General features: G+C 42.8%; 1 protein-coding gene, 1 non-coding gene and 1 pseudogene across 2 annotated transcripts; 1 reads left to right on the top strand and 2 right to left on the bottom strand.

The window, feature by feature from the left end:
• Positions 1 to 69722: 69722 nt before the first annotated feature.
• BARX2 (BARX homeobox 2) lies at positions 69723 to 130519 on the bottom strand. The gene is made up of 4 exons (XM_061593115.1): positions 129852 to 130519; positions 84427 to 84727; positions 73044 to 73128; positions 69723 to 72069 (listed from the first exon to the last, which is right to left on the bottom strand). Exons 1-4 carry the CDS (start codon positions 130036 to 130038, stop codon positions 71821 to 71823), a joined length of 822 nt encoding a protein of 273 aa, XP_061449099.1. The 5' UTR covers positions 130039 to 130519; the 3' UTR covers positions 69723 to 71820.
• On the top strand, positions 79295 to 79366 carry TRNAA-UGC (transfer RNA alanine (anticodon UGC)). The gene has a single exon. It is a non-coding gene; the product is annotated as a tRNA-Ala (tRNA).
• On the bottom strand, positions 129333 to 129451 carry LOC133368894 (5S ribosomal RNA; annotated as a pseudogene).
• Positions 130520 to 144179: the final 13660 nt, after the last annotated feature.

The following is a 144179-nucleotide window of genomic DNA, read 5'->3' as shown; positions in this document are numbered from 1 at the left end:
ACCAAAGAAAATCCCAACATCTACAAATCAAGCATCTCAGGAAAAGTCTGTAGAACAATTTTCCATAGTACTTTGCTTAAAAAAGAAAAGAAAAAAAGGACTGATAAGGCCATGATGGTTATGCTCTGCCTCCACGGTCTCAGGAGGATAGGGTGCTCTTGCACTCAGGTCCTGCTTTCTGACTTCTCATAGGCATCTGGTTGGCCACTGTGAGAACAGGATGCTAGACTACATGGGCCATTGGCTTGACCCAGCAAATGTTCTTATGAAAACATTGTTGTGTGATTCCTCCACCAGCAATAACTGTGCAGGGTGATTAGCTGTTTGCATAGATTGTGCAGTAGGGTATAAATAAAAAGTGGAAGAAGAATGATTTTTTAACACTCGTTCAGCCATAGTTATGGGTGAAACAAATTCCACTGGTCATTATTGTGAGTATGGAGCCAGAAACTGTGGTAGTTCCTGCAAACTGTGGGATTGTATGTTTGCACTGGATCTCTGACACCCAAATAATCATCTTGCAGACTATTGCTATTTTCAGGGGCTTCAATCACATGCCAGAAAATTCAGGTTGTGCAATTATAGCAGACTGCAAGGTCTTGCAAAACAATCTGCTTCTCCAAAAGATCAGACTTTTTGCGATGAGCAAAATTGTTAATGGAAATATGCAGAGATACTCAGCATCTGAACTGTGTGTGTGCCAGTGTGTGTAATACAGCTACACTCTGCTCCATACGTCTTTGAAGACGGGTGTGTTTCAATGCTTTTTAGTGGGCGGGTGAACTGTCACTTTCTGCTACTCCCCTTTCTCTGTTCACTAGCTTTCCCATGAATTCAATTTCGTTTCTGGTGGTTTATCCAGCAAATTTTACTGCTCTGTCCTTCCTGCTTCAGTTTGCTGCAGTCCTCCCTTCTTTCCTCCCTTCCTCTCCGAGTAAACTTCCTTCACTCCTTGTAACAGACTAGTGATGGGCTCCATTTCCACAGTACAGTAGGGCCCCGCTTTACGGTGCTTCACTTTACAGCATTCTGCTAATACAGCAGTTGTGAATGGTAGAAAGGCCCCGCTTTACAGCACTTGTTCCACTTTTACGGCATTTTTTTGCTGCTGGGTGCCATTTTGGTCAATGTAAGTCAATGGGATCCGCTTTACAGCAGTTTTTGCTTTACAGCGGGGGTCCGGAATGTAACCCGCTGTATGAGTGGGGCCCTACTGTAATCTAATTGGAATTGCCATTGGATTTTATTAATCTTTCTCATATTCTCTATCTTTGTGGAGAAAATTTGTAAGTAACATCTCTCTGCACGTGGTTTCTGATTTTTTTATTTTTCTGATTCCTTTTTTTTAAAAAAATCCCTTTGAAATCATTGATAATGTAATCAATACTTTCATCGATGTATTTTCTATCATTACAGAGTTGAAAATAAACATTAATACCAGTGGAGACTTATGAATAAATATTGATTATATCGATAATTCTCTGCAAAGCAAAAAAAAAAAAAAATGGAGGAGATCGGGAAAATTATAAGATAGAGATGGAAAAAGGAATTGGAACATTAATGACCACCAGGGGACCACACTTAAAAGCTAAACATAAAAAAAGGAGAGGGCTGCATCCCTATAACAGACCAGAAGGAAGAAGTGGACGCTTATGACAGGGCCGGTTCTGAAGGGTGGCCAGGGAGGGAGGGCTGCTTGCTCAACTGAAAGAACTGTGATGGTGAGCTGGGAAAAGAAAGCAAGGAACAGTATTAATGTATGAATTAAAATTCCATTAATAATTCACATGGATAATCAAAATGTAATCTTCATAAGCAATATGATTATGATTTACATAGTGTAATATTTTGGGTTTATTTTGTTGGTTATGTTTGTATTTTGCTTAATTTGAAAATAAAATTAAAAAATTTTTTTTTAAAAAAGGACAAAGGAAGAAGAGGAGGGGGCACATGGCCACTTCTTTTCAACTGCCAAATTTCAGGAAGCAGTGGGGACAGGAGGGAGTCGAAACACTGCACAGGTCAAAATTATTTACACATGCCCAGTAACTGAGCAACTGGAGGGAGTAAATATGTAAAATTTGAGAGCGGGGCCACAAGGAAACAGCGACTTTCATCCTTCCCAGTGGAACACCTACTTGTGTGAATGGAAAACAATGGATCTGCAGCTACCCATTGAGATCAAAGTGTGGACGGTGCAAATCTGTTACAATGGTAAAAGCTGTGTATTTGCTATGAAGAAATGCTTCCATGTGGATAAGACCTCCTTCTCCCCCCTTTCCTTTCTGCCAGACTTTTGACAGCTCTGGATCACTTCAAGGGATCTTATCCTGCCCAGGGCAATCCAGGGCTGCTTCTAGTTTTGTCCCCATTCTCTTCCCTACAAGGGGCAACACTGAGCTTAAGGAGCAGGAAGCTGACAGTCAGGGCCACCCACTCGAATGGTTATAAGTATAAAGGTAGGCAGGTGCGTGATGGTTGAGGGCAGACTGGGGCTGATGGGGCAGTGCCTCACTAGCCCCAGTGGACCAGCCTCCATTTTGTGTGTGTGGACACGGGACAATGTGTGTGTGTGTGTGTTGAGGGAGAGACAATGAAAAGGAGAGGCAAACACCATCCCAAGATAGCATTCATTTCCTCTCCTTTTCACACAAAGCTTTTTACTTATCAAAACTCAGAGGAATGTTCACCTTTTCCTCACCCAGCACCCATAACATGAGAGGCTGAAAGAATAACCACAGAGGGAGGGGACAAGGTGGGGCTAATGTTTAAACCACCTCTGGCAGTGGGCCTCTCTGTATGGTGCAGCCTATTAAGAAATGAAAGATGCTCACAAGGGATGGAGGAAATATTTATTGGCCACATACACAAAGTCATTCTCTCTCTCTCTCCCCCCCCTTCTTTTAGTCAAATAACATTTATTCCACAGAGGCCTGACAGTCATTTTAGAAAACCACACAAAGCTTAATTGTTCTTACCTGTTCCTGAGGCAAAGGGGCTGGTGCAACAGCTCAGCAGAAAGGAGAACAAGAAAGACAGAGAGGAAGGCGGGGCGGTGGTGGTGGAATGAAAAATATGCCAGTGTTATTACACGTCCATGTCCTATCTGTATGCACTGTCAAAACAAACACTGCTGTGGTTAGACCACTGTAGATTGACAGACAAAACAGCCCTTTGATTGGGGTGATGGTGGGGGAGAAAATTATTTCTCCTGTTCTGAACAGCTTTCTTGCCTTATCAAGGGCCTCATCCATTTCGTTGTGGCTTGGTGATTTCGAAAGGTGATCATAAAGCGCTCTCCGTTCTTGGCAAACACTGGCAAGTTCTCATGTTGGAGAGGGTGGAGGTGTGCATAATGATCAAACTCACAGGACAGGGCTGGAGAACCTCAGGCCTAGGGTAGGGCATATATGGTCCTCTAGGCATCTCTATCTATTATCTTAAAAGTATGAGCCAGCAATGCGACGTGGCTACAAACAAGGCAAATGCTGTTTTAGGCTGCATTAACAGACTTATAGTTTCCAAATCGCGTGAAGCACTACTTCTCTTCTATTTGGCACTGGTTAGGCCTCATCTTGAGTACTGTGTCCAGTTCTGGTCACCACACTAAGAAGGATGTAGACGAACTGGAGCAGGTTTAGAGGAGGGCAAAATGAATGACCAGGGGACTGGAAACAAAGCCCTATGAGGAGAGACTGGACAAGTTTAACCTTGAGAAGAGAAGACTGGGGGGAGATATGATAGCACTCTTCAAGTACTTGAAAGGTTGCCACACAGAGGAGGACCAGGATCTCTTCTCAGTCCCAGAATGCAGGACACAGAATAATGGGCTCAAGCTACAGGAAGCCAGATTTCAGCTGAGCATCAAGAAAAACTTGCTAACTGTTAGAGCGGTGCGACAATGGAGCCAATGACCTAGGGAGGTGGTGGGCTCTCCAACACTGGAGGCATTCAAGAGGCAGCTGGACAGCCACCTGCCAGGTATGCTTTAACTTGGATTCCTGCATTGAGCAGGGGGTTGGACTTGATGGCCTTACAGGCCCCTTCCAACTCTACTATTCTATGATTGTATGATTCCTTCTGACCCTCGGGACTCTCTCCAGGCAACACACTCTCCCGAGCCACACCTGCCACCACCTCAACTTTGTGCCCCCCTTCAGTGTTTTTGCCTGGATGGAATGTATCCTCGAATACTGAGAATGCCTTTTGATTAGGGATGGGAGAGAAATTTGAATCAGTTCGCATTTCAAGCCAAATCTATCAAATTTGCATTTTCCGAAAAAAAATATAAGAACCAAAACACAGCCAGCCTTTGAAATTAGCACTTCTCCAAATGTTGTGATAGACTTCTGCAACTAAACTATGCTTACAAAAATGCATATAATAGGGGAAGGTGTGCATAAACACGAATATATTAATGAAAATAACATACAAAGATGCATTATATGATGAAAAATTGCTTACAAATCTATGTAGACTAGTCAAAGCTGCACACAAGCATGTGTTCATTAGGAGAGATTTGCATTAAAATGCTGATGAATTTTCAAGAGGATTTAAAAATTATTCTGCAAATTTCTGCAGAAATGGGGAGAACTGAATTTAAGAATGGTTAATATAGGAAACTGAGAGAAGGGAAATTAACAGATCCTTCCATCCCTGCTTTTGCTTGCAGGGATGATTGACAGGGGTGTGTCAGAGTGTGTGGCAATGTACATTTGTTGCTTCACCCACTTTTTCCTTTGGACCCGCGCATCACTGATATGTGGCTTGCAGAAAGTGGCCCAGAAGGCAATGTGGTCCTTGGGTTGAAACAGGTTCTCCACCCCTTTCATAGGCAATGATTGCAAATGTAAAAATGCCTGAGCGATTACATCACACAGGGTTTATCCCACCTTGGCTATTCTGCTGACCAAAGATGCTTCTATAAAGTAGGGAATTTTTCTCAACTAATTCATACTTCTAGAACCAATAGGTGAACTTGAAAGAGTTATCTTTTCAAATCCACACCTCTCTGAATTTTGTGATGCAGTTCTCCAAGCACAAAGTATGCTAAAAATGTTATTATAGTATATTTATTATAGTATCTTAGCTATAATAAAGTACAAAACTATATTAGGGGAAATTGGTTGCAAACACAGTTGTATTAGGCAGCATTGTCACACACAAAATTATGTGCTAGAAGATATTGATATATTAAGAACAAATCGGTTGCAAAAATGCATGTATTAGGCAATATTGTACACAAAAAAACATATCAAGTGGACGAAAGGGCACACAGTTTGAAAACTGAAGTGGAAACAGGGTGAACTGAATATAAATTTGGAAGAATCTAAGAAACAGAGAGAACCCAAAATTGACAGATTCATCCACTCTTACTATGACTGCAGATACAATGGGTGGTATTCAGTGCTAGACCTACTAAGAGTAGACCCACTGAAGTGAATAGACAGACTAGTTTAGGTTCATTAATTTCAATGGGTCTGCTCTGAGTAGTACTTAGTTGAATACAACTTGTTTAGTTTGCAGCTCAGGAAATTTGATTGCACATTTCTTCCCAGGCAATTCCACATGCTACTTATGGAACTAATTCTGTATTGGGGAGTTGGGCCTAAATGTGGAGGTCATTTGGGATTATATCCCTGCCTTTGCTGTGGACTTCACTGGATGACCTTGGGGAAATCACTATCCTTTGATCCCTATAAAAATGGAAACTATGCTGACCTACTTGTACACCGCATTGTTTTGACCATGTAGTTATGATCCCAAAGACTGTGAAGCATTTACAAAGCAAAAGTTCTGTTATCTCTTTGTCACATTCTGAGCTGTAATGCACAGATCCCACATTCTGTCCCTTTTGTCATGCTCTGAGCGGTCACACTCAGGGAGGTAAAGTGACAGAAGTAATGGGAAGTGGTTCCAATGAAAGTGGGAAGGCAATGCTTCAGTGACTTTTATTATTATTATTATTATTATCATTAACAATAATAACAATAATAGTCACTTTTTTTCAAGAATGAACTCAAATCGACTTGCAAACATTAAAATCAGGCATAAAAACAAGAATAAAAACAACATAAAATACTCACAATCCTATGCATAAAAAATAAAATCCAGCTGATCCCCACCCCACTAAAATATTTATTTATTTATTTATTTATTTTATTAATTTTGTTGCATTTATATACCGCCCATAGCAAGTAGCTCTCAGGGTGGTAAACAGAATAGTATAAAATACATACATCATAATAATAAAATCACAAAACATATAAGACACAATGAAAACAAAATACAATTAAACAAAATATAAGATGATAAAAGGATTAGTATTACAAGCTTAAAAAGATAAAAAGATTAAAATGATTAAAATGCCTGGGAGCATAAGAAGGTCTTTACCTGGCGCTGGAAAGATAATAATGTAGGCGCCAGGCGTACCTCTTCGGGGAGGCTATTCCACAACTTGGGGGCCACTACAGAAAAGGCCCTAGATCTAGTAACCACCCTCCGGGCTTCACGATGGGTTGGTACCCGGAGGAGGGCCTTAGATGCTGAACGAAGTGAGCGGGTAGGTTCATAGCGGGAGAGGCGTTCCACCAGGTATTGCAGTCCCACGCCATGTAAGGCTTTATAGGTCATAACCAGCACCTTGAATCTCGCCCGGAAGCAAATAGGTAGCCAGTGCAGGCGAGCCAGAACAGGAGTTATGTGCGAAGACTGACTGGTCCTTGTCAATAGTCTAGCTGCCGCATTCTGCACTAGCTGAAGCTTCTGAACTGTCTTCAAGGGCAGCCCTATGTAGAGCCCATTACAGTAATCCAATCTCGACGTTACCAGAGCATGAACAACTGAGGCGAGGTCATCGCCATCCAGATAGGGGCGTAGTTGGGCTACCAAACGGAGATAGTAAAATGTGTTCCGTGCCACTGAGGCCACTTGAGCCTCAAGAGACAAGGAAGGGTCAAAAAGGACCCCCAAACTACGGACCTGTTCTTTCAGGGGGAGTGTAACCCCATCCAGAACAGGATGCACATCCACTATCTGAGCGGGGAAGGCGTTCACCAACAGTGTCTCAGTCTTGTCTGGATTGAGTCTCAGTTTATTAGCTCTCATCCAGTCCATTATCGCGGTCAGGCAACGGTTCAGCACATCAACAGACTCACCTGAAGAAGATGAAAAGGAGAAATAGAGTTGCGTGTCATCAGCATACTGATGACAACGCACTCCAAAACTCCTGATGACCGCACCCAGAGGCTTCATGTAGATGTTAAAAAGCATGGGGGACAAAACCGACCCCTGAGGGACTCCACAATGGAGAGTCCAGGGTGTCGAGTAATGTTCCCCAAGCACTAACTTCTGGCGACGATCCGCGAAGTAGGAGCGGAACCACTGCCTAGCAGTACCCCCAACTCCCAACTCCGCGAGTCTCCCCAGAAGGATACCATTGTCGATGGTATCAAATGCCGCTGAGAGATCAAGGAGAATCAACAAAGTCACACTCCCCCTGTCCCTCTCCCGACAAAGGTCATCATACAGGGCGACCAAGGCTGTTTCAGTGCCGAAACCGGGCCTAAAACCGAATTGAAACGGATCCAGATAATCGGTTTCATCCAAGAGCACATGGAGCTGGTTAGCAACCACCCGCTCCAAAACCTTGCCCAAAAAGGGGACATTCGCCACCGGTCTGTAGTTGTTCAAATTATCTGGGTCCAGGGAAGGTTTCTTTAAAAGAGGTCTCACTATTGCCTCCTTGAGGCTACTAGGGACTACTCCCTCTCTCAAGGAGGCATTAACCACTTCCTTGGCCCAGCCGGTGGTTCCAGCCCTGCTAGCTTTCACTAGCCAAGATGGGCAAGGATCCAGAACAGACGTGGTTGCCCGGACCATTCCAAGCACCTTGTCCACTTCCTCGAGCTGCACCAACTGAAACTCATCCAATAATAAAGGACAAGGCCGTGCTCCGGACACTTCACTGGATTCATCTGTCACAACGTCGGAGTCTAAGTCCCTACGGACTTATGCAAAGAATTAAGCTCCAAAGGCTTGGGTGAATAAATATGTTTTTACCTGGCACCTAAAAACCGATGCTAGGCATTTATTTATTTATTTTATTTATTTATTTAAAATATTTATACCCTGCCCTATTTCCAAGGAACTCAGGGCGGCTTACAAATAAAAACCACCCTGCCACCCTGGGAAGGGCTTTCCACAAATGGGGAATCTCCACTTGGAAGGCTCATTCTTGTGTTGCCACTCTTCACACTTCCCTTGGAGGGGGCACACAGAGAAGGGCATCAGATGATGAATGCAGAGTCCAGGTTGGTTCATGTGGGGAGAGGTGGCCTTTGAAGTATTGGGGTCCAGAGCCACATAAGGATTTATAAGTCAAAACCAGCACTCTGAATTTGTCCTGGAAACTAATTGGTAACCAACGCAGCTGTATCAGAATTGATGTTATGTGTCCAGACCATCTTGTCCTGGTTAGCAATCTGGCTACTGAATTCTGCACCAGTTGCCGTTTCCAAACTATCTTCAAGGGGAGCCCCGCATATAATGCATTGCAATAATCTAACCTAGAGGTTACCAGAGCATAGACAACAGAAGTTAGGCTATCCCTGTATTATCCTTCTCCTAAGATTTGACCTTCCCCCTTCAAGATATGCTGCATCTCACTTTGGTGCATTGCACTAGAGAAGACCTCCATCCATAAACCTCATCCATCATCATTATAGGCAATTCACTAGTAGATGAAAAAGAGTAGCACTAGTAACAAACTGATTCATAAATTGCTTTTACATTGTACAGATTCTTTGTTTTGTGTGTGCTTGAAATGTGGCATAATACCTCCCTGAGAAGAGATCCCATTTTATATTAACTTTAATCCTCCTTAAATTATATGTAATTTGTATTTAATTAGCAAATGATATGTGCTTGGCTGCATGATAACTAAATGCCAAATGTCAGCTTGATTGCTTTAAAGAGATCTGATCTTCTTTTCCTCCCTACTAGAGCATGATTCTGAAGATGGCAAGGATTCTGGACTCACTCCAAAGAAACACACGAGTGTGCATTCATAATGAGGGTCAAATTATGTATTCAACCAGGCTAGGGGCGGATGCTAAACATAGCCTCTCCTATGTTATTCTCCCCTCTCTTCTCGTTAGATGTCAGTTCCTTGCAACTTAATGTTATCACATCACACATTTCTCCTCTCCCCACCAGAAGTAGGGATTGTTGTGAAGGGGTAGAGAAACATGTGGCATGATGAAGTCAAATCACAAGAGGTCTGTCATGCAGAAGAGGGCAAAGCCTGGTTCCCTGTTGCTCCAGAAAGCAGCAGTGGCATCTGGTGATTTCTGGGACTGGTGGGGCGGAAGGCAGGGAGACCAACAGTCTGCTGAGATGGAGCCAATGACAGAGCCCATCATCCTTGCCGCTTGGTGAATTCTGTAAGGGTAGCAGCACTGAGACTAAGAAGGAGAACGCTGACAGGCAGTGCCACCCCCTGGACTAGTTTTCAATAAGAAGGCAGGCAGATGTGGGCTGGCTGAGGGCAGACTGAGGTTGGTGGGGCGCTGTCCCAATCGCCTGAATGGACCAGCCTCCACTGGAAGGCAAAACTAGATCTAATGGGCTTGAGTCACAGGAGGGTTGATTTTTGCTTGATTGTTGGAAGAAACATTTTGTTTGCTAAGGGCGCTGAGGGTGGTTAGGAGATGCTCTGTTCTCCCCATAGAGCTACAAGTCTCCAATGTCCCTGGAAGAGGGATTGATTGTTAAACCACTCTGGAAACTGCAGCTGTGTGAGAGGAGTAGGATGTCTCCCAATGACTCTCATTCACTCTTCACAAATGACAGTTCCCAGCCCAGGATTCTTTGGGGGAAGTCACAAGTGTTTAAAGTGGTATAATACTGCTTTAAATGTATAGTGCAGATGTGACATGTTACTAGCCTCCTGCCTCAGCTGTGGTGGAGGATGCTACCCCATCTCCAGTGCTGAAGTAAGATTCATCTGCACTTTCTGTAGATGCAATGCGGGTGGAGAGCACCATCTTGTCCTTTGCTTCAGGCAACAAAATGTTTTGGGCCAGCCCTGTCAGCTCATGAAGCCTGCTTTGAATCCCAGTACTATGTACTGTCCCATTGAACAGGGACAAGGTGTGCTTTGAACAGGATGCACTGGAAAAGTCAAAAACACAGGAGACCCTGATCTGCATGGGGAGCTATACATCTCTCCAACCATGGAAAGTATCCTTTTATGCCTAGCTGGTTTTAAAATACAATTAAAACAGCAATTTATATAGTGTCTCTCTTACTGAAAAACAACTTAGTTTTGTATTTATTAAGTACTGGTTTTTAACTGTTGTTTTCAAAGTGGTTTATAGCAGAAAACATCGAATATGATAATGAAATATTTAAAACAGAATTTTAAACGCAACAAAATCTCATCAGAACAAGCCAAACAGCACTATGATGCAACTCAAAGCCACCCTCGCACTAAAGACTGGCTAGAACAACAGGATGGCCACTTGTGCATTGCCAAAAAAAAAAAAAAGAGGAAATGAATCACTGAGAAAGAGGACAAAAGAGGGCGTGATTTGCATTACATTCACATATGCTAATTTATACACATGGATGCAAAATTAGAAATAATTGTAAGAGTTTAAATATAAATAGACTACATCTCACCATAGTGTGGAAGACTGTGACCAGGTGGCTTGGGTATCTGCTCAACCTGCTGTCCAAGTGCAGACTGTTGATGGGCAATTTCAAGGCCACTCCTGCTCTTCTTGGTTCTTTGGGTTGTATCCAGCTAAGTCTTACTTAGAGTAAAACCGCTGAAATTAATTATTTTACATTAGTCATGACAAATTCATGGAGGACAGGGTTATCAATGGCTACTAGCCATGATGGCTGTGCTCTGCCACCCTAGTCAGAGGCAGCATGCTTCTGAAAACCAGTTGCCGGAAGCCTCAGGAGGGGAGAGTGTTCTTGCACTCGGGTCCTGCTTGCGGGCTTCCCCCAGGCACCTGGTTGGCCACTGTGAGAACAGGATGCTGGACTAGATGGGCCACTGGCCTGATCTAGCAGGCTCTTCTTATGTTCTTATTGGCAATGAATACCACCCTTTATCTTTAAATTGCACATGGGCCAAATAGCCCTTCGAACAGAAGGATTACACATGTCCACCCTGTAGAATAGTGGTGAGGGAGCTTTTTCAGCAGTGACGGTCATATTCCTTTCTGGGCACATTTTCAAGGGCCACATGCCAGTGGAGGAGAGTGCCAGAGACAAAGTAACAAATGTAAACTTTACCTTTGTACAGTAGGCTAAAATATTTCAGGTGCAAAGCAGGGCCAGTGAGAGGCATGGCCTGGGAAAAGAGAGTGTGATCTGGGGAGAGTTCTGAGGGCCACATACAGAGGCTAGAGTGCCACATTTGGCCACTGGGCCAAAAGCTTCTCACCCCTCCTAGAGAACAACAATCATTTTGCCTTTTTCCTGAAGGAGACAAGTATTCACTCCAAGTGAAGGGAAATGCATTCCACAACCTCAGTCCAATTACTGAAGAGGTTCTGCTCTTGGTGGACACTAAATCGATGTCCACAAATGCTGGAACCCTGTACAGGCTTTTGCTGACAGATCTTCAAGCACAGGATGTCGACGGGTGAGAGGATCAGCTTAGCTTATCTCACAGGATGGTTGTGAAGACAGAAATGGTAAAGTCATGTCATCATCACTAAGTCCTTGAGACAAGGATGAATTAAGCAAATTTAATTAATATAATTACATGCAAGAGGGGAAAAAATGAATCCCAGCATGAGCTAATCCCAAAGATAACTTTATTATTATTATTATTATTATTATTATTACTACTACTACTACTACTACTATTATTATTAGATTTATATCCTGCCCTTCCTCCCAGCAGGAGCCCAGGCCGGCAAATAGAACGCTAAAAACACTTTAAAACATAATAAAAAGACCTTAAAATACATTAAAACAAAACAACGTAAAAAAAAAAGCTTTAGTAGGTTAATGTGGCTTGGCAATTCTCTCTGTGCCTCTATTGCTATTCTATTACAAGAGCAATGTAGTTGCATTGACCAGCCCTGATCCCACTGCAATAGATCTTACCACACATCTTGGTAAGTCTGTAACAGAACATTTCATTTCCAATGGCCATTGCTTACTTACTGGTAAGTAAGTATCCCTGAGTTTATTAGCTATCATCTGCCACCCAATTTCTGTGCTGTAGCTAATCCCTGAATATTACATTAATTAATTAAAAGTCTTGATATTCAATGCCTGGTGCATGGTCTCACTTAGATTTGGCAGGATATGTCAAGCCTGATTTACAATTTCATCATGGTGTGTCCTTGGTGATTTATAATCAGCTAGAAGCTCATGGCCAAAAATTTGGATGAGGCAGCTCAATTCAACATGTGGAAACCTCCCCCTGCAATCCTTTTCACCTCCCTGTCCCTATGGTTTTCCTGGCTCACAGTGCCTTCCAAACCTCCCTTGCCTGCCCTCTCTTCCTACCAACAGCAGACATCCTCTCCTGTCCCTAGGCCCTAGGTGATCTTTTCTCCCATTCCCATTTAGGGATGGGCAAATTTGGTTTCTTATTTTTTTCCAATCTTCTGTTTTCCACATATCTGCATAATTTTAAGTCCTCATATAAATTCATCAGCATTTTAGTACACATTTCTCCTAATACACATATTTGTGTGTGCCATTTTGCCCAAAATAGACATTTTTGCAATGCAATTTCCTCTATTATAATGAATTTTTGCATATTGTCACCTATATAGGCATTTTAATGCACACTTTATACCCTATCATATGCAGTTTGTACATGTTACCTGGCCAGAGAACTGCACTGCAAAATGTGGAAAAGTGCAGATTTGGAAATGTGGCTTTGTTTAGGTTCATGTATTATTGTGGAAAGTGCAGATTTTATTTATTTATTTATTTATTGAATTTATTAGTCGCCCATCTGGCTGGCTCTCCAGCCACTCTGGGCAACGTACAAAATAGGCATACAATACCTAGACATTAAAAATCTAAAAACAATGAAGATAAAATCTAACCCACCCCAAAAGCCTGCCTGAAGAGCCAAGTCTTCAAGGCCCGGCAAAAGCTCATCATAGAAGGGGCATGGCGGAGATCATTTGGGAGGGAGTTCCACAGGATGGGGGCTACAACTGAAAAAGCCCTCTCTCTAGTCCTCACCAGTTTGGCTGTTTTGACTGATGGGATGGAGAGAAGGTCTTTTGAGGCTGATCTTGTTGGGTGGCATAGCTGATGATGCTGGAGGCGCTCCTTTAGATAGACTGGGCCAAAACCGTATAGGGATTTAAAGGTCAAGACCAACACCTTGAATTGGGCCTGGTAAACATTAAATGAATCTAATTTCTCTTCCCTGCTCTCACAGAAGCAATGCTGCCTACCATCATTCTATACCTGACCCATATCAGAGCACTTTGCGAGCATTCTGTGACATCCCATTAGTTAAACCAATAGAAACACATTGTGGAACCGTTTCTCCACAGAAGTATGCCTGGCCACATCACTGTTTTCAGTGGGCAGTCAAGACTGTTTTATTCCAGTGTTCTCTGCTAGCTATTGACTAGGGATGGGATCTGTTCGCTGCTGCTGGTTCGAAAGCATTCCATTGACCTAGCAGGCTGGCATTGATTCAAGTTGGTTCTTTGTCCACAAGTTGCTGCTTTTACCAATGCATTTTCCCCCTCAGAAAAAATATTGATATTAATATCAATGTTTTGAAAGGAAATATCAATACACTGAAGGAAATGTCGATAAAAATATCATTATTAATATCAATATTTTAGACGCAGATTTTTTAAAAAATCTGAAAATAGCCGCAGATAATCACTACATAACAAAATCTGATCCACAATGATAGTGAATAAACAAATTAATGGAAAATTCGGCACCAAATCCAAATTGGGAGGACTCCTAGCCCATCCCTACTATTAACTGGTTGCATGTAAATCTTTTTCCACCTCCAGCTGTACTCTCTCTTTTATAATGTATTAAACTACTGCTGTTTTAATAATTTACTGTTGGTCTTATTCATTAGAACTTTTTAAAAAAGAGATATAATTACATGATCTTTACAGGAAGGATGGCGACATGTGGGCCTCCTGATGATGTTGGACTTCACCCACCAGCCACAGCTGCCATGAACAATGACCAAGGATGATGGCAGTTGTAGTACAATAACATCTGGAGGGTCACACAAGATCAGCCCAATTCCGAGGTGATAATTTTCTCAGGGGGCAGGCACAGAGAGTGGTGAATTGCAAGACCCCACTCAAGGGTCTCCTTTTCCTCCTCCTTCCCTTCCACTCTGCCACACTGAGAAAGAGGCAGGGTGGATGCTTCTTCAGAACAATGCATTCTGGGTGAGGTGGCTAGGTGACTGCCTGCACCGCTGCCACTATGCCAGGAAAGGGCCGTAGCTCAGTGGTAGAGCATCCACCTTACCTGCAGAAGGTCCCAGGTTCAATCCCCAGCATCTCCAGGGAGGTCCGGGAAAGATTCCCTGTTTGAAACTGTGGAACGCTGCTGCCAGTCAGTGTAGACAATACTGAGCTAGAAGGACCAATGATCTGACTTGGAATAAGGCAGCTTCCTATGTATGATCCTATGATGTGCTGCTGTCAGCAGTACCAAGAGAGGAAGAGGAGCCAGTGACAGTGGTGGCAGCGCCAGGGTAGAGAGAGAAAGAGTTGGGGGGGTAGTGACTCACCCCCACACCTCAGACGGTGCAGACTCTTGTGCCAGTCATGCAGTTCACGAACCAAACAATGTTCACAAAAATGCATATGTTGGGGGAAAGTGTGCATAAAGATGAATATATGAGTGAAAATAATATGCAAAATGCATTATATGATAAGACACTATTTGCAAATATGTGTACATTGGTCAAAACTGTCTACAAAAATGTGTCGATTAGGAGAAATTTGCACTAAAATGCTGCAGAATTTTCATCAGGATTAAAAAAAGATCCACAGAAATGCAAAGAACTGAATTTAAGATGAGAAAAATGAGAATCAGAGAGAACCGAAACTGACAGTTTTTTCCATCCCTGCTTGCAATTTTGTATTCCAGTGTATTACAAATAAAATCTATTTCTCAGCCATTTTTTTCTGCCAGCACCTCTTTCCTTACTCTCTTTTAACCTGTTATTTTGGTTAGCAAGTTTGCAGTCCATGCCCTTTTATGCCAGTCTGTTAAAGATGGTACAACTGGAGGCTTCGAAGAACAGGCCAAACTTGCTGTAGCTGACATCAGTAAACAAGCGGTTACTGCTTTAAGACTGCCTTCGTGAATGGAGTCCTGCACAAATGAAGCAAACCCTTTTTTAAAGTTCACCTGGAGACAGACAACAACAAGCCAAGCTGCTTATAATTCCCCAGCATGCTTTGCAAAGAGAGTGCTCTACGGAAATGTTTTGGTGAAATGCAGTCCTGTATTCCTTTTTACTTCAGCTGGCTGTTTGGCAAAACAAATCCATTTGTTTTTGCTGTGATGGACTTTAGGAAGTCAAAAATGTTCACATGCAATCAGACATACTGCCTTGCTGCCTAGCAGTTCTGTGTGAAAATGGGCACCAAGCCAAAATCAAGCTGATAAAATCTTTCAGGAACTTCACTATGTCACATACCTATGCAAATACCTGGGATGTTTATAGCAACTGGCTCTACAACAAACTCTCAAGGTTTCAGTGAGAACACAGCAAGCCAGGCAGATCGAGAAATGGTGAGTGTGTATGTGCGTGCACGCACACACACACACATGTGGGTGTATTTACACTAGACAAGTATGCACACACTAGGAAAGTGTTGTGAAATCCATTGCTAATGAAGATGACCGTCTTTTTGTCTGAATTACTGACTTTCACAATAGGCGTATTCTAGGATAATTTGATTCTTCTTTTTAATGACTCCTACTTTGAATGACTGCCTACTTTAATGTAGTCAATTTAGAAATATTGTTATTGTTATTCCTTTTGTTGCATATTTCTGTGGTAAGCTGTTCTGGATGCTTGATTAGCAGAAGTGGGAGATGAATTCTAAATCATTGTCATCATCATTTCAGTTATTTTAGCTGCTCCTGTTGCTAAGTTTATGATTTATTGCTTTTTAATGTAATGTTATACATAGGATACCCTCAGTCCTACAACACAGGAGAGCTGTAGCTGTTCCACACATTAAGTGGCAGCAAAACTGAGTGTACATAAACAGAGAGACATAGCTGGTCCTTATTTCCAGATCAGAGTACCTGTATAACCCTATCCAATCATTCACACACACCCCAATACACAATTAGAATCAGATCTTGGAAAATTACTTTTAAAAAGTAATAAATTAGTTACAATTACATGGCCCAAAAAAGTAATGATTACTGTTACAATTGCTCTGAAAGTAACTGATGTTACTTTTTCTCAAAAGTAATTACTACAATTACATTTCAGTTACTTTTTTAAAAAAATGCCTACAAGGTGCTGGCCTTGGATGCTGCACATCTAAGTAGCCTAAAACAACATTAAAAATAAACACACACATAACAGAGGTAGAATAATTCTTTTTATCCATAGGATAGAAATGGTGGTCTCTCTGCTGGTCAGGGAGATGGGGAGGGAGGCAGAGGCCACTACTCAGATCTTTCCATGTCAAACCAAGTGCAACCCCCTCTCCTCAGCCAGCAAGCATAATCTCTCTCACTTAACCACCTCCCAGATGCTGCCCTGCCACTAGCTAAGGGACACTCACCCAAGCAAACATTTTCCCCTGAGATGCAAAAAAGTTAAAATACTGCAAATGCAGCACAGTAGCCAGAGGGGGTGGTGGAGGCCACTTTGTGTGCCAAGTGCAAACAGTATTCTCTCTCTCTCTCTCTCTCTCTCTCTCTCTCTCTCACACACACACACACATGCCATCTTTCACCTCCACAGTTCTTTATCTCCATTCTGCTGCTGCCTCCTTCTCCTCCTTTGTCCATGTTCTTGCCTTCCGGCTCCTTTCTCCCTGCACTCCATTCTTCACCACCACCATTCATTTTTTTTAAACAATTGTTTTCTTCAGTCCACCCCGTCTCACTCTCCACCTCCTCCTTCGTCGCCTCCTACCCACCCACAGAGCATGAGGGAAGCGCGACACTGCACAGAAGCCCAGTTTGAGGCACATGATTTTTATCCACAAATCAGAGGAGCAGAAGACTTCCCCTGTTTCCCCCCCCCCAAGTAATGCCCCAAAGTAATGCTGGAAACATTACAATTATTCCTCAAAAGCAATAAAATTACTCCTAGTTCTATTACAATCAAAATGTAAAGGAATTACCCACTAGTTCCTCAAAAAGGTAATGAATTACAAGCAATTCATTACTTGTAACGAATTACTTCCAAGCTCTGATTAGAATCCTGCAAGAAGGACAGCCTGGATGTGCCTGTAGGCCCTGCCCACTCCAGCATTTGCTTATGCATTCTCTGCTGCCCTCCATGCATTTGCTTATGCAGCTGAGAGTTTGCATAATCAGGGGTTCTAAATCTCTTTGGGAGCCAACTTGAGAAGTCTTCCCTCTGCAGACATTCAGCCTCCAATGCATGGGGAGGATCAGCAATGAGGGTATGACTAAGGGGCAGTGCCTGTGAGTTAATCCCCACTCTCTCCCTCATCATGTGGGGATCATAAAGTCTGAAGAGAGCTATTGACACACATTTTTAATAGTCACAGGGCAATATCCACTGTGTGTGTGTTTGTGTGTTTGTGTGATGGTATGGAATACCGTCACCTCTGTTATTGCTACCTGTGGCAGCCATTCTATGCCGGTACCCATGGCACTTTTATCAAGATATCAGTACTGGCACTTCATGTTTTACCAGAAGAAAGCACTGGTTGTATCCACCACTGCCTTGTGCAACAGAACTTCTCACTCCTCTCCCTTACAGCCCCCCCCTGCACCCTCTAAATCTGTTAAAGATGGTTGGGGAACTCTCCAAAGCAGACTTTGGGGGCATGCATGGAAGACGAGAGGGTTCCACTGTGCAAGTGGAACTCCACACATGCACCGTTGGAGACAATCCACATGTTAGTGTCCCATTCACTTAAGTGTACATGTAAAAATATTTGGGGGAGGGTACACCTAAAATGCCTTATTTATAAAAAGCCCAGGGGGACAATCCAGGGACAAATGTGTCTCAGGATGAATGAAGATCATTGCAGTGCACAGTAGAAGAGGTGGGGAACATTAGCAATGCAGTTGCTTTAAATCATAAGATTAAAAATAAATAAATGACTGAAGAATGTCCTGCGTGCTTGTCTAAGCAAGGGCCAGCCCTGCTGAGAGACAATCTCTTTCCCCACCTGGTGGAAAGTGCCCCAGGGGACCTTCCCAGTGCTCAATTACCTAAGTGGAGAACATTGCTCAAGTTAATGTGTTTCATTTCCAGCCCCATGAGGAGATTCCAGATGAACAATCAAAGGGGTGAAAAGGGAAGCCCCACCCAAGTTGTTTTTTGCACTGAGCTTGGATAAAAATTGAGTGACAATGAATTGTGCTCCAGGCACACCAAGTACCAAATAATGTTCCTGTATATTCTAGGTGTTGATTAATTGCTGGGTTTTATGGCAAGGCAATAGATGATTATAAAGCAATCTCCGATAGTTCTTTGCAACACAAGGTTTCCCCAGAAAATGAAGGAGAATCAGGCTAAGGTATCACTGATGAGGATGTCTAAGAGTGAGAGAGAGCCTTCTTCATGGCCACACCCAAACTGTGGGATACCTTACCCTGTGATACCCATTTGGCTCCCTCCATTCATGTGTTTCACCAACTGGTTAACACTTTCCGGTTCCAGCAAGCATTTGTCTTGTTGGGCGGATGGTTTTCATGCGGTAGACCAGGGATAGTGAACCTCAAGCTCAGGGGCCAATTGCGGCCCTCCAGGTCTCTCTATCCAGCCCTCAGGACTTTTGCCCAGCATTTTATTTTATTAGCTTTTTATGTGAGTCGGTAGGTTAGCCACTGCTGTTTTTCTCCCAGGAATCTTATAGGTGCTTCACTTTGATTTGTTTTAATTGTAGTTTAAATACTGCATTTTTTTATTTTGTTAATTTTTGTAAGCTGCTTTGAGAAGGTTTTTACCCTAAAAAATGAGTTATAAATGAATAAATAAATAAATAAATGTTCCACTAACTCCACTATGGTGTTCCTGGGGAATACTGAATCAAGTCTGTATTTGAATATCTTGTTGAGTCAGGGCCTGATTACTAGGGCTTAAAACATTAATCACCTAACCAGAATGATTAATGACTCAACTCATTAACTGCAACTTGGAAATATGAACAGGAGCAGTCTCTTAGGTACTCAGGGTTAATGACATTGCTGAAACCATCTTAACTATGTCTTTCGCTGCTGGCTGTTCTATTTTTTCACTGTATTTTTTTTTTTGCTTTTTTTTAAATTACGTTTTTTAAACTGAATTAATTGTGTACTCCCCTTAGAATGTTAGTTAGTGGGTGGTATAAACATGTTAATAAATAAAGGCACTTTGAGGGTAAAGTTGCTCACCTCTGTAGCAATCTTGATGCCCATCCACATCTACTGTAGTCCCCAGTGAGGTGTCCAGTGCAACGTCTGCTGCAACTTCTTGGGATCAGTTTCAGTTGATGCGGCCTGTTGACGTGGACAAGGTGCTTGAGATGATATGGCCAGCAACATGTCCTCTCGACCCTTGCCCTTCTTGGCTTATTAAAGCTTGCTGAGGGGATTTGACCGAGTGGATCCACAGTGTGGTCAACACATTGTTGCAAGAGCAAATGGTTCCAGCTGCCCTGAAAGAGGTGGTGATTCAACCGCTCCTGAAAAAGCCCACCCTGGACCCATTGGTTTGCCACCACAAATACTGCTCAGTCGCAAATACCCCCTTCTTAGGAAAGGTGATTGAGAGGGTTGTGGCCCAGCAATTGCAAGTACTCTTGGATGAAACAGATTATCTTGACCCATCCCAGTCTGGGTTCAGGCCTGGTTATGGGACTGAATCAGCTTTGGTTGACCTGATGGATGACTTTTATCAGGAGAAAGACAGGGGGAGTGCAACCCTGTTGTTCTTACTTAATTTCTCAGCAGCTTTTGATACCACTGACCACGGTATTCTTCTGGGCTGACTTGGTGAAATGGGCATTGGAGGCATTGTTTTACAGTGTTTCTGATCCTATCTCCAGGGTCATTTTCAGAGAATAGCATTGGGTGATTGTATTTCAGCCCCCTGGCAGTTGTGCTGTGGGTGCTGCAGGTTACCATCTTGTCCCCCATGCTGTTTATCTATAGGAAGCCCTTGGGAGCGGTCATCAGGAGATTTGAGGCAAGGTGTCAGCAGTAAGCTGATGATAGCCAGCTCTATTTCTCTGTAACATCTGAATCAGGAGAGGCCATGCAAGCCTTGGACCGCTGCCTGGTGGGCTGGATGAGGGCCAATAAACTGACTCTTAATCCTAGCAAGACGGAGGTGCTGTGGGGATGGTTCCTGAGTTCTGATAATTGGTCAGTTGCCTGCTTTGGATGGGGTTGTACTCCCTTTGAAAGAGCAGGTCTGTAGTGTGGGGGGTGCTCCTGGATCCATCTTTGTTGCTAGAGGCCCAGCTGACCTCCATGGCTAGAGGTGCCTTTCACCAGCTTCAGATTGTAAGATAGCTGTGGCCGTTTCTGGACCAGGATAGCTAGACCGCTGTTGTCCACGCACAGATAACTTCCAGGCTGGATTACTGTAATGCACTCTTTGTAGGGCTACTCTTGAGGTTGGTCCAGCAGCTGAAGCTGGTGCAAAATGCAGCAGCAAGATTGCTCATTGGAGCAGGTTATCACCAACATGTCACTCCGCTACTGAAATAATTGCACTGGCTATCTATTGGCTACCGGGCTAAGTTCAAGGTTCTGGTTTTGGTGTATAAAGCCCTATACTGCTTGGGACCAGGATACCTGAAAGACCATCTTATTCCTTATATACCCAGTTGATCACTGTGCTTTGCAGGTGAGGTCCTCCTGCAGATACCATCTTACCAGGATGTCCGTTCTGCACAACATAGAAAACAGACCTTTAGTGTAGTGGTGCCTACCCTTTTGAATTCCCTCTCCTTAAATATTAGACAGGCACCATCTCTGTTATCTTTTCAGCCCCTACTGAAGACCTTCCTCTTTCAACAAGCCTTTTAAGTAGAGACCTTATCCCAGTGTGCATCTGTGTTGGAATTGCTTTTTAATATGTTTTTAAACCTCCTTTTTAAAATGTTTTTAAAGCTCTAAAAATGTTTTTAAAGAAGTTTTGTTTTAATATGTTTTTAATGGTCGTTGTGTTTTAATATATTTCGAAGTCTGTTTTTATGCTGTTTTAAAGTGATTTTAGTGCTTTTGTTTGCCGCCCTGGGCTCCTACTTGGAGAAAGGGCGGGATATAAATCAAATAAATAAATAATAAACATGAGTGAAGAGAGAGGAATATTGCCCCCAAGTTCTGCTAGTGGGGTTCCGATAGACACCTGTTCTTATGCACATTAGAGCAGCTGATGATGGTCCCTTCGCCTGCATGTTTAACATTTAAAAATATTTTAAGGTAATTTGGTTGCTGTCCTTGTATTACAGATGATAATAGTCTTGTAAAATGTGTGCTGTCCAGAAGAAAGTGATAATGATCAATAATGTAAAATCATTTCTGCCCTGTTCCCACTTATATGTGCACTGTATTAACCTCACCCCTACCAAGCATCACATACGCTCCTGTCCTCCCTTTTTAAATCAATTACTCCAGGATATGTAACAATAAAACACTTATCTATTTCATCACCTTTGGATGTGGCTGCAAAAAAGGCAAATGCTATTTTAGGCTGCATTAACAGAAGTATCATTTCTAAATTGCGTGAAGTACTAGTTCCCATCAATTCGGCACTGGTCAGGCCTCATCTTGATTACTGGTTCAGAGGAGGGCAACAAGGATGATCAGGGAACTGGAAACAAAGCCCTATGAGCAGAGATTGACAGGACTGGGCATGTTTAGCCTTGAGAAGAGAAGACTGAGGGGAGGTATGATAGCATTCTTCAAGTACTTGAGAGGTTGTCACACAGAAGAGGGCCAGGATCTCTTCTCGATCACCCCAGAGTGCAGGACATGGAACAATATGAGCCAACAATGTGACGTAGCTACAAAAAAGGCAAATGCTATTTTAGGCTGCATTAACAGAAGTATAGTTTTCAAATCACGTGAAGTACTAGTTCCCCTCTATTTGGCACTCTTCAAGTACTTGAAAGGTTGCCACACAGAGGAGGACCAGGATGTCTTCTCGATCATCCCAGAATGCAGGACACAGAATAATGGGGTCAAGTTACAGGAAGCCAGATTTTGGCTGAACATCAGGAAAAACTTCCTAACTGTTAGAGCAGTACAACAAAGGGACCAATGACCTAGGGAGGTGGTGGGCTCTCCAACACTGGAGGCATTCAAGAGGCAGCTGGACAGCCACCTGAAGGGTATGCTTTAACTTGGATTCCAGCATTGAGCAGGGCATTGGAATCAATGGCCTTATAGGCCCCTCCCAACCTATTATTCTCTGATTCTATGATTATGCATCTCCTACTTCGCTTTTAAAGCCTAGTGGTCACCTCCATACCTTGGGGCAGGCACACTCCATTCATTAATTGTATGTGGCATGAAGAAGTGTTTCCTTTCATCTCTCCTGATTCTACTGTCCATCAGTTCCCTTGACTGACCTCAACTTTTACTATTACAAGGAAGAAAGAACATTTCTCTGTTCACTTTCTCCATGCCATCATTAACGAAACCTCACATCATCTCCCCTCTATATAGACCTGGCCTTATTTTGTGAATAGACTCGATGGAAAATGTTGTGTTCGAAAGCAATGTGACACAAATGTTCTACAGTGTTTGTGGTCTTTTGATAGTCAGTATTACAGAGATTAAAGCCTAGGAAAAACCAGAAAAAATCAGGGAAAAAGTTTTTTCCAGTTTTTTCCATTAAAAATTGGGGTGGAGGAAGGATTCCCCCCCTATTTTTTCTGGGGGGTTTTCCCCAGGCCTTCACATCTCCAGTCAGTATGTAGCTCACACATGGCTCTACACACAAGTGCGGTTAGCTTTGACAAGAGAAGACTGAGGGAAGTTATGATAGCACTCTTCTTAAAAAGTTATCACACAGAGAAGGGCCAGAATCTCTTCTCGGTTGTCCCAGAGTGCAGGACATGGAATAATGGGTTCAAGTTACAGGAAGCCAGGTTTCAACTGAACATCAGGGAAAACTTCCTAACTGTTAGAGTGATATGACAATGGAAGCAATGACCTAGGGAGGTGGTGGGCTCTCCAACACTGGAGGCATTCAAGAAGCAACTGGACAGCCACCTGTTGGGTGTGCTTTAAGTTGGATTCCTGCATTGAGCAGAGGGTTGGATTCAATGGCCTTATAGGCCCTTTCCAGCTCTACCATTCTATGATTCTATTCTATGATCATGCATGTGTGAGACAGCCTTTCAGTGAAAGTGACAGGGAAATGCATTGAAAAGTGTGGGATGAGTGAATGATTAATGGGAACACATATGAACACTCCACAAACAAATCAAGATGAATGCAAGATAAATGCTCATTTTCATATAACAACCTCATAAACAAATCAGAAGAAATGCTCAATAAAGACCAGAGTGTGTAAGCTGCGTACAAGCAGAAGGGAGGAAGTATCATTACACTAGCAGAAATCCTTGTGCTGATGTGACTGTGATGTAATGCATCTTTTGGATACAACGCTGTGAAATTAAAAATCTGCAGCCTCTTTTCACCAAAAGTAGTCAACCAACGGTGAATGCAAAACTCCTTGAATTTGCAAGGATATTCTGTCTATGATCTATGAGTAACCACTATGGAGAAAGACGTGATGTAGCCTCTGCAGAGACATTTCTTTGTGAGTTTCTGCAAATAAATGTCTGAAAGGACCAAGGGCTGAGGGACATATCCCCTGCAAGGGCCTTTTCAAGGCAACGGTTTTATGATGACACAGGATGCCTTTTAAAATACCACTTTGAAGCCTGCATTTGATGTTTTGTGAGATTTCCTTTAAAGGATTTAAAGTTACTTGCTTAGCATTTGGTTTCACAACCCTTGATGGAATCAGCCTGGGTGGTTTAAAGCTGGACAGGTGGCCACCCTGTGGATATCTATCTCTTGAGCTGATTCTAATGCTAATCTATTACCGTATATGTGGATAAACACATTTGGCTCCGATCCAGCTAAAGTTCATCATCTTTTATTTCTCATGTTCAGGCTGTGAATGCCGTTGCCAAAATTGCATGAGCCACAAACAAGGGAGAGGTACCAGCAGGCCTGGAAAACCCTGAAATTTGTAGATGTACAAGAAGTCTCTATAAAAACTCTAACCCCCAATGAACAGCCCAGTGAGGACTGAGCATGCTCATTGGCCACTAAAGATTGGCAAATATGTCATCTTCGGTTTCTCTCAGTTTTTCATTTTTCCAATCTTAAGTTCAACTCTCCACATTTCTATGTTACTTTGTTTTTGTTTTTTTAAAGTTCTCGTGACAATTTATCAGCATTCTAGTGGGAATTTCATCTAAGATACACATTTTTGTATGCAATTTTTGCCTAATATACACCGTTTTGCAAATCAATTTAGTGTTGCAAAAATGTGTATCTTAGGCAAAAGTGCATTCAAAAATGTGTATCTTAGGAGAAATTTGCACGAAAATGCTGATTAATTGTCATGAGGACTTTTTTTAAAAAAAAATCACAAACTGATGTGGAAATGTGGAGAACTGAACCCAAAGTCTGAAAAAAGAGAAAATTAGAGGAATCAAAATGATCAGATTCAACCAACTGTCATTGCAGCAGATATGTACAGATGTTGGCCCTCCTGATCTTCTTGGAGTACAACTCCCATCCTCCCTGACCAATGGCCATGGTGGGCTCCAGTGCCATTGGATGGTCCACAGGTTCCCCATCACTGACATAAACCAATGAAAGCCCCTTCCCCCCTTAGATCAGGGATGGGGAACCATTGCCCCTGAAGATGTTGCTGAGGTACAAGTCCTAACCTGATGCCTGAAACTGATGAGATTAGTGCCCAAACATCTGGAGGACCAGAAGTTCTTCATCCTGCTTCAGAAGCAGTGTTGGGTTTTTCTTGTGTACAAATATATGCAGATCTGATTGATAAATTAGTTGATGAAAACTCATGATTAACTAATGGAAAGCAATGGGATTTTAGCTAGTCACACATAACTGAGCTGAAATAGTCTGAAGAAGTCTTTAGATGCAGAAAGACAAAAGAGAATGAATGAGAGTAAATGTTATGTCTCAATTGCAAAATCATTGCTGTTGCTTCTACAGGATGTGATTGGTCTGTGAATCATAAATGCCTCTGGAGATTTTATTTTAAAAATGCAAATAGGTTCCCTAAAGATTTATGTGTCTCATCTAAAGTTAGGAGGTCTTTCACCCAGTCTAATTGTTTTTACATCATCCTGCTTGCCTTGAAGGAGGAATCTAATTATTCTCCCCCCCCCCTCTATTTCTTTAATGATCCTGAAATATTTGACTGACACATCTTTTATTAAAAAAAAATCTTTTTCTCCCCATCAAGCATCCAAAACTGGGCAAGACCAGCCCCACTGCTCAGGGTTTCCAAGCCTAAGGGAAAGAAGCCCTGGCTTGCGTCCTAACTGAAATTTGATCAACATAGATTTGGGAAGCAGAACTCAGTATGGGAATAAGCAGCCTGGAAGTTTCAGCAGTGGCCATGTATTTCAGCAGTGGCCAAGTATTTTAGCTTTAGCTTGGTAGCATGCTTGTAAGCTTCATTTCAGTGGAATCATTCTTAGAATCTTGACTGTACTTTCTGTGCATTTTGCAGCCCTTTTACAGTGCAATTTTATACATGGCAACTCGGAAGAAAGCCCCAGTGAATTAAAAAAATCTATGGGACTTACTTTTGAGTAGACATGAATAGAATTGCACTGTTAACTGCACTGTTTGGTTTTGCTTGTTCATTTGTTTCTGTTTTTCAGGTATAATGTTTTAAAAACCTGCTTTGCATCCATGCATGCTAGCGTGCAAAATTATAAAAGCCAATAAGGGAGAGAGGAACCTCATATAATATATATAGTTCAGAATAATAAGAATTATTAAAATGCATTTCAGCTGGTTTTCTCCAGCCAGCAAACTGTCTCCTAGGAAGCCCAAAAGGAATAAAAACCTAAGCCACTAGTTCCCCAACTTTGTCCCCCGTGGACCACTTAAAAATAGCTGATGGTCTTGGCAGACCACTTAATGGTGTTTCTGCTTGTTGTAGCAATTGTAATGCGCTGTGCTAGATGCTGTATGGTTTTTAATTAGATTGTATTTTATTAAATTGCAGTTTGCATTCCATAGAATTCAGACTGTAATACAATACAGTAAAATATAAGAAATAATATAAGAAATAAAAGAAAATTAAGAAATACAATTAAGAATCAATATTGAATGCAGACATGCTGCAGACCACCTGAATAAGGCTTGTGGACCACTGGTGGTCCACAAAGCACAGTCTGGGAACTCCTAGTCCAACCACTGTGGGCAATATAAATATGGCAGGGCTTGAAATACTGTAATGTATATATTTTTCTTGCTTTGTACTATACTTCTTCATCATCATATGTGGTAGGGATGGGGAAGCTGTGACCCTCCTGAACCACAACTCCTATCATCCCTGGCTATAGCTGATGGGAGCTGTAGTCCAACAACATCTGGAGGTTCACAGGCTCTCCAGGTTTGAGATATACTAACAGCAAACTGAGCTGCTGAGTTCTGATTAGTGGTGGCTGGCAGTTCTATATCAGTGAGGCAGTGGAATCTGCTCCCGGTTTTAGTCTAGGCTTTCAAGTTTAAACAAACTTTAATGGTCGACTTTCAAACTTGAAAGTTCAGACTAAAACCCGGAACAGATTCCACTGCCCCATGACATGGATTCCACCAGCTGCCCCTGATTATGATGACTATGTAGTCAAAATGGGGCTACTGAGTAACAAGAAGGTGGGATCTGCATGTTTGGGGATCCCAAGATATGCAGAAGAAGGGAAGAAACCCCCCCCCCTCTCTCTCTCTCTGTGTGTGTGTGTGTGTGTGTGTGCGCGCATGTGAGAACTAAGGGGGCACCCCACAAACAGCCCAATAAGAACTGAGTTTGCTTCATGTCCACAGTCCACAGAATGCTGCGTGTTTGTTGGAAGCAGGGAATAGAAAACCTTAGAAGCAAGGTAATGGAATGGAGTATCCTTGGGCTTAAAAAGAATGCATGACTGGCTGACTGGCTGGCTAAAACACTAAACAGGAGCACTCTTCACCGCAACATTTTGTTGCATGTCTTACTACTACTTTTACTACTACTTTTAAGCACTACTACTAAATCTTTATCCCAGTCTATATCTGTAGTGTTGTTACATATGACCTTGTTTTTCACTATTTTTTTATATAGAATGTTGTAATTGTTTGTATATATGGAATTGTTTTTATGTATGGAATTGCTTTTAATTGTTTTGTCAATATTTTTACTGGGAAATTGCTTTGAGTCGTGTCGTAGGAAGTGATTCTTAAATGGAATCAAACAAGCAAACATTTTTTGACGTAATTGTGGGTATATTGGCATGCTTGCTGGGAGGTCTCATTCTGATTTCCCTTGGCTGGCTGGCTGGCTGTAGTCTGAGCTACTTTCTACCCCTTGGTCTAGGCTCCAGGTGAGGGGGGGAAGTTATTGCTGTCTGATCAAGAACAGCCGCCGCCGAGACCATATCACTCCAGTACTTAAAGATCTGCACTGGCTACCAGTTGTTTACCGGGCCCAATTCAAGGTGTTGGTTTTAACCTTTAAAGCCCTACATGGTTTTGGTCCAGTTTATCTAAAGGAATGCCTTCAGCATCACCAGATAGGCCGCCAAACGAGATCAGCCTCCCAAGACCTTCTCTCGGTCCCACCAGTCAAAACAGCTAAGCTGGTGCGGACCAGAGAGAGGGCATTTTCAATTGTGGCCCCCACCCTCTGGAACTCTCTGCCTTATGATCTCTGCCATGCCCCCTCCCTGACAGGCTTCCGCCGAGAACTGAAAGCATGGTTTTTTAGGCAGGCATTTAGTTTAAATTTTTGTATGATGGGGGTAGGTTTGGATTGAGTATACTTATTGTTGTTTTGTATTATATGTTATATTTTACTCTATGTTATATTTTAGTCTATGTACGCCGCCTAGAGTGGCCGTTAATTCGGCCAGATAGGCGGCCTTGAAATAAAATTTTATTATTATTATTATTATTATGGTTGTTGCTGCGAATATTAGGCAACTAGCAAATCCTTACTTTCCTAAGCATTCATATTGCCCTCTTCAGTGGAGACCCTTCCTCAAACTCCACGTGCCCAAATCAGGGATGCTGAACCTCAGGTGTGGGGGCCAAATGCAACCCTCCAGACCTCTCTGTCTGGCCCTTTTCCTATGTCACACACACTCCCGAGTCAGGCCCTATCCTCACCCTGCTTTGCACACCCCTTGCGATGTGTGTTTTTACCTGGATGGAATGTGTTCTTGAACTCTGATAGCACCTCTTGCTCGCCTGGATGGAGGATACAGAAGGATGCATGAGTGTGTGTCTAGCCTAGTGAAGGTGAAATTTGCATTTTTTATTTTATTTTTAAAATATTTCTATCCCGCCCTTCTACCCTACAATAGGGCACTCAGGGCGGCTACAGTAAAATTGCACACGTATATAATAAAATACACAGTAAAAACACAAACATTACAGTAAATTAAAATGCATCAAATACAATTAAAATGCATTATGCACATACACACACATACATGTATATATGTGCATACACATATGAGGGAGTGAGAATAAAAGAACTTAAAAGATAAAAATAAAAGATAAAAAACTGAAAACAGTGTCAGGCTGACCCGTTAGTCCCAGCCGAAGGCTCTCTGGAACAAAATAGTTTTTACAAGTTTCCGGAAAACCATCAGGGAGGGAACAAAGCAGGCTTCTTGGGGCATGGAATTCCAAAGTCTGGGAGCCACAATTGAAAAGGCTCTCTCCCGCGTTTCTGTCAATCTAACTTCTTTCATTCCAGGCACGCAGAGGAGACCAGAGGCAGATGATCTTAAATCCAGGGAAGGAACATATGGACGTAAGTGGTCCCTTAGGTACACTTGTCCAAGGCCATTTAGAGCATTTGTTCTTCTGTTTGCTTTTGCCTCTGGTGCTGCCCACCACTGGTATATGGCCCTCAGAATGTTGTCCAGAATGGAATGTGGCCCTTCTGGTTAACAAGGTTCCACACTCCTGGCCGAAATCAATAAATACATATTGATCTACATTTAAGAGGATCCATCTCTTTATTCCTGCCAAGACTCTTCGGAGCATATAAACGGCATCCTTAAAAAAAACAAAAAACCCTCAGCCATTTGCCAAGCCATTTGAAAGCTGAAATGTTAAGCAGATGAGTAAGTTTTTCCATAATAGCAATGTCCCCTGCTTTCAAAAACCACAGATGTCCAGCTGGTCTTGGAATTTCCCCCTTCCGTTCTTTTGCTATTCCTGCCTTTGCTGCCATGCTGTGGCTAAACTGGTGTTACACAGCTCTTTCGTGCAGAAAATGTGCAAATTGCACAATGGACATATGAGCCATGGCCACTCAGAGTCCCCCACTGGGTGTCCCCAAGTATTTTCAGAACATCACAAGAAGAATATCACTACAAACCCATTAGTAAAGAGCCCATCTATAATGAGCAGTGAACTTTGCAAGCAATCCAGCAACCAACCAACCAGCCAACCCAGAAGTAGAGTACAAACCAACCATACCCTTTTGGGATCTTGTGCAAACAGGACTAGCTTCAATACAACCCAGGAAAAAAGATGGTGTGTGAATTAGGGATGGGCGAGAAAATGGATTCAGTTCACATTTCAAGCCAAATCTATCAAATTTGCACTTTCCAAAACAGTATGAGAACTGAAACACAGCCATCCTTCGCAATTTGAATTTTGCAATGCAGTTCTCCAGCCAAATGTATTAAAAATGCATATACTAAAGTGTGCTTAAAAATGAGTATATTACTGAAAACAACACAAAAATGCATTATATGCAGGGAAATTGCTTTGCAAAAATGTGTATATTAGTGAAATTGTCTTCAAGAATGTATATATTAGGTGAAATTTGCACTAGATTCTTCATAAATTTTCATAAGGACTTTTAAACAAAAATTGCAAACTGATGTAGAAACTTGGAGAATTGAACTTAAGAATGGAAAAATGAGAAACTGAGAGAAACCAAAATGGACATATTCACCCATCCCTATTTGCAATACCTCTTATTTGCAATACCTCTTATTTTGTATATAGGGGAGGCCTTACTTATTTAATTATTCATTTCAATGCAGTGGTAATCTTTGGCTCAGCTGGGATGCCAACGCATGGCACAAAATAATGTTGCATTAATAATAAATTGGAATGTGCCTTTGTCTTCTAGTTGGCTTAGGGTCCTGTTATTTCTTCCACCCTGCTAAATAAACACTGCATACAATGTTAACAATTGCCGCTAAAATTCCTTTGTTTCCTCTACATACAACTGTTTCCAGTTATATAATGGACTGATGGATCCTTCCAACCACAGGAATTATGTTATGTACACAGGGCGGAGGGAGGGGGGAACGCAGGAGTCTGCAGATGTGCCTGATTTGCTGGGTGGCAATCAACAAATTTTGTGTAAGCAGGTTAAAGTATATCAAAAGGGTTTCTGAAATGAAAAAAGGCTTCAGGTTTCAGCTTCAGTCCATTAATTATCCTGGGGAAAATTAATGCCTTTCAAAATAGCGTATACTATTACTTTGAAAATAATATTGTTTGAAAGCCCAGTACAACAATACCCTCTAATTAGCAAAGAGCAGCCTAATTAAGCACTTAATGCATGTTAGCAACTTGGGTGTTTTTCCACACACACACTTGGGGCAGGTTTACATAACCGTGCTCATCACTTGTTGACTAATATGTGTGAATGAATCATCACGGATAGAAAACCACAGGCAGAAACTGCAGATTATGTCTTCTTAGACACAATGCTTTTCAGTGGGAACAGATCATCAACAAAATTTGTGAGGTTAAGGCTGCAATCCCACACAGCCTTACACAGGGGTAAGGGCCACTGAACACCATTGTACTTACTTCAGCATAGATATGCCTAGGATTGTGTTGCCAGGCTGCACCCTTAAACACCAAAACTCCCTGGTGTAGGAAGTAAGCCCCACAGAACGTTAGAAATTTATTCTGAGTAAACATGCATAGAATTACATTGCAAGGCTACAATCCCATGCATAGCCTTTGGAGGAGCAAGCTCCATTGAACTCAGTGGGTTCTGAGTAGACATGCACAGGATTATGCTGCAAATGAACAACATGGAAGTGTGGTCTATACTTAGAGACGGATTAGACCAGCAGTTCCCAAACTTTAAAATTGCCATCCATCTTTGTTTTTTTTTAAAAAAAATATTGAAACTGGTTTCCAACATGTGTCTATGTCTCCTCTAAACTTGGAGGGCCTTTCCCCTGACTCTCACCACTGATTTAAAGCAGCCTTCATCAAACTGGTGCCCTCAAGATGTTGAAGGACTCCAACCTCCACCATCTCCAGCCAGCATGGTCAGTGGTCAAGGAAGATGGGAGTTGTAGTCCAATAACACCCAGAAGGCACCAGGTTGATCTGCAAGAGCCCTCCAGCTGTGCAGTGTCCTGCCAGATGCCTGATCATGTCCCCTCCAGTAAACGCTGGAGCTTTATCAGCTCCTAGTGCAGGGATGGGGAATCTGTGGCCCTCCAGGTATTGTTGGACTACAACCCCCAATGCCCCCTGGCTATCGGCCATGCTGGCTGGGGCTCACGGGTGTTGCAATTGAAAACATCTGGAGGGCACAAGGTTGGGAAAGGCTGGCCTAGGCCTTTTGCTTGTATGGCTGCATTTCTGCCTTAAAGCAGGAAGAGAGGGGACAGCCCACCTCTACCACCTTTCTGTCCAGCATCTGCATCTGTTCTGGTATCAAGGGCCTCCAGCAAACTGTTGCCACTGCGAACAGACAATTTCCCCTCCAGTTCCGTGAATTACTCATGGCGAGGCAGAACAGCCATTTACTCATTAAGAAGCAGAGACATGAAGGGTTCATTTGGTAATGTGTCTGGAACTGGGTGCCAAAATATGAAAGGAAGGGTGGGGGCAAAGAGAGAGAGAGAGAGAGAGAGAGAGAGAGAGAGAGAGAGAGCAAGCAAAAAAGGGCAGGTTTATTACCTGAGAATAATCTTTGGAAAAACAAGCCACCTTTTGTGTTCCCTTCTATAAAGACCTCTCTGTCATCTTTACGGATTTCTACCCCTGGCTATATTTTAAGAGCTTTGCACATCTACCTGCAAAATGCTAACAACTTTGCCATAAATCTTCTTCCCCCTAAACCATCATGATCAGCCAAGGACTATGAGTACTTTTCTCTCCACTCATGTCAGAGACGGCTGGGGTGAATAAGTCTACTGGAAAATGCGTTCTTTTCTGGATTTTTAATCAGTGCTTTTGTCCATCATAGAGAGGATGCTGCCAAATTTGACTCGGAGTGAAATTTGGTGGTGAATTTGTGATTCCAGCCATAGCTCCTGATCAACGTGCAATTAACTTATGAAATTCACAGCCGCAAAGCTGTGGCGATGGCTGCTAGCTTCAGTGGCTTTGAAAAAAGACAAGTGGGAGGGACCTGCAACAAAATGTTGTAGGGTAGAGTGCTTCTGCAGTGGCTCCGCTCCTACTTGGCAGATCGTCTCCAGAAGGTAGTGCTTGGGGAGCATTGCTCGATACCCTGGACTCTCCATTGTGGAGTCCCTCAGGGATCGGTTCTGTCCCCCATGCTTTTCAACATCTACATGAAGCCTCTGGGTGCGGTCATCCGGAGTTTTGGAGTGCATTGCCATCAGTATGCTGAAGACACGCAGCTCTATTACTCCTTTTCATCTTCTTCAGGTGAGGCTGTTGATGTGCTGAACCGTTGCCTGGCCGCGATAATGGACTGGATGGGAGCTAATAAACTGAGACTCAATCCAGACAAGACTGAGACGCTGTGCCTTTTCCGCACAGATGGAGGATGTTCATCCTGTTCTGGATGGGGTTACACTCCCCCTGAAGAAACAGGTTCGTAGTTTGGGGGTTCTTTTCGATCCTTCCTTGTCACTTGAGGCTCAGGTAGCCTCAGTGGCTCGGAATGCGTTTTACCATCTTCGATTGGTAGCCCAACTACGCCCCTATCTCTGCGGTGACGACCTCGACTCAGTTGTTCATGCTCTAGTGACCTCTAGATTGGATTACTGTAATGCACTCTACGTGGGGCTGCCCTTGAAGACGGTTCGGAAACTCCAACTAGTGCAAAATGCAGCAGCCAGACTGTTGACGAGGACCAATCGGTCCTCACATATTACACCTGTTCTGGCCCATTTGCACTGGTTGCTGATTTGTTTCCGGGCCAGATTCAAGGTGCTGGTATTGACCTATAAAGCCTTACACGGTGTGGGTCCGCAATACCTGATGGAACGCCTCTCCTGCTATGAACCTACCCGTGCACTTCGTTCGACATCTAAGGCCCTCCTCCAAGTACCGACTCATTGAGAAGCTCGGAGGGTAATGACAAGATCTAGGGCCTTTTCGGTGGTGGCCCCCAAATTATGGAATAGTCTCCCCGAGGAGGTACGCCTGGCGCCTACGCTGTTATCCTTTCGGCGCCAGACCAAAACCTTCCTATTCTCCCAGGCATTTTAATTCATTTGTATGTATTTTAATGTTTTAATTACCTTAACATTAGGTAGTCCTATTATGTATCTGTATTTTATATCTTGCGATTTTTGTTGATTATTGTTATTATTGTATGTTGTACACCGCCCAGGGAGCCATTGGCTAAGGGCGGTTTATAAATGAAATTAAATAAATAAATAAATAAATAAATAAATAAATAAATAAATAAAATTCTGTTCATAGGGAGTTGCCTTATACAGTATCAGACTGTTGGTCAAACTAGTCTAGTTCAGTATGGTCTGTACTGACTGGCAGCAGCTCTCTAGGGTGTCTCCCCCAGTCCTTCTTGGAAAGCAGATACTCTACCACTGAGCTATGCCCCTTCCCCAGTGCCATCTATCTAGCCATGCCTTTTTCCATTGATACTCCATTCCATTCCTCCTCCCTCCTGTCCCCTCCCCTCTCCATTGCAAACCTCCAGATACCCTTTGTTCTCCGGCCACTGAGCATGCTCAGTCCTTATTTCCCAAGAGCTAGGCCACACTTTAATTTTTTAAATTTTTTATATTTATATGCCCCCTTACCTCCAAGGAGCTCCAGGTGGCATACAAACATTGTTTTCCCCTTCCTGAATGTATTCTCACAACAATCCTGTGAGGTAGGTTAGGCTGAGAGTCAGTGGGTGGCCCAAGGACACCCAATGAGCTTCATGGCTGAACAGGGATTTGAACCGTGGTCTCCCAGGCCCCAGTCTAACCACTACACCGCTGTCTCAGGAAGCTCAAGAAGCTAGAAAAGAACTTTATTATCCTCAACAGAACAGCCAGAGGAAACTTTCTAAGTATAGCGCCACCTAGCGACTAAACTATATGATGACACTATCCACACAATAAGATTAGGGGGAAGGCCAGGGATTGCTAAGTGGGAATACCTTGCAGAAATGCAATGTGCCACCAGATCCTGGCGACAAGCATCAGCAAAAGACCAATGCCCCGACTGCAACTGTCCAGATCTGGATGGCTGCTATTGGGGAAAAAGTGCTGAGCCAGACAGATCTTGGTCTTACAAAGCAGTTCTTATGTTTTTAACCAGGAATTACCAGAACCCAGAAGACTGCCATCTTGCCACAGGCTTCCATAATGTTATAGGCCACATTATACATTTGCAGAGAGCTCTTTGAACAAATGTGATTAGCAGAGGATGGCATTGCATCACACAATGGAAGAGGCATGGCGTAGAGCCTAAAATGTGGGCACGGCTGGCCCAAGACATTTTGTTACCTGAGGCAAAGGACAAAATGCTGCTCCCCTCATTCCATGTATGGAAGCTTGATGGGGCTGGCAGCTGAATCTTATTTCCAGACAGGCAATGGGAAAGTGTTCTTCACCACAGCTGAGAGCAGCAGACTGGTTATGGGGTTGCAGGATAGGCCAAGCAGCATGCACATGTCTGTCCTCCAGCAGAAGAGCAGAGCCAGGAGGGTTCCTCAGCCAACAAATGGAAAGGTGTCCCTGAAGAAAGACAGCTTGGAAAAAAATTATCACTTTTTAACAATGCAATGCCAAATCCACTAATTGAGGAGTAAGTCCCACTGGGATTTGTTTCTGAAGATAGAGAGTTGCATCTAATTAAATTTGGCTCATGTCCATTAACTTCAGTGAGACTACTCTGAGTAGGACTAGGAATTCAACCCAATGATATCCCACTGCTAGCAAATCAATGAAGAGACTGTGAAGGTAATGATATATATTGGCCATGTTTGCTAGGGCTGATGGGAGTTGTAGTTCAGCAACATCTGGAGGGCCAAAGGTTCCCTACTCCCTGTTGTAGAGCATCTGACCGCTGTAATGCGGGCATTTGTTGTAGTTACACATTTAGGATTTTCTCTGTAACCATGAGAACTAGGCACTTTAGGACGCTATCTCACACTGAATTACACCATTGGTCCACCTAGCTCAGCAGTCAATACTGTACACCGAAGCTGCTTTCACACTGCACTTTCTTCCATTATTCTGACACTTTCTTACCTGGTAATTTGTGCATTATATTTGACCTTTCACGTGACTTAAAAGCTAGATCCAGAAATCTAATGGAATATAGTGGAAGTTTAGCACTAATTTTTTGGATAAATAATACCAAAAACGATCTGTTTGCAAGCCTGGGAACCCAGAAGATTGCAGGAGCTTTGTGTTAGCTGCAGCTGCTCACGTGACAGGCACCCCAGCATGCAATGGAATCCAAATTATGGAATGATCTCCCTGACGAGGTGCGCCTGGCTCCAACACTGTTATCTTTTCGGCGCCAGGTCAAGACTTTCCTCTTCTCCCAGGCATTTTAGCATGTGTTTTTAAATTGCTTTGTAAAAATGTGTTTTTAAATTTGTATGTTTTTAATGTTTTTAATTGTAAACGGCCCAGAGAGCTTCGGCTATGGGGCGGTATACAAATGCAATAAATAAATAAATAAATAAATAATGCATTATTATTATTAGATTTATTAGTCACCCGTTTGGCTGGATTCCCAGTCACTCTGGGCGACGTACAAAAGAAAAGCATACAAATACATTAAAACAATAAAATCTCAACCAATAATAATAAAACCTAACCCTGCTTTTAATTCCTGCCCTTTAGGCGTGCGCCAATTTTTTTTTTTTTTGCCTGATGAAAATTGTACCGATATTCCTCTATGCTACTCCTCTGGCACAGGAGCAGGTAGCAGCATCCCCTTCCTCCTGTTTCCACATACCCCCTTGTGTCCAGACACTGACTCAAGCAGTGATTGTGGGGAAACTACAGAAAACAAGGCGATATTCATTGCAGCAGTGTCAAAGAAGATGCATGAAATGCCAGTATACTGGCTGAAAAAGCCACAGTTCCTTAACGTAACAGGTACCATGGTGTGAAAGGAATTTTAGAAATCGGGACAGAAGCACTGCCTTTTTAATCCATTAAACTTAAGCAACAAGCCCCATGTCTGAACGCAGCCTGAATGGCAACAGGCTTCCAGGGTTTCTGGGAGAAGCTTGCCTAGCTGCACTTGGAGACTCCAGGGGTTGAACCTGGGGCCTTTGGCATGCAAAGCGTGTGCTCTGCCACTATGCTCTGGCAATTTGTTGCTTCTTCTTGTATCTTTGCGAAAGAAAGACAGATGGGCAGCACACAGCCTCAGACCCCTCGACTTTCTATAGGGAGAAGATTGCAGGGAATACAGGGTGGTGGGATCCAGATATCTCTTCTCGAGCCCCAGAGATTTTAAAGGAATAGGGCAAGAGTCACAGAGTCAGAGGTGGAAGCTCCGTAGGTTACAAGAATTCTTTATTTTTTGCGATGGCAGCCCTGTTACCTGTGACCGTCCATTGAACCCAGTCCAGTCTCACCTTGCATTTCAAGCTGCTTAACGTGACAGTAGATGTGAGTGATGGCTGCTTTTGCTTCCCATCTCCACCCCTCAAGCCTCTTTTTTTGAAAAAGAGACATAAAACATTCCTCTCCCCATCATGTACTTCAGCAAACAGTTCCTATTGCCGCCACCACTGCAACGTGAAGTCCCTCACCAGGAAAACAGGCTACATTGTGTGCTTCCTAATTGTAACCAGGTAGCACAGGGCTTAGGTCCTGTACCTGTTTTCAGTGCCAAGACACGCAGAATAATAATGGTGGCTTATGACCATTGGAGCTGGTAGAGGCGGAAGGCAGAGAGCCTGGCTGTAGGTGGAGCCCGACCAATTTGTTCTAGTTTGTCCCCATCCCTGCTGAGCAATACAAGGGCAACGCTGAGACTATGGAGGAAGAACCTGACACTCCCTGGTTTGGTTTTAAGTAAGGAGATAGGCAAGTGAGGGCTGGCTGAGAGCAGATTGAAGTTGGCGGGGCAGTGAGGAGCAATAAACATTAAATGAGCCTCTGAGAGCATGCAGAGTGCCTTTCCCTCCACACTGAGCAAGCACAACTACACACACCTGGGATTTAGTCTAAAAGCAGGGTTTAATTGGAAATGGAGATCATTATAGGTTAGGCCCTGAATAAGGTTTCCGAATATCACCCACAAGCATATGTAAAATTAAATATAAGAGTTCTTCTGAGCAAATGTAGAGTAGAATCTACTTACCACTGGGCAACCACAGCCATCTCAAGGGGAAAAAAAGTTCTCTAGTAGGGTATGAAACCCAGCACCTCTGCGTTTAGAAATCAAGCAGAGCCATGGAGTCCCCCCAGTTGAAAAGCCACTGAGAAACTGAAAATGTTGGTTTCTGTAATGAACCAAAGAATCAGGTTGAATCAGAAGGGTGGCAGAAAAGCCTAGTTCTATGATCTCCAGCCATGCTATGACCCTTCAACTTAATGTCTTCAAAAAGTTCATCTCAGCCCTCAGAAATTCAATTGATCACCACTGTCCTGCAGGAGAGAGGCCTCCTGCAGAAACCATCCTATCAGGAAGGCCCTTCTGTACAATATAGGCCCTTAGCATGGTGGAACCTACCTTTTGGAACTCTCTCCCATTATATATCAGACAGGCACCGTCTGTATTCAATTCTAGTCCAATTCAGAGAAGACCCGTTGAAGTTAATAAACATGACTTAACCTAGGTTCATTAATTCAATGGGTCTAATCTGCGTAGGACTGAGTTGAATACAACCCATTGTCTTTTTGGCACCTATTGAAGACAGCTTCTCTTTTTCAACAGGACTTTTAAGTGGAGATCTTTGTTCTAGTCTGTACCTGTATTGAATCTGAAATTGTTTCTACATATGAAGTTGTTTTAATTGCTTTCTAAATATGAAATTGTTTTAATTGCTTTTATAAATGAGTTTTTAAATTACTTTTTAATTGTTGTAATTGTTTTTTATGGAATTGTTTTAATTGCTTTTCTATATGAAATTGCTTTATATATGTTTTTATTGTCACATGATGACTTTGAGATGTTCTATATGAAGTGATTCATAAAATGAATGGAATGGAGTTAATTAAATAAATAAACCCATTCTTCATACTGCGTAAAACCATTCCAGAAAGCAGCATGCCCTCCTCCCTCTCCATTTCTGCATTCTGCTAACTTCTATTTATAAAAGCAAAATCGCTCAGCTAGGCATGCTGGGTAACAACACACACAATGTTGCCAAACCAGGATTAGCGCTAACTGCATTGCAGTGATACCAAGAGCCTCCAGCTGAGAAAGTTTCAGTGTGCTTTGTGTGCCAGCTCTTGAAAGAGCAGCAACAGCCTCATGGATCAGAGCTGGCAAACTCCGACACAGTAATTAAATGCTCTCGGTACAGTTAACAGTGTTCTGTCTAATTCAGGCTAAAGGGTACAGAAGATATTCAGAGTTCCTAGTCCTTTAAACATGTAAGAATGAAAGAAGAGCCTGCTGGATCAGGCTAATAGCCCATCTAGTGCAACATCCTTGTTTTCTCAGGGGCCAACCAGATGGCTATGGGAAGCCCGCAAGCAAGACCTGAGCACAAGAGCATTCTGTGGTTTCCATCCACTGGTATTCAGAAGCATGCTTTCTCTGACCATGGAGGCAGAGCATAGCCATCATGGCTAGTAGCCACTGATAGCCTTATTCTCCACAAATTTGTCTAATCCTCTTTTAAAGGCATCGAAGTTGGTGGTCATCACTGCCTCTTGTGGGAGTGAATTCCATAGTTCCAAAAAGAGTCACTGATGCTCAATGCAACCTACATTTTTCCTAGGACAATGTGGATTTCCAAGCGGCTACAATCCACATAACAAAGAGTTGACCGTTTAGTGTGGCAACTCACTGTCTATTGACATTAGGTGGGCACCCTCACTATATTGCTTTAGATGGCTGCAGAAAACATTTTGCTTGTTTATTTTGGCAAGCCTGCCCAGACACATAATTTAGTTATCTACATTTGTCTGGAAAGAGTTACTGATGTTATCTTTGTTTTTCACAATGATGGTTTTTAACTTTTTTAAAATGTAAAATTGGTTTTAATTGTGTGTGTTTTCAATTTTAGCTGTGTTTAATTTACAATTTATTCATCTTGGAGAGCTCTTTAATTAAGAGGTTTACAAATCTTCAAAATAAAAAGATAAACTCCAGGAAAGCCTAGGCACATGGACTCCCCACTGAAGCTGGACATATCTGAGTGAGCATGCGTACAACTGAGTGTTAAGTAGGCATGGGGGAGAATTTTGATTCAGTTCACATTTCAAGCCGAATTTATAAAAAATTTCACTTTTGGAAACAATATGAGAACTGAAAAGCAGCCATCCTGCAAAATTTGCACTTATCCAGATTTTGTGATGCAGTTTTCCAATCCAGCAATGCTTACAAAAATACATATATTTGGGGAAAGTGTGCACAAAATGAATATATTGGTGAAAACAGCATACAAAAATGCATTATATTAGGATAAATTGCTTTCAAAAATGTTTACATTAGTCAAAACTGCATACAAATATGTGTTTATTAGGATAAATTCATACTAAAATGCTGAAGAATTTTCATGAGGATTTTTAAAATAAAAAATCAGAGTGCTGCAGAAATGTAGAAAACCAAATTAAGATTAGAGAAACGAGAAACTGAGAGAACCTAAACTGACAGATCTTTCCATCCCTAGTGTAAGTCTCAATGGTTTAAGTGGGAGTGAAAAAGCACATCCTTATTAGCTCTCTCCCACGAGAATCAGTGGGACTGTGAAGGTTTAACCGTGGCTAGATTGTTCCCACAATAGTTTACCTTACGCCAGTTCTAGTTTTCTAGAATTGCAAATTCTGGGTGGAATTGAAAGCGGGTCCTGTTTCTTTTTGTTTTGTTTTTAATTTGCAATATGAATATATATGTGCAAGGGTAATTAATCATGCAAATCTTTAACAAATTAATAACATTTTACGATATAAAAATAATTAACTTAATCAGAAACAATTCCAGTCAATCATTCAAATTTCAATCAAATTTCTCACCGTGTTGTGTACTGTTGGTAGTCTGTCATGCTTTCCTTTGGGTCCTAAGTGGTGCTCTTATTTCTCTTTTGGGAGTAAGTCTATGTGTCCTGTGGGGTTAAGCCACAGAGGATCATGGACAACAACATAGCCCTTATGAAGTGTCTCTAGAACAGGGATGAGAACCTGGTGCCCTCCAGATGTTGCTGGACTCCCAACTCCCCTCAGCCTCAGCCAGCATGGCCAATGGTGAGGGGTGATGGGAGCCGGAGTCCAGCAACATCTGGAGGGCACCAGGTTCCCCATCCTTCCACTACAGTCTTGAGTTGCAACAGTGGGTCATAGAAGTGGTAGGGAACTATCTGTGGGAATGAGAAGAACAGGCAGTGGAGCAGAGATGAGGAACCATCCAGATGTTGCTGGACTCCAGCTCCTTTCAGCCCCAGCTAGCATGACCAAAGGTCCAGAAATACTGGAAGGCCACCAGGTTCCTTGTCCCTGCTCTAGGTGGTGGGTTCTCCTGCCCACTCAGCTGCCCTTAAAGTTTGTGCCCCCTGAGAAAACTCCCTCAACTGTGCTTCCTAGCTCTGTCTCTCCCCACCACCACCACCACCACCACCACCAGGGATTCACACAAGAACTGAATGGCAGGACCTGACTGTAGATCTCCAAGCAGTGACTCTTCATGTATTTCAGCATCCATCCCCTTACAGTAGGGGTGGAGAACCTGTGGCCCTCCAGAGGGTGTTGGATTACAGTTGCCATCAATGATGACCAATGGCATTGTTCGCTATAGACCAGCCACGTCTGGAGGGCCACAGGTTCCCCATCCCCAATAAATAGATTGAAGATGGCTGTGCCTGTATTTAAAAAAAAAACCTATTTCAGAACATTAGGAAGGGTTAGAGAAACTCCGCTCTGGGGTCCAAATGCAATCCTCCAGTACTTTTTGTCTGTCCCTCAGCACTCTCTCCAGGCCATGCCCCTTACCAGCTGTGTTGCACCCTCTCTGAATGTTTTTGCCTGGTTGGAATGCATCCTTGAACTCTGACAATGCCTTTTTCTTGCCGAGACAGAGGATAGAAGAAGTGAGAGTATACAAATTAGCCTACTGCCTAAAGGTACCATTTACTAGGAACACAGGACATAGAAAGCTGCCTTATACTGAGTCAGACCATTGGTCGATCTAGCTCAGTATTGTCTGCACTGACTGGCAGTGGCTCTCCAGGGTTTCAGACAGGGAGTCTCTCTCAGCCCTACTTGGAGATGCTGGGGATTGAACCTGGGACCTTCTGCGTGCATAGCAGATGCTCTACCACTGAACTACAGCATTCCCCAATTTTTTCCTCTTGACCCTCCCACCACTGGGATGGGGCCCCTGGAAGGTTCCACAGAAGGGACTGCGGTCTTCCAGCTGAAAACATTTTCCTATCCCTGACATAAGAAGAGACCTGTTAGATCAAACCAAAGGCCCATCTAGTCTAAGGCCACACCCACACCAGACATTTATTCCACTTTAAACAGTCCTGGCTTGTAGCTTGTGAAGGGTTCCAAAAACTGTTATTCCCCTTATAGAGCCACAATTCCCAGAATTCTCTGGGAAGAGGGGCTGACTGTTTAACCACTCTGGCCATTGGAGCTCTGTCAGGGGAACAGGAGTTTCCTAATAACACTCACCACCCTTCACAAAACACTTCCCAGGATTCTTTGGGGGAATCCAGGACTGTTTAAAGTAGAATAAATGTTTGGTGTGGGAGTGGCCTAACTTTTTGTTCTCACAGTGACCCTTCAGATGCCTATGGGAAGTCCACAAGCAAAACCCAAATGCAATAGCACTCATTAGAACTGGCTAGCAGCTCTCACTCTCTTGTGAAAAAACAGGACCGGTTGAACTTAGCACGCTGGTTATCCTCTTGTCCAACAACATACACTAATAAAGGACAGACAGTTGTTATGCCAAACTATCTTACAAAAGCCACCCTTAAAATAGAGCTTGTATTAATAAACATGACTAGACCAAACACAGAGCCCATCCCTGGTTTGGCTGATATATGCATGCCGAGGTCAGTGGGAATTACACAAATTTGAAATGGAAAACAGCGGAGCAACTTGCAGGCCATCTAAAAGGTTATCCGCTTTATTGCAACAGGAGCTTTCACCAACTTCATGAGATTATGAATCCAGATTTAAAACTGGGACAAAGGAACAGAGCCCTGCCTGCTGTTTAGATTGCCCTGCTTGTGTTAGGTTCAGTGATAGCTCATGTTGTTTGGAGCAAGTCCAGATGGCTTTAATCTCAGGGATCAGGTGAACTTTTTCAGTGTTCAGTAACTGCATCACTATGCCGCAGCAGTCAATGAGCATCTGACAGCAAGCTAAGATGGGCATAGGTCTGTGGGGCTGTGTCCCTCCGTGTGTACATGTAAGCATTCTGTACTGAAACAGATATTTATACTATTGAGAAAGGTTTTGCTTACAATCAGTTGAGGCTGGTCCATTAGGGAAAATGGGCACTGCCCCACCAACCTTGGTTTGCTCTCAGCTGACCTTAACCTGCCTGCCTTCTTACTTACCACCAGCTCAGGGGGTAACCCTGGCTGTCACCTTCCTCTTCCTCAGTCTCAGTGTCATCCTTGTAGAACTAGGCAGGGAGGAGAATGGGGACAAAACTAAAAATAGTTGGCTGTGACTGTGAGTGGCTCTGGAGCCACCTAATGTTGGCCTCCCTGCCTTCTACCCTGTTAGTTCCAATTAGGGTTGCCAGGCTCGGGGCCTGAGAATAATTCTGTATCTTTAAGAGAAGAGAAAATTCAGCCAAGTGCAGGTTTTCTTGCAACACTGTAATGGGAAAAACCACAAGATGAAATTCTCCCTTCCCCCTGCACAACTTTTAAAGATACAGAAGACCTCTTGTTTGCCGGGCTCAGCCTCTAAGAGTACACATTGACGAGTAGGACTTAGGTTAATACAACCCAATATATTTCCTTTTTTTTTTTCAATAATTTTTATTCAGATTTTCATAAAACATACAAGACAAAATCATAAAACATTCAAAGACAAAAAACAAAATCAAAAATAGTTAAACAAAAAGAAAAAAAGAAAAAAAAAACAAAAATAAAAAATAAAGAGTAAAATATTGACTTCCCATTTGTCAAAGATCAAATCAGTTATAAGTCTATAATATATAACAATCCTGTCTCTTAAGTCATATTATAAAATCACTTTCCTCCAGTAGTTATCTTACTTAATCATCAAATCTCATAAACATTACTTTATTCTTTCCACAAAAAGTCAAAGAGAGGTTTCAATTCTTTAAGAAATATATCTATCAATTTTTTTTTCCAGATAAGCATATCGATTAATCCATCTCATTACTAATTATGATAATCTTATTGTCATAACCATAGTCAAAATAAACATTTCAATTAATCCATCACATCAGAATCTGTTAGGTTCAATAATTTCAGTAGCCATTGTTCTATTATCTCTATTAGTTCCATTTTCCATCTTCCATCTTCAGTAGTCTTGTTAAGTCCAGTAATTTCAATATCCAATCTTCCATTATCAGTATTCCATAATAATCTTGCTGTCAAAGCCATAGTCATATAGTAAGAGTCTGATGGGAATTACCTCTATCCCAAATATTTTCTTGCCATCCATTCTGAATAGGTTGCTGAAATACTGCTGTAAAATCATATCTCTGTTCTTTTTTTCAAAATACACTGGGTCATCTCTTAAAAGTTTTTCCATTGTCACATGGCTGCAGTTAATTCCATAGATTTTCTCTATATTGGGCTCCATCACATCATTCCAGTCCAGAAGATTATCCATGCCATTGATAACTTTATCTCTAGAATCTTCATTCATTTCTTCAGAGATAACATTGAGTTCCAAACAATAGATTTTATTTCTAAAGTCCATAGACTCCAAATCTTGTTCCTGTTCCACGTTGGTTCCAATCTCCGGGATCTCCTCTCTCACAGGGACCCCTATTCCAGTCTCCAGGGTCTCCTCTCTCACAGGGACCCCTGTTCCAATCTCCGGGGTCTCCTCTCTCACAGGGACCCCTTCCAGGGTCACCTCTCTCACAGGGACCCTTATATCTTTAATCTCCTGCTTCATTTTACTCAATTCAATTTTCATTATCTCAATCTCATCCATTATTTTCTGAAACATAGTTATTTCCAGATTTTCAGCCACTTTCTTAATTGCCATTTTAAAAGAAAAATATAGGAAAACCACTTCTTATTTCAGCAACAATTGGGTTAATTCTCCAAACTTGGTGACATCACAGTATAAACAGAGCAGACAGCCTTATCTCTCCAATAGTTAAGTAAACAAAATGCAGTTCCCAGGATCGAAACAATTAATGGCAATCGTCAAGAAACAGATTCGTCAAAATAAAATAGACCAAAAAGAGAGTAGTCTCAAAACAGTATAATATTTTTCAAAATAAAAATCTGGAATAGAAATCCCTCTTCTGTGTATATCTTTAGAATGCAAATCCAGGACAGCTTTTTGCAACAAAAACAGAGATAAGCTATTAATTAGTGCGTAGCAGAGAGAAGTTATGGCTCCCCAGTGAGATGTCAAAAACTGATCAATCTGGCAAATCTCTTTTAAACAGCAACAATTTAAGTCAAGTAAAAGAAAAATATAGAAAGAAGGGTGCTTGCCTGTTAGTGCGTTCTCTCTTAGAAGATAAGGTGAACGTTCGCTTTATCAGATAGAGCTTGCTGTTGAAAATCCGTCCCACCTTCGTCGGCTGGACCTCGTCCCATAAATTAATGAGATCTGGTCGTCCCAACAAAAATAGGCTTTGAGGTTAATCTCTTCGTTTCTCCCTACCCGGGAGAAGTTTAATCAGTCAAAAAAAAAAAGAAAAAACTGACTGATATATCTGAATAAGCTTCTTTTGAGGCAGGAGCCCGTCTCAAAAGCAGGCACAGGCTAAGTCACCCTTCCCGGAAGTCCCCAATATATTTCCTGTGATGGGTCAGGTAAATGCATTTCAGAATTATATCAAGTCATGGGATAAGTTAAACCAGCCTGTGCCAACCTGGAGCCCTTTGGATGTTTTGGACTATACCTCCTTCCGTCAGCTAAGGCTGATTGTAGTTGCAGTCCAAAGCACCTGGAAGGCACCAGCTGACTTTAACTAACAGGGAGAATGCTGTTTGTTTTGTGGCAGTCCATGTTATTTGAAATGTATAGATTTGCCTTTGCCCATAAATGCCCTTTCTTTGCTATTCATCTCAGGGCACTTCCAGACTGTTGCTGTTTTGGGGTGGGCTTCACTTACTGGCAAATTCAGGTTGTGCAGTTAAAGTTGATTGGTGCTGTTGTGCAACAAACCAGCTTCCCTTCCCCCCAAAACTGGACTTTTTGCAATAAGGAAAGAGATGGGATAGTGCACTGGAATGTGTAACACTTGCTTGACACAATGTTCTCTAACCTCTCTGCAAACTAATCAGGATAAATGTTCAATAAATAGCTGATCGCACTGAACCTCCCCACAAACTTTGTGCAAACAAATCAGGTTGAATGCTCAATAACCTGGTCATCTGGAAGCAGTGTTAATTATAGCCCAATAAGAACATACGACGCTGCTTTATAGAGAGCACACCGCTAGTCCATGTAGTTCAGTACTGTCTACACTGCCTGGTAGCAGCTCTCCAGGATTTCAGACAAAAAGTCTCTCCCAACTAGGGATAGGAAGATCTGTCAGATTCAGTTCTCTTAGTTTCTTATGTTACCAATCTTAGATTCAGTTCTCCACATTTGCGCTGCAATTAGCATTTTTTTTAAAAAAAATCTTCCATGAAAATTCTCTAGCTTTTTAATGTGAAGTTCTCCTAATAAACACATTTTTGTGGACAGTTTTGACTAATGAACACCTTTTTGCAAGCCATTTCTCATCATATAATGCCTTTTTGCATGTTATTTTCACTCATATATTCATTTTTATGCACACTTTCCCCTAATGTATGCATTTTTGTAAACATTGTGTGGTTGGCAAACTGCATCCTAAAGTTCAAATAAGTGCGAATGTTGAAGGATGACTGTGTCTCAGTTCTTATATTGGTTTGGAAAGTGAAAATTTGATGGATTCGGCTTGAAATGTGAACTGAATCAAACTTCTCGCTCATCCCTACTCCCAGTCCTACCTGGAGAGGCTGGGGACTGAACCAGAAACCTTTTGCATGCAAAGCATGTGCTCAACCACTGAGCCATGGTCCTTCCCCTACAGTACAGAAAACAATCTTCCCAACCTCCGTTATTAGCTTGTTGGGCAGAAGGACAGGCATTACAGAGGCCATCAAATGTCTTTACAAGACAGATCCCAGATAAATCACATACCTCATTAGCAGGTGCCTGATTACCTCTTTATTCTCAGTTTTTGGTTATTCCCCGCCCCCACTCGCTTGATGCTTGAAACGTAGAAACTATCTCGACCCCAGACATCAACTCAGGAAAGATGACAATCAGTCTGATATGTGAAGATAATTATAAAGGAAACTGTGATGCCTCTTGTGCCATTTCTTACATTCAAGGTACACACAGCTGAGTTTCGGTTGATCTTGGCCTTCTTGTTGACCTGAGGCAGTAAATTCTTTTCCTCATCCCCCCACCCCCTCCCTCAGCTTCTTCATTTTGCTGTTCAAATAGTTGTGTCAGTGAATTACCCCATTAATAAAGTGCTAGTGATGACAGTTTTGCAAAATGAAATGGCACTTAACGGTGCGCCTGATCAATCTGCAAGCAAAATAAACAGACAAGACCGGGTGACAGGGGTGTGTGAATAGGGAATGAAAGGAGAGACAGGAAGTTAAAAAGAATCATAATAAAAAAAAATTGCTGGAAGGGATGGAGGGAAATTGTCACTGAAATGGATTATAAGAGAGAATCCCTTTGACTTCCTTTCATGGTTGAACTTTAGATGCTCAGGAGGTTTGAGTGATACAGAGATTTTTTGATAAAGGGATTATTATATATGGGAATGACATATATCATATGTTAAAATCTCCACTGCAATACACTCCCCATGGGTAGCAGGCAGCGGGGTGGGGCGGCAGTGCTTACCAGACCTCCCAGCAGAAGAGTTGCTGCTGCTTACCTGGAGGAACAGTGCAAGGGGCAAGGTGTTGGAGAGGTGCAAATGTGCTGGCTGGAGTGTTGTATTGGAAGTCAGTTAAACGAAGCCCACTCACTCACTTCTGCTCTCCACTGCAATCTTAACCTACTTTACAGGAGCGTTGTGAGCTTAGTGAAATAATATGTGGGAAGCACTTTCAATAGTTGTGGTCTTCCAGGTGTTGTTGGACTACAACTCCCATCATCCCTGCTGCTATGCTGCCTAGGGCTGATGGGAGTTGTTAAACTGACCCGATGTATATCAGCTGAAGTGCCTTCTTCAAGGGCTTATTTGTTTCTTTACAAATGGCTAAAAAAACCATCCAATTCACAGACCTTGCAGTTAGGAGTTTTTGTCCTGCAAGATCTTTGAAACAAATGATTTTTGAGCAGATTGTAAAGAAACAAACCCTTGAAGAAGGCACTACATCTGAAACACATCCGGCCAATTTAACAATAAACAATCATCCCTTTCCAGCATCTCTGTGATATTTTTCATTTCTATTAACGTCAATGGGTCTATTCTGAGTATGGCTAGACTGGATATAAGCCATCGTTATTTTGTTTGTTTGTTTTTTACATGTGAGTTGCTTTAAAAAGGGTAATTAAATATACACAGGAGAGGCCCAAAAGTGTCAGTCAATTGGCCTGCTTTGTTGATTCTCATCATATATTGGTGCCAGATCATCTCCTGAGTAAGGGTGGATTCTTTGGAATCACTTTTTGGTGGAGATCCAGATGGATTATTTATAATTTATTGAGAACTCATGGGTGGTTCAAGGTGCACAGCTCAAGCATTAACATGAATTTAGCAGAGTTGTTTTGTGAAACCAGTTGAATCCATGTTGGCTCATAGTCTGAACTATTCAAAAATCTGGGAGCCAGGTGGATCTCAAACACATGTGTATGGTGAGCCTCTGGAACAAGACTGGGGTGCTGAATAAGTTTTTTGTTTTGGTTAAAATAATTTCTATGTCACATTTCAAAAGAAAAACCCTCCGGGAGTGGCTGTCATGAGCCCCCCGGAGAGATCCTGGAGTGATGAAGAAGAGGAAGACGATGAAGATATAGAATGGGACCTGGGTGAGGGTCTCAGCAGGTTGCAACCAGAAGTACTGAGACAGTAGGCTTCAGTTCTTTAGATAGTGACAACTCCTCCCCCTTAGCTCCAGTTACAACAGAAGGAACTCCAGCTGATCAAGAGCCCATCCCTTCTATTCCCTTCCAACCCCCCTTCTCCTAAGTCATTGCCACCATGCACACCACAACCAGCAGAGGAGGATCTCAATGAAGTGCCACCACCCCCATCGCCCCCATTTTTCCACCTCAGAGGAGTGCTCGCATGCATGCGCATCCCCATTCTGTGACACCTTTCTCACACAAGTAGAAAGAGCCCACCCAAACCTACTTTAGGGTTGTAAGGGTGTGTGTCTAATTGCTGTGACAATGCCTTAGCTTTCGGTAGTCATGCCTAGTTATGCCGTGTAGAGATGCAGAATGTTGTGTGACCTGTAAGCTGATGCATGATGTGCTCTAAATGGAAGCTTTTCATTGAACATACTGGAGAAAAATACACCAGCAAGTCTGATTTCAATGGCTTTGGCCAGGATAATGGCTTACATACAAAGCCATAAAAGTTACAATATCTCATTTCAATTAAAACTGCATTTTAAAACATATCACAACCCAGCAGCACACACATATAAAACTAATTGAAGCCACTTACGAGAAAACTATTTAAAAAAAACAATAGCATCATAACTCATTAAAACTCAGAAATTCAGTACAGCATCTCAACTAAAAGCAGCTAAAAATCAATGTGTTGTCAATACATTTAAAAGTCACTGATGGTGCCAAATTCATATTACCTGGGAGGGATATCCACAGATATGGGGGCTGCCACACACACAAAAAGACCCTGCAAAGCTATATGGATTTTAGAGGTATGGACAATTTCCATTCCATCCTGAGGTCCATCCTTCTGCCTGAGATAGTTTTGACTAGAGATGCTGAGGATTAAGCCCGGGGTTTTCTGCATTCAAAACATGTGCTCCACCAAGCAAGCAGTAACACCTCCCTATAGGGCATGTATGAGGAACCTGTGGGCCTCCAGATGTTGTTGGATTCTAACTCCTATCAGCCTCAGCCAGCATGGCCAATGGGCAGAGATGATTGAAGTTGGAATTCACCATCACCTGGAGGGCCACCAGAGCTTCCACATCCTGACTATAGGACCTTGATTGTCCTTATACCATCTTAGCAAAGGTGTGCACTTTTCTCAGGATTTATAGAAGAGTGTGCAGTCATGCAAGACAAGTCAACATCACTAGTTCTTTTGTTCTCCAGCCCTAGGAGCCTTCATAAGGGAGCTGCTTCCAGAAGAAGAACTGTGAAGGGGAAAAGACTCTGTGTTTGCCATCAAGGGATGGCTATTTCCACCTGCCTTGCCCCACTCTCCAGCCCTAGGACCTTTCATAAGGGGGCTGCTTCCAGAAGACTTTCTGGTCTTTTGAGTTTAAGCATAAGGGACAGGAAAAGAAATTGTTAGATCAGCTTTGGGGTTACTTTTGGATATTTTTCTTGAGCTTTATGCTCATTTACATTTTGATGTATGTAAAATTAACTTTTTTAGTGTTGTAGTGACATTGTACTTTTTATTATGTATTGTTGTTAATTAGCATTAATTAGTATTTGGACTGTATGTTGTTTATGTGAACTGCTTTAAGCACAGACGTATTTGTAGGAAATGCAGTATAGAAATAAATTATGGCTATGACTTCTGTTGTCAGAAGTAAGACCAGGTCCAAGTGCAGAAACCCCCACCTTTTGCAATGTCTGTCTATATTGATTGGGCCATGACTGAATCTCAGCTTGATCTCCTGATTGGCTGGGACTCTCTTTATTATATCCCTCTGTCCTTCCAAGGTGCCCAAGGCAGCATACATGGCATATATCTTCACAATAACCATCTGAGGTAAGTTAGGCTGAGAGGTAGTCACCAAGGTAAGGCAGTAAGCACCATGGCTAAGTAGGGATTTGAACCTTGGTCCCCCAGGATGTCCAATGTTCTTCACCACTATACCACACTAGCTCTCATATAAATGTCATTCATTCCTGTGTAAAATGCTGCTGCTGCTTATTGATCCTTTACCCCTCACCTGGCTGCTTAGGCATGCCTGATGATGCTTCTTTTGCCTTCAGGGCATGTCCTCCTAGGACTGCAGCCTAGGATGCAAGGAAAAGGAGAGAGAGGAACTGACATGTAGCAGATGGGCTCAGATTATATTTTCTTTTGCCCTAAAGCCCTAGAATAATCATACCTGGGTTGCAATCTTCTGCACACTTACTTGAGAACTAGGACCTGTTAGTAATTGATTTTGAGTAAACAAACTAAGGATTGTGCTGTTAGCAAGTGCTTAAAGCACTTCACATTATCTCAGTAGGCCCATAAATTATACCCATAAATTACAGATAGGTATACGAGAGAACATAGGCTGTATTCAACATTCTCTGTCTGCAGGAGCACGGGCTCTTGCACTAGCGGATGGATGAGTTTTAATGTTGCACAATGGAGGAATCCAGTGAAACAGTAGCACTAGAGGAAACTCGTTGTGCAACAGATTGCACAATCTATGGTGCAACAAAGTTACAAGCAACCTGCTTATGCATTCTCTTGCACAACAATGTCCTGCTGGCACAAAACATTTTTCTAGCGGAAAAAGTATACCACTAAATGACTTTCACTTAGTGCTGCATTAGCTACAGCCCCATGAATCCACAATCATCTAGTAAATTCATAGCCAAGGTGGGTTTTGTGCTGGGAACTTCCTGAGCCAGTGACAGCACCATCCTAGAAGTAAATTCTCCCATGTGAGTGGGGTTTGGATTGTGGCTCCACAATGTAACTACAATGGTTTCTCTATATTCATCTCCTGGAACCTTTATTTAGCTCAAATGCCAATCCTGTGCATACTCACTCAAAAGGATGTCTGATTAATTTCAGTTGGACTTACTCCCAAGCAAATGTGCACAGAAGTGTAGGATCATGGCTGCTGTTCAGGTCTGGTGCATCATGGTTGTGTAAAGCCAGACTGTTGTGTTAAACTACATTGTACTCTGGAATTGCTAGGATCGTGCAATCACAAAATGAGATGAGTGCTATCTAATTATCAGGGAACCCCCCCCCATGTGCTGAAACAATGAGTGAGGGGGCACTTGACCTGACCCCCACTGGTGATGTGTACCCCAGCCATGCCACCCACCACTGGTGGGATGAAAATGCTTCCCCTCCATCCACATGTTTGAACATGCAGGAACAGGGTTCTTCCTGCATACCGATGTACATGGAGAGAGCTCCTCTGTGCTTGGAGTGACACTTCTTGGGCCAGAGTCCCTCCCCACATAGAGGAGTTCTACACACAGCTAAGTGCGGGCAGACATGCTATCTGAACGTGAAGATCTGAATTTGCTGCATGCACCAACAATGGGAGGCATGGCTGTGGTCCACATCAGTGGCAAGGGTGTGACTCGTTCACATGGCCCTATGACACCCCCCTTCACCCATTGTTTCTACGTGTGGGAAGAACATGTGAACCTCCCTATTGTAACACAATGCTGGATTCGATGGGTCTTTGGTCTGATCCATCTGGACCCCTTTTATGTTCTTCAGCAAATCTTTACTGTCTGTGAGTATATGTGGTGCAGTGCTGATAGTGGGAATTATTTTTGTCTGCTGTGGATAATTGTCTTCTGATTTATGCATATATAGGGAGATTGTCACTACATGATAACTCACCTCCTGTATGAGGGAATTCCTTTGCCTAATGAGTTATCTTACAAAATCTGAGAAAGCAAAGGAAAAAAACCTCACGTCTGCCATAATGCCCCCTGAGCTTGGGAGTAAACTTGCAAATGCCTGCAAAGGAACTTGGGCCTTTTCCTCCTCCTCTCCTAAATTGTTCAAGGAAACAATAGCCTCAGTGTTTCCACTGGGTAATGGACGTGTTGGAACAGACTGGAGAGGTTAGCTCACCTTGTTTGTCTGGCAACAACCAAAGAGCACACCTTTCCCTCTTGGCAGCACGGATGCGTCTTAGCAGCCAAGGCAGGTCTGAGTTCACTCTGAGTGCTATAGTGTAGAAATGAAATTGCTTCTTCATTCAGATCACCATTTGAGTGGTTTAGTTTCACACAGGGTTGTGATTGAGAGCAAATTCGGAGCAATCAAATCCAGCTCTTCTGCTCTAGCAGTCGAATTTAGCTAGTCAGCTTTGGCCACTGTGAGAACAGGATGCTGGACTAGATGGGCCTTCTTGTGTTTTCACTTCTGTTGTTGATCTCCTTTGTTGCTTTTGAATATGGGTTTAATGAAAATATTTTCAAAGAACGTTTCTGAGCAGAGTTGAGGGATATCGTTTCCATTTTTTCCCCTGCCACGAAAGTCTACATGCCTGAAATGATCATGAGAATTTGGGTCTAAGTTTATCAAATCAGTTTACGCAACGAGATTCTAGGTAGCCTGATCCAGCTACCTGGCTAGGATCCCAGGCTGTCTTACCACATGTTCCCTCAGCATGCTGGTTAGGGATGCAGGAGAAATTCGATTCAGTTCACGTTTAAAGTTGAATCTATCAAACTTGCAATTTCTGAAACAATATGAGAACTGAAGAACAACCATCCTTTGAAAGCTGCACTCATCTGAATTTTGTGATGCGATTCTCCAACTAAACAATGTTTACAAGAATGCATATGTTAGGCAAAAATATGCCTATAAATGAATACATGAGAAAAAAATAACATACAAAAATGCACTATATTAGGAGAAATAGCTTGCAAAAATGTGTAAGTCAAATTGCATACAAAAATGTGTTTGTTAGGAGAAATTCACACTAAAATGCTGAAGAATTTTTATAAGGATTTTTAAAAAATGCATATTGCTGGAGAAATGTGGACTGAATTTAAGATTGAGGAAATAAGAAACTGAGAGAACTGAAATGGACAGATCCATCCCATGAAATGGACAGATCCTTCCATCCCTAATGTGGGCCTATTCTGTTAATGTAGAAAAAGACCCATTTAGTGGCTGTGTGATTCTGTTGGCAAACAATCATGTCTGCAGATGGATAACAGTTTCCACCCCACTCCAGAGAGCTGAAGAAGACACGAGGAAAGGCATCATTGCCTGTGGTGTGTACCCTAAACTGGGCTCGCATTCTAATGAGAAACTACCTAATTCTTACTTCTCAGACTAATACTGGAATGCAGCTATCCGGAAATTCATTAACTCTGAAAGGGTACACACAGAGAATGTAACTGATTTGCAGATATCTGCTTACGGCTGAGATAGGAATATCTATTACATGCTACATAAATAATATGTGTATTTCCACATAAGTGAAAGATGAATTGGAACACTGACTTGTGCAAAACAAGCCAGTTGCAGCAGAGCAGAAAAATGCCAGATGAAAGTGTACATGAATATCAGAATGGACTGAGGTATGTTCCCTGGGCTCCTACTGGGAGGAAGGGCGGGATATAAATCAAATAATAAATAAATGTTCGTGCATCCTTAATTCCAAGCCACCACATTAATGGCTGGCACTTTGAGATACCCTGGTGTCCACTGTGGATACAAGAAAGGATTTCCTTGTGCATAGTGGTTGGGATGATTAGACAATTTCCCTTCATTGACAATCACTCTTGAAGAACTATCTCATTACACTTCTTCTTCTTCTTCTTCTTCATCATCATCATCATCACAGGCCCAAGGGTGAGTTACACCCATTTAAAATTCAGCATTCAAAACAGTTAAAAACAAATTACGGTAAGAGGAACTGGGTGGGTCATTTATCTCAGGTGTCAAAAGGGGCAGGGTAAAGAGGTGCATTTTCAGCTTCCAACAGAAACGGGTAGAAACACACTCACTGTTTGGTCGGTTCCAGTGCATCTCTACCTCTTGCTTCTGAAAACTGGGGTACATGACACTACTTAAACCCCACCCCTTTTCCTGTAAAACCTGGTGGGAGCTGCTTGAGTGCAGGTTTTTAAAAATTCACTTCTAAGAGATTTTGCAACTGCTCAGCAGATAAACTTGTCCCCTCTCCGGGTGTGGCTAATGGAAATGCTTTGATCTAGTGACGAGTGTGTTTACAGCCTATAATGAAGGAGCCAGATGCACCTCTGTGGGGATGGAATTCCACAACTTAGGAGCTGCCACATAGAATGCTTTCTCCTGGGCCACCCCTCCCCTGAATATCTGAGGGTGGTGGAACTACCAAGAGGGCCCCTTCTGCTGATCTTAACACCTGGGATGGTCTGCAGGGAGGGAGGCAATCTTTCAGTCATTTGGGGCCTAAGTCATTTAGGGCTTTAAACACTAACCTAAGCACCTAAAATTGGTCTTGGAAACAAACCTGCCAAAACCTCCGGCATTCCTGATGTTATTTGGTTTTCTCAGGCCAAACATCTTCACTATACTTTGTGTCTTATGCAGTGTTGCATCCTTCTGTTGGTTTGCCCAGATTTCCTGTAAGACTGTGTCTGATGCTGAAAGGTCAGCAATATTTTACTGGGCTCCTGTTGGGAGGAAGGGCAGGATATAAATATCAAACAATAAATAAATAAAGAATAAATATTGGACTGAATGTGAGTAGTAAGTTCTTGTTCCAGCCCATCATTTTCACATTCCACTAAAGGCTGTCTAGAAAGGATGCTAGTGACCCTCAGGTCTTTTTCTGGGACATGAGTGATGTCAAAGGAATGCTGCATCATTTGCAGTGCCATCATAAAAAATGTTCCAGTCTAGGTATCAGCAATCTTTTGGTTGTAAAAATAGCAGTCGGGTTTCTAGTCTGTTTTGATCATGAAATGTAGCCCAGTGATAAAATCTTGGAGCTGTTTAGATACTCATGCTTGCTTGTACTTCTTTTTCAGTCCAGGCATAATGCTTTTCCACTGCTGATAATGTTCTTGATACAACAGCCATTGGACAAAATTGGATATCTTCTTGACATTGTTGTAGTACTACTCCCCGTTCATAAAATGAAGCATAATCTGACATGATTGTCCATCTCATTGATTCAAATGTCACTAGAACAGGTCTTATGGACACAGCCTCATTCCAGATTTGGACCCCAAGAAGTTAATTCTTTAATCTCAATGGCTCATTGAGTGGTTTGAAGTGTTCCAGAAATGGACGGATTCTACAATGGATTTTGGAGTTGGAAATTTCTCAGATTGCTTTTACTGTCTTGAGGTCTGGACATATATTCTTTTCATCAATAATATGCCCCAGAAAGTGGACATGTTGGATTCCAAACTTGCATTTCTCCTTGTTGGGTGTGACCTTTGCGTCCCAGAGCAATTGCAGAACCTCTTGTGATATTGCTATTTCATATGAATCCTGTGATTATGACATTGTCCACATAGCACAGTAGCCCCTCAGTATCCTGAACAAATGGCTCATCCTTTTTGGAAAGTGCTCTTCTGACCAATGTGACCCCCAAGGGCAGTTGTTTGAAATAGTAGTGGCCAAAGGGAGTTATGAATGTTCTTAGATTGATTGAGCTTTCTGAGGTTGGAACTTGAAAAAACTTTGCCTTTGCCTAGCTAAACCAGTATGTGTTCCATGCTTTTGGAAAATGTCCATTTTCCTTGCACTTTTCTTGTAGCAAACTGAAACATTTGCTGGGCAGTTTTCCTTTCTGCGTTTTCACCCCCATTACACCACTGGGATTTTTCCTCCCCTGCTTTATAGGTTTGTCCTCTAGATTGTCCCTGCAGCTCCCCTTGACTGTGGGAGTACACAGACCAGAGCTTGGAAAAGTTACTTTTGTGAACTACAACTCCCATCAGCCCAATCCAGTGGCCATGCTGGCTAGGGCTGATGGGAGTTGTAGTTCAAAAAAGTAACTTTTCCAAGCTCTGAACAGACACTGTCTACCTGAGGGATACTACTGCTGCTAGGGAGCTCTAATTGTTGTTTCATAACACTCTAGTGCTGCCACACAGCAGTGATGACTGCTTTTTCCAGGGAGAGCTGGAACTAATTGTAATTTCTCAAGACACTTTGAGATTTCTGACCCCTCACAAGAAATCTGCCCCTGATCATTTCATCATGGAGTGTCATATTCACAATGCTTGGCTAGCGAATAGAGAGAGAGAAGTAAAAAAAGAAAAGTGAAGCTATACACAGATTCATTTTCAGTTTTGTGTGTGTGAGTTCTGTGTGTTCACACATCACATTTTGCCTCACAGTGAAATGCTTTTCAAAACTCTCCATCACTTTAGCGCAGGGGTTCCCAAACTTCTATTTCCCCCACGGATCAGTTGAAAATGGCTGAGAGTCTTGGCTGGCCACTTAACTTTTTTTGCTTGTTGTAGCAATTGTAATATGCTGCACTAGAATTCAAATTGTAATACAATAAAACAGTACAAACAGTAAAACAGTATAAGAAATAAAAGAAGAAATTAAAATACAATTAAAATCATTATGAATATTTAATGCCATGGATGTGCCATCTCCTGGCTTCAGCCACAAATCCACAGACACACTGTGGACCACCTGAGCAAAGCTTGAGGACCACTGGTGGTCCATGGACCATAGTTTGGGAAGCCCTACTGTATTGTGTTTTTGAAATCTTGTTCACTCAGCCTGAATGATAGCAGTATATCATCTGCCATTAGATAAACGAGTGTGTTAATCTGCTCCTTTTAGATTTGCTTTGCTTGAATCTAATTGGAACCTCTCAAATCTGTGCCCCTATTTGGGTCACTCACTGGGCTCCTTGCCACCTTCCTCCTCCCCATCTCAGTAACCAGCAATGATGGGAAGCCAGGTAGGAACATAGTAACATGGTCCATCTAGCTCAGTACTGTCTACACTGACTGGCAGTGGCTTTCCAGGTTTTCAGGTAATAGTCTCTCCCAACCCTACCTGGAGATGCCGGGGATTAAACCTGGGGTCTTCTGCATTAAAGGCCGATGCTCTTCCACTGAGCTACGAACCTTCCCCATTGTTCATAAGAACATAAGAAGAGCCTGCTGGATCAGGCCAGTGGCCCATCTAGTCCAGCATCCTGTTCTCACAGTGGCCAACCAGGTGCCTGGGGGAAGCCCGCAAGCAGGACCCGAGTGCAAGAACACTCTCCCCTCCTGAGGCTTCCAGCAACTGGTTTTCAGAAGCATGCTGCCTCTGACTAGGGTGGCACAGCACAGCCATCACGGCTAGTAGCCATTGATAGCCCTGTCCTCCATGAATTTGTCTAAACTTCTTTTAAAGCCGTCCAAGCTGGTGGCCATTACTGCATCTTGTGGGAGCAAATTCCATAGTTTAACTATGCGCTGAGTAAAGAAGTACTTCCTTTTGTCTGTCCTGAATCTTCCAACATTCAGCTTCTTTGAATGTCCACGAGTTCTAGTATTATGAGAGAGGGAGAAGAACTTTTCTCTATCCACTTTCTCAATGCCATGCATAATTTTATACACTTCTATCATGTCTCCTCTGACCCGCCTTTTCTCTAAACTAAAAAGCCCCAAATGCTGCAACCTTTCCTCGTAAGGGAGTCGCTCCATCCCCTTGATCATTCTGGTTGCCCTCTTCTGAACCTTTTCCAACTCTAGAATATCCTTTTTGAGATGAGGCGACCAGAACTGTACACAGCATTCCAAATGTGGCCGCACCATAGATTTATACAACGGCATTATGATATCGGCTGTTTTATTTTCAATACCTTTCCTAATTATTGCTAGCATGGAATTTGCCTTTTTCACAGCTGCCGCACACTGGGTCGACATTTTCATCGTGCTGTCCACTACAGCCCCGAGGTCTCTCTCCTGGTCGGTCACCGCCAGTTCAGACCCCATGTGAAATTCAGATTTTTTGCTCCAATATGCATAATTTTACACTTGTTTATATTGAATTGCATTTGCCATTTTTCCGCCCATTCACTCAGTTTGGAGAGGTCTTTTTGGAGCTCTTCGCAATCCCTTTTTGTTTTAACAACCCTGAACAATTTAGTGTCGTCAGCAAACTTGGCCACTTCACTGCTCTAGGTCATTAATGAACAAGTTGAAAAGTACAGGTCCCAATACCGATCCTTGAGGGACTCCACTTTCTACAGCCCTCCATTGGGAGAACTGTCCGTTTATTCCTACTCTCTGCTTTCTGCTTCTTAACCAATTCCTTATCCACAAGAGGACCTCTCCTCTTATTCCATGACTGCTAAGCTTCCTCAGAAGCCTTTGGTGAGGTACCTTGTCAAACGCTTTTTGAAAGTCTAAGTACACTATGTCCACTGGATCACCTCTATCTATATGCTTGTTGACACTCTCAAAGAATTCTAATAGGTTACTGAGACAGGACTTTCCCTTGCAGAAGCCATGCTGGCTCTGCTTCAGCAAGGCTTGTTCTTCTATGTGCTTAGTTAATCTAGCTTTCATAATACTTTCTACCAGTTTTCCAGGGACAGAAGTTAAGCTAACTGGCCTGTAATTTCCGGGATCCCCCCTGGATCCCTTTTTGAAGATTGGCGTTACATTTGCCATTTTCCAGTCCTCAGGCACGGAGGAGGACCCAAGGGACAAATTACGTATTTTAGTTAGCAGATCAGCAATTTCACCTTTGAGTTCTTTGAGAACTCTCGGGTGGATGCCATCTGGGCCCGGTGATTTGTCAGTTTTTATATTGTCCATTAAGCTTAGAACTTCCTCTCTCGTTACCACTATTTGTCTCAGTTCCTCAGAATCCTTCCTGCAAATGTTAGTTCAGGTTCAGGGATCTGCCCTATATCTTCCACTGTGAAGACAGATGCAAAGAATTCATTTAGCTTCTCTGCAATCTCCTTATCGTTCTTTAGTACACCTTTGACTCCCTTATCATCCAAGGGTCCAATTGTCTCCCTAGATGGTCTCCTGCTTTGAATGTATTTATAGGATTTTTTGTTCCCCAGCAAACAGTGCCCCACTGCTCTGCCAGCTACTATTGAATTACACAAATACATGGAAGAGGAGAAAATTAGCAATGGCTGTGAGTCACAATTACGCTTGGGGGAGAAATTGATTCAGTTTGCATTGGAGGCAAATCTATCAAATCTGCATTTTCCAAAACAACACGTGAACCGAAACTGCCATCCTTTGAAATTCACACTTGTCCAAATTTACCATGCAGTTCTCCAGCTAGCCAATGTTTACAAAAATGTATACATTGGTGAAAAGTGTGCAGAAAAATGTATATGTGAAATAACATACAAATATGCTTGCAAAAAATGTGTATGTTAGTCAAACCTACATACAAAAATGTATTTGTTAGGAGAAATTCACACTAAAATGTTGTGAATTGTCATGAGGATCTTTTTTTAATTAAAGAAATGCAAATTGCTGCAGAAATGCGGAGAACTGAATTTCAGACTGGAAAATGAGAAACTGAGAGAACCAAAATGGACAGATCCTTCCATCCTTAACCACGATGGGTATATTACCTCTATATTATGGCTATATTATTACCTCTAGGATCAGAAGCAGTAGACCTCTGACTACCGGGCACTGGGGATCACAAGAGGGAGAGGGCTTACGCATTTATGTTCTGCTTATGGGCTCCCAATGAGCATCTGAGCAATTGGGGCAACTGAACCAATTTCTTCTTATGTTCTTATGGATTGCACCACCCCAACCCTGCCTGTTTTATTACTCCTGTGCACATAAAATATCCCTGCATACACACACGCGCAAGTACCCTCACATTTCAGATGGAAAGATTTAGGGTGTATCCAACTAACTTCTGCGTAAAGTAAACTCATAGAAATTACAGGACCTAAGTTACCTATGTCTATTAGTTTCAATGAGTCTACTCTGAGTATGAATAGCATTGGCTACAACCCTTAGCCTGTTCTTTTTCCTAGTTTTGTGCCTTAAGGAGAGGTTTTTTTTTCATGAGGAGCATTTGGACATGCAATTACTTCCCCTCCCTGCAATCTGAAGTAGTACAGATTTACCATCTGATTCCTCTGGGTTGCATATAACTTGCCCCAAAGTGAACAGCCATCATGGAAAAAAACTGAACAAGAATGTATGGCTTCTGTGGAACTGTACTGATAAAAAGGAACATTTCCAACCCAACCCTGTGCAGACTTGTTGAAAAGTTCCCACTTGATAGCAGTGCTGCTGGCTTTCTCCAAGGGCTAAATGATATTCTGGAGCCAAAGACTGCACCTGCAGATCTGTCTTAGTATGAAGATTTGAGGGGGGGGGAGTTGAACCTGAGCCAATTGTTAATCTTGGAGGCAAATGCGAGGAGAAACTCGAGGACCCAAGATAGCTTCAGCATGCAATGGTTGGTACAGGAGAGTTCCCTTAACTTTTTAGGAGAGTTTGGTCATGTTTCCACAAAGAACACAAGTCATTGGCAGGACAGGACTGTATTTAACTAACTTCTGCACAAGTGACACCCACTGAAATTAATGGACCCAAGTTAGCTATGTCTGTTTATTGCAATACAAGGTTAGGTAGCACCAGATGCACCTGGGAGGATGGGGCATCTCCTTACATGGGCAGCTGGACGGTGTGCAGCTCCTGGCTCTTCCCAAAGAGAGGTGTGTGGGATGGAAGCTTGGGAGGGGTGATGATTATGGAAAGTGTCCACTCTGCAGGCCTTAGATCCGGGTTAGGCAACCTGGTGCCCTCCTGATGTTCTGGGCTCTAACCCCTATCAGCCTCAGCCAGCTTGTCCACAGTTCAGGGATGATGGGAATTGTATCCCAGCAGATGCCTTAGATGATGAGTAGCTACTACAAAATATCTGAATGTGCTGAGAGGAGAATTTTTTCCCTGTAGCAACTAGAGTAGGAAACAGAGAAAAATGCTTGGTTCGAAATAACAGTGTTCCGAACTGCCATCCTCCATGAGATGGAGGGATAATCTCTGAAGTAGGGAGCCTGCTCTATTTGTGTGGGCTCCTCGTGTGATGCAGAACACGGAAAAATCAGGGTTCTAAACTGCTCAGGGAGCCTATGCCAGCAGAAAGGGCTCCCTCCTCCAGATAGTATCTCTCCAATTTCTGGGTGGTGATGGGGTAGAGCTAGCACACTCAATCCTACTCTCCTTCATGAGGGATTTGGAATGCTTGAATAGCGCTCTAAAGTTTTTGTGTGTGTGTCTTCCTTCTGGCACATCACCCTCCAATTTCAAAACCAGTACTTGATTTCTAAAGGGAAATATTATTATTTGAACTAAACCTGATTTTTTTCTGATTTTCATCCCCATACTGGAGCATTAACTCAGTTCATTTAGCTGCATTAGAAGGTCCAGTGCATTAACTCAACCTGCTCAGCGGGGAACTATGCACCTGAAAGACCAGAAGAGATCTGGTCATCATCTCTTATGTCTTACTAACAAATAGATTAAATGACCATAATCTAGTTTAATTACTCAATATGGAGCTGCCTATGAAAATGTTCAGAAACTACAACTGATCCAGAATGCGGAAGCAGAAGTGTTAAGTCAGTACCATAATTCTTTACCAATGCATATTTGTATACTCACATAAATGCTTCATAGCAGTTGGAACCAGCACAAAATTACTTTGAACTCAAATAACTTTCATTCCAGTTCTGCATCGACTTCCATGGTCCCCACTTGGTTTCCTCGAGTTCCAATTCAAATGGCTGTTTTTTACCTTTAATCCTTAAATGGTCTGAGGCCAGGACGTTTTAAGGACCTCCTGTTCCTATATGAGCCTAGCCTACCCAGAGCTGGGAAAAGTTACTTTTTTGAACTACAACTCCCATCAGCCCAATCCAGTGGCCATGCTAGCTGGGGCTGATGGGAGTTGTAGTTTAAAAAAGTAACTTTTCCAAGCTCTGAGCCTACCTGCCTCCTGATCTTTGGTCATCTTCTGAGGGCCTTCTCCATATCTCTCACCATCTGAGGTGTGATGAGTGTCTAGGCAAAACAAAAGCCCTTTTATAATGGTAGCAATTTCTTGGTGAAACTCCCAAGTGAGAAGTTGCTTGGCTCCATCATTCATAAATTCCAGAGGGGTGACAAGATATGGTTATTTCAAAGGATGAATTTACTTGGCTACAAGTGAGTAATTAGTACAACTCTGAGTAGCACGTTGTTGTTTGTTGTTGTTGTTGTGTGCCTTCAAGTCAATTTCAATTTATGGTGACCCTATGAATCAGCTACCTCCAATAGCATCTGTTGTAAACCACCCTGTTCAGATCTTGCAAGTTCAGGTCTGTGGCTTCCTTTATAGCTCTCCTCCAACATCACATTCTAAATAATTTTTCTCTTATCTCCTTATTTCACTATCCAACTTAGCTGACTACAACCCATTGCTTATACAGTAACAGTGATGTGATCAATTATTTGACACATGTATTCATTCATTTCATTCATTTATTACATTTGTATACCACTTTTCTTCCAGGAAGCTCAAAGTGATGTACATAGTTCTCACTTCTTCATTTTATCCTCATAACAACCCTGTGAGGTAGGTTAGGCTGACAGAGAGTGACTGGCCCAAAGTCACCCAGTGAGCTTCATGGCTGAGTGGGGATAATGAACCCAGGTCTCCCAGGTCACAGTCTAACACTCTAACCACTACTTTCTTCCCTAAGTGTTTAGATGCAAGGAGAAAGCCACACTTTTCCTGATGAGCTTTTGACATGGAGAATAACAAAATCTATCCTTCATTTTATGTTGGTGTCAGTTTTATTGTCTTATATGTTGTGTTTTATTTTTATTGTTAGCTGCGTAGGGTCCCATTATAATAATAATAATAATAATAATAACATTTTGTTTAGCAGACGCCCATCTGTCCGACTGAACGGACACTCTGGGCGACGTACAATATAAAATACAATATAAAATACAATCTGCTCATATACATAATCATCATATTATTAATATCATAACATCTCATCTGAAGACCATCTTACATTAATACAGTGTAAAACCTAACCCACCCCAGAGATCCCATAGGCCTGCCTGAAGAGCCAGGTCTTCAAGGCTCGGCGAAAAGTCAACAGGGAGGGGGCATGCTGAAGGTCAAAGGGAAGTAAGTTCCAGAGGGTGGGGGCCACGATCGAAAAAGCCCTCTCCCTGGTCCGCACCAACCTAGCTGTCTTAGTCGGTGGGACCGAGAGAAGGTCCTGTGAGGCTGATCTTGTTTGGCGTCATATTGAGTAAGAAAGGTAGGGAGTTTAATTTTTTAATAATATAGACTAATAGTGAGCTCAGTTCTCTCAGTGCCTATTCTAATGTAGCCAAAACATCCCCACTGAGAGATCAGTATGTACAGAGAAAACCCTAGATTTGGAGACATGCCCAAGACAAAAATTAGGGGGGTACTCTAAGGGGTCAGAACCCTGAAACAACCCACTGAGGACTGAACATGCTCAGTGAACACAGAATGCTGACTGGCTGCTGGAGAGGAAAAGTGGGAAATCAGGGTTGGAGGAAGAGGAATGTGGAGTATCCTGGAAAAGTGCATGACTGGGTGAGCAGGAACCCTGAACAGGAACACTTCAACATTTTGTTGGAGATCCAGCATACAGGAATCATAATCTTAATTAGGGAATTTGGCTTCCTGGAGTTGATAATGTTAGGGCTGGAGCTGAATGCTGGCACAATCTGAACTGTAACAGGATCCCTGTTGAAGAAGCACACTTTACGCTGGATACAATAACACAAAGACTCTGGCTTTAGGAAAACAATAAACTGGCATTTATTAAAGGAAATACATGTTTGATAGGAAAGGTTCATAGATCTGGCCAGCCCCATAGCCAGCCTTTATGTTTAAGTGGGGCAGCCACATTTCTAGGTGGGGCATTTTCTGAAGGGAGGCACATAGTGCCAACCAATTTCCCCCTCCTCATTCACTGGTGGAGAGGATGGAGTCCAGGCCAGGGGAAGGGGACGGGAAAAACAGTGACTTTCTCCCTCATTCCTCCTCCATGCTCAAGTGTGTTAACTTACATGAGTGAAATTTAATCTACTGTTGTCTCACCTTTTTTTGAGAAATCCCGAGGAATACCAGATCCAAAAGCATGACTTGCCTATAGTTACAGTCCCCTTTCACCTGCGGTCTGTCCCTGTGTTCTGATTCTTCATGAACTGAAATACTTAGGTAATTACAGTGAGCTCCTGAACTTGTCTTTGATCCTGGGTTAGATATCTCAGTTTTAGATTCCACCTGAAAAGTAATATTGTGTCCATACTACAAGTTTAGGGAAGGGCAGAGAGAAAATAAATACTTCAGGGTGTGTTTGTTAATTTTTTCTTCAGAGTCCCTCCTTTTAGTCTTGTACCTGACATTTAGATTTTCCTTCCTGTTAGACAGTTAAGGGAAAACTTTTAAACTGGTTGTTATATGAAGGACTACCTAAGCTATTGAAAACTAATTGTGGAAAGCAATTGGACTTTTTTTCCTGATTGTTGGGTTGATTTTTCTGCCCAGAAACCCTAAAAAGGCCTCATCCTGAGCTGTGCACATTGGAAAAATTGGAAATTAGGCCTGAGTTACAGCCTATGTGGCCAGCCAGCCAGCCAGCCAGCCAGCCAACTTTAGCACAGCAGTGTTTGTACAGCAGTGTTTCTATTCCTCTAAGGCTGTTTTCACCTTTTGCCATCAAGTACTCAAGAAAAAAAAATAACCACTATCATTGTGAGTATAGTGAGTGCTTTAAAAGAGTAAAGGGTAACATAGGGTAGATACTTTTTCAGATCACTTTATCCCTTTATTTCATACTTCAGCAATAAACATCCAATCCTGCTGTATTCATTATAATAACAGCAGAAAAAACAAACTCTTATTTCTTACTACAAGCAAACAAACATGCTTCTTTATTGCTGGCTGGGTAGTGAACACAGTTTGAACTGAAACTGAAAAACAGAGCGAAGGAAAGTCCAAGGGGTGGAGTCTAACTCTAGCCTATAATACAAAGTTCTAATATTTAACTCTTCAAGGATTACGTTACAATACAAGCTGTTTTTTTCCAGGATCACTTAAGTAATTACATCTCTGTAGGTGAGAAATCCAAAAACATCTCCTCTCCAAGGGAGGAGTGAAGAAGAAGGAAAGGAGGAGCAGGAAATGAGGTCTGCAACCCTAAGGGTATCAGTCTAGCACCTGAAGGAAGGTCAGCACAGACTAGGTCAGAAAGACAGTCTAGGAAGCATGGAAATCCCTCTATCTACCCTCCCCCCTGCAAAATCACCAGCAAGCTTGGGAACTAATGGGATAGTGGTGGTGGTTTTCTAATCTACATATGGGATTGAGAGTACAGAAGAAAGGCCTGCCTGAGTTTACCTACCTTGCCGCCATGGCAGCACACAAACTAGAAAGGTGGTCCCTGGGCCCAATCCCAAATAGGACTGTAGTTACACCCACATTCATGGGACTGTGAATGTGCCACACATGAAGGTCCTGCTTGTGGGCTTCTCATAGACACCTAGCTGGGGCACCTCAAGACTGTCAGTGGGAGGGATTCAAGTGGATACTGGGAAATGTTGGTATGTGCAAAATTTGCACAAAAGTGCTCTGTTGCCCTAGTGCAACAAATCCACATTTTTTTAAAAAAAGAAACTGGCTTTTTGCATTCAGGAAAGAGATGGGGAAATGGGTTAAAAACAGTGGTGGCTTGTGTTCATTGGGACTGGTGGGGTGGAAATCAGGGAGACCAACAGTAGATGGAGACAGAGCCAATGACAGGCAGAGCTGCCCCCTGACTGGTTGTGAGTAAGATGGCAGGCAAGTGGAGGTTAGCTGGCTGAGGGCAGATTGAGGTTGGTGGGGCGGTGCCCCATTTGCCCTCATGGACCGGCCTCCACTGAAAGAAAAGTATAGAATGAACTAATGATTAATGGGAAGACTCATAAATACCCCAGAAACAAATCAGGATAAATATTTGATACCTTATAACCTCCCTGTAAAGAAATCAGAATGAATGCTCAATAAAGACTGGATACAATCCAACCACTGTGTAAGTTTTGTGCAAGGCCATCAGGATGAATGCTGATAAATAGATTGTCAGCAGGAGCTGTTGGTGACTGTGAGAGCAGGATGCAGCAGGCTCTTCTTATGTCATTACGACCAGGTCCAAACCCAGCTTAAAAGCAAATTTTCATGGGCTTAAGGAACTGGAGCACCGTGTGTGGTTCTGGTTCCTCAGCCTGTTTGATTCCTGCCATTCTGGCATGAGTTAGGGGTTGGTGTGGACCCCTGTGATTTCTTGCTATTGGCACCCAGTATGACTTTGAGGTTTCCAGCATGAGTGTGTGTTTGTGTTTTCATCAGAAATGAAAATGTTGTATCAAGGGGGGGGCACAAGGCCAGAAGCCAGAGGGAAGTGGGGGCGGTGAAACGGGGCAGGGAGGAAACAAGGGATTGTACTGCTTGATTGTAATAATGTAAAAACCCTAATAAACTATAGATTGAAAAAATATCAAATTTTCTAGCTGAACTGATTGGTGGATGAAGCTAGGAACTGGTGCACTTTCTCAGTGCTTTGTTGTTTTGATTGTCAATGGGAAGTACAGGGTCTTTGATTTTTCTCCATGCTTTTTAGCTCAGCTACAGCAAAACGGCAGAAGACGAAACCCCATTCTCAGAACCTTGGATGAGAGAGAGAGACTTCATTGAATTCCTTTATTTATATATTTTATTTTTAATTAAAAAATAAAGGTTATCTTGATACATCTCTTTGCAGCCTTTGGGCGAAAATGCACCCTTGAACAAGACTATCGGAAACACAGTGTTTATCTAATCTTGGCACACAGGGCTGGAAAATAAATGCAATGCTTCTCCGGCAAAGTTTCTTAATTCTGTGGGTCACTCTCCCTCCACCCACCCCTGATGATAATGATCTTTCGGTGTTCCTAAAGGAAGCGCCATACAAAATGAGAGAAAAAAAGCTGCAAAAGCTCTAAACTTTCTGAAGTTTCTGTAGACAATCAAAAACCTCCTTGAGCTGATCCAGGTTTTACTAAGGACTCGAGCTAAAGCTCAATGCACACCCTTATTTTTGGCTCTCTGGTTGAGAGTACTGAAGCTGCAGCATTTAGGTTGAAACTAGGGATGGGCAAGAAATTCACTTCAGTTCATATTTAAAGGCAAACCTGCCTAATTTACACTTCCTGAAATGAACCAAAACACTGTCGTCCATCAAAATGTGCACATCTCCAAATTTTACAATGCAGTTCTCCAAACACACAAAAAATCACACCCTAGGGAATACTGTGCATAAAACACATATATTAGGGGAAATAACATAGGATAATGCATTTTATTAGGGAAAATTGCTTGCAAAAATGGGTATATGAGGCAAAATTGCATGCAAAAAAAATATATACATTGGGACATTTATTCATACTAAAATGCTGTTGAATTTTCATGAGGACTTTTTTTTAAAAAAATGCATGCTGATGTGGAAATGTGGAGAACTGAATTTAAGATTGAAAAAGTGAGAAAAATGAAATTGACAGATATGCCCATCCTTAGTTGCAACCATAGCTCATTAGAGAGTAAATCCCATTGAACTCAATGGAGCTTACTCCTGAGTAAACATGTTTACAATTGCATGGTTAGTCAATCGGTTAAATTAATTCATTTAGAATTCAGTCCTATACCCAATTACTTGACAGTAAGTCCCATTGACCTCAATCAGGTTTTAAGTCTAAGTTGACATCTAGAGGATTTCAGTGTTAAATCCTACTTCTGCTGCATAAGTAGATTATGGATACTTGAGGAATTTGATCTTTGCAAAGTTCAACTGAAACTGATTTTATCTTCATCTCCTGTATTAATGTGCGGAGCAGAACTTTGTTATCTACCAGCCATCAGTTTCCCTAATGTTCTAATGCAGTTCTCGGCTCAAAAAATGTATTTAAATAAGTGCTTACTTTGAGAGTAAATAAATTTAAGAAAATAGATTTAAAATATGTATTTTTAAATACAAATTTTAAGCAAATTTTCAGGCAGATTTGTTTTTTTAAAATGCAAATTAATGTAGAAATGGGACAGAATAGACTTGTGGGTAAAGACATGCGAAAGTGACACAAATTAGGACTAGACTGATTCATCCATCCCCAACATAAATCAGGCCTGAGTTGAAAATATAAAGTGTGAATCAGCCCTGCACAAATTAAACTCCACTCCTTGCCCAGCTGTCTTTAGGGAGATGCAACAGGGGCTCGAGCCCAACACCTGCTCCAGATCCTGATCCCAAACTTACTGCCTTTGCCTTTCCAGTGCTATATGGAACAGCAGATGGCCAAACGACAGCCTTCCTGTAGACACATGGCAACTTTTCCTCTTTTAATTGCAGTCATGAGTCTTGATGCAGAAGCTTCCAGCACCATGCCTCAGTGGCAGAGCATCTGCTTTGCATGCAAAAGGTCTCAGGTTCAATCCCTGGCATCTCCAGGTAGGGCCGGGAAGATTAAAACATAAGAACATAAGAAGAGCCTGCTGGATCAGGCCAGTGGCCCATCTAGTCCAGCATCCTGTTCTCACAGTGGCCAACCAGGTGCCTGGGGGAAGCCCACAAGCAGGACCCGAGTGCAAGAACACTCTCCCCTCCTGAGGCTTCCGGCAACTGGTTTTCAGAAGCATGCTGCCTCTGACTAGGGTGGCAGAGCACAGCCATCATGGCTAGTAGCCATTGATAGCCCTGTCCTCCATGAATTTGTCTAATCTTCTTTTAAAGCCATCCAAGCTGGTGGCCATTACTGCATCTTGTGGGAGCAAATTCCATAGTTTAACTATGCGCTGAGTAAAGAAGTACTTCCTTTTGTCTGTCCTGAATCTTCCAACATTCAGCTTCTTTGAATGTCCACGAGTTCTAGTATTATGAGAGAGGGAGAAGAACTTTTCTCTATCCACTTTCTCAATGCCATGCATAATTTTATACACTTCTATCATGTCTCCTCTGACCCGCCTTTTCTCTAAACTAAAAAGCCCCAAATGCTGCAACCTTTCCTCGTAAGGGAGTACTAAGCTCAATGGGCCACCAATCATAGTATAAGGCAACTTCCTATGTTCTTCCTATGCCAGCACTCTGTTGCATGCATCACGACATGGGTTTCCCCTTTCTCTTTTAGAGAGGAAATGTGCCTCTTTCAGAACTGGCTTTTTGTTTTGGACGGTCCTTGTGCAAGATGACCTCAGTCTGTCCCCTCCCCAGCTCAGAGTGGGTCCACCTTCCCCTAGCCCATTTGATTGCCCTCTCCCTTCTGTCCCAAAACAAGCCACTGCCCAGATGGGGAGGCAAGTGGAAGATGCTGCTCCATCTCCCCTCTCTTACTGCTAACGGCAGATGAACAGGCAGCAAAGAGTAGGCGCAGTGGGGCCTACTGGGCATTGACAGTGGGCCTCCAGAAGAGGTGCCGGCCTTGGGAGGTGCCCATAGTCGCTGGCCCTGATCTCTGGACACACCTGCTTCTGGAACACAGATCTGCCTCCTCCACTGTTGAGAACAGGGGAGCCAGCTGTAGGAACATAGGAAGCTGCTGAATATTGAGTCAGACCAGGGCCGGCTCCAGGCATGCGGGGGACCTTGGGCATCAGTTTGCCCTGGCACCCCGGTGTGTGTGTGTGTGTGCGCGTGTGCGTACGTGTGTGCGTACGTGTGTGCGCATGGCCCCCCGCATCCCCCCACGGCCCCCTACCTGTCTAGTCTTTACCATTGCTCTTAATGAAGATGGCAGCCATGGTTTCCCTAAGGGGAATGAAGCCTCCGCCGCCGTCTTTGTTGATGGCACATGTGCGTGCGTACCTCTGCCATCAACTAAGATGGTGGCAGCGGCTTCAGTACCTTAGGGAAGCTGCGACCACCATCTTCATTAAGGGCAATGCTAAAAAGCCACCTGACAGGTGTGGGGGGCGTGGGGGGGCAAGGATCACAGAAGGGGAGCGGAGGGCCCCTCAGGGGCTCCTGTAGCTCCGGGGCCCTTGGGCCAGTGCCCAACCTGGCCGCCCTTTAGAACCGGCCTTTAGTCAGACCATTGCTCAGTATTGCCTACCCTGAGTTACAGCGGAGATGCTGGGGATTGAGCCTGGGACTTTCTGCATGCCAAGCAGTCGCTCTGCCACTGAGCTATGGCCCTTCCCTTACATGTGTACTAGAAGTTTGAACTGAGCTACCTTTTTGCCCCTGCCTGAGCCAGTGCAGCTTTCATGTCCACCACTACGTTCAGCAGTGCAGTACCCACAGTTGCGACTCCTGCAGCTGCAATAGTTTCTCTGCCCCCTCTCATACTTGCCCAGGTTGCCCTTTTGGAAGCTTTCTTCCTACTGCAACCCTGAAAGCAACTCGAGATTTCCCAAGAAAGTCTGGAATCTGCTCCAGCTTCTCCCCTCTCCCAGAAAGATACCGCTCTGATCTTTGTGATGGTAGAATATCAACATCCCAAATCCTGCCCATTAAAAAACACTTTGTTTTGGCCCACTCCCCAATGAAGCACTGGTTGCAGAAGAAAGCTACGCTGGGGGAAAAACGGGGAAAAACCACACACCCCTCTCTTTTTTTTTGGCAGTCACTGCTCTGAACCCTTTTCAAAGCGGAGGATAATTACAGGAAGAGAAAAAGGACCAATTTCTCCAGAAAGGTGTGTCCGGTCGCTATGGAGCTTCTTCCTCACAGCTCCTCATGCATTCCCAGAGTCTCAGATTAGTTTTGTAAGCATGCAGTCTCATTTGGAAGAGAACTCAGGCTCCACACTAGCTGTGGGGAGGATGTATGCACAGCACTGGAGAGAAGGAAATGGTCACTGTCTACATTGGGTCTCTTTGATCCCCAGTGACCCACCCACACTGGTCAATGCCATTGGGGAATAAGTGCACACGCCTCCACTTTATACATTGTCCTTTTTGGAGCATGGGTAGCTTTCTCTCTCTCTCTCTCTCTGCCTCTTAACTTGATGTTGATTCCCCCGGAGAGGTTTCAGCTGTGTCTTTAGGAGATTCCTCTGTCTCTGAAGGGGCATCCAATTGCTCCTTGATCAGCCCACACTCTTCTGTGGCCTGGCTTTCCTCCAACGCCTGTCTGTGAACTTGGCTGTTCATCTTCTCCTCTGCTTCAATCTCTTCGGAGGTGGGAATGGAGTTTTTCTTGGGGCGTCCTTTGGGTTTTGTGGGAGCCTCCTGCCCACCTTTCAGGACCTACAGCAAAAAACATGTCACGTGTTTAATCACTGCTTTCATTATTACTATTATTTTGCATAAGTGGGACCAGCAACAAAATGTTGCTGCATGGAGTGCTCCTGTGTAGTGTCCAGCCACCCACGTCCACTTCTAGGTTACTGCATTGCATCCCATCCCCCGGTTTCCCCCCAGAGGTCAGCCAGCATGATCAGTCCTCATTAAGGATGAGCAAATATGTCAATTTCAGGTTCTCTCAGGTTCTCATTTTTCCCATCTTAAGTTCACTACATTTCTACTAGTTTGTGGATCCCCCCCCCTTATATTCATTGGCATTTTAGTGCAAATTGCTCCTAACGTACACATTTTTGTATTCAGTGTTGCCTAATACACACATTTTTGCAAAGCAATTTCCCCTATTGCAATATTTTTGTATGTTAGTTTCACACATATACACATTTTAGTGCACACTTTACACTAGTATATGCATTTTTGTACACATTACTTGCCTGGAAAACTACATTGTAAAACTGGGAGAAGTGAGAATTTTGAGGGATGGCTAAGTTTTAGTTCTTGTATTGTGTCAGAAAGTATGAATTAGGCAAGTTTGCCTTTAAATGCGAACTGAATCAAATTTCTCCCCCATCCATCCACCTATCCTGACCTGCCTCTCACTGCTGCCTTCTCCATGGTTTCTGCAGACTAGAGACAAAGCCACGCCAAAGCAGTAGACATGGATACGTATGTACTCTAGTGAGCACTAGGGTGGCACTAGCTTGACCTTTAGACTTGACTTTTGGTCAGTGATGATGACACACTTGTCAAAAAGGCCGGGCATCAGTATGCCAGGAAGATAAAGACTGTAAGAAGAGTTGGAAGCTGATGAGCCTGTACTAAGTGAGTTGGTGGAACAATGCTCTGTCCCTGAATTAGAGCTATTCCTTTCTTGTTTGTGAGTCCATGTTCTCGGTGAGCCCAAAGGGTGCCACACTTACCATTTTCTTCCATTTCATCCTCCGATTCTGGTACCAAGTCTTTACTTGAAGCTGAGTTAGGCCCAATGACTGGGCAAGATCCAACCTAGAAAACAAGAGATCCAACTAAATGACAGAAAGGAAGACACACAGCCCACTGCTAAGATCTGATTATATCACATCCTGAACAAATTGTTCATACACTGGAGGGGAAAATCAAGAAAAGTCAAATACCAGCTTCTCGTAATTGGCATTTTCTATTCCATTTAGAGAGAAGATAAAAATCATTGAATGACAATGCAGAATGTCCAAATAAAACAACTAAAGGAAACTGAAGGCAAATTCTGATTTCTATTTGGTGTAATTAACTGTTTTAAAGTGAACAGCATCATCAGCATAATATTTTCTCATGGCTCTTTTACAGCAGAGGTTAAGGCAGCAATCCTGTGCACACTGACTTGGACATGTCTCATGGAATGCAGTGGGATTTCTGACTGGATAAACATGCATTAGACTGGACTGTTACATTGCTTTTTAAAGCTATAGTCTAAGAACAAGACTTGTTTCCATGTAAACACACATAGGTTTAGGCTGTGCAATTCCTACAGGTCTGTGGGCACGCCACACTCTCTGTATCATGCATGTTCAAAAAAAACAACGTTAAGGTTTTTGTAAAGGTTCCCAACCTTTTTGGCCTGGGGGAACATTGGGAAATCTAAGCAACTGTCATGAACACCACAAAATATCCATTTCATGGAAGAAAAACTGTTAATGCTCAGAATCCTCTCCCTAAAACAGGCAAAACACCCAGGCATTTTAGCATGTGTTTTTAAATTGCTTTTTAAAATGTGTTTTTAAATTTGTATATTTCTTTTAATGTTTTTAATTGTTGTAAACCGCCCAGAGAGCTTTGGCTGTGGGGCGGTATATAAATACAATAAATAAATACATCCCAAAACAAATAAAATACAGACAAAAAAAGCAGACTCAAAAAGCAAGCAAGGAGCACCCTGCGAGCCAAATTAATAAAAAAAAAAATTTAAATGGGCAGCACCAAGGGGGTGTCTGAGGGCGCCATTGTGCCCACAGTCATCATATTGAGGGACCTCAGAGTTAGAAATCTTACTCTAAGGAGTCTCAGAAGGAGTGGCTGGCTGCTCTTCTTCTCCCTGGTTAAAATGACAGAGAGCAATATGTAGTAGCAATTTTATTTCTGTCAAAGACTGGCAAATATAAAATAGAAAGCATCAGAAATGCAGTGTACAGAAAGTGGAAGTGGACGAAAAAACCTGCAGCACTGTTAATAGTATATACACATGTCAGGATATGAAATCCTTAAAAAAAATTAAAATAATTTCATTGTCATCCGTCTCTGGTTAAAATGGCAGAGAGCAACATGTTCTCCTTCAAGATTATGGCCCAGTTTGTATGTAATGCTAAGCCAAACCTGGAGAGGAGGTTGCAGTTGCTTTGCTCTTACTCCAGTCATTCTGCTGCTGTGCTGTGCTGAACTAAGCCATGGTTTGGCTTGCTATGTTTTCCAAACCCAAGCTCATGGTTTACACTCTCCAGACAAACCATGAGCTGTAACAAAGGTTTGTCTTATAGTTTACAGCTTGTGGTTTGTCTGGGAGAGCCCAGGTTCAGATGGCATGCTAAGCCAAACTGTGGGTTAGTTCACAGCAGCACAGCAGCAAGAAGACCAGAGGAAGGGCAAACCAGCTGCAGTCTCCTTTCTGGGTGTCTGTACATTTGCTCATTCATACTAAGTAGGGACAGGGGAGAAATTCAATCCAGTTTGCACTGTCAGATTCACACTTCCCAAAACAATATGAGAACTGAAACACAGGCATACTTCAAAATTCTCTCGTATCTGAATTTTGCAATGCAGTTCTCCAATCAATGTTTACAAAAACACATATATTAGGGGAAAGTGTGGAGAATTTGCACTAAAATGCTGAAGAATTTTCAGGGGGATTTTTTTTTAAAAAAATCCTCATTTTAGTTTGTTTTAAGTTGCAGAAATGGAAAAATGAGAAACGGAGAGAACCAAAGCTGACATCTTTTCATCCTTAGTGCTAAGTCATAATTTGGCTTAGCATTACATGTGAATGAATCTCTCATCACTTGACAGGAACAGGAAAAAATTTTTTACCTACCAGTTCATTCAAGCTAAATGGCACATTTCTAGGGACTATAGCTCAAATTAAAAATAATTGTATCCTGTCATATACCACAGAAGTTTATGTCAATGTTATCTTTGGATCACTTATAAAAGAGCTCCTACTGGGAGAAAGAGTGGGATATAAATCAAATAAATAAATAAACAAACAAATAAAAGCACCTGTATGGTGCAATCCTATGCAGGTTTATTCAAAAGGAAGTCCCACCGTGTCCAAGGATCTCCTTTAAAGTACAACACATATAGGATTGCAACCTTACAGTCCTATTAAGTGTAAAATGGTCTTCTTGTGTGAGATGAAATTGCTAACCTGCTTTGTACAAGAGCCAGAAGCAGGACAGAACTCAGCTTGCTATGGATTCAATGCTAAATTGCACTCAAATCAACCTGGGTTTCATCTGAGATTGATCTGATGAGATATGGGAACATCCTCCCACCCATCCACCCAGAAAAACTCCAAACAAGCACTATGTTTCTGTAACATCCAGACTTTGGATCCAGAGTTCCACTGGTTAAGGACAGAGAGAAAGGATAATCTCCTCAGTTGAAATTTGTTGAACAAAGAAATCTGAAGGAAACCTGCTGGCATTAAATCTTAGTTATGCTTCTGCCATGATTAACATCAGTGAACCAGAAACACAAAAGGTGTGGGGGCAGCATAAGCCAAACCTGATGCACTCGGTCACGTCTCATACACACCAAGAGTTGCATGGTAAATGGTTTTGAATCACTCTGTGATTAGCTAAGTCATTTTCTCTCTGATGGGCTATGTTTACCTGTGTACACATTGCATTTTTTAATCTCTTGGTTGCAGCCCAAAGAGGCACAGAGGCGTTGACTTAAAGAGTGATGATAACAGGTGACTTACTACTTGATACCTACTTTAACAGGGTCTCTCCAGGGGTAGGAACTAGGACTTTAGGGAACTGCCTTATAGTAAGCATTGGTCCATCTAGCTCAATATTGAGAGGTGGGCAACAATTATGTCAAGGGCTGCATTCCCTCAGGGGTAATCTATGGGGGGGGGTCTTTCTTCTTTTCTTTCTTTTCTTACATTTATACCCCACCTTTCTTTCATTGTAGAACCCAAGGCAGCATGCCTGTAGTTCCCAGGTGATCTCCCATCCAGGTACTGACTAGACCCAGACCTGCTTAGCTTCAGCAAGGTGGTGGTCTCATGTGCCTTCAGACCATACTCTTATGGGTGGAGCTAGAGCCAAAGATGGGTGGAGCCACCCCCTTCTATCTCTCTCTCTCTCTAGGCCAAGAGCTGCAGGTTAACGTAAGAGCATAAAATGTCCTGCTGGATCAGACCAAAGGCTCATCTAGTCCAGCATCCAGTTCTCACAGTGACCAACCAGATGCTTATTGGACAGAATGAGGCAGCAGCCTCAGGCAGCAGATGTGGCCAGGTGTGTGTGTCAAGGAGTGGCAGCAAGACACTAGGGGACAGAGCTCTGTGTATGTCACAGCGTCTGCCTTGCAACGGTGGCTGGTGGCTCCATGTCAGTGGTGCAGTGGAATCTGCTCCAGGTTTTAGTCTGAACTTCCAAGTAGCTGGAACCTATTCCCAAAAAAGGCTCATTGCCTTGGATGGCTCCTTGAAAGTTCTGACTGAAACTCTGAGTGGATTCCACTGCCCCACTGACATGGGACCACCAGCCAACACTGCTGCCTTCCATCCCCTGCACTAGCTTGCTGCCTTCAGGTGTGGTGGAAGATGCTGTCCCGTTGCCCATGTAGAGGAAAGATTTTAACTTACTTGCGAAGCTCAGTGGTAGAGCATCTGCCTTGCATGCAGAAGGTCCCAGGTTCAATCCCCGGCATCTCCAACTAAAATCCTGGACAGCCACTGCCAGTCAGTGTAGGCAATACTGAGCTAGATGGACCAATGATCTGACTCAGCAGAAGGCAGCCTCCTATGTTCCTATGATGGCCGGTCTGGTCGGCTTGTGTAGGCGGAATGGGGTGGGGCGCCCTCTAGTCCTTTGCATCAGGCATTGAAATATCTTGGGCCAACCCTGCTGCCCCTTATCGACACATTCATGGAGCACATGGAGACCTACCACTAAATATGGTGTATGTGGTCTTAGAAAACCTTCAGGTCCAGGCTTTCATCCTCAGTCTCCAACCACCCCCATCCCCAGTCCCTATCTGCATTCAGATGCTGATTACCACGCTGATCTACCCGACCGGGCTGCGGTAAGTATTGGAGAAATCGAGCCTACAAAATGTTTGAACACCCAGCTTTGCTATAGCAATGCCAAGGATTATTATTAGCAGAATAGAGCCTGCAAAGAGCGCTCCTCATCAGCCCTTTCTGCCCTCTGTTGCAATTAATTCGCTTTTGTCATTCAACAGTTGTCTATGGGCTTTCTTTAAGACCCACATCAAAAGGAGCAAGGGCAAATGTAAAACCTCTGGCAAGGCTCCCAAACTGCGTGCTGGCCACACTGGCGGGCTGCGTAGGGTGACCGTGTGTCCCACTTTGTAGAGGATAGGCTTCTAGTTGAAGGGTTGCCTGGCCAAAGTCCAGTTGGAAGATAAAGAACCCTAAGAAGGAAGAGTAAGAGGGAGCTTCAAGTTGCCCATCCAGAAGTGACACACAGGTCACCTTGCCACAATCTTCCCCGCTAAAGGAAGGGTCGTAGCTCAGGGGTTGGAAAGGATCTGCTTGGCATGCAGAAGGTCCCCAGTTCAGCCCTGATGTCTCCACGAAGGGCTGGGAGAGAATCCTTGCCTACAATCCTGGGGAGCAGCTGCCAGCCAGTGTAGGCAATACTGAATTAGATGGACCAGCCTCCAAAGTTCCTAATACCTATATGAGAGTAGTTATTTCTAAATTGGCATCCATACATATGTGATATAACCATTTACAAATGTTATGCTAACCTGTGTCATCTTTTGTCCTCTTTTCTGGTGATGAATATCTTACAAATTTCTGTAAGCCGCTTTAGGTCACTTTTTTGAAAAAAAGCAACTAATAAATGAAAGCAATAACAGCCACCCTAGTGCCCCAAGATGGATTGAACCAATGGCAACCACCATACTGGATGCATCAGGGCTGGCTAAAACATGTTGCAGCCTGAAGCAAAGGGCAACATGGCACCCCTCATTATTATTTATTATTTATTTATTACATTTATACCCCACCTTTCTTTTCATCATAGAAACCCAAGGCAGCTTACATATGGTTCCCAGGCAATCTCCCATCCAGGCACTGACCAGACCTGACCCTGCTTAGCTTCAGCAGGGTGCTGGCCTCATGTGCCTTCAGACCACAGCCTGGGACATTACAGAAGTACATACATATGCAGAAGCTGGCTTGGCAGTTGAATTGTACATCAACATCTTCCATCACATCTGAGGGCAGCAGGTGAGCTCAGACAACAGAGGGCTAGCCTTGTGGCTCACACAGCCATGTCCGCCTCACTTTGCCTAACAGTTAGGTCGGCTCTGGTCCAGCAAGAATGGGCAATCCAAGGGTTCCCGCTCTTCCTTTAAGGGAAACAGTTAGGCCCAATTGCTCAGCCACCTGAATGCAGCAGGTGAGCTCAGAGAGCACAGGGCTGGCCACGTGGCACACACTGCTCTGTCCTTCAACAGAGGAGAATGTCCAAGGTACTCAGAAGAGTCCCTCCCTCACACACATGCCAGCATCTGCCACCTGAGGGGGCTGTTTCAGTCTGCCTAATGGTAGGGCCAGCCCTAGGATGCACCCACCCTTTAGGTCCCTCAGTGTATGAGCAGTGACATGATGCAGAAGGAGAGAATAAGGACATGTTGGGATTTGCTGGTGCAGCCCATGCCAACACAAACTGCTAAAAACACAAGAGGAGCCCTGCTGGACAAGGCTAAGGGCCCATCTACTGTTTCCAACCAGCCAGATGCTTGCAGAAATCCACCAAGCAGCTCTTGAAGGCAATAGCCCTCTCTCTTGCTAATGCTCCCTAGCAACTCAACAGCATCCTCCCCCTGACCATGGGGATTCCATATAGTGATCATGGCTCATGGTTGTCAATAGATGGCCCTTTTAAAGCCATCTTGGCTAGTGACTGCCACCACGTCTTAGTAAGCGAGTCTATAAATGGGGGATGTAGCTCAGTGGTAGAGCATCTGCTTTGCATGCAGGAGGTCCCAGGTTCAATCCCTGACATCTCCAGGTAGGGCTGCTTGAAACCCTGGAAAGCTGCTGCCAGCCAGTACAGACAGTACTGAGCTAGATGGACCAATGGGTATGATTCCGTATAAGGCATCTTCCCATGATGCATTGTTGTAGGGAATCTCAAAAGCATGAGCATTGGCCAGAAAGCTAGGGAGAACTGGGGGGTCAGGATGCCAGAAGGTGATATCAACCAGGCTGCCCATGGATTTGCAAGGAGGAGGACAGGCTATTGAGAAAATAAATGCATCGCTTCTTTGAGAATCGAAAAAGGTCTTTACTTTTAAACCAGGAAAGAAAAATACAGTACCATCAGTGCCCAATATATCACACTTTGGGGGAGACTGAGCTCAAGCCCTGCTGATGCCTTCGCTCAATGTTCACACAGGAAACACGTCTGGTTGGTTTACTCACACCAGCTAGCATGTGCCTCATCACGGCTAGATTACCTGCAACCCTTACAAGCTTGTTGCTGCGCCTGTTGAAAAACAACAGACGCTGCCTAGGAAACTCGAGCAACAAACAAGAGGGAGAGGGGCGAGAAGTTGCCAGAGCCACTCTGGCTCATCATGCTCAGTCACGTACGACACCAAGAAATATTCATGCCCGAGTGCATGATTGATGGTGTCAGCCAACCCGACATGTGAGGTTCTAGCAAGCACCACATTAGCCACATCAACTCTCAAACTGAATCTGGACCCTTTGCTACAGGGATGCAGGATTCCTAGGTAGTGAGTGTTTGCGGCAAAACTCTTGAGTTAGATACGTAGGAAGCTGCCTTGCACCAAATCAGACCACTGGTCCAAGTGGCTCAGTATTGCCTCCAGGCCAGGCAGCTACATGCCTGTTGGGACTGGTAGGGCGGAAGGCAGAGAGCCCAAAGAAGAGGCCAAGCCAGAGCCAATGACAGGCAGAGCCAACTGATCCTCCCCTTTGTGGAGTTCTACAAGGGCAACACTGAGACAAAGGAGGAAGGGGAAGCTGACAGGCAGGGCCACCCCTTGAACTGGTTGCAAGAAAGAAGGCAGGCAGGTGGGAGCTGGGTGAGGACAGCCAGAGGTTGGTAGGGCAGTGCCCCATTAGTCTTAAGGGACCAGCCTCCATTGTATCCAGAGTTTCGGGCAAGGGATATTCCCAGCTCTACCTAAAGATGCCAGGGATTGACCCTGGGACCCTCTGCATGCAAAGCAGGCGCTCTACTGCTGAGCTATGGCCTTTGACGTCTGAGCACCTTGGACAGCTCCCTGAAAGTTCAGGTTAAAACCCAGAGTGGATTTACTGTCCCGCTGACATAGGAGCCACCAGTTTCCACTGCTCACCTGGCTTCCCAGTGCAGAGGTCACTGCCAATAACTGAGTGGGAGAAGGGGGGCAAGGTGATGAGGAGGTCAGAATGCTACATGTGCAGTGGTGGAGCCAATCCGAAAAGCAGCGCCCTCCGTGTTGGAAAGCAACTCCGCTCCCTCCCTAGCAACCATTACTGGAGGACACCCCTTCATGTAATTAAAGGGACATCCAGGCTGCACTGCTGGATCTGCCACTGACATCCCATGGCTTCCCAAGACCCACTCTCAGTGTGTTGATATCTGCTGTGGGGATTCCTGTGGGCATGCTTAGAGCTCTGTGCTCTTCCACGTGAGCCATCACACCAACCATGCAGGGTTCCATATTGCATAGAGGTCCCCAGTGCAGATGTTGTCATTCAATATGTAGATGATGTAGCTGGGGCTAGAGATGCTGCACGATGGCAGGGATGGGGCTAGTTGGTCCCATTGCCCATTTAATTGCATGTGAGTGCCTTTCATGCCATGAATGCACAGCACCAGCATCATAAGAAGCTGCAGTCCTAATCTCTCATATTGGATAGTAAGCTTTCTTGAACAGAGTGGGGCTAACTTCCTAGTAAACATGCATAGGATTATTCTGATAGATTTGTTACACCAAACTTTCTTTTCAGAAGTGTCTTTTTTTAAAAAGTTTGACAGTGCTTTTGGCTGAAAAATAGCACAGCCTGAGCATGGGTGTAAGGCTGTTACAAACCCCAAGAATGGGGAATTTGCCCCACCCAGATATTATTAAGACTACTAATCCCATCATCCCTGACCTTTGGCTGCACTGGCTGGGGCTGATGGGAGTTTGAGTCAAATAGCATCTGGAAGACTCCTCTAGCGATTATACCACACCATCTCTTTATTAGTCAATTTTTATTTTTAGAATTTCTGATCAGTTAATCCCATCAATACAATTATTTAACACTTCTGAAACCAACATATAATTAAAGTCCTCTTCATCCGCCATCTTATGTAACATGGTGGATTGGTGCCGACGGATAGGCAAAAGCATGCCCCCATCTTAGACTTTTTCAGGACTGTAAAAGCAAACGTTTCCTACCTCACTGATTCAACCAGCATCTATTCTCTCTCCATAAGAGCCAGTGGAAATATATAGGTCAACCTTTCAAAGGCGTATGAGGAAGGAAGCCCGTTTTTCTTTCTTCCACATAAGTATCATTGCACATAAATTCATGCTGGCATGTGCATGTTTGAAGCATTCCCACAGCCCTGGTATGTATTTTCCACTGATAGGATCTATTCATGTAGCCTTTGATTTGTTTGTTTTTTTAAGACGAGGGCGCTTTGAAATTTGATCCGATCACATGACCAAGCACTCGACCAAGAGCAAACTCATCTTCACGTGCTTAGAAGCCATCATGGTGCTCTCAGCACCTGAACAGCTGAGAGGAACATAACAAGCAACCATTCTGTTGTGGCTGGGAGGAGATCCCTCCTACCAATCCCAGCTCCAGAAACGCTTTTGTCCAGACCTAAATCCCACTGGGAGTTTCCTTTCACAAATGATATGATTAGCTTAAAAGGTTTACTGGTCTAAGTGGGTATTTGGAGGCATCTGAAATCGCAGAAATCTGCCTGCTTGTCCTCTGTCTAGTGTGAGAAGCAGCAAACAGTTTGCTTTGCCATTAAATAGGGGCTCCCTACTGACATACAAAGGTTTACTGAAATGAATAATATCTTCCTGACAAGCTAGGAAGATTAAGTATAGAATGGTTTTGGATTGTTGTCATATCATAAATGCAGATGCTTCTTTTAAGTTTTTAAAATTCTAAGCGGGACGAAAGGTACCTCCCTTCCATTTCACTTGCTCGTTCCTGAATGTATCTGGGAAAACGTTTTAAGCTTTTCAAGGGGAAAAAACCCAGGAAAGTATGACTTCCTAAATTTGTGAATGCTTTTATGAAGTATCATCAACATTCACAGTGGTGGGTTTTGCTGCCACTGGATTCAAAAGTGCAAGCAAATGTGTGTGTGTGTGACTTTTTCTCAAAGGGAGCAATTTTGAAGGGGGGGAGTCACACTCAAACATTGCAGCCATTCTTTCAAAGGATGACAGGAGAGAAAGAAAGGGTAGCTGCTTTTTTTTAAAAAAAAAAATCAGCATTCACTTCTGGAAATCAGATTGTTATTATTATAAGGCTCCTCAGAAGAAGCCTGGGTTCAAAACTGAATTGGAGATCACCATTAATGTATCTGTTAGAAATCAATCTGAACATCCAGTGCTCAGTTTCTTCCTTACTCTTGTGTATGGTCACACATGTGAATGCATACACAAACACACCCACATAGTAGGGATGTGCTAGAATTCCACACAATTTGAATTTGGTACCAAATTTTCAGTTAATTTGCTTATTTTCTATCATTGCAGATTAGATTTTTATGTAGCAATATTCTGTGACTATTTTCGAAAATGGATTTTTTTTAAAAAAAAGCCCTGCCTCTGATATAACGATATTAAAGTTAATTTTATAGGTATTTCCTTTCAAAATATCAATATTTCTTTCTGAAATACAGTTATTAATATAGTATTTTTGTGAAGGGAAAAAACGGGATTAGGTAAAAGCAGCAGCCAGTGGACAAAGAATGAACTTGAATCGATAATGGCCTGTTAATGCTTTTGAACCGGCACTAGCCAACAAATTCCATCCCTACCACATACCCAAGCTACTGACTGACAAAAGTCAGGTGGTGGTGGTGGTGGAGAGGACCTGATCATTTTGTTCACTCTTCCAACAAGCAGCATGATTCCTATGTTTTACACAGCATCCAAGAAAGTCAAAGAGGTTGCTCAATTTGCATGCCCCACCTCTTCCGGGTTAAGGGGATCCACTCAGGGTACCTTAGAGAAAAAGCCTGCAAATTCCTGAAGAGTGGCGTAGTGGTAAATTTTGAAGTACATACCACAATCCCTATATTATTAATATAAGTGAATTGTCATAAAATAGTGAGCTGGGAAAAGGTAGTGTAGTGGTTAACATGTTAGGCTGTGGCTGAGAAAACCTGGATTTACATCTGCTGTACCCATTGGGACTGGTAGGGTGGGAGACAAGGAGACCGAACAGTAGGTGGAGCCAGAGCCAATGACAGGCAGGCCCACCAATTGGTTGTACGTAAGAAGGCAGGCAGGTGAGGTTCGGCTGTGGACAGACTGAGGCTGGTGAGGCAGTGCCCCATTCACCCTGGCAGACCAGCCTTCACTTTTCACATCCCGGATCAGCCATGTTGTTCAGTGGGTGACCTTGGGCCAGTCACTACCTTAGCCTACCATATTTAACAAAGGGGTCATGTGCCAGGCTAGATCTGCCCTCCAAACCCAGCCCCCAAGCTTGCAATGTCTGGCAAATGCTGCTCCAGTGGATGATGTCATTGCTCCCGCCATGAAAAAAAAGTGCCAGAGCTACACTCCCTCCATATTCCTGCTTCACTAGAGTTTTTTTCCTGGCTCTGTTTGCACCTGTGTGGCCCTGTCTACCTCCTCCTTCTTTTATTCTCGTATACACGTAGCTGTCCATTTCTACAATCACTTTTTAGGTAGCCCCATTCATTGCTCTGGACAAAGACTAAGACCACATTCCCACCATGCAGTTGACCCATGGTGGATTTGTGACCATGTAAAATTTGTCACGGACACAATGCCCTTTGACCGTCTCTGTGTGAACATCATCATAAGCAGTTTAGCAGACCTTGCTGTCCAAGTCTCTTAACCAACCTGTCTGGAGTGGATAGATACTTCTGCTTCTGGAATTTCTTCTCCAGCCCCATGAGCTGCAGTTCTGTAAAGATGGTCCGGCTGCGGCGAGGCTTTTTCAAGCGAGGTGTGGGCTGCTCTGTCTCCGATTCGCTGCTCCCGTGAGTCTCACTGGCCTGCGTCTCTGAGCAGGTGCTTCCTGAGGGTGGGTGTGGTGAGAGGCCTCGAGAAGTGCTTGCTGCAGGGACGAAGTGGGAGGCCGCTGCTGAGGGCTGCCTGGTGATGACAGAGATGAGAGGATAGGCCCTCAGAGAAGGGGAGCCTGGGAAACAAGCATCAGAAAAAGAAAGGGATTACACCACAGGAGATGGGCTTTGCAGGACATTACCTCCTCAAGACTCAAAACCTTGATTCCATGGAAGCAGAAGCTAGGAGGTGGCATGGTCAGCTAATGGCTCCAACCAGTGGTTCCCAAACATTTTTCCTCCACTGACCGCTTGAAAATTTCTGAGGGCCTTGGAAGACCATTTAATGATTTTTCTGCCTCTCATAGCAAGGGCAACGTGCTGCACCAGATGCTGTAAGGTATTTTAAATTGCATTTTTATTGCTTCTTTCATTTCTGATTCATTATATTTTATTGTATTACAATATTTTATACAATAAAATATAGCAGAAATACAATTGTTATATTACTATTTGCATTCCAGCGAATTCAAATGGTAATTCAATAAAACACAAAAGAAGAAATAAATGAAGGAATAGAAATGCAATTTAAAATCAGTATGAATATTTAATGTTATAGATAACGCCATCTCCTGTCTTCAGCCACAAATTCACAGATAGACTGCAGACCTCCTGAATAAAGCTGGCCGCTGGTGGTACACGGATTACAGTTTATGAACCCCTGGTCTAAACATCCGTCCTGTGATTTGCCATTTTGCACCTGGGCACTCTTGGGCATATCTTTTACTCTGATTTCCATTGCCAGTGCTTTGGCAATTTGCCCTGTAAGCTCCTGAGGGCAGAGAACATGTCTGATGTGTGCGTGCACAAAAGGCCTTCAGAATAGCCCTAGGGCCTGCTCCAAGCTCCACAGCTGGCACAACAGCAGCCATTAGTTTCTGTAAAGTAGGCTCTAAACTGAGCCGTAGAAACACAACTGGCCGGTTCCAAACATTTAGGTTGTGGCAATGGGTTACCAGGCCAGGAAAGTTGACTCCTGTCAGCACAGCTACCAACCTCTCATGAAAAAACATGAAGCACTGGATGATCTGCTGGCTGATAATTGGATCAATTATAACTAGGGTGGCCATGTATCCTACTTTACAGAGGACAGCCCTCTCTTTGAAAGTGTTCTCTACTTGAGGGGATGTCTAGCCTAAGTCCCATTTAAAACTAAAGAGCCATAACAAGGAGGAAAAGCAGGAGATGCCTCCAAGTTGCCCCTCAGAATTTCAGAATTTCTATGATGCTGCCTTATTCTGGTGTAAAAAAAGTGGTCTACCTAGCCCAATAATTTTTACTCTGGATGACCCTCCAAATCTGCTATATAGAAGGGATGGAATGACTTGTCAATTTAGATTCTCTCAGTTTCTCATTTCCCCACATTCAGTTCTCCACATTTCTGCAGCAATCTGCGATGTTTTTCAAAAAGCCTCATGAAAATTCATCAGCATTGTTGTGTGAATTTCTCCCAATATACACATTTTTGGAAAGGAATTTTCCCCAAAAACGTAATGCATTTTTGTATGTTATTTTCACCGATATGTGCATTTATATGCACACTTTATCCTACTATTTGAATTTTTGTATGCACTACTTGGCTGGAGAACTGCATTTCAAAATTCAGAGAAGGGCAAACTTCACAGGATGGCTATGTTTCAGCTCTCCTGTTGTTACATGTGAATTGAACTGAATTCCTCATTCCTAGGCACCAACAAGCTCACCTGCTATAATCTCTTCTACCCTACTCTCCTGTGCATTTCCATCAAGGCACCAAAACCCCCACAAAAGCTATTAAAATCAGCAAAGCTCAGAAACCATCAAAAAGGTTCAAGTGACTGAAAGTTTTATGTGTGGAGGGGGTGGGTGGGAAGCATTTTTAAAAGGGACTCACTTCTAAGAAGCTTAGGAAAGGATATTCTGTATCAAGAGCAATCGGGGTTAATATTTGTTTTCCTATTTGGGTGGTGTATGCAAAGGGCTGGGTGGCATAAATGGTAGTAAAAGGGGACAGCCAGAACAGCTCCAAGAAAAAGGAACGGTAGAGCACTCTTCACCCCAGTGTCTGCCCAAAATGTTTTGCTGCCCCTGGGTTTCCCAAAGTCTGCTAATACCTCCTTCTTGTTCAGAGATGGTGTCATTTTGGCTACATAAAAACCAGCACTCATCCCAGTAAGGCAGAGTGAATAAAGAGGAAGAGATGGGCTTTTCATTTATTTATTTATTATATTTATTTATTATTATATTTATTATTATATTTATTAGTCACTTTCCCCAAAAAATGTTACTGTCAAGTACTCAGAGCAAGATTGCACACAGTGGCTTGGTTTTCATGTTACACTAAGCCAAACCATGGTTTAGTGTGAATGTACAAGTGTGCAGTCTCCAGGAGGGAAGTTTGAATCTGTTTCATTCCTCCCCATTCATTGTGCTACTGTGCCATGCTAAGCCATAGCTTGCTTTAGTGTGTCATCTGAACCTGGACTCGTGATTTAGTTCTCTCCAGACCGGCCACAGCTGTCCTATGGTTTACGGCTTGCAGTTTTTCCAGGAGAGCTAAACTATGAGGCCTGGTTCAGATAACATGCTAAGCCAAACCATGACTTAGCTTAACATAGGACAGTAACAGAAAGAAGTGGTGCAGCCATGAGCTCTTGTCCAGGAGCCTTCATCCTTCCACATTTGCACTAAGGCTGCATACACACCATACATTTAAAGCACACCACCCCTCAAAAGTCCTGGGAACTGTAGTGTTCCACTCACAGAGCTACAATTTCCAGCACTCTTAACAAGCTACAGTTCCCAGGATTCTTGGAGGGAGTGCTTTAAATGTGTTGTATTCAGCCTAAGCCATGGTTTGGCTTTGCATGACCTGCAAACCAGACCACTATTTGACACCTGCAAATGGAGCCAAAAGGTCTGAAAGCTCAACTTCAGTTCCAGCTTCACACAAATATCTCTAGCCCTCAAATCTGTGTTTGCTCATTGAAGTGTGAGCAGCTTGCTTTGCTCAAAGAGGTCAGTTTCCCAACATGTCCTAAAACAAAAGTCCTATAAAAAGCACCCCTCTCAAACCAGAATGCGTGACACTGAAATACATTATACCAAGTCTAGCTAGCCAAGTCTGAAGTGGTTGTCACTCCTCCACCCCACTTTGTGTGAAGGGGGGAATTGTGTGTGTGTGTGTGTGTGTGTGTGGACAGACATCTCCTCTTGACTTGCTGCCATACCATTTCCAAAATTGGTAGGAGAACATGTCAAGGTAAGTCACCAGCTGACCATATCCTCTCCAGCCTTAGAATATTGCATTTCAGTTGATGATGGCTTTGCTTACTACTAATGGCATATTGCAATGTTTGGAAATCCAGAAACGTGTCTCCTTCTACTGATATTGAAATCCCCACTATACCCATGAAAGTCAATACAAAGATGTTGGAGACAGATTTTAATATATCTGTACTGATTCTGATGATATTCCTAAATATGTACTGAAATAAAAAAGATCCACATTGCCGAGATCTAACAATATACTAAGGATACGATAGTATTTCCATACAGCATTCTCTTGCTTAATTTGCTTGTGAATAAGTCATTCATGTGTGTTAATTAAGAAACTTTGCCATATCAAAAAAGAACCCTATAATCACTGTAATATAAAATAATGCTCAGCCGTATGTACTATTTCACATATATAATGTCCTTGAGATGCCCGTGGATGCATGGCAAATGTAATTTTACTTACTCTCAATTTTTTTTCTCTTTACGATTTTTCTCTTTTCTTATTCCTCTCCCTCTCTTTTTCTCCTTATAACACTGATAACTGTACTTGCGGATAGGTGTCTGCTTTTTACTGATTTCTTAGCTATTTTTATACTGTAAAATCAACTTTTTCTAATAACAAAAAGATAAACTTTTGTCAGCAACCTCAGATCTACAACTGTCTAAGGTTAACCTTTAGATCTGAGCTATCAAGCAGCTCACATTTTGATGTTTTTGTGACTCATGAACAAATTATGGAAGGCCTATGGCTCAGTGCTACAGCACATGCTTTGCATGCGAAAGGTCCCAGGTTCAATCCCTGGCATTGTCAGGTAGGGCTGAGGAAAAATAATGTCTGAAACCCTGCAGCACCACTATCAGTCAGTGTCAACAATACTGAGTCAGATGGACCAATGGTATGACTTGGTATGAGTCAGTTTCCTATGTCCCTAAATCCTAAATGTTGTATGTTACTGATGCTGTTGTTCATGCTGTGGCAAGCAAGTCCATAGGCTAATTTATTAATTGGGTGAAAAAGTTAATTTGGGACAAATAAGAGGATATACTTTCTGCAGCTTTTCATGACTGACCCCAAGATTTTGCATCTGGAGACAGCCACATTATTTTCCCCTAGCCACACCAGTCACAATTTTACAGATCTCCTTCATGTATTACCTTGGTCATATTTTCTCTAAGATTTATCAGATTGTTTATCTAGTTGTTTTATTCAGCAGTATTCATGCTGTGTTTTTATTATTGTATACTTTTTGAAAAGATTGTGAATTGCTTTGAACTGATGCCTCAGTCAGCTGGTAGAGGGGAAGCCTGTAAAATATACCTAACTGATAACTTATAGACCAAGTAGGTCACTGTGATCTGAAGAAAATGCCATATTGTCGGGAGATCCACTCTGCACAAAAAGGAATCAGGCCTTTAGTGTTGAGGCACCTTCCCTTTGGAATTCCCTCCCTTAAATATTAGATAGGCGCTGTCTCTGTTGTCTTTTTGGCACCTCCTGAATACCTTCCTCATTGAACAAGCCTTTAAAGTAGAGATCTTTCCCAGTCTGCATCTGTATTGGAATTGTTTTTAAATGCTTTAAATGTTTTATCGCTTATGTGTTTGCTGCCCTGAGCTCCTTTTGGGAGGAAGGGTGGGATATGCATTTAAAGAATAATAACTAATAATGGTTCAATTCTGGATCCATTCTGTTCAGCAGAAGGGCTGTGGCTCCATGCGCTGTAGAGCACGTACTTTGCATGTAAAAAGCCCTATGTTCTATCCCAGTTATCTCCAGGGAAGACCCTAACCTGTATGGCCACTGGCACCGCCAGTCAGAGTAGGCAACGATTGAGCTAGATAGACCAATGGTGTGACTCAGTGTATGGCAGCTTCCTAATTTTGCAAATGTTTTGAATGAAGAAATAGAAAATTAAAACACTTCATCCCTGAAAGCCACAAACTCACACAAGTCTTCCTTGTTAAAAACAAATCTTAAAAAAAAGCCAGAGCTTTTTTTTAATTAGCAGAGACCAACAGATAAGATGTTGGCCGTAAATTCAAATGACACAAGTTCTATTCTGAGTTCTGACTCACTGCATGACCTTTAGCAAGTCACTTTACGTCTCTGTCTCCATTTCATTGAGTAGCACCCCAATATCTAAGAACATTTATTTGGAAGTAATCTCTATTGATTTTAAAAGCACTGTTCCTACGTGTTTCACTTACAACATTCTTAGCAATCTGAACAACAATTCTTTAAGGTAGGCCAGCATTATCCCTGTATTACAGTTCAGGGCAAATATAATGTCTTCCCAAAAGCCTCCTATTGAGTCCATGGCTGGATGGCATTTTACCTGGGGAATTCCTGACTTGCGATTTAATTTATTTAATGCTGTGGCAGTTGCAGCTCTGGGTTACGACTGGATTTAAATCCCCATCCAGCCATTAATAATAATAATAATAATAATAATAATAATAATAATAATAATAATAATAATAATAATAATAATAATAATTTAATTTATGTGTCGCCTATCTGGCTGATGGCCACTCTAGGCGACGTACATGTAAACAGTTAAAACACAATGTGATAAGCTCTTGGGCCAGTTGCTATCCTTAAGACAGTGGATCAGACCAAAGGCCTATATAGTCCAGGATTCCATTCTTATGGGATGCCTATAGGAAGCCCACAATCAGGACATTACATCAGTGTTCTCCCCACTCATGTTCCAGAGCTATTGATATTCTCAGTCATATCACCTCTGATAACGGATGTAGCACACAGCCATCATGCCTAGTAGCCACTGACGGCCTTTCATGAATTTCTCTAATCTCCTTTTAAAGCTATTCAAGCTGGTGACAAATACTACATTTTGTGGTAGTGAATTCCATTGGGGAGCTAAGTGCTGTGTGAAAAAGTGCTTTTCTCCATACCATGAATAATTGTACACACTTGTATCAGGTCCCTCCTTACACACCTTGTTCCAAAACAAAAATGTCCCAGGCATTGTACCTATTCATAGAATCGTAGACTAGTAGAGTTGAAAGGGGCCTATAAAGCCATTGAGTCCAACCCCCTGCTCAATGCAGAAATCCAAGTTAAAGCATACCCAACAGGTGGCTGTCCAACTGCCTCTTGAATGCCTCCAGTGTTGGAGACCCACCACTCCCCTAGGTAATTGGCTGTATTGTCATACTGCTCTAACAGTTAGGAAGTTTTTCCTGATGTTCAGCTGAAATTTGGCTTCCTGTAACTTGAGCCCATTATTCTGTGTCCCCCACTCTGTACTATTCCTCATTAGGGGAGTTGCTCTAACCCCCTGATCATTTTGGTTGCCCTTTTCTGAACCTTTTCTAGCTCTACTGTATAATTTTGTGAGATGCAGCAGCCTAACCTATCTCACAGGGCCTTTGTGAGGACCAAATGGGGGTGAGGAGGACCGTGCATACCACCTTGAGCTCCGGTGAGGGAAATCCAGTCCAGAACTGCAGAAAGAGGTTCTCCTTTTCTAGAGGAAAATAATAAAAGAGTTCCAAGTGTGTTGGAAAACTCTGAACCTCACATGCTTTCCATCACACAAGCCTGAAGTCAGTCGTAAACATCTGTTGGGAGGCTCAAGATTGCTGGGCAAGACCCAGTACATATACACAGCCTTGTAACAAGATCACATTTCAAAAGTTTTAATTAAGAGTCAGTGCTTCAAAGCAGTCCCTTTCCTCCTCGCTGCCATGCTCCCCTGATCCACAACATGGATCCATGTTGCAGATGTTGTAACGAGGGGAAAGCAGAGACAAGGAAGAAAAACTATGAAGGAAGCACTAATTAATTGTGCTGTCTGAACACCCGTAACAGCAGGACACTTTTTCCTCCCAGGCAAAAAAGCAAAACAAAACAAAAAAAAACCTCAGCTCAATCTGTTAATGGAATAAAAGAAAAAGGAAGGAAAGATTTATGGATCAGCTCCTTCTTGGCACGTCGGCTCCGCTCGGAGGCAGAAATGAGATCTTCACTGAGAACACAACTGTGCAGCACACAAAGGTAAATAAGAGGAGAAAATGAATGAACTTGAGACATGAGAACTATAAATCTGCTGCCTTCGGAGTGTCAAAACAACAAGGAAACTGAAGAGAGCTTATTCCATTTCTAGTTTGACCTGTGGCAGAGGTGGAACGCAAAGCCCTGGAAAACCAATTGCCGCTGAGCCTCCTGAGCATATCCTGTTGCTACCTTTAGCGCATGTGCAGTCCTGGGTTCCTAACTAGCCCAAGGATATAACCCATAAAATAATTCTAGACTGCCTTTCAGGGCAGAGTCCTCGCAAGGCAGCTCACTTAAAAACAACCACAGGATGCAATATTAAAAAGCTTCAAGCATATAAAGGCATTTAAAACAGCAGTCTAAAACCATTTCACGGGTCTGCAGCACATCACCCATTATAAATGAACTCAGAACAGTTTCAGACCAGCAGCACTCAACAAGTTGACTTTGAATAGTTGAGTCTTCAAGCCAGCATCTCTGTTAAATGCAAGCCAAAATGAATGGGTTTTCAAGACCCATTTAAAGCCTCTATTTAGGAGGCCTAAGGAAAGAGTTCCATAAATGGAAGGGGGAATCTGGGACAAAAGTATAGTTGGGGGGCCCCCACATTCTTTCTCTCTTTATATATCCCTTCCTCCAGGCAGTGGCGGAGGCTTTGTATTTTGGCTGTTAGGAGCTTGCGGCTGTGGCTCCCTTTTTTGCAGCCTTCGTTGGTGGCGGCGGCGGCTTTGTGTTTTTCGGCTGTGGCAGCCTTTGTTGTAGACTCGCTTAGCGTTTCTTGCTGCGAGGTTTTCTCCTTCCTGGCTTGCTACCGCGGCCATCAGGAGACCGCCGCTGCACCTCTTTTTCCCAGCTCGTTTCTACACTCCCCTCAGCTCGCTACTGTGGCCGTGAGGAGGACACAGCGGCTGCTTTTATATGCAGATTGCCAAGCGCGGGGGCCCCCCCAAAGCGCGGGGCCTGTGGCAACTGCCCTGCTTCCCGGTGCCTAGGAGCAGCTCTGGGATGGATGTACTTCGTCAGTAATTCCTGGCATGATCACAACTCTCTGGCTATCTGTGAACTGTTGGGCCTTTGAATAAGCTAAACAAATTGCCCAACCTTGCCCTAGAATGCCTTCACATCTGTCCTTAAAAGAGAAACAAAAAATTTGGGATCAGGAAAAATGGTTATGGGTCATCCCTTTGTGCTTTCAGCCAGCAGAAAGCAGAACTTCAAATTGCCCAACTAAGCTGTGACCATTATTATAATTACATTTAGCAATTATACAGCCCTTTTAAAAAAAATAAAACTTGTTTTCAGAATAATTAAGCAAGGCCAATTAATCAAGTGCTAATAAATAAAGGGGGGGAGTCAGTTCTGTGTGCTTTTTCAGCTTTTAGGTATGGAAACAACCGTCTAGTATCTGTGGATTCCAACAAATATCCTGAACTGTTTGAGGGAAGACCTCTGTGGCAGGAGAGGCTGCCCTGTCCTAGAAATGGTCACCAGCTCTGCTCTGCTGGGAAGAGTGCTTCTGGTAGGATGGACCGCTCTTTATCAAGGACAAGATACCCAGAACCGCCACTGATATTGGTGAGGAGTTGATCTTCTTAACTGTGTTATGAGAACTGTAACTTGTGGTTGTGTTTCCCTCATCCCTCCCACTCCTTCTTCCTTGTGTGTCAAGTCTTTTTAGATTGTAAATTGGAGGGGAGCGACCATCTTAATGCTAACTTTTATAAGCTGCTCTGAGAGCCTTTTTTGGCTAAAGGGCGATGTAGAAATACTATGCCTGAATGAATATGGCCCTTGTTCTGCAGATCTCATGATTCCTATTCATCTGAAACTTTCTCACTCTGTTTGGTTCCTCTGCTATGAGTGGTAGCAGAGCCCATCCTTATTATCTGCCTATCAACACAACATCACAGTATAATTTAGATATAATCATAGTAATTAATAAATTTGACTGCATTTAAAGCTCACATGCCTGAAGGCCTTTGGAGGTTTTAGCAAAAACTAATCACGGGGATAATTAACACTTACTTATGATTACACTTTTTTGCACTGCTATTTCATCTTCAAGGTAAATGCACTGACAGTAGACAGTAACTAATTAGCTCCGAAAATATGTGATCACCTGCAACCTTTGGAAACGCCAAAGGGTTTAATAAAGGCAACCCTGGGGACCAGCCCATCATTCTAAATGCAAAAGTAATGTATAACCCCAATTTAAAATGTGCCATCCAAACTCCTCCCATAGTATGTAGAATTGTATGGATCTCAGGACTCTCTTCAGGCCACACTCCTCACCTCAGGCCACACCCTTAATCCATCCTGCTCTGTGCCCCCATTTTGCCTGGCTGGAATGTGTTGTTCAGCGATGATAATACCTCTTGCTTGCCTGGACGAAGAATGGCGGGGGGGAGTGAGTTTTATAGAACCCTCTGAATTTTGTGTGGCTGGAATATGCCCTACTATACAAAAATAAGAGGCACATCCATTGCCCCACCCACTTTATGCCGCTGGCCCTGCCCACTAGTACAGCCCTCAGGCTAAAAAAAGGTTCCCCGGGAGTAGATGCACTGCCTCTGTCTGAATAAATGGAGCATATGGATTATGTAAACAGGAGCCTGCACACGGTTGAGTGCTGGCATGTAGGTCACTTGATGGAGAATCTGTGGCCCTCCAGACGTTGTTGGACTCCAGCTTCCATCATCTAGCATGGCCAATGGCCAGGGATGATGGGAACTGTAGTCCAACAACATCTGGAAGGCCACAGTGTCTCTTGTTTAGTGGGTTACATTCCAGCCACGTGGAGGTCAGCAGGTTTTACATGCAGATTAGGGATAAGATCTGCTGGCCAGTGCCAGTTTGAAAGCATTCCATTGACTTAACAGGCTGCTATCTCTCTGAGTTCATTCTTTGTCTGCTATCGGCTGCTTTTGCTGATCCGGTTTTTTCCCCTTGCAAATATTAATATCAATTATTGTAAAGGAAATATTGATATTTTGAAAGGAAATATTGATAAATGAAAGGAAAATCAACAAAATTATAATTGTTAATATCAACATTTTTTGAAAACAGAAAATCACTACATACAAATCCGATCTGCAATGATAGAAAATAAGTGAATTAATGGAAAATTCGGTACCAAGTCTGAATGGGGCGGAATTCTAGCACATCGCTAATGCACACACATGCACGCACACTTCTTTATCAAGTGTGAGAGGCATTATCACCATTAAAGGATATGTGCCGGGCAAAAGTACTCCCAGAGGGATGGAGCAGAAATGGTAAAGGGGGTGGTCTGAGGAGAGTCCCAGGGACCAGTCAGAGACACCTGGAAGGCCGCATTGGGCACCAGGGCCTTAGGTTCCCCATCCCGGTAATACAGTTTTCAATTTCTACCATGTTTCTGCATTTTTTATTTTTTTACAAAAAGGACTGTACACGCTACTGGGAAAGGGTTGTTAGAGCCAGCGTCAACACCCGGCATCTTTGGGCAGCTGCCAAGACCCAAGTACTTCAGCATGGCCTGCTACTGATGTGAATCCTAGTCTCTCACGGTAGGCAGCTGAGTCTAGGATCTTCCCACCACTTTACATTTCCCATACTGTAGCACTGGAGCAATGCTACATCATGCTGCAGAGCAGTGTGGGAAATTTAAGATGGCAGCTGGAAGGCTGCCAATGTAGGAGTGAGCCCACATTGCTGAGGCTCCCTCAAATCTAGAGATAGCCCTGGTCGCTGATGTACTTTCCCAGACACACTTCAGTTGTCAGTGTGTGATATATTTAAAGCAAACATAGTTGCAGTCCAGACTGCTATGGCCTTTACCCAATTGCAACCATACAAACTATCCTGAAAGGAAAAAACCAGGCTGCAGCTGCAATCCCACACACACTTAATGAGTTTCTGAGTAAACATGTATATGGTCAGACTCTCTAATCTGTATACCAAAAGGCACATTAGTAATGCTTAGCATATGTGCATTTGTGTGAATACACACCTAAATATAAATCAGTCAATCAGTCCTTGGCTTCCTACTCTGTTAATTATCACAACATCCATAAGCAAACATGAATTCTGGCCTGCTGACTCAGAGCGTACACAAAGGATGCTTCAGGTTTCACAAGCCCACCCTTGTACCTGCTGCCAAGAAAACACTTGCTGTAAATGCCACTGCCTTTTCCTGCTTCCAACATGTAAAACAATTTGATGAGTGACACACAAGGACAGAAAGCGAAATTAATTATTTGCAGACCACGAACTGTTGTAACTCTGAGATCTCTAACCTTTCAGGAAATACATTTATCTTACAAGGAGATACATTTCCCAGGTGAATGAAGTGCCATGCACGTAGGAAGTGGATTTTTGTGAAAGGTTACTTTCCCCACATTTTACTCTACATGCAGCAAACTATTTTGTAGCTATAACTGTATAAACCCAGGAAAAAACCCTCCTTCCGTTGGGAATCTGTAACATAGCTTTCCACAACCAAGATAAATTACAGTAATTATTGCCTGCAGTTCACTGCAGTGATGGTTTCTTCTCAACACAAACAGGAATGCTTTGCATGTGGAAGGTCCCAGGTTCAATCCCCAGCATCTCCAGATAGAGCAGAGAAAGACTCCATTCTGAAAACCTAGAGAGTGACGGTCAATCAACATGGACAATACTGAGCTAGATGGACCAATGGTCTGACTCGGCATAAGGCAGCCTGTAGGCAGGCTTCCCAAAGGCATCTGGTGGCCACTGTGAGAACAGGATGGGCCACTGGATGATCCAGTGGGCTCTTCTTCCTACGAATGGAATCCTAAAATCTCAACCACAGATCAATCCTGGTTTCTCTAAGGGGGGTGAACTGTGGTCCTCCAGATGTTGCTGAATTACAGCCCCCGTCATCCTTGACCATTGCCCATGCTTTCTGGGTCTTATGGAAGCTGGAGTCCAACAATATCTGGAGGACCACAGGTTCTCTGACCTTCTTCTCTAAGAGCAGGTTCAGGTGTAGTTTTTATTTGGGAGCTAAGCCTATATCAAGGTTGTACCACTTCAGACTTCAGGTGGGGCTCACATTATGGAATTGTCCTCATACCTGCCCCCCCCCAAAAGCATTAACTGAACATAAAAAATAGATAGTATAGTGAAATATTTGAAACCTACTCTTCTCTATAACCTGGTACTTTTCCATGTGTAGGCATCTTTCATGCATAGGGAAACACTTATTTATTTATTTATTTATTAAATTTCTATACCGCCCCATAGCCGAAGCTCTCTGGGCGGTTCACAACAAGCAAGACAGCAAAATACAATTAAAACCACTTACAGAACAATTTAAACATACTAAAATACAAATATACTAGGGAAGCACTTAACAGTACGGGGAATCGTTCTTAATACAAGGGCCACATTGCATCATGGACAACCTTCTGGTGGGTCGCATGGCAGTGGTGGGTGGGGCCAGAGGCAAAAGTGGATGGAGCAAGTGATGTGATTCTTTCATTGTACAGTAGGCCATGCTAAAGTCAAAAGTTTCTCTACATGTATTTCTCTCCATTCTAGCAAGCAAGAAGTGTTATCACAGTTGAAGTACGCATTCCAATCATGCAAAGGTACACATGAAAGACATGGAGCAGAGGACAGTAAGGGGCAGGGCCTGAGAAGAAGGGGTGTGGCTTTGGGAGGCAGTGATGCTTTAAAGTTTAAAGAAAGAGAATAGCCAGTGTTTTTTTTAAGGAAGTAAATCTGTTGTTTTTCATATCTGAGTCAACAGGATTCTAACATGAAGTGTGCAGATATATACTTTGGCCCCACCTACTTTGGGCTCTTGTTCCACCCACATTGGGCCTTGGCTCCACCCATTGCCAGTACACAGACTATTTTTCCAGAAGGAATGTGGACCTCTAGGTGGTGGGGAAAAGGTTTCCCATCCTTGCTTTAAATAATATGAAAACAACACTTCTAACAGGTGTGGAGTCAAATCTATCAACCACAGGCTGAAGTTTCAGTTCAGCCCCTCACCCCCCATTATCATTGGCCACAGGCTTCTTAACCAGACCCCATTCATTTCAGCTGGACTTCTCACAGGAGAAATTCCTAGTGGATTGAAGTTCCTTGGGGCACTGCTAGGCAGGTGCTTATTATGGGATTTGTGCTTTTCATGCATGCATGTTTCTTGCATCGTTATCGTTATCATTATTATTTCATCCATTTCTATACTGCAAACTCATATAAAATATATTTCTATCCAGTGTACAGAATTTCAACTATAACCAACTTTAGACTGAATAGTAATCTCCCTATGTCACGTAGCAATGAGGAAAGTTTCATAAGCAAATTGTCATGTTTGAAGAAAATAAACTCCACTAGGTAGCCTAAACCCCCTTGCTTGACCCAACACAGCTCTTTAGATCCAAGCCATTAAGAGGATTCATTGCAAATTACTCTTTTTTCTTTCACACTCATTTCTCTTTTCACTGGATTTTTTAGGAATGGGAAAAAAAGAGAAAAAAAGATTTTTTTAAGGAATCTAGAATTGTAATGCATTCACGTGTAAGCTTTCCAAGTGCAGTAAGGAATTTCCGGAGGTGTTGAGACTTTCAGTAGGTGTTGGACATTAACCAGCCGCTTGAGGCTCATCTATGAGAGCCACAATTAAAAGTCTGTAAGAGTCAGTCATTAAATTATTTCATTTATGAAGGGCAGAAATCTAAAGTGCAAACCTACACACAACATTGTTGTCATCACAATGCCAGCCTGACAGTTTGGTTAATGTTTATTAATTTTGCCAGTGTGGCAGAACATGGTTGTTCCCCACTTTCGGTGTACACACATCTCTGGACTAGCTGACTTCACTTTTCTTCTTTGGAGTAATAAAACTGATCCTGATCCTGTCAAAATAGGAATAGGAGACTTCACGTCATTATGCTTCAGGCTTGCAGACTCCTGCCAAGATTGCCTCTTTGGAGCCATACCTGGACTGTCTGATAGTGGACTCTAGTTTTGATACTGATTGGTGTTATCTGTGTAAACCATGTTCATGGAGTGGGTGGGAGGTTTGTTTGATGTGCTTATTTGTTGTATGTTTCATATGCTTTAAAACTAATAAACATTAAATTGGGGAAAAAATGCCAGCCTGCATTCCTCCCCCACTTTTAATCCGTATTTACCCTTTCCAGGGGAAATCCGATAAGTAAAAAAACCTATTGCCAGTGATCCATTTGCAATATCTCAACAGCCCACTGCAAATTAATTCTCCATCTAGAAGCACCCTTGAATGTCCTGAGCTGTATTATTTTAATTCTTTGATCTCAGACCTGCCACAACAGAAAGAATACCCGTTTCTTCCACCACCCCAACCTCTATGGGACAAAAATAAACCCAGTGGCCAGCTTTGCAGAACAGCTGCATAAACAATGCAATTTAGAAGGATGCATAATGACACATGATAGAATTTTGGCTGGCCTGCCAAACCTTTGTTTTTGTCAATTAGCTCAGACAAAACTCTTGCGGCTGGGTAATGAGGAGGGAACACCACACACAACACGGATAAATAAAGTCTTGCTAACTGCACAGCTTGCCAAGAGAGCCCTAAAGGAAAGGACCCAGAGATGGCATCAAAGGGGTACACAGCCTCCTCTGATGTAAGCTGGGGTGGAGGGAATGTTCCCTGCCAAACTGGTTGCCTCCAGCTTTGACACTTATGCTGCCATTTCTCTCCCAATGGGACTTAAATTAGGCTCAAGACATTTGTGCTTGATTAACCATTTGCCATTAACTGATCAATCTATTGCATAAAGCAGGGGTGAAGGGGCTCAGGTCCAGGGGCCTTTTGTAGCCCCCCAGACTTCTCTGGCTGGCCCTTGGGATTCTCCCCATGGCAGACATCCTCTTCCCAGCCCACACCCGTTACTGGCTCTGCTTCGCACCCCAATTCTTTTAGCTTGTCCTTGGACTACGAAAATGACTCTTGCTTGCCTGGATGGAGGATAGAGAGCAGTGGGGGGGTATGTAGACACTAGCCTACTATACAAAGGAAACATTTACATTCATTGCTCCACCTACTTTTGCCTCTGACTCTGCCCACCATCACATGTGGCCCTTGGCAGGTTGCCCAGGAGGGAATTAGGCCCATAAGTTGAAAATGGTTCCACATCCCTGGTTTAAATCATGGATAGCTTGCAGACAATTTCCCACCTATTCACATACATTTTAAAATTCCTGAGGCTGGATCCACGCACCTAAATTGTTCTGATTTAAAACAAACATTGAAATAGAAGATCCCTGTTTTATTGAGGCACAGTCAGGCAGTGGTATCATAATGTATGGTTGATAATTTCTGGCATTTTAATCTTCTCAACTAATGCAAAGTCCTCAAGAGATCTATGGCATTGCATGACTTAGTCACACAGGCAGCTGTTTATATCCCTTTGTCATTGGTGGAAGATTCAGAAATACCAGCCAGCAAGCCCTAGAGAAGTTGTAATTCCAGCAAATATATCCCACCCACCCGGGTTAGGATTTAATGCTCTACTTTAATTTCAGGTTTGGCCGGACACTTTCCATGTGGACATCTGTATCCACAGATAAATCGAGTTAAGAATGGAGATTGCAGCCAATAAAGTCAGAGGTGCACAGTGGTTTGAGCAATGCTTTAAATCTCTGCACTTAAATCTTGTTGGCAGGCATAGGTGTTACCCTTTAAAACTCTGTATGGACAGAGCACTTCTGCTGAAGCAAATTACGCACACTCTGGCAATCAATATGTTCAATGAGCCCTTGATCTAAGTGCTATCATTTCTGGAAGCTAAGTTGTCATTTACTTGATGCAGGGCCTTAACTGTGATGGCCTCTATGCTATCCTATGTTTTCTCACCTGAAGCCCATGTGGCTGTTATCACCTTTTTCCTTCAGTGAATTTGCATGCAGAAAGTCCCAGAGTCAATCCCAGGCATCTCCAGGAGGGCTGGGAAAGACCCGCATCTGAAACCCTGGAGAGCCACTGCCAGTCAGTGCAGACAATGCTGAGCTAGATGGAACAATGGTTTGACTCACTATAAGGCAGCTTCCTGTGTTTGTGTGAGTATTCATGCACTGAGGGGGAGTGGGACTGGGATAAATCTGATTTGTCTTGCTGCTGTACTAGGATTTTATTTTATTATTTATCATTTTAACATATTTCACTATTTAATGTGGAGATTTAAAATAATTATTTGGAATGTTCAGGCTACAATCCTGAGCTCATTCAGTTGAGAGTAAGTCCTACTGAACACAGTGGGACTTACTTTATGCACAGAATTGTACTGTTACAGAGCATCTTGGCAAGGAGGGGGCATTTTGGGGGCTTTTCATTGGCTACTGCCAGCATGAGAACCATCAGCAGTAGCTTCCCACCTATCAGGGCAAAGCTCAGGGCTTCTGTGGGAGTGAGGACCCCACCTCACCAGCTGAGCTTCTTCTCCACCAGTAGAGGCCAGCAGAGAGGTAGCTGCTGGCCATGCTAAGCACCACCACCATCTCCAGCCATCAGCTTTGGGTGTGTGTGTTAGCATTGCACTCTGGGTAGTCAATTAATCTAATAAAAATATTTGATCAACTGAAAAACATGCCCCAGTTCATTGGTCAGCAGATTTTCTCTCTTTCCCCCCTCATTTTTATTAACTGGATACATTAAATAATATTAATTAAAGATATACAGAGTAACTTAATTAAGCAAACAATGCATTAAAATAAGGAAAGAAGTTGAGTTCATTACTTAGAACAAAAAGGGAAATGTAATTAGCATCCATTTACTGAGAAGAACAAACAGCCGGTCAATGCAACAAAAATTCTTTAGGCCCTTTGAGAACTTAATAACTTAACAACTGGACAGCTCGAGTCAAAAGATCAGCAGGTGCTTGATCGGTTGCTCTGTATCTATTCCAAAATTGTAGAAATAATGTCCAATTTTCTTGGGAAATCTCTACAGAGCTGTTTCTCTCTTTCCACATGTGTTTATAAGCCATTCTCTTATTCGGAAGCACAAGCTTTATTTTTTCATACAAGTGTGTATACAACAGAGCCTCCGTGGCGCAGAGTGGTAAGCGGTGGTAACGCAGCCGAAGCTCTGCTCACGGCTGGAGTTCGATTCCAACGGAAGGAGGAAGTCGAATCTCCGGTAAAAGGGGTCGAGGTCCACTCAGCCTTCCATCCATCCGTGGTCGGTAAAATGAGTACCCGGCATATGCTGGGGGGTAAAGAAAGGCCGGGGATGGAACTGGCAATCCCACCCCATATATACGGTCTGCCTAGTAAACGTCGCAAGACGTCACCCTAAGAGTCGGAAACGACTCGCACTACAAGTGCGGGGACACCTTTACTTTTTTATGTATACAACACAAAGAAGGCAAGCATATTCTTAAGAGGCATTCCCTCTCGTGTGTGAGAGAGAATGAGAATGCTTCTTCTAATCTAAGCTGATGCCTCCTTCAACTAGGGATGCCAGAGAATTCCAGTGACAATGAAAAAGGAAGCAGAAATTGCTGCAGTTCACGTGTTTGTCTATGGTCGGGAACAGAAATCAGTCAAGCAAATGCGATCAGTATTCATTCACATTGTTGTTGTTTTTAAGTCCACATACAATACTCCATTAATGATGCTTCCTTTTTTATTTTGCATCGTTTTGTCATGGCTAGGAGTAATTCCCACTGAGCTCAGTGGGGTTTGTTATTTATATATTACATGTATATACCACTTTTCCTCCAAGGAGCTCAAAGTGGATCTCCCCTCCCCATTTTATCCACACAACAACCCTGTGAGGTAGGTTAGGCTGAGAGACAGTGACTGGTCCAAGGTCACCCAGCGAGCTGGCTGTGTGGGGATTTGAACCCTGGTCTCCCAGGTCATAGTCCAACACTCTAACCATTGCATTGCACTGACTCTCTGAGCGTAATGCATAGAATTACACTGTGATAAAATGGCTTGAATTGGCTGGCAATTTTAATGATTAGATAGTATGAGCAGCCGGGGGTGACGGACTCCTTGGTCTGAATGATATGGTAACAATGCAGTAAGTAAACTATCATCAAGATATCTGCTACAAAAAGGGAGAGATTTCTTCCTGAGCCAGAGATATGGAAGAACTGAGTTCACAGCCATACAACACCTAACTAGTTAAGACATGGAAGATCTTAAATGTAATCCTGGATATCTCACTGTGACAAAATTGGTTTCAGTCCAAATAATCCATTTTAGCTGATATGGGAGGTCTTAGCATATAATCCTAATACTTTTACTGTGACTAAATCGGCTGCTGTCCAAATAATCCTTTTTAACTGATTTGTGGATCAGGGTGAATAGAGTTCCTTGCTTAGTGAACTGGCTCAGGCTCTTCTTCCCCTGTGTATGAAATCAAGGTGTCAAAGCCTCCCACACACGGGTATCACAAGGTTTAAATATGCTGGCATTAAAAAACAGTAATCTCAGCTTGAAGGCAATAGTGAATGAGAAGACATTGCTGTCCTGCAGGTTATTATTTCCCATTCATAGATTCATAGAGGACAATGGGAGTTCTCTTGTTCTTTGGTATGGTTATGAAATCTCTTTATCTGCCACTTAACGTTGGTTGATCATGAAGCAATGAAGACATCCAGCTATTGCCCAAGTAGTCATCAATGACTCCTCACAGCCCTTCTATGGGAACATCTGTTGGAGACGGCAACTGTGCAATGTAATTAGATACACTGCTCTGATGAAGTACATGGGGCACAAGTTTTAAAAGCAGATATGAGCTAGTTTTTCTTTTTTTAAAAAAGTCCCAACTTTTCAGGATAAATCTGTTATTTATTTATTTATTTTATTCATTTTATGTCCCACCTTTTCCCAAAACTGGGACTCAAGGCGGCTTACAAAAATAGAAATAAATAAACATACAGAAAGTTATAATTAAACTATCTATTGAATTAAAATCATTTAAAACATAGCATTTTAAAAAAAATCAGTAAAACAGCACCCTATTAATAGCCCTTGCAGTCAGTTCCCAAAAGCCCACGGAGCTGTTGTAACAAGGGAGTTGTGTGCCCCCTGTAACTAGCCCCAGTTAATCTGGCTGCAGCTCTTTGGACCAGCTGAAGTTTCTGAACATTTGGCAAAGTCATGTTGCAGAATGAAGCAATGGTCTCATGTGGCAGATGCTGGGGTAGGCAGCAGCAGCAAGGTGTTGAAAAACAAGCTGTGCAATACATGCTCTGCACTTTAGCTCTAAGCTAGCTTGCTGCCCTCAGGTGTGGTGGGGGATGCTGTCTCATTGCAAGTGCTGAAGCAAGAGTCTCCTACTAGTCCAGCTGGCTTCAGTACATGGAATCAAGGGGGGGGGGCTCTTCTTGACTGTTTTTTGCTGCAAGATGTTGGGTTGAACTTGGGTTTTTATGCTAAGAAAAGCCAACATTCTTCAAGTGCCATAATAAATGTGTGGAGAGAGGGAATTGGAGGTGCAATGTCAGGCCCTGAAACCCACACATTTGACTGTATATAGAGCCTACTGTGTACAAGCTGGTCACATATGATACAGGCACTGTTTGCAGAGGCTATCCTGAGAAAAAGCAAGGGGAATAGAGCATAGATTTAGCAAGTATGCATGTAGACTGCATTCACAAGGAAACATCAGCGCCTCCTCTTTCAACAAACTTTCTAAATAGAGATCTTTATCCGAGTTGGTACCTGTATTGGATTTGATTTGATCTTATGTATGTGCTGTTGTCGTTTTAAACTGGTGTTTGTGTGTGTGTAGTTTTTATATATTATTATAGGGTTTATTATATTGTAAACTGAAGAGGAAAATAACTTAATTGTGAATAGTCTTAACTTTATAAACAAAAAAATTATAAAATGAACCTTTCTCACACAACATTCTTGTCAAAATAAAGCAAGATTTTATAAAATTTTATAAAACTCATCAGAACCATTTAAACAGCCTGTTATTACCATCCATTAAAAGTTTGGGCACTCAGCTCTTAAAGATAAAAGTTTTATAATACATCATAATCCTTGATATGGCAAGCCTGCAGCTTCTTGGCTGCCAACGTGAACTGGGCTACCAAATATGTAATAAATAAATATTTATTGGCTAAAAGATCCAAATCACTTCTGCATGCCTCATGAGAAGTGATCCATAAATATTATTGTTGTTGTTGTTGTTGTTAACACAAAGAGTGCTACAGTGACTTGAACTGTGACTTCATGCATTTAGTGATGTGTTCTAAGAATGTCTGAAACTGAATATGTCTGTTATGATTACAAAAAAGGCTTTTTTAAAAAACTAGGATTTTTTAAATATGATTTTTTAAAAGGCTTGTTTCCTCATTTCTGCTTTTAGAATGCATGTGGTGGGAGATCGTTCTGTCCCTCCTTCACATGTTGACTTATGTGCTTTATGCGTGCTTGAGCAGAACAAAAACTCCAAAACAAGGTACTGTATTGGGTTCACAGTTGGTTCAGTCCCTATGTAGATCCTCTTTAGTCAAATTAATGTAATCAGGAGCTAAACAGCTTGTTGTGACAATAGCATATCATTTCCAGAACTGCCCTGATGAGTTGCCAGTGTAGAAATGGTTTCTGCACCAATAAATTACATCATCCAATGTACACATCTAAAAGGCTTTCATTAATCATACATACAACCTACTTTATTACAAGTTTTCAGACAGAGGAGTTGAAAACACTTATAAAAGAGGGGCCCTTTTCTTAACCCCCCTTCCTCTCCTATTGCCTGAAGGGATGAAGCTCTTTACAAGAAGGTATGGCAAAACTGGTTCTTCCTAATTCCTTCCTTGGTCAATTTCATGAGGTCAAATGTTTGACATGAAATCAACCATCACTTAGTAAGCATTGTTGGGGGAAAGGTGAAAAGTAGACATCAAAGGAAAAAATCCCTAATTACTTTTATATCCTTTTATACTGTGATATTGATATCTGACCATTCAGAGTGTTCCATTTAATTTTTTGACATTTCATAACAATATTATTTGACTGTTGGAATATAGAAGCATTTCATATTTGGGAGTTAGCATGCAGTGGTAAGTAATACTAGACTGTCTGGATACCTGACATTGACGAAAGTTTGGTATTTTATGAAATATCAGTATCAGGACATGTTGGCACATACAAAGCACTTTAAATTCAGCATGTGGCCACTAAAAATTTCACAATGAAAATTTGCATTCGGCATGCAAGACAGATGTTCTACCACTGAGCTATGACTCTTCCCCAATATAAATTATAAGCATCTTTACAGTGGACTTCACAGGAAGATCTTATGAAAATGTATTCAAAATAAATGTATATCATGGGAACATAGGAATGAGTCATCATAGATACATACTCTCTCTCTCCCTTGCTCCCACGCATGGGGTGCCCTCCAAACGATCAGTATATTGTAGGAAGGATTCAATCGTATACTGGAGCTCTAGATTTGCACATCACCTTGGTGCAACAAATCCATTTTAAAAACAAAGCAGACTCTTTTTCAGCTTGGCAAGTGGTGGGGAAATGCATTGAACTGTGTTGGATAAACAAATGATTAATGGGAAAACATGTAAACAGACTGCAAGCAAATCAGAATGAATGCAAGATGAATGCTCATTGTCATATAATTGCCCCATAAACATTAGAATACATGGTCAATAAAGACCGGATATAGTCTAACCATCATATAAGTGTTTTGCAAGCAAATCAGGTTGAATGTTGAATAAACAGGTCATCTTGAGGAACACACATATACACTCGTGCAGGGGATCCCAAACTGTGGTCCATGGACCACTACTGGTCTGTGAGCTTCATTCAGGTGGTCCACTGCATTAAATATTTATATTGATTTTAATTGTATTTTCATTCCTTCTTTTATTTCTTCTATTGTATTTTATTGTATTACAATTTGAATTCAATGGGATGCTAATTGTAACACAGTCAAATACAACATGGCCACATTCACATCACACATTTATTCCACTATTATTCCACTTTAAACAGTCATGGCTTCCCCTAAAGAATCCTGGGAAGTGTAGTTTCTGAAGGGTGCTGAGAGTTGTTGGAAAGTGGAAGTGGACTGCCTTCAAGTCGATTCCAACTTATGGCAACCCTATGAATAGGGTTTTTCATGGTAGGAGTTTTTGAGGAAAGCCACGAGTGTTTAAAGTGGAACAATAGTGGAATTAATGAATGCAGTGTGAATGCAACCTACAAGAAGCAATAAAATTACAATTAATTTAATACAGCCTCTAGCATAGCACATCACAATTGCTGCAACAGGCAGAAAAATCATTAAATGGCCTGCCAAGACCATCAGCAATTTTCACATGGTCCATGGGGGGAAAGGCTTGGGAACTACAGCACTAGTATTTATCCCCTGTTTTGCTTGCCCTGTATCCAGACTGTGCCACATTATATAGAAACTGGTTATTCTGCTCCTCATGCTATATGGAATATTGGCATTTGTCATGATTTTTCAAAAAAATGCACATAGAGAACACGAGTCATTTACTGAATTGCAGAACATTTCAAGAGAGTTTAGTTAACAACAACAGATTAATCCATTCTGCAGACATAGGTCCATTAACCCTACAACAGAGACCTATACCGCAGTATTCTGAGCATAATTACCAATGCTGGCATGCACAGGACACAACCACAGTTTATTCATATAGATAAAGTTCAGTCTGCCTTTTAATATAACAGATACAAACTAAAACATCAATAAAACTATGAAGAACATCATCAGCAATAAAATAAAATAAAGGCACATGTTACTGAGCATCCATCCTAAATTGCTTGCACAAAGCTTGCACGGAGGTTAGATTATATTTGGGCTTTGTTGAGCATGTATTCTGATTTGTTTGCAGGAAGGTTATACAATAATTAGCATTCATCCTGATTTGTTTGCAGGGTGTTTATCTATCTTCTCATTGATCATTAATTCATTCCACACTTTTTGAATTTTTCCCATCACTTCCCAAACTACACACACAAAAACTGTTTCTTTTTTTAAAAGTGGGTTTGTTGTTCTAGAGCAACAGAGTGCTTTGATCCACTTTAATCATAATCATTTGATTCACTTTAATCAATAGCCTGACCACTGTTGTCCACACACTGGTAACCTCCAGGCTGGATTCCTGTAATGCACTCTATGTGGGGCTGCCCTTGAGGTTGGTCCGGAAGCTGCAGCTGGTGCAAAATGTGGTGGTGAGACTGCTCACTGGGGCAGAGTATCACCAACATGTCACCCCGCTGCTGAAATAATTACACTGGCTGCCCATTTGCTACCGGGTCAAGTTCAAGGTTCTAGTCTTTGTGTACAAAGCCCTATACAGCTTGGGACCAGGCTACCTGAAAGACCATCTTATTGCTTATATACCCAGTCGATCACTGCACTCTGCAGGTGAGGGCCTCCTGCAGATACCATCTTATCAGGAGGTCCATTCCGCACAACATAGGAACAGACCTTTAGTGTGGCAGCACCTACCTTGTGCAATTCCCTCCCCTTAAATATTAGACAGGCACCATCTCTGTTATCTTTTCGGCACCTATTGAAGACTTTCCTCTTTCAACAAGCCTTTTAAGTTGAGACCTTATCCCAGTCTGCTTCTGTGTTGGAATTGCTTTTTAATATGTTTTTTAACCTTTTTTTAAAAAGATGTCTTCAAAGCTTTTTAAAAAAATGTTTTTAAAGAAGTTTTGTTTTAATGTATTTTAAAGTCTGTATTTATGATGTTTGAAAGTGTTCTTAATGCTTTTGTTTGCCGCCCTGGGCTCCTGCTGGGAGAAAGGGCGGGATAAACATAAAATAACTAAATAAATAAATAATCACCCAAACCAAACTTCCAATATGTGCTTGAATCCCTCTTGCAAGATACTGACCGTCTGGAGCACCCTTATTCGAAAGCACTCTGAAAAGGCTACTTCAAAGGATCAAGGTCCCAACTCTGGTGAACCTTAACATGCAGTTGATCCCACCACTTGCAATGTGAGAGAGTCACCACCCAGAAAGCACTCAATCTGTATTAGATCTTAAAGTGAAAGAAAACACATCTGGGAGGAGATGCCCTTTCAAGTATCCTGGATACAGACCAGCACTGTCTTCAACAATATTCATATAATTGCACTGCTTTTGCCCATCTCTTAAACCGAGGGTGAGGAACCTATGGCTCTTGTCATCCCTGAGCTTTGGTCATGCTGGCTTGGGCTGGTGGGACTTGAAATCCAGCAACATCTGGAGGGCCACAGGTTCTCCATCCCTGAGTTAAACTGAGCCAATGCATTCCACAGTGTTCACATTTGTGATGCATGAAAGTAGTCATCCCTTCATAAAGAAGGTGTGACCATTACTGCAAAACTGGAAACATGAGAGGGAGAAGCTGAAACTGACACATTTGCCCATCCCTACTGCCTCTAGACACTTGCAACCTCTCCCCAAAAAAAAGCCTCTCCAAAGGGCCTGCAGATCATCCTGGACAATATGTAATGGAGCTGTGGGTGCTGATGGGGAAAGGAAGGGGCAGGAAACATACAAACTTCCTTAATATATCTTAGGATCCAAGCCCAATTTTGGGTGATTCCTCCTTTCCCCAATAGCCCCTGCAGTCCATCCCACATTGTTCAGGAGAGCATCTCCAGATAAGCTTTGGGGGGGCATGGGGGCTGCTGGAAGTAGGAGGAGACACAAAACTTCCCTTCTGTGAACTTCCTTAAGTTAACTTTATCTTAGCATCCAACCCACTTTAGACCCAGGTCTCATGATCAGATGAGATGATAACTTTCAAGTGGGGATGCTCTCTTGGTGCTGTGGTGCTGACCTGCAATTTGGTATATGGTTACACAGGAGAAAGTATTCTCAGTTCAAGCACCTCAGTTATGAAATTCCTTTCCCTATCATATAAGGCTGGTACTAACCACTGGTTTTAAGGACCAGCTAAAAACCTATTTATTTACCCAGGCTTCTGGATGAGCTGTTGGTGTAGTAACATGTGACCCTGCTCACTAGTTTGCCTAAACATTCTAAACTAGGGGATACATACCTGCTCATTTTGCTCGCCAACCCCTTTTACCCCTTGCCAAAACCAACCCCTCCTCCCTTTTCAGGTCACCAAAGCCAATCCCCCTCCTTTTATAGGTCTCCCAAGCCAACCCGCCTTCCTGTATACCTGTCTTCCTGCCTCCATCTCCCTCCTTCTCTGGCCCAGTTGCTCTCAGCAATCTGTTGAGACACTGTAGTTCACAGTGTCACCTGTCGGCAGCCAAGCAAATTGCGGTGTGATGACATCCTTAGGCAAATATAGTAGATATACTTTATTTTGGTTTTAATGTACAATGTTTTAAGTTTTTATGTTGTAACCTGCTTTGGGATGCCTTTGTGGGCACCAAGAGTGGGCTATAAATATTTTTAATAAATAAGTAAGGGATATGGTTGTGATGATGTCATATCACTACACCCCTTAGCAGGCACTGTATGTACATGCTATACTAAGACAGTTTCATCCCTGATCACTGATTAATGATTATTGTTTTCCACACACAACCATGTAACTGTCCCTTAGTACAGGTGTGGGGAACCTTTAGCCCTAGATGTTGCTGAACTGCAACCCCCATCAGCCCAAGCAAGCTTGGCCAATGGCCAGGAATGATGGGAGTTGTCATTCAGCAACATCTGGAAGGCCAAAGATTTTCCATACCTGATTTAGTAAGTAAACATGTTCATGACACCATCCCTCAGTGCCATGTAACTATAGCCTGGTTTTCACAATGTAGTCACTAATATGCCACCAAATTATTCATTATTCTTATTATTAATTGAACTTATTGCTCACTTCTTATCCAAAAAGTGACTTGAGAGCATAAGCATAGATTAATATATAAAAATGTATAATAACTGGGGGGAGGCATTCAAAAAATGGGGAGCCACAACTGAGAAGGCTCTTTCTTGTTATCATTCTCCAGACCTCCCTCAAAGGTGGAACCAAAACCAGTATGAAAGGGGGATCCATGCTGCTGCATTAACATGGGACCACCTCATCAGCATCAGACACTGATCTGGGACATCTCTCATGAACGTCTCAAAGAGCACCATTCCTAGAAACAGGTACTATCATTGCAACTTGGGTTTTCACAATGATGAAGGAGGGTTTGGCAACAGCCACGCTACACCAGTGACATAAGAAACAGGCCAGGACCTTGCTTTTTGATTCACTAAAGGGTGATTCTTAGGATTCATATCTTACCCTAGGTAGTGTAAAATCTAGGGACCCTACTGTCCCATCTTCACTCGCAGATCAATTTATATGACAAAGCTCCTATGGAGATAGTTCAGTGGTTCAGAACATGCTTTGCAGAAAGTCCCAGGCCCAAACCCTGGCATCTCCAGTTAATCAGGTAGCAGGTGATGGGAAAGACCTTACCTAAGACCCTGGGGAGTTACTATCCATCAAAGTAGATGTTACAGGGCTATACCGGAGTGGGGAATATTTTTCAGCCTGAGGGCCACATTCCCTTCTTGACAACCTTCTGTGAGCCATGTGCTAGTGGTGGGCAGGGCCAGAATCAAAAGTGGGCAGAGCAACAGATACAAATTTTACCTTTGTGTAATAGGCTAGATTCTACGCACACACATACACCCCCTCTCTCTTTCCTCCATCCAGACGAGCAAGAGTCATTATCAGAGTTCAAGGACACATTCCACCCAGGCAAAAGCAGTTGGGCTGCAAAGTGAGGACAGTGGGGTGTGTGGCTTGGGAAGAGGGTGTGTGGCCTGAGGAGTTTTCTGAGGGCCAGATACAGAGGCCTAGAGGGCCACATTTGGCCCTTGGGCCTGAGGTTCCCTACCCTTGGGTATACTGACCTAGCATTTTCCTATTAAAAACTCTCCATGTAAAAAATGGCTGCAAGTGTTGTCTCTGATTTGAAACAACATAGAAGCCTTGAATGCCCAGCACTGAATTAAGGCAAGCCAAAGACCTATAAACCTACAATAAATCAGAGAGAAGATAATTCTCAATTTCATAGGTTTTAGGTCAAGCCTAGAGAGCTCTAGAAATGGGATGTGATGCACTTTGGGCCTTGTGTGCAACTGTGTGTCAAATTCCACTGTCGCTTTCCAGACACATAAATCAAGCTGATCACCAACAGGGGTAAGAGTTTCTATTTCCATATTAGTTTATATAATATTCAGATCCCAGGATGTACTGATGCAAGAGCCAGAATCAAACTGAAGCAATGTAATGCAGGGGAACTGATTTAATATAACCATACACAAATTATTCCCCTTCTTTATAATTCTTGTACTCTTTATGATCTGATACAATACATTCCTCTTAATAAGTGTTGAACCAAAATAGGGGAAGGATATGTTCTGTGAACATTTTCACCTCCTGTGAAGTGTCCCCTCTCTTGGGCAGGGGGATTTTTGGCACACAAGCAGGGCTGGCTCCAGAGGATGGCCAGGTCGGGCCATGGCCAAGGGCCCCTGAAGGGCCCCTTCTTAGGGTGGGAGGGTAGCACTCCTGTTCTGTGATCCTCAGCAGTGTCGACTCCCGACCCTCCACAGATCAGAGAGAGGGAGCTGTCAGTCCCCCCTACAAATGGTATGGGCCGTGACGCCTGTCCATATGCCCCATCTACCTTTCCTGTTGCACTGAATGCTGTGCATGCTGCACACACATATCTGCCATCAACCAAGATGGCGTTGGAGGCTTCCCTAAGGAGCTGCCACCCCTGCCACCATCTTGGTTGATGGCAGGCACATGTGTGTGTAGCATAGCCTGCATGCATGCCATCAACCAAGATGGCGTGGGGGCATCAGCCCCTTAGAGAAGCCCCTGCCACCATCTTGGTTGATGGCAGCCATGAACACACAACATGCATGGCATTCATGTTGAGGCAACAAGAGAGCTAGGTATGGCATCTGGTTGAGCTTCTTGGGTCTAGGGCAGGCTGGCGCCAGCCCTGCACACCAGTTTCACAAGGGTTGGAAGGAAGAGGTTTCCAAGGTAACCAGGTGGATGCTTCCTGATCTTGAATTCCTTGCACATAATTGACTAGATAGAGATGAATGTTATGAATTGGGGTGTGCATTTGAAATGCACACATCCCGCTGAAAGAACATTGCTGATGGGCGACATTAAAATCTAGATATGTATCTGACTGTGGATGGTGCCCATCCCAACTACATTACTTTTTAATAAGATGTGCTTTGGATACACCTCCGTATTCCCTCCCAACTAGTCGCAGAGTGACTAGAGGAGAACTGGGGCAACTACCTTGCATGGACCCTTCTTCTGAACCAGCAATTTTCATACAAAAAAAATGGATACTGTACCACTCTTAGCAAAAGGGAAAGTTTACAGGGGCTGTGAGGCTGGTGGCAAATGATGCAGCAAAATGGGAACACTTTTAATTTTCAGAGGAATTGGAGCCACTTGGCAAGTCAATCATGTGTCACATTCCTCTTAGAAGTATCTTGCCACTTTCAGCCAGTACAGTACATTTAAAATGCAGACCCTCCATAATTTTTCACAGCCATGACACTTGACAGCCATGCCCCCTTCTAACATTATAGAACAATCTGGTCAGGCTTGAGTACTGCTTTCTGCTTCTCTTTTACTGTCACCATTTGGCCGTCCATTCTCACTGTCAGATATATTGCCTGAATTACTGAATTCAGTGTCTATACATTTATCTCCTGCTGCTGTCAAACTGCTTGATGATGTAGATGGGATGCTGTCACTGGGATTCGCTGTCTCTTCTTCTGCACTTTCACTCTCCACAGGTTCCTACTCCACAAGTAGGAACTAATAGAAACTCATTTCACTCTGATTGGCTCCAATCAGCAGAAAACAACAAGGAAGCCAGTTAGAAGACTCTTCTTGGTGGCTAAAACACTCTCCTTTCATACTGGTTAGCCCATAGGATGCTGGAAACATAAGCACCCTGCTAGGACATGGCTCCACCCAAAATAAGGAGTCTAAGATCCCATGAGACCTTGGGTGACTCCACACCTGCTGTCAGCTGCAGAAGTGAGGGAAATCGTAGGGTGATATAGGACTTCTTCTTGAATAACATTTCTTGGTATATATATAATTTTTAAAGCATGTAAGGTGAGGGATGGATGTATCAGTGAACAAACATACAAGTGACCAAAAAAACCACAACTCAGCCAATCTACTTGATCCGTGAGGATGGGTGGGAGGAGAACTGATGTTTGATTAAGTTTTTGATTTGCTGGATTATACATCTGTCATTTAGGCTGTGATGCTAGCTACAAACCATGGGAAGAATCTCTAGTCTTTTAGAAAGGCTCTGATGACTTTGTTTTGGGCAGCCTGTACATTATGTAAATGTTTTGATATATTGATCAGTGAAATGCAAAACTGGATTTTATAACCTGGGCCAGATAGATGTTTCATTGTCACTGGTTTATCTAATTGTAGAAATTATTTTGTATTTATATTTTGCATTGCTGATGCATTTTTAATGTTTTTTATTGTGCAATCTGCTTGGGGGAGCTTCGTTCAGAAAGGCAGCCTATAAATATTTTAAATTAAAGACAGACAGACAGACAGACAGACAGAAAGAAAGAAACAAAGAAAGAAACAAAGAAAGAAACAAAGAAAAAGAAAATCTGCAGCAATAGCTCTTAAAATCTTGGATCACTTCTAGGGAGAGGGAAAAGAAATAGTTTGCACTTCCTGAAACTTTAGGTAAACTCAAACAGAGATATCCTTCAAAATTGCAGTTATCCAAACAACATAAGGGAGTAGAAAAAGAGGAAGGCCAAACAAGAGATGGATTGATTCCATAAAGGAAGCCACAGACCTGAACTTACAAGATCTGAACAGGGTGGTTTATGACAGATGCTCTTGGAGGTCACTGATTCATAGCGTCACCATAAGTCGTAATCGACTTGAAGGCACATAACAACAACAACAAAAAATATTGTGATACAGTTTGCCAACTACAAAATATGTACAAAAATGTATATATTAGCAAAAAGTGTGCTTAAAAATGCATATCTTAATGAAAATAGCATTCAAACATGCATTATATTAGGCAAAATTGCATTAAAATGTGCATATTAGGAGAAATACGCACTTAAATGCTGAAAACGTTCATGAGCAGGTGTTAAAAAAAAATCCGCAAATTTATTTAGTAATGTGGTGAACTGATCTTGAGACTGGAATAATAAGAAACTGGCAGAAAACAAAAGGAACAAATTCCTCCATCCCTAATTACTCCTTGCCCTTGCTAAGAAGGCCGTCTGCCTGAGCTATGTGGGACTTCTGAGTAAACATACATAAAGTTTGTTTGTAAGTATCTGTAGGATCTGAGTGGGGGGAAATTATTTTTAAAACTACTAGTGGTATGTGATCTTACAATAGCAAGTAATCAGCACCTTTTTAGAGGCTTATTAATGACTCAGTTGGTTTTCTTTCACTACAATTGTTCTAGTGTTTTTAGAAGGGAGATAAAAAAAAAAACCTAGCCACACTTAACATCTATGCTTGGTATTTTTTTTCCACAATATAAATAAAGCAGCTGTTATACAGCTTCCACACAATGCTTAATCATACTAAGCCACAGCTATATACTGTACATTTTTATCCTTCTCTTGATTCCTTTGTACAAGAAAGCCTGTAATCCGTATAACTGATGAGTCCTTTACCTTTGTGAAGATTAGTTAATAGGTGGGTATGTGCAAGATCTGATTAAATAACAACAAACCTAAAGAAGATTATAAGCCCTTTATAAAGGTGGAGGAGGAAGACAGGACAATTGCTGGGAGGAACTGAGATACAAAACATCCATTCCAGCAACTTTAGGTAATATCTGTTCAGGGACATATTAGTAAGGCTAGTACATACTTATTAAGGTGCTAAATTCAGCGCTAGAAAACTCAGAACAGAAGTCGAAAATGGGACAGGGAGCATTATAGGGAGCAAGCTGCAGAGACCACTTGCTACGTTTACTGGAGGAGTTCATGTGAAAATCAAGCAGCTCAGTACAATTTTAGAAGCAGAATTCATTTCCTAGATGGCAATAGTTTTTGGCTTAAAGGATCACAACAGCCATACTTTGTCTCTGAGCATGTGCGAGCATGCACACAACACACACACACAGAGCAGGACTGTTGTGCCCCTCCTGATGCAAAGCAAAGCTTCCTTTTATCTGGGTCTGATTTTGTAGGCAGGCGGCAACTTAGGGTGGAATTACATATGACACAGGGCTGCCAATGAAAATGGCAGCCTTGCACCTTATTTGTCCTCTCCCGCTTAATATCCAGGTATAATCATCAGTGTGCTGTGAAATTATCACAGTGGGAATTTTGTCACCCCACACGTGGCAATTAGTCAGGTGGAGAGGAGGCAGATGAATTTGCAGCATGACAACATCACACCATAAACTGGATATCTATGCATTTTACAGGAAAGGGAGGAGAAGAGAAACATACGTGGCGCTCCTGTTTTCCGTGGCAGACCTGCGCTTGTCAAAGCAGCTAGCTCTGCCCTTCTGCATGGCGTCAAGAGGCTCAAGGCTGCAATCCTGTGCACGCGGAAGAAAGGATCCATTGCACACAGTGGGATGTACTTCTTTCAGAACATAGATAGGATTTCACTGTAAATCAGCTTCAACCCAGATAGCCTGACTTCACGAGCTGGTGGTCACATCCACACCGTGCATTTAAAGCACTCTTATGCCACTTGAACAGTCATAGCTTCCCCCAAAGTATCTTGGGAATTGTCAATTGTTTGTCACACAGTTACAATTCCCAGCACATTTAACAACATTTCCCAGGATACTTTGGGGAAAGCTATGACTATTCAAGTGGTATAGGAGTGCTTTAAATAAACAGAATGGATGTGACTTGGGATTGTAAACCACAGTAATTTTCTGTCCCAATTGTTTTGCCTATATTCTGTTGTTTATATGTCATCTATATACTTAATTTTATTAATTTACTTTTTTTCTTGGCTACCTTTCATCCAAACTGGTTGCCCAGGCAGCTTACTAGAATTAAACCATACTATTAAAGCTGACTCAGAATAAAAAACAAGATTATTAAATTCATGTATGTTTTTGTGGCATAGAAGCAACAGAGAATCTGGTACATTTACTTTTTAAATTCCCCATTTGTATGTTAGCTTGAAACTGATTTCTCCCCCCCCCACTATCCCCCCATATTGACAGGGAGAGAAAATGGATCAGTTCCTCAAAACATTTTGTTTGCAACTAAATGTTTAGGAAAGTTACTTTCTAAAGTTAGCCATTTTTGTCTCTCCATTATGTAACATTGTGCAACACCATGAATTCCATGTTGTGAACTGCTACCATGATTGTTAATCCTGACTGGTCTACTTTCAGTCCCTCACACTAATCTATAATAACAACAATATGCAATTATTTTTGTTGCATATTCTGTTTTGAATTCTGTGATAGTCTATATGGAAATAAGACTGAATTGAATTGAAATATATGCCAGAGTGTTCAGATTCCAATGACATCACTACAAACACGAGGGGAAAAAACTTCAGAAAAAAATTGATTTTTCCTCCTAGCTTTTTATGACATTTTGCCAGAGATCCATTCAGAAAGGAACAAGTGAGGCCTGCAGCAACACGTTGCAGAGTACTCCTGCTCAGTGTTCCAGCCAGCCAGCCATGTCCTCTTCTGGGATACTCCATTCCGTTGTCCCTTCTCTCCGTTTTCCTTTCCTCCCTCCAGCAATCAGCCGGTATTCCATGCCTACTAAATATGTTCAGTCCTCATTTTAACTGCTTTGGTGTTTTTTCCCCCTTTAGGTTTTTTTCCTAAATATTTTTTTGAACTTCTAGAAACCTTGAGGTTGCCCTGAACATACAGATACCTCTCCCTTGTGTGTAGATGATGCCATTTCGGCTACATACAGATGTAGCCAATATGCAAGGTGGAAAAATTCCACACACACAAACAAGAGTTTGCTATTGCTAAATAATATGGTGTCATTATTTCCATGTTTCATATTCTGTTTGCATTCTGAATGGTCTACTATAGCAAACACAGAAATAAAATGGAGCTGGATTGAAACATACATGAGAATGCCCAGGGGTGCTCAGTTTCCACTGCTACAATGACCTCAATGTATTACATCTTCTAAAGTTGCAGTCCAGAAGAAAAATCTAAATTAGCCTTCTAGCTTCTTGTATCAGACACATAAGTGAGCTCACAAGGGCAAATGGGTCTGTAGCCACCAGCCACCCAATTCTAGTTTAATGCATGACCAACAGGGTGCAACCTCTCTGCACTCAGGTGTAAATGAGCCTGATAAAAGGTATTAGCCACGAATGTGTTTGCTTTATTTAACTAAATTAATACAGCTGTTACGCTTCAGATACTAAGCTTTAGGTGGAAGGGTATCTCATGCTCCTCCACATTTTGATATGCACACACTGTGTCCATTCCTCTCTCCCTTTCCCACAGCTCCGCAATGACCCTCAGGAATGCCGTAACAGTATCCGTTCAATTAAAAGGGGAAAGGGCTCCGGCAAAATATTTCCCAGCAGAAACGGTTTCCACCGGGATTCTGAAGAGTGTTCCAGATCAAATTTAAAACACCGCTCGATATGCCACGCTGGGACTCTGTCAACCTTGCCCACATGGAATTCCACAAGGTGCATGTGGGGTCATTGATATAACAACTGGACTGTTTTATAATATGCCATAAATCTGCTTCCTCCCCATGTTTGCCACAGGGGTGACAAGACTGACATGAGCCTCAGAAACATCAGCACTCACAGTTATTATACAGCCTAATAACCTCTTGTAGATTTCTGCATTTCTCTCCCTAAAACTATGTAGTTCAATTTATGGAGCATAAATATGGTGTGGTCCTTGAACAAACATGACTTTGAAACTCTTTGTAATGGCCTACCCTTTCCCCCTCCTGTTGGGAAAGGTTATGATCAGTGTATCTAATAAGCTGGTTGGGCCTTACCAAGACATGAAGTGAAGCCATTGCTTTGAGCAGCAAAAGGGAGTGACGTTTGCTTGCCTCTAACTTCTCTTTTCAGTATGCTATTTTTTTAAAAAAAAATGAGCAGGGACAAGAGTGTGATTTTAAATATTCGGTTCAGTTACACAACTATCTAAGGCAGGGGTAGACTGTGGGGTGCCTCCACAGATGTTAGGCTCAGCCAGCATGGGACCAGGGATGATGGAGTTGCAGTCCACAACATATGAAGGGCATCTCATTGGCTGTTCCTGCTAAAAAGTTGTCTACCAGTTTTGTGTATTTACAGATCCCATCCAGAAAAATTAACAAGAGTGCTTTAGAGTCATTTGATGAAGAAGATCCCAAGTCGTAATGTAGTGACCCAGAAACAGTTTTCCTAGTTCAACTCATCTTTCCTGCAAACACATTAGGTGATATTACATAAGCCTTCCCCTTAACTTCCCATCTACAAAATGGAGGTAGTTATATTAACCTGCATTCCATGGCTATTCCTAGAATTACTGACAGTGTATGCATACTTCCAGTCAAAAACAGAGAGCCTGTGGCCCTCCAAATGTAGTTGGACTACAACTCCTATCATCCTGACCATTGGCCATGTAGGCTGGGGCTGATGGGAGTTGGAGTCCAACAATATCTGGAGCTCCACAAGTTCCCCATCATTGTTCTAAGTACATTCATCATCATCATCATCATCGTCAACAACAAATATACTCATTAACCTGATGTGTTTTGAACTCTAATCCACTGACATCTGGAAATCATCATGTTGGCTTCCCCTGGATTTCTCTAAAATATATGCATAAAAACAAGCCTAACTGCAGGACTGAACCTGACCAGCCAGTCACCTGATTCTATGTTTGTTTACTTGAAGGCAGTACCTAGCTAAATTTACATAAGATTCCAACAAACCCAAACAGGCTCAATCCAAAATCACCTGCATACAGAAGAGAGTTGTACATGACTTGTGCCATATGGACCTTATCATTCAGATTCAGGAGTTAAGAGCAAAGTGGATAATGTTAAGTCTGCTGGTCCCATTTGATTATGCAGACAGTTACAGCTCTGAGGTAACTGGTAATTTATGTTAATAATTTGTTTGCTTGCTTGTTTGATCTGAGCTAGCACACAGTGAGGTAAACTAGAACCCTCTACTACAGTCAGGATGGGGAACCTGTGGCCCTCCAGATGTTGCCATCATCATTGGCTATGCTGGCTGGGGCCCATTAAGTCCTACTCAGAGCAGACCATTGAAATTAACTAACTTAAGTAAGGCATATCTGTTAACTTCAATGGGTCTACTCTGAGTAGGATTAGTATGGAATACTAGCCTCTAAGGCAGCAATCCAACACACTTTCTGCTGCTGGGGTGAGTTGGAGGCTGCAGAGCTCGGGCTGCACTGGCAGGCTCCCAGCTCTGCTGGGCTCCGCCGGCAGCAGCCCTGCACTGCAGTGAGCCATGGCACTGCCTGCAGCCTGCCAGTGCCACTGGTGGTCTGCCAGGGACAGCGGATGGAGGGCTGGCAGAAGCCTGTGGAAGCTCCAAAAATGAGGCATTCCAGGGGCATGGTGGTGGAAGAGCCACTGTGGGGGGACTTATGCTAGATCCTTCTTGCATTCAGAGCCTTCCCCTGGGTCCCAATCTCCCTGCAAACTCTGGTGGTCAAAAGGCTGGCACAATAAAATAATTTTAATTGTGTTCCATTGTGGCCTATGGGGAGTGCAGACAAACTTGTGCATGGCTTGTATGCATGGCTTGTGTGCATGGCTCTCAATGGCGTTTAGCTGGGCCGGTGGCTCTTGAGTAGGAGGAGGATCCTGCGGAGCTTTCTGCCTCTGCACCACCCCTGCTTCCTGTCATTTGGATTACTCTACCCGTATATTTTTTGGTCGCCTTAAATTCAGAAAGAATACCCACTAGACCAGGGTAGCTAATGTGGTGCCTTCCAGATGTTATTGGACTACAATGCTCATCATTCCCAGGTCCCAGGCTATGGTCTGAAGGCACATGAGACAGCACTCTGCTGAAGCTTAGCAGGGTCAGGTCTGGTCAGTGCCTGGATGGGAGACGGCCTGAGATCCATATGTAAACTGCCTTGGGTTTCTTTCATGAAAAGAAGGGCAGGGTATATATGTAATAAATAAATAAATCATCCTTGGCTTTTGGCCATGCTCCAACAACTTCTGGAGGGCTGTCCTAGACATCTTAACAATTAATTCTACTTCCACCAAGGTTCTCCTCCACTTACCAAAAATGACTTAAGGTCTGAAAAAAAAACACCAACATCTGATAACACACTGCCCCTTCTTAATTTAAAAACTGTATGCATCCATAACAAATAGGTATAATTATATTTTTCAGTGTTTATTGGAAGGATATTGAGGCTTTGCTGCATGAAAATGTTACACCAAAGTAATTGAATTTTAGCCAGTTAAAAGTCATTAGTATCAATCTGGACCGTATCAGCTGCAACCAAACCTGGCAGTAAACCTGGTCATGATGCAATCCTCTTCCTTGGATATATCAGTTCCTTGCTCCTAAGACCCAATCTTAGGGTCTTAGCCATGGCCCTCTAGATGTTGCTGGACTGCACTACAACTTTCATCATGCTCAGCTCACCATGAGCCATGCTGGCTTGGACTGATGAGAGGTGGAGTCCAACAACTTCTGGAGGGCGCAGATTCACCCCTTCCAATCTAAGTCATCAGCACCAACAAAGGAATCCTGCTAATTCCATTCACACCAAATCATTCCATTGCTTATCATACCGAGATGTCAGCACCCATAAATTTCCTCTGTAAATACTGCCCTGAGACAAGAACATAAGAAGAACACTGCTGGATTGGACTAAGGGTCCGTCTGGTCTGACTTTCTGACCCAACAGTGACCAACCAGATGCTTCTCAGTAGCTTATGAAGTAACAACCCCTCTTTTGTTGTTTAATCCCAGCATATGATATTCAGGAAACATACGTCTCATAGGATAGGAACATAGAGAGCGGCTTTATACCAGGGCAGAACATTGATCAATCGAGCTCAGTATTCTCTACACTGACTGGCAGCAGCTCTCTCAGATTTCAGACAGGATTCCCTCCCAGTGCTAGCAGGAGATGCTGGAGAGTGAGACTGAAACTGGGATCATCTGCCCCCAAAGCAGATGCTCTACCACTGAGCTACACCCCTTTCGCTTCTTCAGACCCTAAATTGTTGCTTGCCATGAGCACCCAGTTCATATTTGCTACACATGAAAGCAGAACTTTGGGCAGATGTCCGGAGCTTCACTCAGCAGAATGAGTAAGAGGACTGTCAAATTCAAGACTGGTTCACCACATTTTGAAATATACACATTGCCATCTCAAGAGTCAGGTTACCACAAGTAAAATTATTTAACTGCATAATTGATCATACAAAAGCTGTGATGGACTCTTCGCAAATAAGGATGTGACAATGAAGTGATCTCATTGCCATTCTTTACACAGCCACCTCTTAGACAGCCCCAATGAACACAGTAGGTTTCAGTTCTCTGAGTAAAGCTCCCCTAGGTTTGCACTGCTAGAGCATTTTTATTTTTATTTTTGCCACTCATGGATTCTGAAGACAATTCTGCAAAATAACCAGAAGTCTTCTTCAGACAGATTGTTTTCAAGAAATTTTAAAGTTTGAACTCTCTATTTTTATTGTTGTTGTTAAACTGGAACTAAAAGTTTCTAAAACAACAAAAAATAATTGAGTCCAATACAATGAAATTGCAATGTGCATTCTGATAATGATAAAAACAAAAAGAAAATGCCCACCTATCTGCTGATGAAATAGAAGTATTGTCAGTCAGTTTGTTCATCTCTGCATTTTCTAAGGCTTTGGCCAGTAATTTTTTGATGGGTGGAACTTTCCTTTGCCTAGGTAAAGCAATATTTGCCACTACTAAAAGATTCGAAAGCAGGTCTCATAGGAAGATGAAGGGAATTTGCATTACTAAGCAAATTGACAATAGGACTCACAATGAGATTGGTCCCTGATATCTGACCAACAACCTCCAGATCAATCCTAGTGTTTTTGAAGCATATTACTCCACCAAAGTTATATAAGATCTGTGTTAAGTAAAATTCATTTCTAGCATTTAATCTGATTAGACATATTTTTAAAAATCCTCTTGGATTATTTGATTCAGTGGAGTTATTTCAGTCCTCCCATTCAGCTCTTTTCTTGTCCTCTGATTTGTGATCTATCCTGAAATGCTAGAGGCACATTATCTCATGTTCTCCTATGTAGCCTGCACTTGTTTTGACATGTTTTGCTGTTCTATGAGCTAGAAACTTGACCATATCAATATAAGTCAAGGCACTGCAGTTTGAAACGATGAATGCTGAAATGCCTTTGAGTTCGTAGCAATCTCTCGCGAGATTTGAGATGAAATTGCAAGAAGTGGCCCTCCAAGTTTCCAACGCTTTCAAGATTTCTACTCTTTCATGAAAGGACTGTGTTAGATTGCTTAGCTTCTTAGGTTTAAGTCTGCAGACATCTTTTCTCATTCCAGTCTCAGTGGGATCTCTGAGAAGGTTGGAGAGACATCTTTGACCCTACCAACCAAGTGGCTCTGAGATGAAACAAAGAGATTGTTGCCACTCCGGCTAACACAAATACTAGGAGATTTGACTCCCGATGTGAGAAAGATTTGCCATGCTGCACAGCTGCAAAGATGAAGTGATTAATTATGAAGATTATTATTCCAAGCATTTTAGAAGCAGCCTTTGCTGTAATATCTGGGCAAACTTTACACGGTCTCAATTAAGGGCAGTCACGCCTGGGCAGAGTTACATGATACCGTCTTCCTTCATCTTATAGCTTTCAGAGACAGTAGGATATCTGACTAAGCAGATTAAACTCTGGAACTAGAGAAACTATATGCCGACTCTTTCTTCTTGCTCTTCAATGTGGGGACTTCTTTAATTGAATAAATCTTACACCATGCTTGTTTTTAGGCCACCATTTGGACTCTCTCAGCACATCCTACGTTTGAAAACATATCTGCTTGGGGAGTTGGTCAATGTTTAGATCAGCAACTGAGCTTTAGTTACAAAAAAAGTCTTATTAATATTTATATATCATTCATCGCTTGATCAGCCTCTTGTCTTTACCTGAACTGTGGGGCAAATCAAGCTTCCATTGTTAACTTTAGAGTCATGGGAAACCTCTAATTTGACGCAGTGCCATTTTGTAATCAATGCTGCCCTTTTTCTGCCTAGAAATCTGCTCTGAAAAGTGACCAGGGTTTGTTACAATCTTCCTTAAGACTCACTTGTTAAAAAATTTAAGCCATCCTCTTTCCCATCTTTACTCTCCATTGCAATGAAGTCTGATTTGCTCAGGTGAATATCTTGTCTCTTCCCTCTGTTTTCCCATCATTCTTGGGCACTCAATTGCACACACATTGCTGGCACAATGCAAAATAATAATGCTGCTATTAATAATGACAGCTGTGGGTTTAAAAAAAATCCAACAGGCAAAAAAATCCCAAGCTCTTCATGTTTTAGCCAAAGAATTATATTCCATGATAGTCAAATGAATTGCAGGAAACAATTGAAGATTACAGGGACCATTTCTGGAATACTGATTTACTGCTTTCAAAACACACACACAAAGGCTTAGAGTTTGGGTAAATAGGACGTGTAAATTTAATAACAGCGTCATCCATGAGCAGTCATTGACTCACCTCATTTTACTGCAAGTTACCACACACTCGGGAAACTAGAGTGAGTAGACCCTAGACATTGCTCACCCTTCCCATTGGCAGGATGATCATAATAGAGCTTCATGGTAGTCAACACAACTAATTAAAATTTGAAAATGCATCTTTTAAAATTAAAAGATTAAAATGTAAAAAAAATCCCGAGGAAAAATGACAACATAAAGCTTTGAGATATATACTATATATATAGTGTACAGCCATTCTGAGTTTGTAGATCTTTTTTCACATTGCTTTTGTGGGAAGACAACTTCAGACAAAAGTTAACACTATTGGTGGATATTATTTCCTTTTCTTTCATCCTTTTTTGATCGTCTCTGCATGGGAAGGATCTTTCATACAATACAGGAATGATCACTTGAAGACAGAGTCTAAGTCTAAGGATGTTTTCACATGATTTCACAAGTTGGTTTTAAGATTTCTGCATGGAAATATAATCAGTAAATTTCAGCAGGTTTTTTTTTTTAATGGGACTTTCATTTTATAATAGATTCTTTTTTACATTCTGTGCTCTTCCAAAGAAAGAGTGAAGCAAAAACAAAATTCTCTCCCAGTGCTAGCTGGGAGTTTGTTGTTTCACCAAAAATGTGAAGTGAAATCTTGCCTTCGGGTCTTTAATAAGTATTTATCTGCTCCAAAATTCTTGGCTCACTGCTTACATAAAAGAGAAAGTTGAGAGGAAATTGATATGAAAATATGAATTACAAGATAATGCTGTTCCACAGTAATCTCTAAGCACGGGTTGCTGTGGAAATTGGAGGGGATGTGTGGCCTCTGGGCACTATTCTAACAATTTAATTAATGATACAATCTGTTTACAGTATGCATTCTGTTTTTTTCCAGATTCAGCTATAAAAAAGTTCAAACATCTGTGCAAACGAATTTAGTAATTCCCAAATGGTGGGAATCTCATAGAAAGATGTTGTCTTTCAATCTCATCCTAAACTCATTGACTCAGAAATAAATCCCACTGAATTCAGAGAGATTCAACTCTCCTAAATATGTACGCTTAGGATGGAAGTCTAGGAAGCTGTCATAATCAGATGCAGAGGTGGATTTAAAGTAAAGCCAAAATGGATACTATTGTGCCCCTCAAAGGGGAAAAAAATAGTTAAGCCCATTGAAGGAAATAACTCCCTTCTTTATTTTCAAAGAAATTGGTCACGGATGCGTTGCATGATTTCTGTTGCGATTATTGCTGTAGCGTTTTCACATGTATACTACTAGCAGTAATAGTTATTGTAGTAGCAGCACTGTTGATGTGCATGGCAGTTTATTGAGCAGTATAGACCTTTTCACACTTGCTTCTTTGGTTATTGGGCTCCCATGAGAATTTCCTAATTATTTCAGTTGTAAATAAATAAATAAATAAATAAATAAATAAAGACATAACTCTAGAATCTGAAATGGCAATATAACTTTCTATTGACGTGACTCCTTTTAAAGATTATAAAAAGGACACGTGAGGCTTTAAAAATCCAGTTGTCATTTTTATTCCAAGCAAGGGAAAATAAGTCTATAAAAGTGGGAGGAAAGACACTGGTCTGTTAAATCATATTGACTGGAGTGTCGCCACAGGTGTAGACCAGCACCTAATACCTATCGGAGAACTTCCAGTGGGTTTTATCCCAAAAGTCACTTTCACTGAGCAACCTTGTTTCGCTTGAGTGGAAACCCTAGGCAAGCCACAGCAGAAAGGATGTAGTTGTGAGATGGCCATATTTTGCTCTACTGGGAGGAGGGGCAGGATATAAATAAATAAATAAATAAATAAATAAATAAATAAATAAATAAAAGAAAAAGAGAGAACCTTATGAAAAACCTATGGGGATAACATGTCCAAGTTAAACACTGTTTCAGCTCTCTCACACACACATATGCAAACTGAATTCCATAGAACTTTAACAGTGCTTGGTGTCCTGCCTTTTTTATGGTGATGATGATGGAATTCGGTTAAAATTGATGTAATTATTTTCGTATGCATTTTGATTTGTGATATTTTAGTTCCCCAGAAACAATTGGCCAGAAAATGTTTTGGTCAACTGGACTCTAATTTTTCATTTGATATCATTCACAGATCGTGAGTGACCAGAACATGTTTCCATGATGCATCACCAAGCATGAGTTTTGGCTTTGGTGCCTCATTATCAAAATAAATTCATTTGACGCAAAGAACCACCTGCAATCTCAGTCCTGCAGTTCACCACTTGTGCTGATAACTAAACTGATGAGTTCATTTGGAGCAATTTTAAAACTAAGGAGTGCCCATTCACCAGCCTTAATCCTGTGCTTACGAGGTCCTGTGAATGGGAGTTTCCAAACCACAAGAACTCAAAGATACAGACACTTTGCAATCAACTCTTTTTACCCAAAGTAATGCCCCGGGAGCTCATCTGAGCCTATTTCCTAACTAGGATAGGCTGCAACCATTGTCCTGGAATTAGATTACACCATGGCAGACAATGGGACACCTGGTATATTGCTATTCCATCCTTCCTCCAAGGTGCTCCAGGTGACAAAAGTTGGGTTCTCCTTATTTAATGCTCACAACCACCCTGTAAAGTAGATTAGGCTGAGAGAAAGCAACTTCTCTGAGGTTACCCAATGAGCTCCAGATTGGGACAGGGATTTGAACTTGGATCACCCTGATCTAAGTCCAGCCATTATGTCATGTCTGCCAAGAGAAGAGAATTGATTGGAAACAGAACTTGAACTTCAAACTGAAGTCAAGGTGTAATCGTAGTTAGTTAGCCCCCTTCTGGGCAGATACAGCCTACCTAGAGGCTTTATTCCAAATCACCCACAAATAAAGATGGGCTAGGGGAAGATCTAGTTTCTACTTATGGGTGTTTAAAGCAGGAAAGAGAGTGCTTAGTGCGGGAAAACACTCCTTGTCTAAGTCAAAGCAAAGCCATTTGATTTTTCTTATGAACTCCTCAGTCCAGCTTCATCAACTCTTCGTGGTTTAGGGTCCACTCTTGTTCAGTTCAACTCAGTCTGAAAACTCCACCCCCACCCCCACTCCCACCCCCCACCCCCCCCCACACACACACAGAGAGAGAGAGAGAGAGAGAGAGAGAGAGAGAGAGAAGTTCAGACCAGGATCCCTTTAGTCTAGGTTAATCCAGAATTATTGCCACCTTTCCATTTCCATACTCACAATAATCCACAAGGATTCAAATCAGCCTTATTTCATCTTTCAGCATAAAATGAAGGAGCGGAGGTAGGGAATCCATCCCTTTCCCCCTCTTTAATACCTCATCTTTGGAATCCAAAAACAGTGGAGGCTAACTAAAGCATTTTAACCAATACTGAATTGTATGAAGGGCCGTAGGTCAGCGGTAGACCATCTGCCTTGCATACAGAAGTTCCCAGGTTCAATCCCCTGCATCTCCAGGTAGGGCCTGGAATATCCCTCATCTGAAACCCTGAGGAGCTGCTGCCAGTCAGTGCAGAGAATACTGAGCTAGACAGACAAATGGTCTGACTCAGTATAAGGTAGCTTTGTATGTTCCTTTCTGAGCAGATTGTCTCCCTCCTTTTTAATGCTTGCAAAGTTCACCTATCCCCCCCAAATTAATTCCATCCTTTCCGATTCATTACTATACCAAGAAGATAGCTGTGTGATGATTCAGTGGTTCCCAAGATTTTTCCTCCACAGACCACTCAAAAATTGCCAACGGTCTGGCAGACCACTTAATGATTTCCATGTCTGTTGTAGCAATTTTAATGCACTGAGCCAGATGCCGTGTGATTTTTAATTGTATTTTATGGCTTCTTTTATTTCATTTATTTTATTGCCATTTTGCATTACATAGAATTCAAAATGTGATACAATAAAATGCAACAAAGAAAAGACGCAATAAAAATACAGTTAAAAATCGATATGAACAGTTTGTGCAATAGATGTGCCATGTCCCGTCTTCAACCACAAATCCACAGACACACTGCGAACCACCTGAACGAAGTCCATGGACCACTGATGGTCCAAGGACCACAGTTTGGGAACCCCTGTCCTGATTAAAGGAAAAGACAGAAGGGAAAATTGCTACCGTTGTTGTTGATGATACAGGTAGGTGCCAAGCATTGCCACTTTTTTCAGTGGGGACCACTGGAATGAGTGGGAGATATTAACAGAACAAGTGTCTTGTCTGCAGACAGAAGCTCAAGCTGGCACCCACCGTTTGCCTACATTTTGAAGAAATTGCCTTCTCAGAAATGATTTGATTGAAATGTGGCTCTGGTCTAGTTTTATGGGGCTACTTTGAGGAGGAGATGGTGGTCAGGTCTTCATTCTTTACCCCCACCATGCACTGCTAGCAAGTCCCATTGCCCAACGGCCACTGGTTCCTCCACACCCCTAGGTTGGTGAGATCTTGGCGTGGTGGTGAGGGAGACCAGAGAGGCGCAAATCTGGCCACTGACTCGCTAACGCATGGAACTGAGAAACTACACATTTTTGGGGGGTGGGAGAGGGAGTTCAGGTTTGGAAAACTTATGGACAGAACGGTGCCTTTCTTCCTATCTGGCAGTAGGTGTCAAAACAGAAGAACTGTTGGTATATGCCTTCAAGTCCATTTTGACTTATGGCAACTCTATGAATCGTTTTGGATATATTCACCGGGTTTTCATGGTTACAGGTATTCAGAGGTGGTTTACCATTGCCTTCCTCTAAGCCTACGGCACCCGGTATTTCCAGGTGGTCTCCCATCCAAGTACTAACCAGGCTTAACCCTGCTTAGCTTCTGAGATCAGACGGGATCTGGCGTGTTCAGGGTAGTATGGCCTTACGGACATTCCATTTTCTTTTCTCAAAAGTAGTTCTCTTCCACCCTTCCAACGTGTTTGCATCGCTCCGCGCAGCTTACAGCCATTGATTCACAAGGCGATCCTAACCGGGTCTCCTCCTATCGCACTCAAGGACGCTTACTCCCAGGTAAGCAGGGTGAGGATTGCAACTTTATTGATTAGTTACATTTATCACTTCATGCCATGATCGTTTTTGTTTTGTGTGTGACACACACACATCTCTCCACAACTTGGGCTGACTTGGGAAGGCTCGCAAAACACGTTCCCCTTCCGCCCCCACTGTCCTTGCCCTGACGAGGCCCACGGCGTCTCCTTCGCCAAGGGGTCGGGGGGGAGCCGAGGGAAGAGGCAAAGGGGCGGGTGCGTCCCGGCGGCGTCTCTTACCGGTGCAGGAGTGGAGAGGTTTGGGCCTGACGACGAGCGACGGGCAGACGGAATAGAGCGAGAGCTTCTCGAAGTAATCGCAGGTCTCCTTGGACAGGATCTCGTCGATCATGAAAGTCTTGTAGCGCCGCCTGCCTGCTTTCAGCGGCCCCGGGGGAGCCAACCGGACTTCTGCTTGGCAGTGCATGGCTGGAGCGGGAGCGCGGAGCCCCGCGGGAGGACCGCGACGTGAGTGGGCGGGCGGGCGAGGAAACCACACGCAGCGAAGAGCGGAGGTTGGTGGACGGGGGGCTGTTCTAGGCACGGGAGATGGAGCAGGCGGCCGGCCGGAGGTGATCAGCGGCAGCAGGCTGGCATGAAGAGCCAGGGATCCCCCCTGCCCGCCTGGGCGCTCTCGCTTGCTTGCCTGCTGCGCCAAGATCTCTCTCTCTCTCTCTCTCTCTCTCTCTGTGCCTTCCCCACCACCAGCCTCTATATAAGCCGTCGAGCAGCGACGCAGCCAGCCCTTCTGAACACACTCTGGCTGTCAATCAAGCGCTCATCCTCCCCAGCGCCCCATTGTTAGTTGGTTCGGTCCTCTCCTGGGCTGCGGAGACAGTCATCTCTCTATTTTAAGGTCCCGGGGTGTGGATTGGCTGCCTTCCTTCTCCGGCTGGAAAAGGGCCAAGGGTTTGGGTGAGGTTAGCCTGGGTTCCTGGTTGCTGTGAGGGTGTGTGAATTGCCTTCTCCCGCCTCCTCGCCTTTCTCCCGGAGTTCGAAGATTCCCAACCTGCAAGACGCTCTCGGGGACGGAAGCAACGCCCCGTCGGCCAAGGCGGAGAAGTTTGGGGAAACGTGTGTAGTCCTGATCCGAGTTCGATCCGAATTGCTCTTGAGGCTGTGTGTTCCCACACGCGCACGCACAGGGTCCCAGCAATCCACGACTAAATTTGCGTTGCGTCAGAAAAGATCTGGCCACTTCCCTGATAAAAAAAGTTTGAAAAAGGTGAAGCACTTTGTTTGTTTAAAACATGTATATACCGCTTAATCGTTTGCATTTCAAAGCGGTGTCCATAAAAGCAAACCATACATAAAATAAACAACAGAGCAACAAAATCATCATGAAACCAAACATAACCTCCTTGTCATTCCTAAGCACATTTACTCGGAGGTAAGAGACACTTAATGCGGGTTGGGTAGCTGGTTATATAGCTCCTGCTTAGGCATGCAGATTTGACGACAGTGATTTGGGGAATAAAGTTCTATTGAACTCACTGGGGTCTACGTTTGAGTTAACTCTGTCAATCTCTCTCTTTGTAATCCCAGAGACTTTAAAGGCCGCGATCCTACGTCCGCTGTTGAAGAGTCAGGCGCACTTGATTGAACATAGCAGGACTGGAGGCGCGCATGGGACTGGACTTGAAAATGCTATCTTTATTATTTATTTCATTTATCGGTCGCTTTATACAATACAAAAATCCAAAGCTACTTGACAAAATGAATACTTATAATTTTTGCCTGGCGATGTTCCTTGCACGTTCTTCTCAAGCCTTCTTGGTTTTATTGGTGATGGCGAAACGAGATAGATAGATAGATAGATAGATAGATAGATAGATAGATAGATAGATAGATAGATAGATAGAGATAAGACAGTTTTGAAAACAACAATTGCCGACTTGTGGTTCCTGAAGCGCGCGCGTAGATCAGTTGTGGTCTTTCCTACGTATTGGATATGACATCCTGGTCTTTTGCACTTGATGATGTAAACTGTGTTGCAGAACCTGCAGATGATGTTCTGTTTGATGTAATATGTCCTGCCTGTCCTAGTGCTTGTAAAAGTGGCTGTCTCCCTGAGGTACACACAGGTGATACAGCGTTTGGAGTGACAAGGATGAGACCCTGGATTGGCGATGGGTGGCTTAAGCACAGCTCTCACCAACAGTCTGCGCAAATTAGGAGGTTGGCGAAATGCTATAACAGGAGGCCTGCTGATGGCTCTGGAAAGATGTTCAGAGTTTGCCACCAATGGGTAGCTCTCCCTGATTGCTCGGTGATAGTTAGGAGATGCTGGATGGAAATCTACCACAAATGGAATCCGTTGCTCTCTGCTCTTTGACACCTCATTATGATGGAGGAGGTTTTCTCTGGACAGAATGGAGGATGTACGACTTTGTGGTGTGGATGTTTAGGCTTGCGGCCTTGAAAAAGAGATCACTTCCCCTTTGCTGGGTTCAGAGCAGAGAAGATCTCAGGACTCCCATGAGCCAATCGGGGGTTGTGTCGAGTCTGGAGCAAAACATTTCTCCTTGAATATGATCTCAGGCACTCCAACCAAGGCTGCTCGCAAATCGCACACTAGATAAGGCTCAATTTATTTGGCAAAAGAGTAACCGCACCGGATACAGTAATGCCTCCCTCCCCCCTTATTCGGCGGCTTACCGAGAAGGCCAAATGTTGCCACCACCAGTGCCAGATTTAGACTTGGTGAGGCCCTAAGCTATATAAAGCTTGGAGGCCCTTTGTTAAAAAATTACACCATATATATATATATATTCAGTACACATAAAATTTTAGAAGCCCCCCAAAAACATTCTGAAAATTTTTGAGGCCCCTGCGGATTGTGAGACCCTAAACTGTAGCTTGTTTAGCTTATGCCTAAATCCGGCACTGCCACCACGCCTGCATCTTCGGGTCTTTCTTTGAATTCTGCTCGCTGGCTGACCAAAAGACTTTCGCTTTTCCTCTCCCTTGGCGAGGATTTTTTTTTAAAAAAACTTCTTGACTGTCCCAGCTCTTCCTTCCCTCCTTCTTTAGTTTTCTTCCTTGGGGGCTCTGAATCTATCGGGTCAATTTCTTTTTTTAAAAAAAAAGCCCACCCACCTCTTAAAAAAAAGCTGCGATGCTTGCAGACTGCCTTGCAATCAGCTCGCCGTTTGCAAAGTAAAAAGAAAAGTAAAAATACTTGTCACCAACAACCACTGAGAATCTGCCCTCCCCCGCTCTGTCTCCGTTTTCCATTTCGTCTTCTCCCCGGGTATCGCAGCCCTCCGGGTCTTTGAGTTTCCCAGTGTGCCACATCTTGTTCTGTACCGAGACGAATTTTCAGTACTTACTGAACGAACTGTTATTTAGTTTTAAAATCATCACTCAGAAGAGCTCTTTTAATGAGCCACGCTATTTTCACTCCTCACAACCCCCCCCCACTTCTCCAGCTATGGGACCTCGTTGCTATATCTGTTGTTTTATTTGTTTATTTATTGATTTATGGTACGTTTTTGCCCCGCCTGTCCTCTCAAAGGGAGCCCAAGGCGGCGCACATGCAATCCAATGTAATAACGTAAAATAAAACATTAAAACACTCATATTCTGTGATGAGACGTTGCAGCAAGCAGAGATTAAAACATCAACCCCGATCACCCTTCCCTAAAAGCCTGAACAAACAAGTGGGTGTTTTTGCTGTGTTTACACACCTACCTGCGAGTAAGCGCCGTCGAAAACAGCGAGACTGACTCCTGAGTAGGAGACAAGCGTAGGATAGCGCCGATCATGTCTGCATTTTACAATATTTGTATCCTGCCTTTCCGTATAAACCTTTCTAAGGCAGGGAGCAAGTAATGCTACGTAAGCAAAGGAAACAAACTAGCAACACGTTGTTCTTTAAATGGCATCCAATACATACATATAAAATATTGGGGATGTTATTATCCAGCTTTCTTTTGTTGGGGGGGATTAAGCACCTCAAATCACTTTTAATTTGCCCCTGTAAGCTTCGTTTTTATTCATTTGGTCTCTCGCCAACATTTGCAGACATTTGCAGGCTGCAATCCCATACATAATGACCTTTAAGTAAATTCCAGAGAAGACGGCGAGCCGTATTTCGGAGTAGACCTGTCTGGGATCGGCACGGGCTTATTCAGCTGGAAGTGAGCCCCGTTGCATCCAGTGGAGCTTACTCCCAAGAAAGCGGAACGAGGATTACAGCTTTAGATTGTGAATTAGATTGTGAATCTCTCTCTCTCTCTCTCTCTCTCTCTCTCTCTCTCTCTTTCTCTCTCTCTCGTGTGTGTGTGTGTGTGTGTGTGTGTGTGTGTGTGTGTGTGTGTGTGGAGGCGGCTGCTGCTGTAAACCGCTCTGAGCCCGGGACAGACAGCAGGTTGTTCAATAAAAGAAAACTTGTACATCCGTGCTTTCCTAAATACAATGATTCTAATTAATATCTCCAAAAGGACTGTGTTGCTCATTTTTAATTTTCTTTCTCCTAATCTTATGTCGGCCATACAATAGCAACTCTCACACATTTTAGTGGCTGGTAATATCTGTATCTATAGATCCATTTATATCTCCACAGCGATTTTTTTTTGTTTGATTTTTTTTTTTTTAGGGGAATCAAAGTTCCTGTATACTTGGGTAGCGGTAATTAACTTCAGCGGAGTTTGCATGAGTAAAACAGTATTCAGAGAGCTATCAATTTATAGATATAATCTTCCGCTCTTCCCATATAGAGTAAACTTTGGGTCTTCTATTACACACTCCCTAACCCTATGAATACCATTTCATATCAATCAATATTTCCACTTCAACTGTGAATTTTTTTTAGTTATTTGTTTTATCTGCATCTTTCTGTCTGTCTGTGTATATTACCCCCTCTCTGAACTTGCCTATATGTGTTAATGGCCTCCCTGGAATCCCCAGACATGTAAAAACAACCTCATTCACAACACATGCAAGATTATCATATGGAAACTGGCAAAGTCCCATTCTATAAATCGAACTGTTCAAGGCCGGAGCTGGAAAGCAATCAAAACTCGGGGGGGAAAACCAAATTTGCAACCTTTTGTTTATCATTGCTTCTTCCTGTAGAACACAAATTAACAACAACAACAACAACAACAGATGCAGTTGGCTTTAAAATACACTACATCTTAAGCACTCTAGAAAAGATTCAAAAGTCATAAAACAAAACGAGATAAAAAGGGTATGAGCAGAACGAATTGCAAGGAAGAAATTAGACAATCAACTGCTACAGGAAGCGAAGCCCGACTCTATATACGTTACTTACTTCTGAGGAAACTCCCGCTGTCTTCTACTGGGCTTACTCCCAGGTAAGTGTGCCATGCAGAGGCTTGCATCCTTAAGACGCAGAAATACCCACTTGATTTCCATAAAATTCTGTCGTTGCTCACTTTTTCTACTTTTGACCCCCTTGCCTCATGTCAAACAACAACAACAACAATAGTCCAATGGGTTCTATCCAACTAAGTTTTACTCAGAGTTGACCCACTGAAATGAATGGACCTTAGTCGTGCTGCCCATTCATTTCAATGGGCCTACTCTAAGGACGACTCACGTTGGACAGAACCCCTATGTGTACTGTATAAACCTAACGCAGTAAAACATAAAATGCCATAAATGTCACGCTGAAGGATAAAAGGCGATTCATACAAGTATCTTGCAACCGAAATACAGTTTAATAGTCTCATCTCATAGATTAATAGTTGATTGGGAAGTAAGTGCTCTTCAACTGAGAGGGTTTTACTTCAGGGGAGACCCGATGAGAATTGCTCTGCCAGATGACTGTGCTTTCTTGGATGGACGCTTCCTGGACACCAGCGGCATTTTGCAAATTGAGGCTGGGGGCATGTGATTGCAAGGCACCGCTTCCAATCATGCTTCCACGCTAGAGTTCTTCCTTGTCCGTTATTCTTTTCTTTTTCCTTTCCCTATTAATACCCGCCACCACCATTTAAAGAAGGAGGGAGACGATCGTAGTTCGATCCCCCTCCCCCTCGCTCTCGCTCTCGCCCTCCCCCTCGAAAATCAAGTTGGATGAGAGATCCGCATCTCCGTTAGTGCCACTAAGTGAGAGTTTCCATTCTTTGTTCTATTCTTTATTATTTTTAAACGAGGGTGACTTTAATCAGCCAATTTTGGCATTCAATCAAAGAGAGAGCTGCAGAGTTACGATGGCATCAAAGGGCAGCAGAGCCTCCAGTCAAGTTGCCCTTTCTTGCTGGGAAACCTCTGCAAATATTAGCGCTCACGCAAGAGAATGCTGTTTTCAATCATTTTAAGCGCCGATCAGGCTTTGAAACATGAACAGACACAGGCTTCAAACCTTCACACTCTGGATTTCCGAGATTAACAATTGGTGAGGATTGGGTAGCATTCAAACACAGTCTTAACTCTGGAACAGCTGAAGGAATTGAGGAAGGACCTAAAACGCCGGGAAGCCCTCCAGTGCGGATCTTGCTGGAATGAATTCATTGCAGCCATGCTTGCGCAGGAGAAGGACTTTCCTCCTCTAGGCAAGGAATCAAACGCATTGAAAACATATACCGGGCAAGACGTTGTTCATGTATTCTGGTGTAACCCTGTTGACTCTAAGAGCGTAAAGGGGTCAATCAGCAAAAGAAATGACTTTTGGGAAAGGGAGAATAATGGAAGATCAAGCGATGGACCTTGGGCAGTTGGCTGCAATCGAAGATCAAGACCTTGGCTTTTAATGTGCGGGGGCGCGCCTGCGCCTGCGTGCTCGCACACATAGGCATACATACATACATATACATATTTATATATATATTTAAAAAGAGATAAGAGAGAGGACAGAAAACCTAGGGTCTTTGGGACGCATCAACCGACGGGGAACAATAGCACTGGAAGCATTTCTGCCCCAATCTCCTAAGGCTGGTTTTTGAGCCCTGCCCTGGAGGCGTTCGTGCTGCGTGCGGGGATCTCCTTCTGGTCTAGTGTTGGCTTCTTGGCAAAAGTTACTTCGAGGGTTCTGACGGAGTGGCTTCTGCGTGAAATTGACACAGCGCGGCTCAACTCCCCATTGCCCGTTTGTCAGTTACACGTTTCGCCGAATTTCAGGCGAGGGTTGCAGATTTGCTGCACGTCTGTCGTTGCAAAAAAGTTCGATGGGAACGAAGGTTTCTGCTTCATCAGAGGGGTAAAATGTGAAGCCACGTTATTTTTTCATACTCTGGGCCCGGCCAGCCGGCCGGTTCTCTGACAGCTGTGCGCTGAACTGTTCCTTGCTTCTATGTCCCCACAGCTGAAAGTGACTGAACGCCTCGTCCTTCTGTTTATCCTCAGCGTCCTTTCCCACTGCACGCGGGCGTTTTTAGGTCTTAAAGGGTGCTTGGGGTTTGTTAAGGAATGAGGAATGGTGGCTGTGCGAGGGGTAAACTACAGCTCCCAGGTTTCTTTGGGGGAAGCTTTATATATGGTTTCAAGGCACCTGTAAAAATTTGGCTGACCAGAATGGTCACATTACAAATGTCGGGAGATAAAATGTAGGAGTCCCGGGTTCAAATGTGGCCTCTACCATGAAGGTCTTAGACAAGGCACATTCTCCTAGCCTTTCTCAGCTGCAGTGGGGGTGGGTGGGTTTCGTACTAAGGTAACTTAAAAAACACTCTAAAGTTCTAAGCAATTATTATTATTATTATTATTATTATTATTATTATTATTATTATTATTATTATCATCATTATTATTAATTTCATCACCACCACCACCACCATCATTACTTAATAGTCATTTGTGCAAGAACTGATGTCACCCAGTTTCAAATCGTGCTTTCTCTTTGGAGCCTTAACTTGGCTTTGCTTTGTATAAATCTTGAACAAAAATATAAAATTTGTGCTAAATGAGATACACATTTAGTTGTTTTCTCAAATTCTCTTCTGCCCTCAGAACATCTACACCTGACACAGAAGTGATAGGGAGACAGAAATGTGCAAGTGCTTGAATAATGGGGTGAGGGTGGGCTAGCCTTTTGTGATTTGTCCCTCATCTAATGTTTTCGGAAGGCTAAAAGAGCACATGATTTCATTAAAACGGAAAGACATTCAGGAATGAGGTTTGTTAATTACATCAAGTGCTCACCAAGGCTTCAGCTCTCAGTAATCTGAGCACTAAAATATGCTCCTTGGTGTCATGTATGAAAATGTTGGCATGAGCAGAGAGCCAGAGAATCCCTGGATCAGAGTTCACCTTGGCCACAGAATCACTAGCTAGCCAACCACTATACTGGGGTAACCAATGTGGTGCCCTCCAGATATTGTTGGACTATAATGCCCATCAGCCCCAGCCAGCGTGGCCAATGGTCAGGGATGATGGGAGTTATAATACAACCACATCTGGAGGGCACCCCATTGGCGACCCCTGCACTATGTTCTCAGCCTCACTTCTACAAGAAAAATGCTGCCTTACTGTACTGGTTTGCTGCAAGGGTTAAACAGAAGTTATGTCTGCAAAAGTGCTGGGAACATTCTGTGTGGAATTAATGAAGCACATTTACTTCCACAACTCGCTGGGTTTTAGCTCTAGACCCTGTCATCAATGCTGCCACTTAGACACAGATTCTGAGAAGGAACCATAAAGGAGAGAGGTGCTTTTGAGCATGGGCAGAGTGCTATTCCCTGAGTTACTGCAGAAAGCTCTTTCACATCTAGAATAAAGCTTAGAGTTAATCAAGAGAAGGGCATGACTTCAAGAGAGCTTTGGGACTCTCTTTGTAAAAAGAGCCCCAAACCAGGTCTGAAGGAAACACATATTTTTATCTCTAATCCCTGTGCTTCCTACCATCCATCTGAATTCTGCTTTGCCAGCCCAGAATAGGAGAGATGAATTGGTCAACAATACGACACAGGCACATGCAAAGTATATAGACATGTTCAGTGTTCTCTGAAAGGTTCCAAGAAAATGTTTCAATAATGAGATTAAAAAAAAAAAAGCCAGTGTAATGATATGGTTTATGTCACATGAAACACACGCTGGCTGTCAGTCAAAAACAGCCAACGTGGATCGGGAAGAATTGGGGGTTTTGTTTCCAACAGAAGTGAAGTGGCTTGAATGGCAAACATCTGCCGTGTGGGCTCCGTCCCCCTTACAGCTGTTGGAACCACCAAAGGCCTCCTTGTCTGGTAAAACCAGTCCAGGCATTTCATCAGGATGTTGAGATGTGGAGAAAGGGAAAGGACACAGAAATCAATTCCTTTGGAAGGAATGATGATGCAGGAGCCTGGCTCTCACTGAGATTGTCAGCTTGAGACTGGAGCGTACCATTTCAGCAGTAGTGTGGCGGCAAATTCAGAAGTGCAGTGTCCCTTCATGTTTGTCAGTCATGCCCCCTCCCATACTTTTTTGTTTGTTTTGTTTGTTTTGCTGCTGGGTTGAGAATGAGATCCTTGTTAATGCCTTCTCCCACAACAACAGACATCCCTAGGAGCCCATCAGCATGAAAGGGAAGAGTGTTAGCCGCTGAGAAGGACAACTACACCCCTGCATTTCAGGCTGCTGGTTCAGTCACATGAATGCATATGTTACCTTGCTACTGCTACTACTGTTACTAATATCCTTGCATGTAGTAAACTAGCAGGTCAGTTATCCTAGCCATTTGCTGGCATGCTAGTTGTCTGTATAAATGCATTGTGTGTGTGTGTTTATGTGCTGAAGAATTTGCTGACCCTGCCCTGCAGACTGAAGAGGTCCATTTCTGACACAGGCTGACTACCTCAGGGAAGCCTAGGCATGGAGTGTGGTACAGTGTTGTCAGACTAGGGTGGGGAAGACCTGGGCTGAAATCCCCACATAGTCACAAACTCATGGGTGAATGTGAACTAGGCAGTCACTGTCTCTCAGCCTAGCCTACTGCACAGGTCATTGTAAGGATAAATGGGGTGGGGGAAAGAGAAATATGTACACTGCCTTGAGCTTCTTGGAAGAAAGGCAAGATATAAATACTCTGAATGAATGAATGAATGACATTCATGCCAGGTTACCCTGTGAGCTGAGTGAACTGGGTTCAGCTTTGGGTGTTGAGGAGAAATAAGGCTCTCTTGGCAGTGGTAAACTCTTTATGAAATTCATGCCAAAGAAGGAATCCAGTTCCCAAGCCCACTCTGGTTTTTTAAAAAAAAATAAAATAAAATCAGGAAATTAATAAATGCTATGCTATTCCACCAGGTAGATGAAAACGTATAGGAACGGGCTTGAAGTGCTATTTGGCCTCCAGGTTCTCAGTCTGTTGTGTTGCTGCTGTTGCTTAAAGTTATATTAAAATATTTGTATTTTTTTATTATGTGAGCTGCTTTGAGACCCTCTAGAGGAGCATACATTTAAAAACTAATAATAAAGTGTGTGTGTGTGTGTGTGTGTGTGAGAGAGAGATGTTAAATTCACATTATATATGTAAAGCACATGGCTTTCTCCAAAGAATTTTGGGAACTGTAGTTTGTTATGGGTGCTGGGAATTGTAACTCTGTGAGGAGTGAACTACAATTCCCAGGATTCTTTGGGGTAAGCCATGTGCTTTAAATGTGTGATGTGGATGTGACCAGAGACAGAGAGGGAGTGTGCTATGGCAGGCAGTGCTTACTATGGCAGGAGTGTAGGGAAAACTAGAACATTTGAACTGTGAGGAAGGTCAAGCAGGAACTAACCTGATTGGAACTTCTTACAATACAGGGCTGACCCAAGACATTTTGAAGCCTGAGGCAAAGGATAGGTTCCCCCCCCCAACTTCCATGCACAGAACCCAGCTGGATGGCACTTGAATCATACTTCAACGCTGGCAATGGGACAGCATCCTCAACTGCACCTGAGGCTTAGGGGGTGCAGGGACTCTGCCCACACCTGAGGCCACCATCATTGCCTAAAGAAAGCGCCGGCCCTGATAGAATACTATGTCAGAAAGGGATTCCCTGCCTCTAGAATCCCTATAATCCAATCCTTAATATTAAACTTTCTTTATTTTTTTTAAAGGATAAATACAATAGAATTCCATGAGGATTTACCCGGTTGATTAGGATCTTTTACAAAATGTGCTCTGATCCACATACCCTGCCTACTATTTATTTAGCCTTGTAACATGGTGTCAGATTGCTTCAGGCACCATGGGAGGGGTATGTATGATTTGGCCCATCCAGAGGCATCTGTTGAGACTGGAGAAGTTAGGGAAGAAATTACTTACTGAGAGTTGGTAAGCCCAGAAATGTTACTTTCTGCTAGAACAATGGCTCCCAAACTCCTGCCCCCAACACACACAGACCACTTGAAAACTGCCGAGAGTCTTGGTTGGCCACTTAGTGATTTTTCTGCCTGTTGTTGCAATTGTAACCGTGCTAGATGCTGTATGATTTTTAATTGTATTTGTGTTGGTTCGTTTATTTCTTATATATTGCATTTTATTGTGTTGCAGTTTGAACTCCAGTTCAAACTGCAATACAATAAAATATCATATAAGAATTAAAAGAAACAATAAAAACACAATTAAAAATTAATATGAATATTTAATGTGATGCATGTGCCATGTCCCGTCTTCAACCGCAAATCCATAGACACCTCGCAGACCCCTGAGTGAAGCCAGTTTGGGAACCCCTGTGCTAGAATATTAAAACATTTTATGGCACCAGTTTTTACTAGTGGCGTCAATGACTGCTGATTCAGAAACGAGGCCTCATATTCCTGGAAGGTGGCAACAATAATAGTTGCTCCGAAGCAAGGGAAAGGTCTTATAAAACCAATCAACATGAACCAATTTACATTTTCCACAAAAACTATGAGTCTTATTGCATCAGAGAGTAACATGGGTTTAAGCATCAATGTTAAATAAGACTCTTCCCAGATCCACAGCTAAGGATCAGGCAGATTTTAGGAGAAGGGCGTCCGCTTTCCATATGCTTTGCATACAGAAGGTCCCAGGTCCAATCTGATGGCTGGGAATACACCCACTCTCAAATCCTGGAGAGCCACTGCCAGTCAATGTAGACTATACTGAGCTAGATGGACCAATGGTTTGATTTGGTATAAGACAGTTTCCTGTGTTCCTTCAGCACAGAAAACTATCTGATAATATTAGGAAATTAAATCATTGTGATTATAAGAGCAAAGAATCGCTGCGTACAGTGGATGGACTGTATTGTTATTTAATGGCCACTACACGCAGTGGAGGCTGATGGCTCTGATGTTAGTGGGTCAGTGAATCTGCTCTGAACTTTCAAGGAGCTGTTCAAAGTGCTGCACCTTGGACAGTTCTTTGAAAGTTCAGACTGAAACCTGGAGTGGATTCACTGCCCCACTGACATCAGAGCCACCAGCCTCCACTGACTGCAGGATGCAGTGTCTCAGCTAATACTCAAATGCCACTAGTTTGCCCAACTCATAAAATGTCTGTTAGCCACTGGCCTGGTGAATTACTTTACCTTATTGCAGGGCAACTGGCTAGACCAATTCAAGTACCTGACAAAATGGATTCTGACCAATAAAGGCATTTGTTGGGCTTTAAAGTGTCACAGGTCTCTTCTTCGGTTTTACCACAACAGATGGATCCAATTCATTGACTACCCTTCTGGAATGTTTATGTGCTCACTTTTTCCAACCAATGCTTTAAGAAAAAAATAATAATATATTTTTGTACTCAGGTATCTGAAGTACCAAACATATCATTAAACAGCAGCTCGTAGAACTTGCTAGGTTGCCCAATGTCTGGCTCTAAAGGTGAAGACAGATATAAAATACTTTAGAAAGTGAAGGGCATTGAAAGCATCCTCACTGCACTGAATGCAAGTGTACCTTTTGTCTCTCCTAGGGTGAGCAAAGAAAAGCCTGCTATGAAGACTACCTGTTGGCTAGGGCCTGTGTTCTCACCAACATACCATCACTGGAGCAGTTTAAGTGCTTTATAAATGTTTGTGATTTGTTTGTTTGTTTGGTAATGTGAAGGAGGGACATGTATATACTGTATGAATATGTATGGTTTATTATACAGAAGGAGTTTGGGACCTGTGGCCCCCCCAGATGTCGCTGGGGGGACACTGGTTCCATCAGACCTAGCCAGCATGGCCAATAGTCAGGAATAATGACAGCTGTATTCAGCAACATCTGGAGGGTCGCAGGTTTCCCATCTTTGTTATACAGTAATGTTCCTGAAACTAAGCATGTCTAGGTCTGGAAAATTTATGGAAAACTGCGTAGGAGCCCTAAGTGTGCTATCCATGAAGGAGAAAAGAAAGAAAGAAAGAAAGAAAGAAAGAAAGAAAGAAAGAAAGAAAGAAAGAAAGAAAGAAAGAAAGAAAGAAAGAAAGAAAGAAAGAAATGCCTGATGCCTGAGGGATTGGGAGAGATAGGCTAATGCCTGATTCAGTCTCCAGCTTGAAATCCGTCTGTAGAACAAGTTGCAAAGCCAGGCTTATATCAAAACATAAGAGCCTGCAACGATTGCTATTACAGTTGTGTCTCTGCCCTCATGCTATATCTTGGGTTGCTTGTTCCTCTATGGAGTTCTAAAGGTCAAAGACAGTAGTGGCTTACCTGAGGCCCTCCAGATGTTGTTGGACTACAGCTCTCATCATCCTTGACCATTGGCCATGCTGGCTGGAGCTGATAGGAGTTGGAGTCCAGCCACATGTGGAGTGCCAGAAGTTCTCTGCCCCGGCCAGAGACTACTGACATGGCTGGATCTAGTGGCTTCCAGGGTGGGCGAGGGGAGTGATTGTTCAGAATCAACAACTTTGTTTGCTGCTTACCTTAAACATAATGGCAAGAACCACTAGGAAAGTGCAACAAAGGAGCACCTATCCTATCCCACATTGTTTGTGAAAGCGCCTTTCTTAGCCAATACTTTTCATACTAGGGCAATGCATGGGCTGATGTGGCAGTTGTGCTTATCCTTAACAACAGATCTTCTTTGTATAGCCTAATTCCCAAATCTCTATGAAAGCATTTGCATTCTTGTTTGTTTTTCTTTCTGTAACTCCTTACCTCCTCCACAGTGAGAGAGAGAGGAAAAAAAAACCTAATTTGCACCTGCCAAAAAGGAAACTGCCTTTCTTGGCGCACAGTCAGGAATATGCAGCAGCTCCTCTGCACCACCCATCAGAAAATGCGCACCACCCCGTAAATGTCTCTCTAGATATTTCCAGGTTTGTCAGTGTTTACAGTTCTAGCCCATCTGATTATGTACATTCCTTGACATGCTCAGTAACATATGATCGGGCAAGCAGGTGGAGGCCTAGCTGTTCTAGCCACCTGTTCTTACAGTGGCCAGCAAGATGCCTTTGGGAAACCTGCGAGCAGGACATGAGTGCATGTGTCTCATGCTTTTGTTCCCCAATAACAGGCATTCAGAACCGTGCTGCCTCCGATCCTGGAGATAATATATGATCATCATGACTAATTAGCCATTGTCTGCCTTACCTCCCATAAAGTTATTGATTTCTCCCTCTGTCGCTCCCCAACAACCCATATTCAGTGGCATACAGATTCTACATATGGAGGTTCTGTTTCACTGTCGTATATATACCAGGGCTGGGAAACTTTTGGTCCTCCAGATGTTGCTGGCCA

This window comes from Rhineura floridana, chromosome 12 (assembly GCF_030035675.1).
Source record: "Rhineura floridana isolate rRhiFlo1 chromosome 12, rRhiFlo1.hap2, whole genome shotgun sequence".
NCBI classification, from domain to species: Eukaryota; Metazoa; Chordata; class Lepidosauria; order Squamata; family Rhineuridae; genus Rhineura; species Rhineura floridana.
This window is presented reverse-complemented; position numbering and strand designations above follow the sequence as displayed.

Excerpts from the sequence above, each read along its gene's own strand:
- BARX2 (XM_061593115.1), bottom strand. The coding sequence starts at position 130,038 with ATGCACTGCCAAGCAGAAGTCCGGTTGGCTCCCCCGGGGCCGCTGAAA. Across the intron at positions 73,129-84,426 it reads TATCTATCCACTCCAGACAG|GTTGGATCTTGCCCAGTCAT; the intron begins GTTGGTTAAGAG and ends CTTGTTTTCTAG. Across the intron at positions 72,070-73,043 it reads GGATGAAATGGAAGAAAATG|GTCCTGAAAGGTGGGCAGGA; the intron begins GTAAGTGTGGCA and ends TTTTTGCTGTAG.